The 144,179-nt window shown below is 43.9% G+C and overlaps 1 protein-coding gene across 2 annotated transcripts; it reads right to left on the bottom strand.

The window, feature by feature from the left end:
* Positions 1-31,289: 31,289 nt before the first annotated feature.
* LOC138664060 (zinc finger protein 665-like) lies at positions 31,290-131,072 on the bottom strand. Of its 2 annotated transcripts, XM_069750476.1 has the most exons (11): positions 73,898-73,977; positions 59,095-59,210; positions 58,786-58,965; positions 58,583-58,706; positions 58,408-58,499; positions 51,975-52,124; positions 51,666-51,845; positions 51,459-51,582; positions 51,278-51,375; positions 48,970-49,060; positions 31,290-33,160 (listed from the first exon to the last, which is right to left on the bottom strand). In XM_069750476.1, the coding sequence occupies exons 2-11, from the start codon at positions 59,188-59,190 to the stop codon at positions 31,404-31,406; spliced, it is 2,892 nt and encodes a 963-aa protein (XP_069606577.1). In that variant the 5' UTR covers positions 59,191-59,210; positions 73,898-73,977; the 3' UTR covers positions 31,290-31,403. The 2 variants fall into 2 exon arrangements, with proteins under 2 accessions (XP_069606577.1, XP_069606578.1); XM_069750477.1 differs by lacking the exons at positions 51,459-51,582; positions 51,666-51,845; positions 51,975-52,124; ... (3 more) ...; positions 59,095-59,210; positions 73,898-73,977 and adding exons at positions 111,371-111,494; positions 111,578-111,757; positions 111,887-112,076; positions 131,023-131,072.
* Positions 131,073-144,179: the final 13,107 nt, after the last annotated feature.

Below are 144,179 nucleotides of genomic sequence, written 5' to 3'. Positions count from 1 at the left end.
CCTCCAAACCTCCAAACATAACGTCCTCTATGGATCTAGTCGCTTTCTCATCCTTTAGGTCCATTGTAGCCCTGACTGATTTCACCAGTTTATCTGTGTTTTCAGTTAGAAAGCATGGTCGGCCCCCAAGATCGCTATCTGAAGAGGAGCCAGAGGACATGGAAGAGGAGGGAAAGGGAGACAGAGGTTCTTCCTGATATTCCTCGCCAGATTGAGAGGTATCATAATCTGTAATAGGCTCTAGGCTTTTGCTACTCCTCTTTTTAAGAACTGATTTTAAAGAGCCTTTAGCTTCTGCCCTAATCATGGCCCTAAGGCTAGAGGCAAAGTCAGGGGTTTCATCCTGAATTGTCTTTTGGATACAGTCCACGCAGAAGTTTTTCTGCCACTGGACTGCAAGCGGGACTTTACAGAGGGCACATTCCTTGTTCTTTAACTTGGTATTAGCCTTTCTCGGCGCCTGGCAAGTAAGCAGAAAATGTAGCCCATTACCACCAAGGTGACATTCACGAAGATCACTCACCACCCGCTGACAATCAAGGGTACCGGAATTGAGGCTGAGCAGGAGCACGGACAACGTCTTTCCTAGAAGCTGAGGAGTCCTGCGACCTCCGGTCAGGGCGACTGCCACTGCTTCCACTTGAGCGGCTACTCCTCTTAGTATACTGGTGAGCAGGCATAGCACCTGGTGAGGGCTCTTGCTGCTACTGCAGTAATAGCTGCTGCTGCTCCACACAATCCTCCATAATGGAGAGCTCTATAGATATGAGCGATTACTCTGTGGATCTTCCACCTTCTAAGGGGTGATCCACCACGCTCACCGCCTCTTCCCGTAATCATCATGCTCCTCCCCCCCTCCGCACCCCACCAGGAACCAAAAGGCCCTGCATCCTGGCCGTCGTCTGTGCCATGGGTGCCGCCAGCTCGGATCCGGTGCGCAGCACTGGCATCATGCAGGCATACCCATTCCCAACGTGACTTGCGCGGGACGCCAGCCGCGCACCCGGAAGTCAGGCCCAGAGCTGAAGGCGGCCGACGGAGGGGAGAGAGAGCGGCGTGGCAGCCGCAGAAGAGCCTCAGGACCCTGGATTGCACTGGACCGATGTCGGCATGTGCCCCACAGTACTTGCGAATGGCGCTTCCACAACCTGAAGGCCGGCATGCAGGTGCCCTGCCTGTTCTTCCAGTGCCAGGACAGAGTGGGTGAGTGGAAATCTTCAAAGAAAAAAAAGCTGTGATTTCAGCACTAGGGCTCCCATCAGGACAGGAAACCCAACTGAAGCGAGGGAGTGGTACCGCCCTTTTATTTTCAGTAGGTTTACTGTCCTGGCTGGGTGGATCCCTCTCTCAGGGAGGAAGGGAAAATGTCATGAGGGAAGGGAAAATGAAGGTCAGTCAGTCTGAAAAATTGGGCAAACTTTGAAAGTGTCCCCAAGTGCAATGGCAAAAACCATCAAGCGCTACAAAGAAACTGGCTCACATGAGGTCCACCCCAGGAAAGGAAGACCAAGAATCACCTCTGCTTCTGAGGACAAGTTTATCCGAGTCACCAGCCTCAGAAATCGCAGGTTAACAGCAGCTCAGATTAGAGACCAGGTCAATGCCACACAGAGTTCTAGCAGCAGACACATCTCTACAACAACTGTTAAGAGGAGACTTTGTGCAGCAGGCCTTCATGGTAAAATAACTACTAGGAAACCACTGCTAAGGACAGGCAACAAGCAGAAGAGACTTGTTTGGGCTAAAGAACACAAGGAATGGACATTAGACTAGTGGAAATCTGGGCTTTTTTCTGATGAGTCCAAATTTGAGATCTTTGGTTCCAACCACCATGTCTTTGTGCGACGCAGAAAAGGTGAACGGATGGACTCTACATGCCTGGTTCCCACCGTGAAGCATGGAGGAGGAGGTGTGATGGTGTGGGGGTGCTTTGCTGGTGACATTGTTGGGGATTTATTGAAAATTGAAGGCATACTGAACCAGCATGGCTAAAACAGCATCTTGCAGCGGCATGCTATTCCATCCGGTTTGCGTTTAGTTGGACCATCGTTTATTTTTCAACAAAACAATGACCCCAAACACACCTCCAGGCTGTGTAAGGGCTATTTGACCAAGAAGTAGAATGATGTGGTGCTACGCCAGATGACCTGGCCTCCACAGTCACTAGACCTGAACCCAATCGAGATGGTTTAGTGTGAGCTGGACCGCAGAGTGAAGGCAAAAGGGCCAACAAGTGCTAAGCATCTCTGGGAACTCCTTCAAGATTGTTGGAAGAGCATTCCCGGTGACTACCTCTTGAAGCTCATCAAGAGAATGCCAAGAGTGTGCAAAGCAGTCATCATAGCAAAAGGTCGCTACTTTGAAGAACCTAGAATATAAGACATATTATAAGTTGTTTCACATTTTTTTTATTAAGTATATGATTCAACCTGTGCTAATTCATAGTTTTGGTGCCTTCAGTGTGAATGTACAATTTTCATAGTCCTGAAAATACAGAAAAATCTTTAAATGAGAGGGTGTGTCCAAACTTTTGGTCTGTACTGTATATTTCATGTTCATTACCCACCTACAAAGCTCAGGGAATATAATGAACACTTGTTTATATGGGATATGTGTTCATTCCTCTATTATCTACGTACTGTATATTTCATGTTCATTCCCCACCTTTCAAGATCAGGGAATATACACTGCTCAAAAAATAGAGGGAACAGTTAAACAACAGAATAAAACTCCAAGTAAATTAAACTTCTGTGAAATCAAATTTTCCACTTAGGAAGCAACACTGATTGACAATCAATTTCACATGCTGTTGTGCAAATGGAATAGACAACAGATGGAAATTATTGGCAATTATTAAGACACACTCAATAAAGGAGTGGTTTTGCAGGTGGGGAACACAGACCACATCTCAGTACCAATACTTTCTGGCTGATGTTTTGGTCACTTTTGAATGTTGGTTGTGCTTTCACTCTTGTGGTAGCATGAGACGGACTCTACAACCCACACAAGTGGAGGCCACACACACTATTGAGCATCATTTCCTTGTCTTGAGGCATTTCCATTGAAGATGGATCAGCCTGTAATTGGATTTTCCACTTTGATTTTGAGTGGGATTCCAAATCCAGACCTCCATTGGTTAATAAATTTGATTTCCATTGATGATTGTTGTGTGATTTTGTTGTCAGCACATTCAACTTTGTACAGGACAAAGTATTCAATGAGAATTTTTCATTCATTCAGATCTGTTATTTGAGTGTTCCCTTTATTTTTTTAAGCAGTGTATATTATATTCCCTGAGCTTTATAGGTGGTGAATGAACATGAAATAATACATAGATAATAGAGGAATGAAAACATATCCCATATAATCAGGTGTATATTATATTCCCTGTGCTTTATAGGTGGGGAATAATGATGAGCGAGTACAGTATACTCGTTGCTAGGGTGGTCTCTGAGTATGTGTGACTGCTCGGAGATTTAGTTTTTATCGCCGCAGCTGAATGATTTATAGCTACTAGCCAGCTTGAATGCATGTGAGGATTCCCTAGCAACCAGGCAACACCCACATGTACTCAGGCTGGCTAGTAGCTGTAAATCATTCAGCTGTGGCGATGAAAACTAAATCTCCGAGCAGTCACAAACACTCGGAGACCACTCGAGAGTGCTTGGGAAAAACCGAGCAACGAGTATACTCGCTCATCAATAGTGGGGAAAGAATATAAAACACTCAAATTACACATCCTAGATCTGAATGAATGAAATATTATCGCTCCTGTCAAACCAATCTAATCAGTTTTTATGAAGAGGTAAGCTATAGGCTGGACCACGGTGAGTCATTGGACGTGGTATATCTCGATTTTTCCAAAGCGTTTGATACCGTGCCGCACAAGAAGTTGGTACACAAAATGAGAATGCTTGGTCTGGGGGAAAATGTGTGTAAATGGGTTAGTAACTGGCTTAGTGATAGAAAGCAGAGGGTGGTTATAAATGGTATAGTCTCTAACTGGGTCGCTGTGACCAGTGGGGTACCGCAGGGATCGGTATTGGGACCTGTTCTCTTCAACATATTCATTAATGGTCTGGTAGAAGGTTTACACAGTAAAATATCGATATTTGCAGATGATACAAAACTATGTAAAGCAGTTAATACAAGAGAAGATAGTATTCTGCTACAGATGGATCTGGATAAGTTGGAAACTTGGGCTGAAAGGTGGCAGATGAGGTTTAACAATGATAAATGTAAGGTTATACACATGGGAAGAAGGAATCAATATCACCATTACACACTGAACGGGAAACCACTGGGTAAATCTGACAGGGAGAAGGACTTGGGGATCCTAGTTAATGATAAACTTACCTGGAGCAGCCAGTGCCAGGCAGCAGCTGCCAAGGCAAACAGGATCATGGGGTGCATTAAAAGAGGTCTGGATACACATGATGAGAGCATTATACTGCCTCTGTACAAATCCCTAGTTAGACCGCACATGGAGTACTGTGTCCAGTTTTGGGCACCGGTGCTCAGGAAGGATATAATGGAACTAGAGAGAGTACAAAGGAGGGCAACAAAATTAATAAAGGGGATGGGAGAACTACAATACCCAGATAGATTAGCAAAATTAGGATTATTTAGTCTAGAAAAAAGACGACTGAGGGGCGATCTAATAACCATGTATAAGTATATAAGGGGACAATACAAATATCTCGCTGAGGATCTGTTTATACCAAGAAAGGTGACGGGCACAAGGGGGCATTCTTTGCGTCTGGAGGAGAGAAGGTTTTTCTACCAACATAGAAGAGGATTTTTTACTGTTAGGGCAGTGAGAATCTGGAATTGCTTGCCTGAGGAGGTGGTGATGGCGAACTCAGTCGAGGGGTTCAAGAGAGGCCTGGATATCTTCTTGGAGCAGAACAATATTGTATCATACAATTATTAGGTTCTGTAGAAGGACGTAGATCTGGGGATTTATTATGATGGAATATAGGCTGAACTGGATGGACAAATGTCTTTTTTCGGCCTTACTATGTTACTATCATTGAATACTTTGTTCTGTAGAAACTTGAATGTGCTGACAACAAAATCACACAAAAATAATTATTCAATGGAAATCAAATTTATTAACCAATGGAGGTCTGGATTTGGAAACACACTCAAAATGAAAGTGGAAAATCCAATTACAGGCTGATCTATCTTCAATGGAAATGCCTCAAAACAAGGAAATGATGCTCAGTAGTGTGTGTGGCCTCCATGTGCCTGTATGACCTCCCTACAATATGCGGGCATGCTACTGATGAGGCAGCGGATGGTGTCCTGAAGGATCTCCTCCCAGACCAGGACTAAAGCATCCGCCAACTCCTGGACAATCTGTGGTGCAACGTGACATTAGTGGGTGGTGCGAGACATGATGTCCCAGATGTGTTCAATCAGATTTAGGTCTGGGGAATGGGCGGGCCAGTCCATAGCTTCAATGCCCTCATCTTGCAGGAACTGCTGACACACTCCAGCCACATGAGGTCTGGCATTGTCCTGCAGTAGGAGGAACCCAGGGCCAACCGCACCAGTATATGGTCTCACAAGGGGTCTGAGGATCTCATTTTGGAACCTAATGGCAGTCGGGCTACCTCTGGCAAGCACATGGAGGGCTGTGCAGCCCTCCAAAGAAATGTCACCCCACACCATTACTGACCCACTGCCAAACCGGTCATGCTGAATGTTGTAGGCAGCCGATAACTCTCCACAGTCTCCAGACTCTATCACGTCTGTCTCATGTGCTCAGTGTGAACCTGCTTTCATCTGTGAAGAGCACAGGGCGCCAGTGACAAATTTGCCAATCCTGGTGCTCTGTGGCAGATGACAAGCGTCCTGCATGGTGTTAGGCTGTGAGCACAACCCCCATCTTTGGATGTCGGGCACACAAACCATCTTCATGGAGTCAGTTTCTAACCGCTTGTGCAGACACATGCACATTTGTGGCCTGCTGGAGGTCATTTTGCAAGGCTCTGGCAGTGCTCCACCTGTTCCTCCTTGCACAAAAGCTGAGTTAGCAGTTTTGCTGCTGGATTGTTGCCCTTCTATGGCCCCCTCCATGTCTCTTGGTGTACTGGCCTGTCTCCTGGTAGCGCCTCCAGCCTCTGGACACTATGCTGACTGACACAGCAAACCTTCTTGCCACCGCTCGCATTGATGTGTCATCCTGGATGAGCTGCACTACCTGAGCCACTTGTGTGGGTTGTGGAGTCCGTCTCATATGTAAGATAGCACTCACTGCATGTATTGGGGAACACTAGCTTAGCACGGGATTCAAGCACACGGACACGATTTTTCACTTAAACAGTCTATGTGGGGTTATTTTATACAGCATAAACCACCAAAATCAACAACAGATGGACAGTCTTTATATCGTGATTCACATCATTAGCTTGTGTCACTAAACATGCTGATCCTTATCTGACCAGTTGCTGTGGGTGACCACACAGTTCATAGAGTATTATAAGCACCAACAGTCTATGGTACCTTATGGGAGCTCCTGCTCCACCTGCTGACTCCTTGTCAGTCCTCTCTCCTGGGGAAACTGCCTTACAGGGTCCAGTCAGTACAGAGCCACCAAAGGACGGTAGCTTCCCCAACACAGACCGTCCAGGTCCACGCTCTCTCCGTTGCTCCAGGAAGACTCCAATCACAGGAGCTTCCAACACAGACCGTCCAGGACCACAGTCTCACTGCGCTTCAGGGATCCAGTCCTACTCCCAGGACCTCCCAACACAGGGGCCTTCCACAGTGTGCTATTCAGGACATCCATCTCACCTGGGACCGTCCAACACAGGTATGTGACCTGTCCAGGTGCTATTCATGATGTTCGTCCAACACCCCAGGCCACCAGATCCAAAGCCCCACCATGTGTTGTTCAGGGAGATAGCACTCCCAACACACAGGCACTCCAGGACCTTCAGTACATGAACCATTCAGCTCCACACTCAGAAACCATGTGACCAGACCTCAGTCACATTATAGGGCTGTAACCACTCCCCTAGATAGGAGTGTGTGTGACTAGTTTGACCCGCCCATGTCTCATAACTATCCTTGCCAGCCTCCCTTCATAATTATACCAACAACTATACTTGTGGGACTACAGGTCACAGAACAACATTGCTTTAAGCTGACAGCGCAGAGCAACTTCCTCTGCGACACACATACCGGCCATTCACAATAATGCCGGACTTTGTCTCATTTATGCATGCAACTGCCATACACTCTCACGGCCTCAATACGCCTCCATGTGTATCCTGGGAAGACCATGCAGCGTTCCTTACTTGTAATTGGGTCACTGCATCACACATGCTACCACAAGTGTGAAATCACAACCAACATTCAAAAGTGACCAAAACATCAGCCAGTAAGCATTGGTACTGAGATGTGGTCTGTGGTCCCCACCCGCAGAGCCACTCCTTTATTGAGTGTGTCTTGTTAATTGCCAATAATTTCCATGTCTTGTCTATTCCATTTGCAAAACAGAATGTGAAATTGATTGTCAAACAGTGTTGCTTCCTAAGTGAACAGTTTGATTTCACAGAAGTTTGATTTACTTGGAGTTATATTTTGTTGTTTCAGTGTTCTCTTATTTTTATAAGCAGTTTATGTGGAATATGTGTTGATTTCCTAATTGTGTACATATAATTCAGGTTAATTTCATATCCAAGATGCATAAGAAATCTATAATACCTCTCCATATCTTTGGACCTATGAGTTACTATGTTCATTCTTTTTCTTTGTTCCTTTTCTTGCTTCTTTTTAGTACATCCCACATATACAGACAAATTCAATACAAGGTAACATAGTTTTAACAGTTATACTAGGAGAGAGGGTTCTGCTCGCAAGCTTACAGTCTACAAGGGAAGAGGTAGGTCTTCAGGTTCTTTTTGAAGGTTTCGATGGTAGGTGGGAGTCTGATATGTTGTGGTAGAGAGTTCCAGAGTAGGGGTGATGCACGAGAGAAATCTTGTATGCAATTTTGGGAAGAGCAGATAAGAGGGGAGTAGAGAAGGAGATCTTGTGAGGATCGGAGGTTGCGTGCAGGTAAGTACTGGGAAACGAGGTCACACATGTATGGAGGAGACAGGTTGTGGATGGCTTTGTATGTCATGGTTAGGGTTTTGTACTGGAGTCTCAGGGGAATGGGTAGCCAGTGAAGGGATTGACAGAGGGGAGAGACAGGGGAATAGCGGGGGGACAGGTGGATTAGTCAGGTAGCCAAGTTTCAAATAGATTGGAGGGGTGCGAGAGTGTTCAAGGGGAGGCCACAGAGCAGGAGGTTGCAGTAGTCGAGGTGGGAGATGATGAGGGCATGAACTAGGTTTTTTGCAGATTCTTAGTTTAGGAATGTTCGGATCCGTGAAATATTTTTGAGTTGAAGGTGGGAGGAAGTGGGAAGGGTTTGGATATGTGGTTTGAAGGAGAGATCAGTGTCAAGGATTACCCTGAGGCAGCGAGCTTGTGGACTGGGGAGAGGGGGCAGCCGTTTATTGTAATGGATAGGTTCTTTAGGGGGGGTCGCGTGAGATGGAGAAAGATGATTAATTGTTTTGTCTATGTTAAGTTTTAGAAATCTAGCAGAGAAGGATGAAATAGCGGACAGACATTGAGGGATTCTGGTTAGTAGGCTGGTGATATCTGGTCCAGAGACGTAGGTCTGTGTGTCATCAGCATAGAGGTGATTCTGAAAGCTGTGAAAATTTATGAGCTGTCCCAGGCCAAAGGTGTAAATGGAGAAGAGCAGTGGCCCTAGGACTAAACCTTGCAGGACTCCGACAGATAGGGGGTGAGGTGAGATGGTGAGTGGGAGACGCTGAATGTCCGGTCTGTTAGGTATGACGACATCCAGGATAGGGCCAAGTCTGTGATGCCAAGGGATGAGAGGGTCTGTAATAATAGGGAATGGTCCACTGTGTCAAAAGCAGAGGATTGGTCCAGGAGGAAGAGGACAGAGTAGTGTCGCTTGCTCTTGGTGGTTAATAGGTCATTGGTGACCTTAGTAAGGGCAGTTTCAGTGGAGTAGTGTGATCGGAAGCCAGATTGAAAGCGTTCGAAAAGGGAGCAGGAAGAGAGATGGGAGGACAGTTCAAGACTAAATGACTTAATCCGGAAAATATCTTAATAAACCACCATCCTTTATGTGAAACACGTCTGGACCTACATTTATTCAGCAGCATGGACCATATCCACAGTATTCCTTCTATTCAAATTTATGGAGGCTGCATGTTGGAGGGTTGCACAGGAAAATGGCCGCTGCTACTTCTATGGGGCTGCTTATTGTGAGGGCTTTCACAGGAAATAGGTTGATGTTACTTGAGTGAGGCTGCATGAGGAAGGTGATGAAGGGCTGTGCAGAGAAGGGGGGATGATGATGATGATGGGTTGTGCGGAGAAGAGTGCATAATTATGAGGAGCTGTGTGGAGAAGAGGGATGATGAGGGGCTGCGCGGAGAACATTTCTAAAGCTCAGGGTACGTTCACACATTGCAGTTTGTTGGGTAAACTGTTGTGAATTCTGCTTTTGGGTTCCCTCCAGTGGTTGTAGGTGGGAATGCAGTTGTCCCCGAGTTGCAGTCCTGGCCAGGTGTATCTGCTGATTGCAGTTCTGACTGGGATATTTAGGTGTGCAGGATTCATTAGTCCTTGCCAGTTGTCCATGGTTCTGGGAGGTTTTGGATCTTTGTCTGGTTCCTCCTGCCTTGCTGCCAATTCAGCAAAGATAAGTGTCTGGTTTTTGTTTCGGTGGCACACATGCTGTGTGCTTAATAATTCTGTGCTATTCATTTGTTTTCTCTTGTCCAGCTTAGATTGTGTCAGTGTTTTCTCAGTCTTGTTGGATTCTCTGGAGTTGCAGATATACGCTCCACATCTTTAGTTAGATGGTGGAATTTTTTGTATTTTCTGCTGTGGATATTTTTGGAAGGGTTTTAATACTGACCGCTTAGTATTCTGTTCTATCCTTTCCTATTTTAGCTAGAGTGGCATCTTTTGCTAAATCCTGTTTCCTGCCTGCGTGTGTCTTTTCCTCTACTACTCACAGTCAATATTTGTGGGGGGCTGCCTATCCTTTGGGGTTCTGCTCTGAGGCAAGGTAGATTTCCTATTTCCATCTATAGGGGTATTTAGTCCTCCGGCTGTGTCGAGGTGTCTAGGATTTGTTAGGCACCCCCCATGGCTACTTCTAGTTGCGGTGCTAAGTTCAGGATTTGCGGTCAGTACAGTTTCCACCAACTCAGAGAAAGTTCCATGCGGCTCCAAGGTCACCGGATCATAACAGTAAACGATCCATAGCAAATTCCTCACCAGTAGACACGCACTAAATCGTTCAGATCTCCCTAGAAAGGTATTTTTGTGGTATACAAGGAACGTTAGGGGATGATGGACACATTTAAGTAATGCAGTACAGGCGCTCAGAAAGGTGGTGACAAAATATTTCACACACACTAAAAAACTGATGACAGGCCCCCAGTAATAAAAATCCGTTTGGGGGGTCAATATAACAGAGAATACCAAAAAGTGACACTATTCCAAAAACTGCACCCTTCAAGGTGAGGAAAACCACATTCAAGAAGTTAACCCTTCAGGTGCTTTATGAGAACTAAAGTAATGTGTAAGGAAAAAAAAGAACATTTTACTTTTTTCACAAAATTTGTAGTGCAATTTCTCCCGAGTACGCCGATCCCCTATATGTTAGGAAAAGCCACTGTTTGGGTGCATGGCAGGGCTCAGAAGGGAGGGAGCGCCATTTGACCTTTTGAACGCAAAATTGGCAGGAATCAATGGTGGTGCCATGTTGCGTTAGGAGATCCCCCGATGTACCTAAACAGTGGAAAAACCCCAATTCTAACTCCAACCCTAACCCCAACACACCCCTAACCCTAACTATAACTCTAACCACAACCCTAACCCTAATCCCAACCCTAACCATTACCTTAACCACAAACCTAACCCTAATTCCAATCCTAACCATAACCACAAACCTAACCCTAACACACCCCTAACCCACACCATAATCGTAATCCCAACCATAACCGCAACCCTAGCCCTAACTTTAGCCCAACTCACTTTAGCCCAACTCTAAATGTATTTATTTCCATTTTTCCATTAGGGTTATTTATTTTATTATTTTTTACCTAAGGGGGTGATAAAGGAGGGTGTGATTTACTATTTTTTTATTTTGATTATTGTGATAGGATCTATATATCTATGGGTGTATTCAACATTTTTAATCTACATGTGATTCACAAAACATAAAATTTAAATTTGAAAAGTAACAAAAAATTTTTTTTTCTATAAAATACTGTTTTAACACCAAATTTATAATTCACACAAGGGGTAATAGGCGAAACTAGATAGGACACTTTGTTATGCAACTTTTACAAACGTGGCAGTGCCAATATGTGGTTGCACACTACTGTTTGAGCACACGGCAGGCATTGGATGGGAAAGAGTGCTACTTGGCTTTTAGATTGTAGATTTGAATAGTTTGTGGGCTCCATTAGCCGAGCCCCTGAGGTGGCAGATTAGCAGAAACCTCCATAAGTGTTTCCATATTGGAAATTTAATTGCTTAAGGATTTCATCTAGGGGGCGTGGCCTGAGAGTCCATGTGAGCGGACGTGCGGCTGTGAGCTCCCGCCGCTGTATATTGTAAAATCCTGCAGAGCCGCTGCTGTTTGGTCCCTGCGGGGGCTTACTGGCTGCGGGGAGACTTGGAGAGGCCGGCGGTGCTGTTCGGTAGCGCTGGAACCGACGAACATGACCAGGAGACGGCAGAAGGACGCGGGAGCCGGGGATGCAGGCGCAATCCAAGATGGCGCCGACTTGAGGGAAAAGGCAGACAAGGAGAACGCCGCATGCAGAAAGCGCATGGAGGTAGCGGCAAAGCTCCAGCAGTTTGCGAGAGCGGAGGCCGCAGAGGAGGGAGCCGGAGCTGATACCGAAGAGGAGGAGGAGGAGGAGAGCCCAGCAGGAGAACATGAGGTACAACAGGGGAGAAAGGAGAGTAAAATGGCGGTGGCAGAAGGGGGACCCGAGGAAATGGCGCCAGAAGCTGAGCCTACCCTAAGAGACGTTTTTGCGCTAGTCTCTTCATGTAAACAATCTCTGACCATACAGATACAGGAGGTTAAGGGGGACACAGCCCAGATAAACGCAGCCATGCAGAAGATTGACAAACGTGTGGGGGAGGTAGAGGAGAGAGTGAGCACTGCAGAAGACCATATAGTGCAGCTGCAAAAAGCAGAGAAAAAGTTCACTCAAGCAATAGCTGAATTGGCTGCGAAAAATGAGGACCTTGAGAACAGGTCCAGAAGAAATAATATTCGCATAGTGGGCATCCCTGAAAAAGCTGAAGGGAGGAATCCAACGGAATATATTGAAAAATGGCTGTTAGAGACATTTGGAGATATGGCGCTAACAAAAGTGTTCGCGGTAGAAAGAGCGCATAGGGTCCCGCCGAAACCACCTGTCCCTGGAGCGAATCCCCGTACCATGCTCGCCAAAATTCTAAACTATAGAGACAGAGACATTATCCTGAGGAAGGCCAGAGACATGACGGATCTGACAGTTGAAGGTCAAAAGATTGCTATATACCCAGACTATTCTACTCTGGTGCAGAAACAACGGATGATGTTCACGGGTATCAAGAGACGGCTGAGGGAATTGGGTGTGCAGTATTCCATGATGTTCCCAGCAAGACTGAGGGTGGTGGCGTTTGATAAAATTCATTTTTTCCAGAAGCCGGAGGACGCTACCCAGTGGATCGATATTAATGCTAAAAAGCTTAAAGGAAAAGGAGACTGAAACTGTGGGAAGAGTCTGAAGTTGTTTACTTATCTGTCAGTTGGAAAAGAGTCATGTGATTGACAAGCCAAGGGGTATGGGGGGGGAAGAAGGGAGCTGGATTATATCCAGTTAAAGTTAAAGGGATGGTGTAATGGCTGCTGGGAAAGGGGGAGGAAGGGTTTGCGACATATTTTAAGTTTATGCAGACTTCTTGTGTGTGCAAATAATTCTAAGTTAAAATGTTTTGAGAACGTTATTTTTCAAAATGTCTGAAATCCTGTTATGTACAGTGGTGGGAGGAGGGTTGGGAAGGTAATGCCAAACGGAGTGTTCGCTATGGGCGATGATGCCCCACTCTTGGAAAGAGGTGGAATGGTTAGATGTGAGGGGGGAAGGGTGGGAGGGGGAGTTGGGAGGGGGGGGGGAGGGTAGTTAGACAGCCTGAGCTCAAAATTGATGATACTTATAGTGAAGATGAGCCAAGTGATGGGGACCCGTTTTAAGATTTTGTGCTGGAATGTGAGAGGCCTAGGGGAGAAATCTAGACGTGCTGCGTGTTTGCAATATGCAAGAGACCAAAGGGCCTCAATGATATGCTTGCTGGAGACGCATTTGGTAAGGGAAAAAGTGGATGTTTTGAATAGACGATGGATCCAGAGGGGATATCATTCTACCTTCTCCACGTATGCAAGAGGAGTCTCAATCTTGGTTCCAGCGGGAGTTCAGTATGAGGAGGTGAAGGTATATGTGGACGTGGAGGGACAGTATGTACTATTACGGTGTATACTGTATGGAGTGATGCTGTGTGTTGCCGCGATGTATATTCCGCCTCCCTACTCTAGCAGGAAGATTAGAGAAGTAATGGAGCGAGTGGAAAAATGGGGACCGACACCGTTAATAATTATCGGAGATCTAAATAACATCTGTGATGAATATTGGGATAAAAATAAAAATACTCAGAATAGGTCGGAGGGACACATAACAACATTTGGCACCTATATACAGGAGATAGGTTTGATTTATCTGTGGAGGGTTAGACATGTGGGGGAGAGAGGGTACTCATGTTATTCACCGACACATGCCACACTCTCTAGGATTGATATGGCTCTGGGTAACAGGATTTTGGACACATTGGTTGGGGAGGTGAGATATCTGCCAAGGGCCTTGTCGGACCATAGTCCAATTGAAGTAGAGGTTAGATTGGAGGGGGCTCGCTCGCTAAGTGGGAGAGAATGGAAGATTCATCCTAATTGGTTACAGAGTATTGAGTTGGAAAGTATAGGACGGGAGGTGGCGGAATTCTTTCTCTTAAATGATGGAAGCGCCGACGCTCTTACAATTTGGGATGCAATGAAGGCGTACCTGAGGGGACTACTGTTTAGGGACATTAGTAGGTGTAAGCGGAGGACGAGAGAGGTAGAAAAAGCGGCAGTTGAGGAGTTGAAGGAAGCAGAGGATGGGATGGCCACACTGGGAACCCCTGAGGCAGAGAGAAGAATGAAAAACGCACAAAATCATTTGGAAAAAATTCTGCTAGGCAAAGCTGAGAGGAAACGAGATTTCCAAAGGGTATTGTTCTATCAGGAGGGAGAAACAGTGGGACATATGCTGTCGGTAGTGGCTGCTGCTCAGAGAGGTTCTTCATATATACACTCTTTGGATTCTGCTAGTGGAGGTAAAATAACGGAAACACCTGAAATTTTGAGAGCCTTTGCGGACTTCTATGCAGATTTGTATTCCTCTCGGGTTGGTGAATCGGTCGAGGATGCACTGACTTTCTTGGAAGGTCTGGATTTGCCGAGACTGAGTGAGGCAGATAGGGAGAGCCTTGAGGCCCCTATCACTGAGGAGGAATTGAGTCGGGCATTGATGTCTATGGCCAATGGGAAGGCGCCTGGGGTCGATGGGTTACCCGCTGAGATCTATAAAGGGTTGGCAGAAGTGTTGATTCCTAGATTAAAAATGGTATTGGAGGAAGCTAGGTCTTGTGGGCGCTTGCCAGCCTCTATGAGAGAGGCCATAATAGTGGTCATTCCAAAGGAGGATAAGGACTTGGGGAAACCGGAGTCGTACCGCCCAATTTCTTTACTAACAATTGATGTCAAGCTTCTGGCCAAGGTGTTGGCTCTCCGCCTCTCTAGTGTTATTGCGAGTCTGGTGCATTCGGACCAATCTGGCTTTATGCCGGATAGATCAACGGCGATCAATTTGAGGAGGTTATATGTAAATTTGCAGGTAGAGTCTGATAACTGTGGTCGAAGAGTGATTGTATCGCTAGATGCACACAAGGCGTTTGACAGCGTCGAATGGGGGTACCTCTGGCAGGTGCTGGAATGTATGGGGTTTGGCCCGCAGTTTGTGGCCTGGATACAGCTGTTGTACTCATTACCATCCGCCAGAATTAGAGTAAATGGGGAGCTATCTCATCCTATAGGGCTGGCTAGGGGTACTAGGCAGGGATGCCCGCTTTCACCCCTCCTGTTCGCGTTGGCTGTAGAACCTCTTGCTGCTAAGATTCGGCAGTCGGGTCCCTGGGTTTAGGTATTGCAAAGTAGAGGAAAAAATAGCGTTATATGCGGATGATGTTTTGCTGTTCCTGGAGGATCCAGACAATTCACTAAGAGGGGCCGTTGAAATTGTTGAGAGATTTGGTACTGTGTCGGGACTAACAATTAATTGGGATAAGACGGTTCTTTTTAGAGTGGATGACGTAGGAGAGAATGTGAGTGAGGATGTTGGGGATGAGAGGCTGAAGGTGGTTTCCCAATTTAAATATCTTGGAATATGGATTTCGGTGCCGGTGGCGGAGTTTCTGCAAAGAAATTTGACTCCTGTTATGGGGGTACTCAAGGCAAAGGTAGACGCCTGGAATAAGCTACATCTATCGGTCGTCGGTAGGGTAAACCTTATTAAAATGGTCCTTATGCCCAAAATTCTTTATGTTCTGCATAACGCACCAATTTGGATCCCTCGGGGGAAGTTCAGGCAGATTAATGCCCTCTTTAGAAGTTTGATATGGGGTAGACAATATCCACGTATTAGCTTGGAGACGCTTCAACGACCCAAGGAAGATGGTGGTTTGGCTTTGCCCAACCCGGAAATATACTTCCTTGCGGCCCAGAGCCAGCATTTGAAGGGCTGGGCGCGAGGGGCGTCATCCAGTGCAGTACAACAGCTATTGGAAGAGGTGACGGACCGACGACCGATGGCCAGGTGTTTGGAGGATGGCTCATTGGGCGCGCTGGGGAAAATATACCCAACCCTGTTCCTGATTCGTAAATTATGGAATAGATTAAGGCAGATTCGTGGGGTTACAGGGTTGACTAAATTCACACCGATATGGTCTAACCACAACTTAAAGGATTTTGAGGCCCTGGGAGGATTGATGGAATGGCAGAATAAGGGAATTTGCTTTGTTCACCAGATAATCCAGCAGCAGGAGCTGAAGTCCTTTTCCCAATTGCAGGAAGAATTTGGTTTGCGATCCACAGGGGAATATCAGTATGCGCAGATGAGACATGCCTTTAGAGCTCAGAATAAGAAGGCTGATATCAGGGTTCAAGATGATATAGTGTTGGAGTATGTGTGTGGTGAGGGTACTACAAGGGGAGTTATTTCCACTCTGTATAAGGACCTTATGCACACATTTCTGCTAGATTTCCCTATAAAGGCGAGAGCTAAGTGGGAGAGAGAAGTGGGGCCGATGGAAAATGAAACCTGGGAATCGGTGATGGAGTGGGTTCCGCGACTATCCTTGAGTGAACCATATAGGCTCTCGCAGCTATACATTTTGCATAGGGTATATAAATCTCCGGAAGTGTTATACAAAGCGGGATTGCGTGCCAATTCTGGGTGTCCGAGGTGTGCGAGTGAGAAGGCAGGAATATATCACATGATGTGGACGTGTCCGAGACTGGCTGCCTTTTGGGTGGTGGTTTTGAGCCGAGTTGAAGCAGCGTATAAGTGCAGAGTTGTTAGAGACCCGATAGTATGTGTGCTGGGATATGTGGAAGAAATTGGAGTTGACAATACTTGGAAGATTGCAATTGCTAGGCTACTCTACATGGCCAGGAAAGTAATAGCACGAAACTGGATAAACGCGGAACCACCTGTGAGAAGGGAATTTCTCCAATATGTTCAACATGGTCTAAAATTGGAAAAGGGGGTGTACAGTAAAAGGGGGAAAATAGAACTCTTTAATAAAATATGGTCTCCTTGGCTTGATTTGGATTGAGGAGTATAGGCGTCGTGTTTCCTAAGACCTGGAAGAGGATAAATTACAAGAGGCAGATAATGCCTCGGTGCGGTGGAGATTGAGACTGAGCTGTCTTATGGGGGAGGGGGGTAGTTGGGGTAATGTTGGGGTTTATTAAAAGTAAGAAAATGTGTATCTGATATAATGCAATGTAAATGGCATTCTGTTGTTCTCCTTTTTTTATATTGTTAATAGAAATCTATTTAAATTAAAAAAAGGATTTCATCTAGGGTTGTAGTGAGTATTTTGAACCCACAAAATTTTAGAACATTGGGAAGTGGAAATATGGCATTTTAGTGGTAAAAAAATGTAATTTTTTTTATTTGCTGCAGAAAACTGCTGTTTGGCTACATGGCAAGGCTGAGAAAGAAGGAGGGCTATTTGCTTTTAGAGTACAGATTTTTCTAGACTAGTTTGCGGGTAACATTTGCAGAGCCCCTAAGGTGCCAGAAAAACAGAAAAGCCACAAATGTGACCCCATTGTAGAAATTCAATCTCAATGAATTCATCAACAGCTGCAGTGGTTATTTTGTAACATCCATGCCATGATTTTGTCTGAATTGCAAATATGCCAGTATAGTGCCCATACATTGTGCCCCCATACAGTGTAGAATCCCCATATATTGAAGCTCCCTCATACATTTTGTCCAGCTTTTGCTTTTGGCAACACACACCCTGTAAATTTTGAAGAGGGCTCTCCCCGCTACAATGATCTCAAACATGTAGCTGCTTTCTGTGGTTTAGGCATGGTGGGGCTCAGAAGGAGGGGGGACATTTGGATTTAGAAGCGCAGGTTTCGCTGGATTTTATTTGTTGGGTAGGAGCCACGTCACTTTTCCATAGGCTTTGTTCCACCAATAACGTGGAAACCCCTATATTTCCAGTGACAGATGACGGACCGGAGTGGGGATGGTTTTGTGCTGGATAAGTTAGTGCTTTTATTGGTAACATTTTGGGGTACATAACTATTTTTATTGCTTTCAGTAAAAGGCTGGGATCACATTCTTATGTTTTAAGCTGAATACTTGCAATGGGTGTTCCATGTAAATCCCACAAAAATGCAATTCAGACGAAACAGCGGTATTTAGGGGTTTTATCGGCTCTGATTGGTAGGGCTGTTACTCGCGGGGTTTGCCTCCGCTGAGAGCTGTTTTCAGTTAATCCTTACCACCATTTTAAAACGGCAGTAAGGAATAAGGCTGTCGGGATCACACTCAGTCGGAGCAGCCTTTGGAAGTGGAGAATCACCAGAAATAATACACAAGACACGTCTTGTATAGTGTATCACTGGGAAGTCTCTGAAGCACGCCTGCCTTCAATGTGCTATCCCTTCTTTATATAGTTGTTTCAGTAGGTTTAGTGGTTATACAAGTTTTGCATGTTTAAACAAAGAGACAAAACAGGAAAGAAAGAAAAGAAAAGAAAACAGTTTCGTGGGCGGCAGTTTCACAACAAACAGTACAAAGGCAATTCCACAGACAGGAAAAACAGGATTTCATACTATAGCTAAAATGTCCTTGAATGGACAGGTCAATATTTATCACAAATTCTTTTTTTATTTTTTTATTGAGGTAATCTTTTTTGTTCTGCTCTTCACAATCCCCCCTTTGACATATTCCATTCAAAACCTTGTCGATCATTTTAGTCATTCTTTTTGTGATATTACAAAAAAAACCTTTATATTCTCGCATCCATTACACAAAATTTATTTGTGCATACCGAGATACCCTTGAGTACAACCTTGAACAATACATATATAATTACAATAACCATAACTGTATGTATCTTTCCAATACTGTAGGTTTGAAAGCATCAGAGGAAGGGGTGGTTGTACTGAAACTGAGCTGTAGATTTTCAGTGGGGACCTGTCCTAAATCAGTTAATCCAGTCTTATTCCTAGGTACCCATTTTCCTCCCTTGAATGCTAAATATTGTAAGTTGTCTATTTTTCCTGTAAGATTGCCCTGCCACCAAGGAAATTCTACCCATCCCACAATTGGTATGGCGATTGTAGTATTCCATAGTCTAGTATTGCCAGGTTGGTTGTTGGCCAGGTTGTCTGAACAATTAGGCCAAGCGAATATTTCTTCAGCTGACACGGGAACTGCTAGAAAAGGTATACTTGTGGCTGATACTGGTGAATGGGTACAGATCCAACAATCTGCCAGGGGTTGCGTATTATTTAACAAGTCATGCACTAATTTTCTATGATGTTGTACGAATCTATTGTTCAAAGGGGCTAGAGAATTCAGTCTTTCCCATGCCTCCGTTGAGGTTAACATTATTAACATCAATATCATGAGTCTTATACTGCTTTTTTGCAATGGCTTGCATGTATCCATGATGCCTTTCCTTCAAGCTTGACTGCTGTTGGAGTTGTTAACAGGACTTGGAAAGGTCCGTCAAATCTCGGTTCCAGAGTCTTTCTGGTGTGTCTTTTCACGTAGACTTGATCACCAGGTTCCAACTTGTGGCCTCCTTCGAGATTTTCTGGATCTGGAAGGGAAGCAAAAACTTGCGAATGCACTTTAGTTAAACGTTTTTGTAATTCTTGTACATAAGCAGTTAAAGTCTCAGTATTCAACATCAGTTGTTGTGGAAAATAACAACCCAAATTTGCTGCTCTACCAAAAAGAATCTCATGTGGTGACAGCTTAGCCTTCCCCCTTGGGGTGTTTCAGATGGAATACAGGGCAAGTGGTAGACACTCGGTCCAAGGCTTTCCTGTTTCTGCCATGGCCTTCTGGATTTTTAATTTTATTGTCCCATTTAATCTTTCCACTTTACCTGAACTCTGTGGATGATATGGAGTGTGAAACTGGTTTTCTACTCCCAACATTTTCATAACATTCTGGAATATTTCCTCAGTAAAATGGGTACCTCTATCTGACTCGATCACCTCAGGCATGCCGTAACGGGGTATCAGTTCATGTGCTATTTTAATGGCAGTAGTTTTTGCTGAGGCTCTACGAACTGGATAAGCCTCTGGCCACCCTGAGAACATGTCCACACACACAAGCACATATTCGTATCCATTGTACCTAGGAAGTTGGATGTAGTCGATCTGGAGTCTTTGAAAGGGATACAGTGGTCTTACATGATGCTTGGTTGGGGTTTTAATGGCCTGACCTGGATTGTGTGCCAGGCATATAGCGCATGCCGCACACATGTTCCGAGCAAAATTACCAAAACCTGGAGCCAACCACCTTTCTTTTACCTTGAGCGTCATACCATTTGCCGACACATGCGTGGGTAGGTGGAGGTCACTTGCCACTGCGGGGTACCAGGCTCTGGGTAAACACAACAAAGTTCCTTTTTTCCATAATCCTTGCTGATCTTCTGCCCCTTTTTTCTGCCACTGCCCTCGTTCTTCGTCGTCTACCTGTTTCTGAGCTTCCTTCAATCTTTCCTCATCATCTTCAGAGCTATCTAGTGTGTGGGCATGATGTAAGGGTTTACGTGCTGCCTGTTTTGCTGCCTTATCGGCTTTATCGTTACCCCTGGCTTCCTCGGTGTCGAGTCTCACATGTGCAGCTACCTTTATCACCGCTATTTCTTTAGTTTCTTGTGCTGCCTCCAGAATCTGTCTAATGAGGGAGGCATGTTTAACAGGTTGGCCTGAAGCAGTCATATAACCTCTGGCTCTCCATATTACGCCAAAATCGAAAATAATGCCATGTGCATATCTAGAATCAGTGTATATGTTTGCTGTCTGATCTTTGGCTATTTTTAGAGCTTCAACTAATGCCGTAAGTTCTGCTTCTTGTGCAGACTGATTAGCAGGGAGAGGTTCTGCTTTCAGCACTTCATGCTGAGTTACTACCGCATAACCTGTATGAAATTGTCCATTCATATCTGCATATCTACTGCCATCTATGAAAAGTTCAAATGTAGCATTACAGAGTGGCTTGTCACGTACATTACATAAGCCCTGAGTCTCTTGTTCCATTAATTGTACACAATCATGCATTGACTTTGATGGGTCAAAGGAGTTGGAGAGTGCAGTTGCAGTTTCCTCAGGTATGGTACCCCCCTCAGACTCTAAAGGGAGCAAAGACGCGAGATTAAGAGTCTGAATCCTGGCAAAGGAAATGTTGGGCGGCAGTAGTAGGGAACATTGGAGACGGAGGTGTCTGGCCATTGAAATATGTTTAGGTTAAGAATGCCATGTACATCATGAGTGGTCTGAACTAGAAGTGGGTGATCAAGAACAATCTCAGAAGCTTTATCTAATAACAGTGAAATTGCGGCTACTACTCTTACACAAGAAGGTGCGGCTCTAGCTACAGGGTCAAGATGAGCTGATATGTATGCCACAGGTCTCTGTTTGTTTCCATGTTTTTTGTGTGAGCACCCCTGTAGCATGTGAGGATATCTCAGCTGCCATCAATTGAAAAGGTTTAGTGTAGTCTGGGAGTCCCAAAGCCGGAGCTGATACCAGTGCTGTTTTCAAAGAGGAAAATGACTGTTTAGCCTCTTCACTGAGTGAATATGGTGTGTTGGCAATACAGTCATATAAAGGCTGCATGAGTTGACTTGCATGTATGATCCACTGTCTACAGTGTGAAACAATACCTAGGAAAGCACGCAGCTGTTTGTGATTCCTGGGTTCAAGCATGTTACGTATGGCTTCCGTACGTTGAGGTGTGAGGTGTCTGATGCCCTGTGATATGCAGTGACCTAAAAACACGACTGTTTGTTGACAAGCCTGGAGTTTCTGTCTATTTACTTTACAGCCTTCTTGCGCTAGGAAAATTAAGAAATTAACAGTTGAGGTAATTGCCGTCTGCTCATCAGGGCAACAAATAAGTAAGTCATCTACATACTGTAGAATGACTACTCCTGGTTCTGGGATGAAATTTTTTAGCACGGTCTGCATTGCTTCAGAGTACAAAGTTGGTGAGTGTACCATACCTTGTGGCAATCTTGTCCATGCTAATTGTTTACCCTTGAATGTAAAGGCAAACAAATGCCAACAGTTCTTATGTAGTGGCACAGAAAAAAATGCGTTTGATAAGTCAATTACCGTAAAATATGCAGCAGTGCTGGGAATTTGAGACAGTAAGGTATGAGGATTCGGTACCACAGGGGTGACCGGTGCCAAAACCTTATTGATTTCCCGTAAGTCGTGCACCATGCGATATTATTATTATTATTATACATTTTTATAGCGTCATTTATTCCATGGCGCTTTACATGTGAATACGGGGCAAATATAGACAAATACATTAAACATGAGCAGATAACAAGGCACACGAGTACATAAGGAGGGAGGACCCTGCCCGCGAGGGCTCACAGTCTGCAGGGGGTGGGTGAGGATACACTAGGAGAGGGAAGATATTTCACCATAGTTTCTTTGGAGGACACTTTCTTTTTAACAGGATATAAGGGTGTATTGGCGGGTGACCTGATTTCTACCAAAACACCTTGTAACACATAATCCTGAATTTGTTGAGAAATCGCCTGTTCTTGCTGGGCGCTGATGGGGTATTGCCTAAGTTGAGGTAATATGGTTCCCGGGGCAGTTTCTAACAGTATAGGAGCTACTGATAAAAATCCTACATCAGTGTCTCCTTTTGCCCATAGGCTGTCAGGAACCCGAGACAAGTCAATTTTTGCTTGTTGAGTGTAAATTTCGGGAAAATCCTCCATTGCCTGTATTCTAACATATGGTTCCAGAGTTTCTGCATCTTCAGGGATGGTCAGCATAACTGTGCCATCTTCTCTAAAATGGATGTTTGCATGCATTTTACTTAAGACATCAGTACCCAATAAGCAGGTAGGTGCACCTTTAGCAAATAAAAATTTGGATACAAAAGTTTTAGGGCCAAAGCTCACATTTAAAGGTTTTGTAAAGGGCAACGCCTGAATTTTACCATCATACCCTTCTGCATATGTAACCTTTGAGGATATATTGTCAGGATATGGTAAAAAGTCTTGATTTAAAATGGAGGATGTTGCTCCCGTATCTATCAGAAAAGGTACATTTTTACCCTCAACTTCAACTTGTATTATTGGTCTTCTAGAAGGAAGAGAGACCTGCATAACTTTCAGTCATTCTGAGCTGTCTGTTTGATCAGGCACTGGGTTATTTATCCTATTTTTGGGTACAAAGGTTCCTGAATCTATATCTGCTTTTCTCTTCCTACATTCCCTTTGGAAATGTCCTGGCTTCTTACAGTAATGACAAGTAAACTTTTGATTAGCAGAGCCAGTATTAGCCTGTGCAATTCTTACTGGCTTAGAATTTTCTCTTAAGTCCATTTCTATCCCTACAGCTTTCTGTCTAGCCAGGTGTGGGTCTTCCAAGGTTCTCCAATCAGGGGTTGCGGCCTTAAGCTTTTCCTTCACTTTTGGAGACAATCCATCTATAAAGGTTTTTGTAACTAACCTCATCATTCCTGGAGCGGTTAGATCCATGCCTTCATCTCTGAAATTATTTTCTACACTTAGATAATATTCGTCTACTGATTGTCCAGATTTCTGAGCCACCACTCCCGTTGTTCCTCTCTGCCTCTGTCTCTCCCTCATGAAAACCATTAAGTGATCTACAAATTGTGTACCTGATTCTATCGTTTGTAAGGCACCATCTCCTGCTTGGGGCCTATGTACCTGTAGATTCGCTAATAGCTCCTGGAAGAGTCCAGGAGTCATTTTCATTCTACATAATTCTTCTCCATCTGCCCAAACTCCAGCGTGAGTCTGCATAATTTTCTGTATATATTGTGCAAATCTAACTGGACACTGGGTGGGATCTGGTGCGTTATGCAAGAGAGACATGCCTTCAGCGGGGGACCAAGGGAAATATTGTCGAGTTTGGTGATATCTAGTTCCCATTACTCCGTCAGCACCAGGTTCCCTAAAAGGTCTTGGTACTACCCTAACAGGGGCAAGTACAGCGCCATGTCTAGGTGTACCACAGGCTAGGCAATCATTTCTCCAGTCTGGATTTTGTTGTCCACAGTGCGGACATACCCATCCTCCTGGTCCGGCTAAACTTTGAGGTGGTGTTTGGAGAAAAGATGGGGCATGTGGGTTAAGGTATGGGGGTGGGGTATTTTTAGATTCCACATTTTGTTTTTCTCCACAGCCTGTGGGTCTAATACACCACTTTTTACTCTGTTGATTATATGTCCATCCCTCATTTTCTGCTACCCTAGAGACATCAATCAATGCTTGGATCTGATCTATCCATTTCTTGTCTCTGATTATGCCTTTTTTCCTTTCCTGAATTCCTTCCCATAGTTTTCTACTAAAAGCTTCTGCCCTAGTAACTCCAAACTTACTAAAAATCTTTTTCAGCCCCTTAATGGCATCTTCACCACTTCTCTCCTTTATGATAGTATAGATATCTAATTCTTCTGGTTCCGACTTTGTTTGCTTATTCCCCATTTTCTTATCCTGAGCTTTCTTGCCCTAGGTGGCGTTTGGGTATGAGAATGCCTCATTACCTTCTTCCTAAGGAGCTAGGATGTCTTTTTCTTGCCCTAGGTGGCGTTTGGGTATGAGAATACCTCGTTACCTTCTTCCTAAGGAGCTAGGATGTTTAAACTGTGTTGATGTAAGAAAATCCTGATTCCTACACCTATAGCAAACAACACAAATGCAACCAGACAGAAAAAGAACATACAACGTATCTTGTCCCAGGCTAATTTATCTGTCCTGGGCTTATACTATCACACACAACGTATTCTTGTCCCAGGCTAATTTATCTGTCCTGGGCTCATACTATCATACACTTATCCGTCACCAGGTTTTTGTCAAAGACAGGATCAGAGATTGAACATAGGCGCGGAGGTCTCCCCGAAAGGACGCAACCACGTTGCCCAGTGGGACAGTCACTTCTTCTGTTTCAACCCCCTGGGCGGCTTATAGGGCTATTCCCAACTTCCACACACCTTCTATTCACATTCACTCTCATTCAATGCCGTACTCCGTGAGGTGATCAATTCCTAAATAGTTCAAGAACCCGAGCTATAGGTATCCTCCTCTACTAGAACTACCCGCTAAAGAACACGACACAGAAAATCTTACGGACAGTGCAGGGCAGATATAAGAGATCTAACAGTGTCTCTTACCTGGCCAGGTTTTTGTTCATCTGCCGTCCATTATCCCAGATTCTCTTTTCGTTCGTATTCTGCCGGTGTTCTTGAAGGAATACACAGACCTCGGGTCCCTGTTCGGGTGCCAGGAAATGTCGGGATCACACTCAGTCGGAGCAGCCTTTGGAAGTGGAGAATCACCAGAAATAATACACAAGACACGTCTTGTATAGTGTATCACTGGGAAGTCTCTGAAGCACGCCTGCTTTCAATGTGCTATCCCTTCTTTATATAGTTGTTTCAGTAGGTTTAGTGGTTATACAAGTTTTGCATGTTTAAACAAAGAGACAAAACAGGAAAGAAAGAAAAGAAAAGAAAAGTTTCGTGGGCGGCAGTTTCACAACAAACAGTACAAAGGCAATTCCACAGACAGGAAAAACAGGATTTCATACTATAGCTAAAATGTCCTTGAATGGACAGGTCAATATTTATCACAAATTCTTTTTTTTATTTTTTTATTAAGGTAATCTTTTTTGTTCTGCTCTTCACAAGGCGCTTCCCTCTTTTTGACTATATATTATATCAGTCTGTTATAGGTCTGCTATTTGATTTTTAGAGTGCAAAATTGTCTGGAATAGTTTGCGGACGAAGTGCCACATTTGGATCTGAGCGTCTCACGCCATCCACACGGGCAGAGCTGTCTAGCTCAGTGATTGGCTGTAGTGCCGTTGAGTGAAGCTCACTTTATTCCCTCGCCTACTGTATTCTCACCCATCCCTTGTTGACTGTGAGCCCTCATGGGCAGGGTCCTCTCTCCTCCAGTACCAGTTGTGACTTGTATTGTTTAAGATTATTGTACTTGTTTTTATTATGTATACCCCTCCTCACATGTGAAGCGCCATGGAATAAATGGCGCTATAATAATAAATAATAATAATTTTGTACAGGTAACAGCATGTGGGTAGATGTTATTGGAAATAGGACAACCACTTTATAAGGGTTTTCCAAGATAAGAATTAGTGATGAGCGAGTATACTTGTTGCTCGGGTTTTCCGAGCACGCTCGGGTGGTCTCCGACTATTTGTTAGTGCTTGGAGATTTCGTTTTTGTTGACGCAGCTGCATGATTTACCGCTGCTAGCCAGCCTGAGTACATGTGGCGGTTGGTTGCCTGGATGCTAGGGAATCCCTACATGTATTCAAGCTGTCTAGCAGACGCAAATCATGCAACTGCAGCAACGGTTATACTCACTCATCACTAATAAGATTCCCACCTCCACCACTGATGCTCTGGTAGTCACGAGTCTTTGTTTCTGTGTATTTTAGATTGTGAGCGCCAATGACAATCACTGGACTCAGCCATTTTGTGCCATGCAAAGACTTGTGGGACCAGAGTATCGGATTTAATCGGTGAGTAATGGCTTTTTATTTATATATATATACATATATATATATATATATAGATATTATTTAGATCCCGTTATTTGTTAAAATTTCCAGAAAAAATTAATAAAGGGCCTCAACAGTGTTGCTGCTATTGTAGTCTACTGCATGAAGTGGAAATCAGACAGCTCTGGCGATATTGTCTGTATTGTTCATTTTGATGGTATTATCAGTACTGTCGGTATTATTGGTATAGTCAGCAGAGATGAGTGGATCAGCTAAATTCACTTGTTTGTGCAATTTTGACCCAAATGTAATGTCTTTCCACACCCCAAAACATATGTAATATGTAAAAAAAAAAAAAAAAAAAAAAAAGGGAGACTTAGCTCCTCCTCCGATCACTGCTCCAGACAACCATTACTCCGGATCACGTTGCTTCTTCTGATTTCCCTGCTGTAAGCGTTGAAATATTTGGGCCTCTTACACTTACACAGACTTTTTGCTGTCTTGGCACCAGGGAGGGTCAACATATGCCATGACCTTCCTGCACACGTGTACAGAACCTTTATGGGTGTCAAGACAGTGGGAAGCCCACCACAGTGTGAGATTCTCAAAAATTTTAATATCAGCAGCGCGAAATCAGAAGATGTGTTGTGTACTAATAGGTGTTAGTGAATATTGTAGGTGCCAGAGAGGTGAGCCATTAGGTATAATGATTTTTGCAACCTTTTGTTTGCCTTTGGCAAACGGCGACCATTTTGCTGTGTCTATGAAAAAGTGAATGACAAATCTGCATTTTGGCAATACCAATTTTTGCAAAATAAAAGTAAAATTGAATTGCACTTGAATTTATTTTCTCATCTTTAATAGTCGGTATGGTCAGTCCTGTCGGTATTGTTAGGACTGATAATAGTCAGTATTGTTGATATAGTTGCTTTTGAGAAAACGGATATACATTCTAAATAATCTCTTTTCAACCGTACTAGGATGCGGGTTAATTCTCTAGTTTCTATTTGTATACAAAATGCCTACCAGCACTCCTTCAGATTTTTAGATTCTAAGGCAATATCTTAATATCTAAAGAATAAAGAAATTTAAATCTAAACATAAGATATGTTTTTAAAAGCAGATGTTTAAAAATCATTAGTAAAATTTTGAAAGGAGTTATCCAACGAAGACACTTCAACTGTCACCAGGCACAGAGATATATGCTGCTGTGCATGATTGGGACAGTTGCTAAGGCAACCATTGATTCTTAATTGGTTTCATCCAGTGCTGTACTGACAATAGTGGTAGACCATACAGCCACCATGGAGTCTGTGTGTCGGAGTGGGTTTGTGGTTCAGTGCAGCCCAGCATCTCAATTTCAAAAGTTTCTTCATCCTTGAGATGCTGTTTAATACAATGGTGGAACAGGGAGCCCCCAGCTACTTGGTCCACGATCCTGTGTGTCAGAGTGTGCCCCTTCACGACATGCGCCGTACTAGTACTGAACATGTCGTGTCTCCCCCTTTGAAGTGGGCTCCGGCGCTGAGCCCACATCAAAGTCGCGACGGTCAACATATGCCATGACCTTCCTGCACACGTGTACAGAACCTTTATGGGTGTCAAGACAGTGGGAAGCCCACCACAGTGTGAGATTCTCGAAAATTCCAATATCAGCAGCGGGAAATCAGAAGATGTGTTGTGGACTAATAGGTGTTAGTGAATATTGTAGGTGCCAGAGAGGTGAGCCATTAGGTATAATGATTTTTGCAACCTTTTGTTTGCCTTTGGCAAACGGCGACCATTTTGCTGTGTCTATGAAAAAGTGAATGACAAATCTGCATTTTGGCAATACCAATTTTTGCAAAATAAAAGTAAAATTGAATTGCACTTGAATTTATTTTCTCATCTTTAATAGTCGGTATGGTCAGTCCTGTCAGTATTGTTAGGACTGATAATAGTCAGTATTGTTGATATAGTTGCTTTTGAGAAAACGGATATACATTCTAAATAATCTCTTTTCAACCGTACTAGGATGCGGGTTAATTCTCTAGTTTCTATTTGTATACAAAATGCCTACCAGCACTCCTTCAGATTTTTAGATTCTAAGGCAATATCTTAATATCTAAAGAATGAAGAAATTTAAATCTAAACATAAGATATAAGTTTTTAAAAGCAGATGTTTAGTAAAATTTTGAAAGGAGTTGTTCAACGAAGACACTTCAACTGTCACCAGGCACAGAGATATATGCTGCTGTGCATGATTGGGACAGTTGCTAAGGCAACCATTGATTCTTAATTGGTTTCATCCAGTGCTGTACTGACAATAGTGGTAGACCATACAGCCACCATGGAGTCTGTGTGCCGGAGTTGGTTTGTGGTTCAGTGCAGCCCAGCGTCTCAATTTCAAAAGTTTCTTCATCCTTGAGATGCTGTTTAATACAATGGTGGAACAGGGAGCCCCCAGCTACTTGGTCCACGATCCTGTGTGTCAGAGTGTGCCCCTTCACGACATGCGCCGTACTAGTACTGAACATGTCGTGTCTCCCCCTTTGATGTGGGCTCCGGCGCTGAGCCCACATCAAAGTCGCGACATGTCAGCTGTTTTGTACAGCTGAATGTGCGCGCAATAGCAGCAGGTGGAATTGCGATCCACCTGCCGCTATTAACTAGTTAAATTTCGCTGTCAAACGCTGACAGTGGCATTTAACTACCGTTTCCGGCCACCGGGCCGGAAATGCGCGCATCGCTGACCCCCATCATGTGATCGGGGGTCAGCGAAGCGTCGGCATGACAACCTGAGGTCTCCTTGAGACTTCTATGGTTGTTGATGCCGGCTTGCTGTGAGCGCCACCCTGTGGTCGGCGCTCATTTCAAGTCTGTAATTCAGCTGCATAGGAGCGATCTGATGATCGCTCCTATGTAGCAGAGCCGATCCAGTTGTGCCAGCTTCTAGCCTCCAATGGAGGCTATTGAAGCATGGCAAAAGTTTAAAAAAAAATGTTTTAAAAAATATGAAAAAAAAATATAAAAAAGTTTAAATAACCCCCCTTTCGCCCCATTCAAAATAAAACAATAAAAAAATCAAACATACACATATTTGGTATCGCTGCATTCAAAATCGCCCAATCTATCAATTAAAATAAAGGATTAACCTGATCGCTAAATGGCGTAGCGAGAAAAAAATTAAAAATGCCAGAATTAGGTTTTTTTAGTTGCCGCGACATTACATTAAAATGCAATAACGGGCGATAAAAAGATTGTATCTGCACAAAAGTGGTATTATTAAAAACGTCAGCTCGGCACGCAAAAAATAAGCCCTCACCCAACCCGAGATCCCTTTTCTAGCAAAGTTTCAAATTTTTTTCACCACTTAGATAAAAAATAACCTAGACATGTTTGGTGTCTGTGAACTCGTAATGACGTGGAGAATCACATTGGCAGGTCACTTTTAGCATTTAGTGAACCTAGCAAAAAAGCCAAGCAAAAAACAAGTGTGGGATTGCACTTTTTTTTGCAATTTCACCACACTTGGAATTTTTTTCCCGTTTTATAGTACAAGACATGGTAAAACCAATGGTGTTGTTCAAAATTACAACTCGTCCCGCAAAAAATAAGCCCTTACATGGCCATATTGATGGAACAATAAAAAAAGTTATGGTTCTGGGAAGGAGGGGAGCGAAAAACGAAAACGCAAAAACTAAAAAGGGCTGCGTCTTGAAGGGGTTAATACAATGGTGGAACAGGGAGCCCCCAGCTACTTGCTCCACTATCCTGTGTGTCAGAGTTCTGGAGCAGTAGGCACTTTCCAAATACAACACAAACTGGAGTAAAGCTTTGTGGAAAAGGAGCTAGTTGACTATTTTCTTTTTAACTGTCTTAGTGCATTTTTTTGTGAGGGAAGGATGAGCACTCTATTGTATTGGAAATCACAGACGGGGAAACTGTGGAGTCCTCATACTGTATTGTGAGGCACTATGTGCATGAGGGAAGTGTCATGCTGCTGCAATGCAGGTAGGTGCAGGCTTTACTAGATGGCAGTAGAGAGGAAGCAGGTCTGCACCTAAACAGAGTTGACCTGCAGTGCAGCAGTGAGACTACCACAGGTGGCAGCAGAATATTCAAATAAGCCGGGTCAAATTCTAGACTGTAGCACAGTACCAAAGGAGTAAGCAAACTCGTGGACAGAGACAAGCCAGGGGGTCAGTAACGGTCAGGAGCGGATAAGACAAAAGACAAAGAACAGAAACAGACAGGATACAAGCCAAGTCTAAACCAGGGAGTCTGCACACTAAAGCGAAACACTGAGACAAGACGGGAATAGGGGAAAACAGAGACACAGGTTCAGACAGCAAAACGCAGCAGGACCAATCAGAGCAACCAGAGTCACCTACAGCAGCACTAGGCAAAAACTATAACTGACATCATGTTTTGGGGGAATTTACTGTGGGGACAACATAATGTGTGGACAATATGTAAGGCAGCGGTGTCAAACTGCATTCCTCGAGGGCCGCAAACCATGGGTGTTTTCAAGATTTCCTTAGCATTGCACAAGGTGCTGCAATCATTATGTGTGTAGGTGATTAAATTATCACCTGTGCAGTACAAGGAAATCCTGAAAACATGACCTGTTTGCAGCCCTCGAGGAATGCAGTTTGATGTAAGGTGTATTGTGGATAGTGCTTCTCCATTGCAAATGTCAAATCTGAAGACATAGAAAGCCACCAAACAACCTTTTAAGATTGCAATTTTACAATACAAATAAATATTTTATATACATGGTTTACATTTACGTTTAATTTTTGGATAATAATTGCTTTTCATTAACAAATGTTTATTGATGATTGAATACAGACAAGTTATGTCACTATATTTTGTATTTTTTTCTTTTACATGATGTCATAAAGTTTAAAAATAAAGAAAATGTTTACTTCCCTGTGTGAGTTCTCTGATGAGTAACAAGATGTTTGTTCTCACTAAAATAGATACCACATTCTGAACATGAAAATAGATTCTCCCCTGTGTGAATTCTCTCATGACTAACAAGACTTCTTTTCTGATTAAAAGATTTCCCACATTCTGAACATGAAAATGGTTTCTCCCCTGTGTGACTTCTCTGATGTATCACAAGTTGGTATTTCTCACTATAACATTTCCCACATTCTGAACATGAATATGGCTTCTCCCCTGTGTGAATTCGCTGATGTCTAACTAAAGCACGGCGGTGTTGAAAACATTTTCCACATTCTGAACATGAAAATAACTTGTCCCCTGTGTATATTTTCAAATCTTTAATAAGATGTGATTTCTCTGTAAAACATTCCCCCCATTCTGAACATGAAAATGGTGTCTTACTTGGGTGAGTTCTCTGATGAGTAACAAGATTTGTTTTCCTATTAAAACATTTCCCACATTCGGAACATGAAAATGGCTTCTCCCCTGAGTGAATTCTCTGATGTATCACAAGTTGGTATTTATCACTAAAACATTTCCCACATATTGTACATGAATATGGTTTCTTCTCTGTGTGAATTCTCTGATGTCGAATAAGATGCGATTTGCATGTAAAAGATTTCCCACATTCTGAACATGAATACGGCTTCTCCCCTGTGTGAAGTCTCTGATGAGTAACAAGATTTGATTTCCTATTAAAACATTTCCCACATTCTGAACATGAATATGGCTTCTCCCCTGTATGAATTCTCTGATGTATCACAAGTTGGTATTTATCACTAATCAATTTCCCACATTCTGAACAGGAAAATGGCTTCTCCTCTATGTGAATTCCCTGATGTTGAATAAGACGTGATTTGTATGTAAAACATTTTCCACATTCTGAACATGAATATGGCTTTTCCCCTGTGTGAATTTTCTGATGAGTAACAAGATTTGTTTTCTTATTAAAAGATTTCCCACATTCTGAACATGAAAATGGCTTCTCCCCTGTGTGAATTCGCTGATGTATCACAAGTTGGCATTTATCACTAAAACATTTTCCACATTCTGAACACGAATTTGGCTTTTTCTCTGTGTGAACTCCCTGATGTTGAATAAGCTGTGATTTGTAAGTAAAACATTTCCCACATTCAGAACATAAAAATGGCTTCTCCCCTGTGTGAATTCTCTGATGTATCACTAGTCGGTATTTATAACTAAAACATTTCCCACATTCTGAACAAGAATATGGCTTCTCCCCTGTGTGAATTCTCTGATGTCTAACTAAAAGATGGTGCAATTGAAAACATTTTCCACATTCTGAACATGAAAATAGCTTGTCCTTTGTGTGAATTCCCTGATGTTGCATAAGATACGATTTGCGTGTAAAACATTTCCCACATTCTGAACATGAATATGGCTTCTTCCCTGTGTGAATTCTCTCATGTACAACAAGATGCGATTTACTTTTAAAACATTTCAAACATTCTGAACAGGAATATGGCTTCTCCCCTAGGTGAGCTATTTTATGGCCAACAGCTCTATTGTGACTTTTGCTTTGCATATCGGTCTTTGATGAAGCACAAGAAAGGACCTGCTGAAAAGGATCAGGTATATTTTTTCTTAGAAAAGCATGAGGTATATCAGGGATAATGGGATGTCCTTCATATATATTTGGTGTGATAACATTATCATTTGCTTTAAAATCCAGAAATATCAGATGTCCCTCTGAGCTCTTAGTAAAGTCATCTGCCAACAACAAAATTGATTTAGTTATTATTCAATAACAGTGCATTAAAATTCTCTTAACATTTATATTATTATATAACATTTACATACAAATTGTAGTTCAATTCATTTATCAAATGACTGAGACTTAAATTACAGACTAAGAAATTATGATATTAGGCAAACAGGTTTCACTTTTTCACCTTTCTCTTAAATCCATCTTCATAGGCTCATGTTTCACTTCGCCTGTCACAGATCATTTCCAGTTACATGTTCCTGTTTTAATGTACACTCATAAAAGAGTCTAGGTCAGTGCCATTAGGTGGTGTCCATCTTGTATAATTTCAGACAGACAGCTACATGCAGTTTAGCACAGAGCAGGACACATGGGAGGAGCAATATAGTCATGAGAAATAAACCAAAGCTTTAGAGCAAGTGTATGTATTCTTTCCTTTTTTTAGTAGTGGAACTAGGCAGTGGATACAAGAAAGGAGAATGATTCCTTTATTACTCATTTATATGTCATGGAAGCAATTGGAAATACAATCTTCCCTCACGAATATAGTAGTGCTAAAAGTAACTGAAAAAAAAAATATTTGCAGCAGTGTCCTCTGCAAGCCATGGTTGGCAGTCCCTGATTCTTCTACAGATCTTCTAACTTCAGACATCTCTGAGCATGAAAAATAATTAAACTATTTCTAGTTATTAAAGTTGCAATTACCGTATATACTCGTGTATAAGCCGCGGCTTCTACTCGGGTTGACTTATACATGAGTATATACAGTATGTTTTTTTTTCATTGAACTGTCCTTCTTATCAGTAACCTTCAAAGCTGTTGTTTCACCTCTACCACGTTCAAACTTTTACTCCTGGGGGCACTTCCTCGGCACTGGTCGCATAGTATGTTTTGATGTCTAATGAATTAGCACAGTAAACTCTCAGCTCCCTCCTACACTTGTTACGGTGGTGTAGCATAGCCATGTCTGTCCACACACTAGCAAACAGGTATAAATGCAAACATTGGCATCAATTAATCAAGAAAAGCGATTTTCATGAATCTGTAGTGTCTGATGAGTGGAGTGCGCCTATGTGCGCTATGCCAGAAATCTCACTCCAGTGAGGGAATGGCAAAGCTCGTCATGAATTAGATGAGCTGTGGCATTATGCCTCCATTCTGCTCCAGCTACTCCCATCTCGGCGAAGCTGGGAGAAATTGTGACTTTGCAAATCTTTTGTGCCACTTTTTTTGGCAGAAAAGCTTTGATGTATTGGATAGATACATAGAGCTGCGGACCCTAATATCAGGCATAACTGCTGAGAGACCACGCAGATCCCATTGACAATTTTGCAATTGACTGACGAGTGATGGACTAGACCGTGGCTGTTTTCACTGCTAGGGCAGTTATAGGGAAATCACAGTTTGTGTCTATTATATACATATATGATTCCAACCCATAGAATAGAATATACACATATACATACGTACACACACACATAGATACTCCGATACGGTCACCGACATCTAGCTGCCACCACCAGTTGTATATACAGACCAGTTGGGCACCTGTTACAGATAGCATATAGCTTCAGGGGTGTGATTTACAGAGCAAGGGGATCTAAGCTGTTAAGTATATTATATCCAAAAAGTAGGCAGTTTTTATAAAAACATATAAAGTTGTTATAAAACAGACAAAATAATACAGTATAAATAATTACATAAAATAAAAAGGATTAACAGAAGAAATGTACTAAACCTGATGTTGAAGAGTTGGCGCTAGCTTTTATGAAGGTGAGCTCTTTGTTTTTGGAAACGGACACAACTATAGTATCTCTCAGAACTGACAAAGATTATAGTTTGGCATGTGCTTTTATTAACACAAAATACACTCATATACCTACCCTCTGGTGACTTAAAACAGGGCTGGTTATGGGATAATGTGGCTCAGTCTATAACAAATTATTGGATTCTCAAATTCCACACTATCTTCGCCCCTGGAGGTTCCAGGCAGGAGCTACTACTGTCATGTTTCCTATCACGATTTTATCTCTCCAAAAAGAGGAAACATGGCATGTATAGCATCATCCATCTTAAGATATCTAACCGCCTAGTAACGTCAGACACTGCGTTACGTTTACCACTTCGTTATGACTCTGAAAATATGACTTTCATAACTGTAGGACTCAGAGTATTCATAAAAAAACCCAAAATATTTATAATTTGGAAAGGGAACAAAGTAGTTGATTTGCTGTACTCTGTAAATAAAGAGTCTAGGGCCATAGGGTGTCTCCACAGGCTATAAATCTATCACCTTCCACATTCTTCTGTAAAGGTACCGTCACATTAAGCGACGCTGCAGCGATATAGGCAATGATGCCGATCGCTGCAGCGTCGCTGTTTCGTCGCTGGAGAGCTGTCACACAGACAGCTCTCCAGCGACCAACGATGCCGAAGTCCCCTGGTAACCAGGGTAAACATCAGGTTACTAAGCGCAGGGCCGCTCTTAGTAACCCGATGTTTACCCTGGTTACCATTGTAAATGTAAAAAAAAAAAAAACAGTACATACTTACATTCCGGTGTCTGTCCCCCGGTGTCACCTTCCCTGCGCTTAGTAACCCGATGTTTACCCTGGTTTCCAGTGAAGACATCGCTGAATCGGCGTCACACACGCCGATTCAGCGATGTCTGCGGGAGATCCAGCGGCGAAATAAAGTTCTGGCCTTTCTGCTCCGACCAACGATGTCACAGCAGGATCCAGATCGCTGCTGCGTGTCAAACACAACGATATCGCTGCAACGTCACGGATCGCTAGCGATATCGTTGTTAAGTTGTTCAGTGTGAAGGCACCTTAAGTTGAGGATGGAATTCCTGCCTGTTATCTATCAGATTCCACTTTTAATTACCTGTTTACAGAGGAGGGGGTTAGGGAGTCTCAGCTGCAGTTAATAGTCATAGAAAGGTTATTAAAGTAATATTAGATTGTGAGCCCCATCAGTGACAGCGATGATAATGTGTGCAAACTGTAAAGTGCTGTGGAATATGTTAGCACTATATAAAAATAAAGATTATTATTATTATTATTAAGATTTGAGAGTCCTCACTTTCCCTTCAGTGGCTAACTGAAAAGATGGTAACAAATTGCAAGCTTTTGAGAATACTCAGGTCTCCTCATCACGCACAGAATAACAGAATCTGAAGAGTCACATATTTATTCACAAGAGGACACAGGAATAATGCAATAGATAGTTGTGCAAAAAAAAGGGAAGAAGCCAGCACTGCTTATGGTCAGAACGCAATAACTGAAGTGCAATTGCACATAAATTCTAACTGTATTTCAAATATGAGACATTTAGCAAACAATTGATCAATTCTTTGAGCTACCCCGCCACTTCACGGCAATCTCATAATGGGGCAGTCCTAATCTTCGTATTTTATTTACGTTGTGCCATTATGGCTTCCTGAATGTATAAAAAAAAAAAGGACCACATTAAATGCGAACTGTACCTGGAGCATTTTCAGAATCACTCCCTTGGTGCCAGGAAAGGCAAGCGCAGGTAAAGGCCGATCAGGTCCAGTGCGGACATAAATATTGTAACAGTTCATAGGTAATGAGTGTGAAAGTTTTATTGTCCTGTGATTGAGGTCTGGTCCATGGTTGTGATGCGCCCAAATGATCTGAAGAGCACATTCCTTAGTTGATATAGAAAGGCATAAATCAATGCAACACATTAATTCCTGCACTGTGTGTGAGTGTGTGAAAGGTTGCCATAAGTTTGTACTCCCAGACTCTTCAGTCTCTCTGAGATTTGAAGTTTTCTTTTAATATCAGTAATCACTTCCATGATGCTGTGATCATGGATACAAAAATGTTTGGCCACAGGTAGATCTATTCTTTTTTTCAGCAGCTTTACTACTGCCAAAGGCGAAAATTTAAAATTACTCCCCTCTTTGCGGTAAATAAACAATTCCTCAATTTTTGAGGGGGAAGCTGATTACGGCATTAATTGAATGGTAAAATAACCTGGTGACATGATTCTTGAGGTGAGTATGATTATGGCGACGCTAAACTTGTAGATTTTTTTTATCTTTATATTGAGAAAAAAAATCAGAAGTATAAAAAAAAAAAACAACTTGGCTTGTTGCATCATTTTCTGAGACCTGTTCCATTTTTATTTTTCTGTTGATGGAGATGTGTTAGGTTTTGTGCCCATGATCCAGAAGTAGCAGTGCCTTGGACACAGTGTTAGTTCGCTGTGTCCATAACGCTGCCTTGTATTGAACGCAGGTCAATCCGCATGTATTCACTGAACCATGTGGATTTACCGCATCCAATACATTTTGTATTGGTGAAATTTCTGTTGCAGAGACTAGCGTCTCCACAAGACAAATTAACATGCTCTGGTCTTGAAAGACGCTCTGCATGTCAGTGGCGGTAGGTGATCCGCAGTCGCAGATGCACACATAGTGGAGATAGGATTTCTAGAAATCCTATCCAATATGCTGTTACATTTGGCCACCGTGGGTTTGTTGCTGCATAAATACACAGCGTCAAACCCGCAGCAGTTGCGGATCGAGGGCATGTACCCTTAAGGTTTTTTTGCGTGTTGAGTTGAAATTTTTATTAATACCTTTCTAAAGTATACAGTAAGTACGGAAATTATTCATACTTCTTTAAATTTTTCACTCTTTGTCTCATTCCAGCCAATTGGTAAATTCAAAAAAGTTATTTTTTTTCACATTAATGTACACTCTGCACTCCATCTTGACAGGAAAAAAACAGAAATGTAGAAATTTTTGCAAATTTAATAAAAAAGAAAAGGAAAAATTTTAATGGGTAGAAAGGTGGGATGATTAGAATTTTTTTTACATACTTTTTTTTTCTTTATTTTTCTAATTATACAGAGGTCAGCAGAGAAACCATCACAGCTGCTGCATTCTTCCCACTGACTGAGTTCTCCCTGCTGTATAGTGGGGAGAACGGTCTGTACCAGGCTGCCCGACCTGTTTTGATACATGGACCTAGTCATCGCCGAGCACTAAGAAGTGGTGAGCACAAACAGAGGGAATTTGCAGCTCAGCACATATTGCTGGGCTACAGTACAATGATGCATTGCTCCCCCCACAGCTGTAAACTGTGCATGCTGGAGGGTGTGCTCGGTTCAGTGCTGACGTGGCCTCAAAATGGGAGATGCAGTTGGACACCAACCCCAGTCTTCTATGGCTTGTCACTGCCATATTTGCTTTGTGGATTAGGCTGGGTTCACATTACGTTTAAGCAGTCCGTTAGACGGACTGCGTTACACCGCGGTATAATACGGTGTAATGCACTCCGTTAACGCTGCCATTAAGCACTATTTCAGGTGCAACGCTAGCGCACGCTCAAAATAGGCGTGCACTAGAGATGTGCCATCATTGAGTGACGGACCCTCGGATGCGGGATGCAGCATTTCCGGGTCCGTCACCGCTAGCGCAGATAGAGCATCTGCTAGCTCTATCTGCGCTAGCGCGATCGCATGTCAGCACTTGCGTTAACGCAACCCATTTAACGCATGTGTTGAACGGGCTGCTTTAACGCAATGTGAACTTAGCCTAAGTGTCGAGCTCTGACACTTACAAGCCATCATATAAACAAGGCAGCCCCTAAGGCCGGGATCACACATGCGAGAAACACGTCCGTGTCTCGCATGTGAAATCCAAGCTCTGGCGCCGGCACTGTGGAGCGGAGCGTGCGACCGCATAGCAACACATGGAGCCGCACGCTCCACTCTGGAGTGCCAGCGCCAGAGCTTGGATTTCACATGCGAGACACGGACGTGTTTCTCGCATGTCTGATCCCGGCCTAATGGTCATGGAAAGAAAAAGTATACAAAAATACATTTTAATAAAGTAAATTTCATATGGTTTTAAAAGTAAATGTCATGATTAAGGGAGTTTAGTCTCCAGAAACGCGTTGAGATTCTTACCCATATGGTTCGTGCTGAAGTCTGTATCCTCTATGCTTAAAGTTTGTGAATAAAGAAAACTCTTTTTTTACGGATTCAGTGAAGCTGGACATTCTCTTCTTGTTTAAAAATAAATGTTTATGTACTTAAATAAATATTTTCATAAATTTCCTTTAATGTTAAATACATGGATGTTAACCGTGTTTAGGCACATTGTGAAGCTTAGGAGAGGGGGCTATTTGGATTTGGGAGTGCAGATTTTGCTGGGAGCCATGTCAATTTTTGAAGACCCTTTTTGCTACCAGTAACTTGGATACCCCCTATATTGCTGTGAACAGGTGACAGACCCAAGTGGGGACTTGTTTTTTTGTGGGTTGAGTTGAAGCCTATATTGGTGGCATTTAGGGGTACAGAGCATTTTGTATCAGTTCACATTTATCCTGCGCTGAACACTTACATCAGGGTTTCCATCTAAATATCTGAAATACGCTATTCAGATGCAAAATCCGATGGATCTATTCACGATAATGAGAAAGTAGAGTTACTCCGCACTAGTTTTCGTTCTTTGTTCAGTGCTGTCTTTCTTTTGAGAGGTGCACAAAACTGTTGTTGACTGGGCTTTTATGCTCGCCTAAAAAGACGAACACCACCGGGTCACAGGCTAGAGTACAAAATGTCCGCATCTGCCTTATTATAGGGAATCTTCCACCGGAAGTTCTATCTGAATCAAGTGTTGCACAGATTTGCACGAAACCCCGATGCAAGCGCTCAGCGTAGCGGGCAGGTTAAATATGCGCAGAGCCTTATTGCGATCTTTGGGAAGCAGAATGAACAAATCAACAGCAGATGAAGAATTGGTTTTGCTTATTTTTTACGGCGTTGCTTGTGCAGTATACTGTAAGTGATAACACAGCTATTTTCTTTGGATCATTGCGATTACCGCGATGCAAGTTTTATATAGGATTTTTCTGCTTGGCTGCTGTCACCCACCAAAAGATGCTTTATTTTGCAAAGTAAGTTAAGTTTTTGCATAGCCATATTTTAAGAGTTATAATTTTTCCATATTTCGGCCAACACAGTCATGTGACAGCTTGTTTTTTGCGGGACAAATTGACGTTTTTATTGATACCATATTCGGGTGTTACGCAGAGTGTAGGACAGACTAAGTGCAACACAAAAGAATAAGGGGAAGGGGGACCCAACACTAGGGAAGCAGGAGTGGAGACCCTAGACAGATCTAACATCACCTGTCCTATCTTCCCGATATAGGTTCCACACTTTTGCCGAGCAGGATACCTAATCCCTGCCTCACCCTGGCGATAAACCCTGCACCGGGAAGTACAGGATAAGAACTAGTCAATTCTCACTACCGCTAAAGACAACTGGGATAGACAAACGAAACAGGGGAACCCTTAGCTTGGGAAGACTCAGAGAAAAATGCCAGCGTCCTCCAAACTCCAAAAAGGATGACAGCCAACTGCTTCTGCTCCAAGCCTCAACAGAGAAATGCAAATGGAAATATCACTAGAGCTTGCCAGCAGCAAGCAGGAAGTATATCAACAATCAGATCCAGGTGTGGCCATTAGCATCGGGGAAGGTGGCCACTGGGTCCTAAAGTCAGAAGGACCAGGCAGAATTCTGCAAAGCAAACTGATGAGACCTTCTGCAGACAGATGCAGTGCAACGGTCTGCAGCCTCTGACACATCCGTGACATCCTGCACATGACGATTTTTGACTGCCTTCTATTGCAATTTTTGGGAGGCAAAACTAACAAAAAACAGCAATTGAGGAATTGATTTTTTTTATGCCGTTCTGTGTGTGTTAAAATTGATAAGCCAGCTTTATTCTTCGGTTCAGTTCGATTACAGCGATACTACATTTATATAGTTTTTTATGTTTTGTTTTTATATTTTGCTGCTTTTACATAATAAAAACAATTACATAGAAAAAATAATTATTTTTGCATCGCTGTATTCTGAGAACTTTTTTATTTTTCCACTGGCGGCTTGTTTTTTGCAGGACAAGATGACGATACCATTTTTATTTACATTTGACTTTTTGATCACGTTATATTCCACTTTTTTTTCCAGCGGTTTAATGAAAAAAGCATTTTATTTTTGCATTGTTTCCTATTTTTTTTTAAGGAATCCACTGAAGACATTAACTAGTCGGACAGTTTTATAGGTTGGGTTGTTCCATGTGCGGTAATACATGGCACTTTAACCCCTTAAATAATGCAATCAATATTGATCACAGCATTTAGAAGGCAGGCAGAAGGAAGGGGCCCTCTCTGCTCACCGATTGGTGCCCCTGCAACGTCATCGCGGGGTCCCAATTGTTGTCATGGTGACCCATGTCATCATGACGACATTCGGGTCACCAGTCACTAGCAAATTTGTAAGATCATGCGCAGTGCATGATCTAACTAACTGTGTCTGCAGAGCTGACAGTTCTAATGCATTGCTATTATTTATAACTGCAATCAGACTGCAAAAAGTGAGTGTCCCAAAGTGGGACTAGGCAAAAAAAAAAGTTGTAAAAATATATTTTTTTCAAGTCACAAAATAATAAGAAAAAAAATGTATAAATTGTACCCATAAATAAATATTTTTATTAACCCCCACCACCACCCCCAAAAAAGTACATGTTTGGTATCGCTGCGTCCGGATAGACCAGACTTATAAAACTGTGCCACTACTTAAAACCTTCAGTGAAAAAATCATACCACTGAGCAAAAAGTGGACTAAAATGTGATCAAAAAGACGAATGAAAATAAACACGGTATCGCTGAAAACTTCATCTTGTATCACAAAAAACAAACCACCACACAGCTCCATCAGCAGAAAAATAAAAAAGTTATAGCTCTCAGGATAAATCAATATAAAAATAATTTTTTCTATAAAATAGTTTTTATTGCGTAAAAGTTCCAAAACTTAAAAAAAATATATAAATGAGGTATAGCTGTAATTGTACTATCCTGAAGAATAAAACTGCCTTATCAATTTTACTATTAGTATCATTATCTATTATTATAGTGCCATTTATTCCATGGCGCTTTACATGTGAGGAGGAGTGTACATAATAAAAACAAGTACAGTAATCTTACGTACTATTATACCGATGGCAGTATCCCCCGCTTTGATGTGGGCTCTGGCGGTGAGCCCACGTCAAAGCCAGGATATGTCGGCTGTTTTGAACAGCAGCCATGTGCCCGCAATAGCCGCGGGCAGAATCGCGATCCACCCATGGCTATTAACTACTTAAATGCCACTGTCAAACTTTAACAGCTGCATTTAACAAGTGCCTCCGGCCAACGGGCTGGAAACGCGCACACTGGTGACCTGTGTCACGTGACCGCGGGTCACCAGTGTGTAGGCATGACAACCAGAGGTCTCCTTGAGACCTCTATGGTTGTTGATGCCGGTTTGCTGTGAGCGCCACACTGTGGTCGGCGCTCATAGCAAGTGTGTAACTCTGCTACATAGAGGCGATCTGAGCATCGCCTCTATGTAGCAGAGCCGATCAAGTTGTGGCGGCTTCCAGCCTCCCATGGACGCTATTGAAGCATGGCAAAAGTTTAAAAAAAAATGTTTTTAGAAATATGAATATGAATATATATATATGTTCAAATCACCCCCTTTCGCCCCATTCAAAATAAAACAATAAAAATAAAATCATAGACATATTTGGAATTGCAGGGTTCAGAATCACCCGATCTATCAATAAAAAAATGGATTAACCTGATTGCTAAATGGCGTAGCGAAAAAAAATCGAAACACCAGAATTACGTTTTTTTGGTCGCCGCAACATTGCATCAAAATGCAATAACGGGCGATCAAAAGATCGTATCTGCACAAAAATGGTATAATAATTGGCACGCAAAACAGAAGCCCTCACCCAACCAGAGATCACGAAAAATGGAGACGGAACGGGTCTCGGAAAATGAAGCAATTTTTTTTCACCACTTAGATAAAAAAAACCTAGACATGTTTAGTGTCTGTGAACTCGTACTGACCTGGAGAATCATAATGGCAGGTCAGTTTTAGCATTTAGTGAACCTAGCAAAAAAGCCAAACAAAAAACAAATGTGGGATTGCACTTTATTTCCAATGGTATCGTTCAAAAGTACAACTTATCCCACAAAAAATAAGCCCTCACATGGCCATATTGACAGAAAAATAAAAAAGTTATGGCTCTGTGAAGGAGAGGGGCGAAAAACGAAAACACAAAACAGAAAAACATGAAGGGGTTAAACGATATAAGTCACAACTGCTACAGGAGGAGAGAGGACGCTGTTCGTGAGGGCTTACAATCTACAAGGGATGGATGAGGATAAAGGAGGCGGGGTAGAGCTGGTCGTGCAGCGGTTTGGTCGATCAGTGGTTACTGCAGGTTGCAGGCTTGTCTGAAGAGGTAGGTCTTCAGGTTCTTTTTGAAGGTTTCCATGGTAGGGGCGAGAGTCTGATATGTTGGGGTAGAGAGTTCCAGAGTAGGGGGGATGCGCGGGAGAAATCTTGTATGCGATTGTGGGAAGAGGAGATAAGAGGGGAGTATAGAAGGAGATCTTGTGAGGATCAGAGGTTATGTGCAGGTATGTACCAGGAGAGGAGTCACAGATGTTTGGAGAACACAGGTAGTGGATGGCTTTGTATGTCATGATTAGGGTTTTGAACTGGAGTCTTTGGGTAATGGGGAGCCAGTGCAGGAATTGACAGAGGGGAGAGGCCGATGAATAGCAGGGGGACAGGTGTATTAGTCTTGCAGCAGTGTTTAGAATAGATTGGAGAGGTGCGAGAGTGTTAGAGGGGAGGCCACAGAGCAGAGTGTTGCAGTAGTCAAGGCGGGAGATGTTGAGGGCATGGACTAGGGTTTTTGCTGATTCTTGGTTTACGAATGTACAGAACCGGGAAATATTTTCGAGTTTAAGTTGGCAGGAAGTGGAAAGAGCTTGGGCTTGGATATGTGGTTTGAAGGAGAGATAAGAGTCAAGGATTTCCCCAAGGCAGTGAGCTTGTGGGACTGAGGAGAGTGAGTAGCCATTTACTTTAATGGATAGGTCCATTGAGGGGGTCAAGTGAGATGGGGGAAAGATGATGAATTCTGTTTTGTCCATATTAAGTTTTAGAAATCTAGAGGAGAAGAAGGATGAAATAGCAGACATGCATTGTGGGATTTTGGTTAGTAGGAAGGTGATATCTGGTCCAGAGATGTTGATCTGTGTGCCATCAGCGTAAAGGTGATACTGAAAACCGTGAGATTCTATGAACTGTCCGAGGCCGAAGGTGTAGAAGTAGAAGAGCAGAAGCCCTAGGACTGAACCTTGCAGGAGGTGGTGCGAGAGTGAGAGATGCTGAATGTCGGGTCTGTTATTTAAGACGAAATACAAGATAAGGCCAAGTCAGTGATGCCAAAAATGAAAGGGTTTGTAATAATAGGGAATGGTCCACTGTGTCAAAGGCCGAGGACAGGTCCAGGAGGAGGAGGACAGGGTAGTGTCGCTTGGCTTTGGCGGTTAATAGGTCATTGGTGACTTTAATTAGGGCAGTTTCAGTGGAGTGATGCGGCCAGAAGCCAGATTGTAAGCAGTCGAAGAGGGAGCAAGAAGAGAGATGGGAGGATAGTTCAAGATGGACGTGTTGTTCCAGTAGTTTTGAGGCATATGGGAGAAGTGATATGAGGCGATAGCTAGATACAGAGGATGAGTCAAAAAAGGGCTTTTTGAGGATGGGTGTGATTGAGGCATGTTTAAAGCTTGAGGGGAAAATACCAGTTGTTAGTGATAGGTTGAAGAGATGGGTTAGGGTTGGGCTGAAGACTGTGGTGAGGTTTGGGATGAAGTGGGATGGGATCAGGTCAAGTGCACAGGTGGTGAGATGTGATCTTGAGAGTAGAGTGGAGAGTCGATTTTCTGTAATGATGGAGAAGTTGGTTTTGGAGGATGAGGGCTGAGCTGTTAGGAGAAAGGGCTGTGGGTGTTGTCGACCAAAACTGTTTGTGATGTTATCAATCGTCTGCTTGAAAAATGAGGCAAAGTCTTCGGCTGAGATGAGTGGAGAGGGAGGGGGTGCTGGGGGATGGAGGAGAGAATTGAAAGTGTTGAATAGCTGTTTAGGGTTGCGAGACAGCGACCAGCTCTGCCCTCACCTATTGCATCCTCACCCAGCCCTTGTAGATTGTAAGCCCTCGCTTTTCAGTTTTTGAATTTCCACAAAAATTTAAAATAACCAATACATTTGTTGAAAAGTTCCCGGGCGCCGAATACTTTCGCAAGGCACTGCACTTGTATTTTATTATGTACACCCCTCCTCACATGTAACACGTCATGGTATATATGGTGCTATAATAATAAATAATAATAATTATACATGTCTTTAACCATTTTACGGACATGGTCTAACCAGACCTCTGTAGCTGACAGATCAGGAAGTTGTCAGGCAAAGTTGAGGGCATTATAAGAGATGACCTGCAGAGATATATTGCAGAGAATAATACAATTACTGACAACCAGCATGGTTTCATGAAGTATAAGCTGTGTCTAACCAACATGTTGGGTTTCAATGAGGAGGTAAATGTAAATCTGGATATTGGTAATGCGGCTGATGTGATTTACATGGACTTTGCCGAGGCATTTATTATTGTACCACATAACAGCCTTATACGGAAGCTCCTGAAGCAAGGACTGGGGGAAACTACATGCAGATGGGTAAAGAATTGGCTAAAAGACAGGAAACAAAGAGTCTTCGTAAATGGTATGTTCCCTAAATGGGATATAGTCAGCATTGGGGACCACAGGGATCTGTGCTAGAACCGATTCTTTTCAATCTCTTTATTAATGACCTTCTGGATGGGATTGAGAGTAAAGTGTCAGTCTTTGCTGACGACATCAAACTATGTAGGATATTAAAATCTGACCTTGACATTACAATTTTGCTAAACAATCTGGATACAATGCCTGAATGAACAAACGCTTGGCAAATGAGATTTAATGTAGATAAATGTAGAGTGACACACCTAGGATGGAGTAATTTTATTGCTGCATATAGAGTAAATGGGAATATACTCGGGACTACAGACCAGGAGAAGGACTTGGGTATTCTGGTTACAAGTAAGCTGAGCAGCAGTACTCAATGTCAAGCAGCAGCCGCAAAAGCAAACAAGATTTTAGAATGTATAAAAAGAGAGATAAAATCCTGTGATCCCAATGTATCGTTACCCCATTATAAATCACTGGTAAGGCAACATCTAGAATATGGAATCCAGTTTTGAGCTTCACATTTAAAAAAAGGATAATCAGAAGTTAGAGTCAGGTCAAAGGCGAGCAACTACATTACTACTAAGGATGGAAGGTCTTTCATATGATGAGAGGTTGGAAAAGTTGGGCTTGTTTAGCTTAGGAAAAAGACGCCTCAGAGGGGATCTCATTTACATGTATAAATATATGTGTGGTCAGTACAAAGGACTGGCACAAGACTTATTCCTTTCAAAGACCATACTAGGGAGCGGGGGCACTTATTAAGGGTGGAAGAAAGGCGATTCCATCAGCTAAATAGGAAATGGTTCTTTGCAGGTAGATCAGTCAGATTGTGGAATGCCGACCATAAGAGGTAGTAATGGCAGAAACTATAACAGCTTTTAAGAAAGAGCTGGACAATTTCCTCACTACATATAACATTGCAGTTTATAGTTAAATTAGTGATGAAATATATAATTGATGGAGAAAGGTTGAACTCAATTAACCTAGGTATTTTTTAAAACTGTGTAACTATGTGACCTTCTGCTATCACGGCAAACATGAAGCCCCCCCCACACATGATGGGAGAGGGAATCCCCTCACTCTCCCAGCCTTCCAAATGCTATGATCGCTATTAATCATGGCATATAGAGTGCTAAACAGCCAGGGTGAGTGTGGGCACCGCTTCTGGATGGGACAACTGGGTCTTGACCATCTCTTAACCCAAGTTCCTGGCCGAGATCACGCTAGCAAAACTCCTGTGTCTACACGAACACTATAACGTACCGGTTCAGTCATTTGCAGGAAAGCACAGAAAAATATGACGTACCGGTACGTCATATGTTGGCAAGGGGTTAATCACCATAATCACAACCTACGGCAAGGACGGCGTCGACACAAACTTTCAAACACTAACATGACATTCACATAGCAGGCACCAAAGCCAAAGCACCATCATGGCCATGCCTTTACTTTAACATGCTGACAAAAAAAGGACTGTAGCCCAAAGTGTTCCGCTGTTTACCATCTGTTACCCATCTTTTGTCCCCTTAGCCAGGTAGAAATGTCTAAGGGTCCTCAACCTAAGGCTTTGAGCTAGAAAGGGGTTTAATACAGTCCTTGAAGACCACATCTTTTCTTGGCTGTTAGAAAGTGAACTGAGCCTTGGACCGTAATTAGACATCCAGAGTCATCCATTTTCTTCATAGCCTCAATTACATGAATTGGTCGAGTTTGATCCGCGAATCAAATAAAAACCAGATGTCTCCTTTTTTATGGTGTATGCCATATTAAGTTGTTTTCACACTTGTGTTTGGGAGTTTTGTTTGTCCTTCATTTTGAAAAACAAGAGACAGAATATATGTCCCAAAATGATCTCTGGTACAACTGATTCAAATGGAAGCCAATTGGCCTCATTGATTACTATGGGAGGTTCCATTTTTGTATCTGGTTTTAGGATGGAAAAGAGGATTCCTAAAGATGCACCTTTTTTTACTTTTTCTAAAAACTAAGAGCTAAAAACAATTGCGCCATATTTATTCACAACATTTATCGATAATCATAATTAATGTGTTCACTGTATTGTACAGATTTGTAACGGTTACAGGGACACAAAATATGTTCATATATTGTAGCTATATTGCACCTTTATTTTTAAAGAAGCATGCCCATCAAAGATTTTATCCTCTTAATATTTTGCAGTTGTAATATTACATAGCACTGTGTACTTACTTTTGCTCATTTTACCTTTCTACCCAGCTAATTCTTCTCTTTTCCATTAGGTCTATGACACCAAATGTTTAAAAACTGACTAACTGATCCCTTCTAAGCTCTATGTAGAAACATGAAGTCTCTTTTCCTTGCATGAGTCATCATTAGAACTACAATTCTGCATCACTTTAATAGCAACAAAAGTAGAAACAATTTCTGATATAATTTGTAGCAGTTACAGGAATGCTATTAACATTTTTAGGCTGAGAAAATGCTGTTGTACATATCGGTGCAGCCAGTGGCTCACTGGTAATGTTTCTGCTTCTATATTAAGGGTCCTGAGTTTGAATGCCTAGGAATGACAAGGTTTGAGAGTATACCTAGAGACATCCACTGAGCACCGAGTCCTGTGTTAGAGAGGACTGTGAATATTGGAGTATCTCTTCTGCAGCAGTGGAAAGACAACTAAGTACTAAATATTTAAGTGTGTAATATTGCTAAAAAATTACAAAAAGCCCACAATAGGACATGATCCCGGCAAAAAATGTTGTACATGTTATTGCTCACCTGGCTGGTTTATGTCAGGCACAACTCCTGCGCATATATAGATATTAGCTGCTGCTGCTCCGTATGCTGGAATAATACCAGTAAATGCAATAGTAGAGGGAAAATAAATCAATCATTTTTCCTGATGAAGGAGTTTGTTCAACCCCCGAAACACGTAGATTAATAAAACTGCTCTTTGTTCAACTCCATCATCTCCATTGGATATCGTCTTGACCAGCAGATTTATCTGTTTATCCCTTTCTACTATTGAAAATCTTTCAGCGTAAAATCCACATAAATAAAAAATATTCTGTGTGAACATTCCCGAAATTCAAAGTATAATTGTAACCAGTGATGGCGTAAAATCTGTGACTTCTTTGCATTTAGTGGTCACTACTCACCTGTGGGGTTATCATTAGGAATCTCCTCTTTACACCGCTCATCACCCCTCACATACGTCTCTGTAGTATTAATAAAGGGAAGGCCTTTACCCTGAAACAAATATTGTAAAAGTCACAGACAGATGAAGAAGTTGTGTGAAATGATATAGAACAACAGAAAAGAACATAAATGAACATGGCAATCAGAAATGACCGCCATGACTGACTGTATAAATCTCAAAAACCTGACCGGCACATCCAAACATAGACTCAGTGTGAACAGGTGCTGAACCTAGAGTCGCCAACTCGTATATAGTTAAGTAAATAAGGCAGCACACTGCAGCGCTAGAACATACAAACTTGAAAAACGAAATTTGAACTGCATTACTGCACTAGAAATATGAAAAATGAGAGCGTTTAGGGCATAAATATGGCCAATTTTATGTGTACCTGGTAGCCCCTTTACGGCATCTCTCTTATACCAGGTCCTACACTTGCCTTACCTCGCTGAGAATAAACGTCTCCATCTGAATGGGTACATGTGAAACCTCTTCCTAGACTAAAATTCTCTCTCTCTATGGAGGGGTATTGGACCTGCTGTAATTAAAACACCTGTTGCTAGGAGGCGGAGTGCACGATCAGAAGGCTAGAGAATACATTTCAAAAACCTGTCCGGCACATCCAAACATAGACTCAGTGTGAACAGGTGCTGAACCTAGAGTCGCCAACTCGTATATAGTTAAGTAAATAAGGCAGCACACTGCAGCGCTAGAACATACAAACTTGAAAAACGAAATTTGAACTGCATTACTGCACTAGAAATATGAAAAATGAGAGCGTTTAGGGCATAAATATGGCCAATTTTATGTGTACCTGGTAGCCCCTTTACGGCATCTCTCTTATACCAGGTCCTACACTTGCCTTACCTCGCTGAGAATAAACGTCTCCATCTGAATGGGTACATGTGAAACCTCTTCCTGGACTAAAATTCTCTCTCTCTATGGAGGGGTATTGGACCTGCTGTAATTAAAACACCTGTGGCTAGGAGGCGGAGTGCACGATCAGAAGGCTAGAGAATACATTTCAAAAACCTGTCCGGCACATCCAAACATAGACTCAGTGTGAACAGGTGCTGAACCTAGAGTCGCCAACTCGTATATAGTTAAGTAAATAAGGCAGCACACTGCAGCGCTAGAACATACAAACTAGAACAGCAGGTCCAATACCCCTCCATAGAGAGAGAGAATTTTAGTCCAGGAAGAGGTTTCACATGTACCCATTCAGATGGAGACGTTTATTCTCAGCGAGGTAAGGCAAGTGTAGGACCTGGTATAAGAGAGATGCCGTAAAGGGGCTACCAGGTACACATAAAATTGGCCATTTTTATGCGCTAAACGCTCTCATTTTTCATATTTCTAGTGCAGTAATGCAGTTCAAATTTCGTTTTTCAAGTTTATATGTTCTAGCGCTGCAGTGTGCTGCCTTATTTACTTGACTGTATAAATCTAACCTGTTGGCTCCTAATTCTAACCAGCAGTCTCCATAACCAGAAAACTGTGAGAAGATCCAGACATCATCTAGTGTCTATGATCAGCTGTATCCTGTCATCTCTACCATATATACAGTATAAAACAGAAACTGAATGTCAACTTTTTTACAGACGCCCATTTAGTAGCGCATTGGACCTCCTTTGGAACCTCAGAAATTTATCACGTCACAGATTTCACTAGGCGATGAAACAGTTCTGCAAGAGTATGAGGACCGGATATTTTCTTGCAGATAATGTAAATGAGATGGAGGTACTGACACACTCTTTACAATACACTCTACCTTTTCCCACTGGATTTACGGGACTCATGTCCATTCAGAAAAGTGCCGGGTTGTATAAGAAAATGGCAATTCAGTGTATAATACTACCAATATCAAAAAACAGACCAGCACCTCAAAACAGAATTAGACAAGCGAGAACAAGTAAAAGCCGTCATGACTATTCAATATAACCAAGAAAATACACCTGCACTCTGAAATGCTATAATATGCAAACATTGAATATCTGAATGTAGAACTGCATTCTTAGTACTTCGAGCACAAATTGGTTAATTCGTTAGAGGGGTATGCCTTGCCGCAGCTGATGGGCACTCATGAATTGGCCAATTTGTGTGACATGTACCTTCATTTTTTAACTTTTTCTATAGCAGTAATGCTTGCATATGGTAACATTTTAGAGTGTAGCGTCTAATACTGGTGGATAAAGCAAGACTGAACACAAGACCTTCACAATCGTATAAATCTCACTGGCGAGATCTCATGACACCTTCTCTCCATCTACCTGATAATCCTGAGGAACATTGGGATTTTCTTGTTTACAGTCCTGTGGAAGAAGAGGACGGGGACATCTCTCTGGTGTTGTCCTCTCACTGGATAGAACTGGAGGAAACACATACAGGGACTGAATTCATTCTTTACATACAGATAATTATAGGCCGTGTGTATTTAGTCCTGTCTATTACCTGGTGATGTGAGGGGCTGGGGAACCTCCATCATCACGTTCTCATACAGATCTCTGTGTCCTTCTAAATACTCCCACTCCTCCATGGAGAAATAGACGGCGACATCCTGATACCTTATAGGAACCTGACACATACAATGATACCATTATCACCCCGATCCCTCCATAGTGTTACTGTATAATGTCCCAGCAATCCCAGCAGTGTCACCTCTCCAGTCAGCAGCTCAATCATCTTGTAGGTGAGTTCTAGGATCTTCTGGTCATTGTTGGTCTCATGTATCAGGGGGTGAGGTGGAGGCCCCGTGATTGGGCTCATGGTTCTTCCCCATCCCTCAGACACAGGGGCCTGACAGCGCTCACTAGTGGTCTTCTTCACTACTGTATAATCCTGGTTATGGAGAGACACATTAATAAATCTCACTACAGACATTTCCAGAGTCCTCACCTCTCCAGTTCTGTCCATCTGTTATTCCCATAGATAAGAATGATGTAATGTGACCTCATCAGAATCTCTCACCTCTCCAGTAAGCCAGAAGAGGATTTCTAGGGTGAGGTGTAATATCCTCTCCGCCATCTCGTCCCTGTCCCTCTCCATCCTTGTAGGGTCACTCTGCAGAATTCTCTTATATAGAAGATCTCCACTGAGAGGATCCGATATTGTAGGGACCTGAATGGGGAGAAGATGACGATGTAACATCATAAAGATCCCATGTAAGAAACCTCCGGAGCTGTTACCAGCGTCACATGATCACTACATCCAGTCATGGCCCCGTACTGCCCCCGGTATAACACACAGTCCCATTATAGTCACATAGAGAGATTTATCACAGAATATCTCCAATCCGGCACCAAAAACAAGCAAATGTAAATGTGACGCGGACGCAACTGAAGGTACAAAAGGGTGGACCCACTGGACCGTGACAACGCTCCTCCCACAGGCGAGCTGACCTGGTGGACCACCCTCTATACAGGGAGCGTTAGGGGCAAACCCATGAGAGACTATCGCCATGGCAGCTGGAAGACAGGGAGAGCGGAACAAGAAGAACGACACGTATTGGCAGACAGGACTCTGAGGGAACGGAAAGAGCAGAAGGGTAGGTCTAACAGAAAACACAGTCCGAACGGAAGATGAGGACAGGCAGACTGGAGGCAGGAACAAGGACTGAACGGTGGTTATGGACTAGCAGGCCGGACCCAGAATGAACAGACAGGACCGGGTACGTAAACAGGACCTAGAAGGAGAATGGGTAGAAGCACAAGGTCAGGTCTAAGAACACAGAGACAATGGTGCGGCCAGAATCACTTGTGGAGCACAAATGAACACAAGGCAAAGTAAGGAGGAAGGGGCAGGGCAATAAGGCAGCACAAAGTAGTGCTTCCGGGTTGGAGTCCTCCAAAGGAATAGACAGGAAGGGAAAGCAGGAACGCCCTCAGAAATGTGCGCGCACAGCTGGTGAGAGGCAGAGACCGGGAGCGAGCGCAGAGGAGAAGACGCCAGGTGGGGATCTGCAGCAGAGGAGGCGTGCCGGGAAGCCGAAGACAAGCGAGTATGACATGGCGCGGGGAGCGGCGGGCAGCATGGATGTGACAGTAAATGACATCCACAGAGATTTGGACGACAGAACAGAGGAAGCCAGTAAATAGATAAATATTGAACAAGAAAGATGAGTGAACCGATTTGATTTAAAACGAGTTTGTGTCACATTTGTAGTAATTTGCTGAACCCAGTAAATTAATTTACAATTCACTTCCCTCTGCCATTTTATTTATTGCTGACAATCATCAGCAAGAGAAGGATCACATGAACATGTGTGCAGCCGGAAGGGATTCCCTAGGTCTTGCAGCTATCATGTTACATGGTATAGCACAGCCAATCAATGAATCAATGGGGACTAAAAGTCTCCACAAATCAGAGGCAGGAAATGCAGCAGCCATTTTACGATAATTCTGGATAGGGAGACTATGCTATAGTTCACAGCTTATCAATAGACATAGGAAGAGAAAGTCATAAAACACTGATCAAGCTGTAGTTATAGGCCGATTCAACATGGTCTTTATGCCTGTATTTTTGTGTTTTGTGCCTTTTTGTAGTTTAGACCCTGATCAATATGGTGCAAAGAAAAAAAATCTGGATTCATCTAATCACACGGCATTTGACACTGCTCATTGATATTTTTGCTCTCTTTTGCCCAATTAAGTTTTTGCTTTCCATTTCCTATACACAGCAAAGACACTGGAACTGGTCATCTGTTATAGCCCATCGGTTCTAAAGAAGATTTTTTTTTTGAACAGTGGGAACCATCATAATATATGGGGGCTGTGCGGGAACCTAAATGATAATTATTATTACAGCACCATTTATTCCATGGCGCTTTACATGTGAAAAGGAGTATACATAGTAAAAAAAGAGTACATTAATCTTAAACAATACAAGTCACGACTGGTACATGAGGAGAGAGGACCCTGCCCATGAGGGCTAAATCTACAAGGGACAGGTGAGGATACAGTAGGTGAGGGTAGAGCTGGTTGTGCAGCGGATTGGTGGAATGAGAGTTACTTCAGGCTGTAGGCTTGTCGTAAGAGGTAGGTCTTCAGGTTCTTTTTGAAGGTTTCAATGATAGGCGAGAGTCTGATATGTTGGGGTAGAGAGTTCCAGAGTAGGGGGGATGCGTGGGAGAAATCTTGTATGCGATTGTGGGAAGAGGAGATAAGAGGGGAGTAGAGAAGGAGATCTTGTGAGGATCGGATGCTGCATGCAGGCAAGTACCGAGAGACTAGGTCACAGATGTATGGAGGAGACAGGTTGTGAATGGCTTTGCATGCCATGGTTAGGGTTTTGAACTTGAGTCTCTTGGTAACAGGGAGCCAGTGAAGGGAATCACAGAGGGGAGAGGCTGGGGAATAGCTGAGGGGATAGGTGGATTAGTCGGGCAGCAGAGTTTAGAATAGATTTGAGGGGTGCGAGAGTGTTAGCACGGAGGCCACAAAACAGGAGGTTGCAGTAGTCAAGGCGGGAGATTATGAGTGCATGGACTAGGGGTTTTGCAGATTCTACACATTTTGCGCAACCTATATGAGGACTGTGAGGCAACCATCATACTATATGGGGGCTTGTGAGGGAACCATCATATTATATGGTGGTTGTTGGACACCATCATACTGTATGATCATACTGTCAAACTATATTAGGGCTGTGGGTGACCATCATACTGTGTGGGAGATCATCATACTGTGTGTGTGGGGGCAGTGAAGGAATGTGTGAACATCAATCCCTATGGGGCTATGGAAGCGGTATAGTGGGTGAGAACACTAAGTGATTTCAGTTGGGGCAAGATAACTGTGCAAAAGCAGCAATAAATATCCCAATCTGTGTTTTTGCGCCTATGTTCCGTGATAGGACTTTTGCTATGGGGCCCCATGATTTCTATGTATGTCACTGTTCTGGGTCATTATTACAATAAAGAGGCACTGTGGTCATTATTATAAGGAGGCACAATGGGGACTCATTAGCATTCCAGGGGAAGCACAGAAGGTTATATTATTATAAGAAAGCACAGGGGCGTTTGTATGAGGACATAAGGGGTCATTACTATTATAATGGTTCAAGGTGATGCACAAAGGGCACTGTTATTGTATGGGTCATGATAGGAGGGTACTACCATATAGGGCATAAATGAGGCATTATTACAGTCTAGGGCAGTGTCCCCCAACTCCAGTCCTCAAGAGCCACCAACAGGTCATGTTTTCAGGATTTCCTTAGTTTTTCACAGGTGATGAATACCCTGCCTGTGAAGGTGATACAATTATCACCTGGGCCATACTAAGGAAATCTTGAAAACATGACCTGTTGGTGGCTCTTGAGGATCGGAGTTGGGGAACACTGGTCTAGGGCATTGCTTGAAGTACTGTATGGTTTGAGTAAAGGTGAGAAATGTGAGGAGGGGCTGGAAGAACAGGAAGCCAAAGTGGTCTCTGTGTTACATTTTGCCGGAAGAGTGATGGATGAAAGAAGAGATCATGGCGGTCTGGACCGAATAGAAAGGATAAAATGAATGACTATTATCATCAATAACCTCACGGGTAAGGACCTGTACAATTCACACATATATGGACTGTACAGAACTGATATTACCAATATATGGTTATTGTATGGTGCTAATATCAGTCCTAGTCCAATGGTTTTGGATAATTATTTGTATGATGATATCACTACTGTATACGCTGCTTATATTTGGTTATGGTGCTATTTGTTGTATTGCAATATTACTAGTTTTCAGTATTATTATTATTAATAAATCTTATACAGTGGTATTATTGGAAATATAGGTCTTGTACTAAGTCTACTCTTGATTTCCTGCAGGCAGGGTAATATAAGTAATTGAGACTCCAATCTAGGTAATGGGATGGAGCCGGCATGGGTCTGTGTGCTTTCAAACACCAGGGCTGAATTTAAGTCCCTGTCGATGACTGGCAGCAATATACATTCCTTGTTATCCTATAGCAGCAGCACCAACACAGATTATATCCTCCTGGAACCTAGGACAGGTGAGAGCAATTAGTTTAAATTGTGTTTTGTCTATATATACTACAACCCCTGGCAAAAATGATGGAATCACCGGCCTTGGAGGATGTTCATTCAGTTGTTTAATTTTGTAGAAAAAAAGCAGATCACAGACATGGCACAAAACTAAAGTCATTTCAAATGGCAACTTTCTGGCTTTAAGAAACACTAAAAGAAATCAAGAACTAAAAATGTGGTAGTGAGTAATGGATACTTTTTAACCAAGCATAGGGGAAAAATTATGGAGTCACTCAATTATGAGGGAAAAAATTGTGGACTCACCCTGTAAATTTTCATACCCAAAACTAACACCTGCATCAAATTAGATCTGCTCATTAGTCAGCATCTAAAAAGGAGTGATCACACCTTGGAGAGCTGTTGCACCAAGTGGACTGACATGAATTATGGCTCCAACAAATGAGATATGCCAATTGAAACAAAGGAGATGATTATCAAACTCTTAAAAGAGGGTAAATCATCACGCAATGTTGCAAAAGATGTTGGTTGTTCACAGTCAGCTGTGTCTAAAATCTGGACCAAGCACAAACAACATGGGAAGGTTGTTAAAGGCAAACATACTAGTAGACCGAGGAAAACATCAAAGCATCAAGACTGGAAACTTAAAGCAATATGTCTCCAAAACATGAAATTCACAATAAAACAAATGAGGAACGAATGGGTGGAAACTGAAGTCAACGTCTGTGACCGAACTGTAAGAAACCGCCAAAAGGAAATGGGATTTACATACAGAAAAGCTAAACGAAAGCAATCATTAACACCTAAACAGAAAAAAAACAAGGTTACAATGGGCTAAGGAAAAGCAATCGTGAACTGTGGAGGACTGGATGAAAATCATATTTAGTGATGAATCGTGAATCTGCATTGGGCAAGGTGATGATGCTGGAACTTTTGTTTGGTGCGGTTCCAATGAGATTTATAAAGATGACTGCCTGAAGAGAACATGCAAATTTCCACAGTCATTGATGATATAGGGCTGCATGTCAGGTAAAGGCACTGGGGAGAATGCTGTCATTACATCTTCAGTAAATGCACAAGTTAATGTTGATATTTTGAACACTTTTCTTATTCCATCAATTGAAAAGATGTTTGGGGATGATGAAATCATTTTTCAAGATAATAATGCATCCTGCCATAGAGCAAAAACTGTGAAAACATTCCTTGAAAAAAGACACATAAGGTCAATGTCATGGCCTGAAAATAGTCTGGATATCAATCCAATTGAAAATCTTTGGTGGAAGTTGAAGAAAATGGTCCATGACAAGGCTCCAACCTGCAAAGCTGATCTGGCAACAGCAGTCAGAGAAAGTTGGAGTCAGATTGATGAAGAGTACTGTTTGACACTCATTAAGTCCATGCCTGAGACTGCAAGCTGTTATAAAAGCCAGAGGTGGTGCAACAAAATACTACTGATGTTTTGGAGTGTTTTTTTGTTTTTCATGATTCCATAATTTTTCATCAGAATTGAGTGATTCCATAATTTTTCCCTATGCTTGGTTAAAAAAAGTAGCCATTACTGACTACCACATTTTTAGTTCTTGATTTCTTTTAGTGTTTCTTAAAGCCAGAAAGTTGCCATTTCAAATGACTTACCTTTTGTGCCATGTCTGTGATCTGCTTTTTTTCTACAAAATTAAACAACTGAATGAACATCCTACAAGGCTGGTGATTCCATAATTTTTGCCAGGGGTTGCATATAGCTTCCCTCCTTTCCCTTATGTTTTGTTATTTTGTCTTCCTGAAGGGAAAGGTGGTAATGTTGGGAAGGATTTCTCAGTTTTCACTTTATAAAGATACTACGTTTGGGGTACTCCTATCTTTGTTTGTTCAGGTTTCTTGAGTATTTGTTTAGGTCTACAAGATCCATTCAATTTTTGCTGCAGTCTGGTGTTACAAGTCTAATCTTTATACAGGATTGTTTCAATTAGGAAAGTGTCAGGGTACCGTCACACTATACCATTTCGATCGCTACGACGGTACGATTCGTGACGTTCCAGCGATATCGTTACGATATCGCTGTGTCTGACACGCAGCAGCGATCAGGGATCCTGCTGAGAATCGTACGTCGTAGCAGATCGTATGGAACTTTCTTTCATCGCTGGATCTCCCGCTGTCATCGCTAGATCGGTGTGTGTGACACCGATCTAGCGATGCGATCCAGCGATGCGTTCGCTTGTAACCAGGGTAAACATCGGGTAACTAAGCGCAGGGCCGCGCTTAGTAATCGTATAGTGTGACGGTACCCTCAGTGTTTCTAATAAATTGTCCATTCATTGCATAATACTGGTGGATAAAACAAGACTGAAAACAAAACCTTCATGGCTGTCTACACATCATAGGGAAGATCTCATGACACCTTCTCTCCATCTACCTGATGATCTTGAGGAACATTGGGATCTTCTTGTTTACAGTCCTGTGGAAGAAGAGGACATCTCTCTGGTGTTGTCCTCTTACTGGATAGAACTGGAGGAAACACATACAGGGACTGACTTCATTCTTTACATACAGATGTTTATAGGCCGTGTGTATTTAGTCCTGTCTATTACCTGGTGATGGGAGGGGCTGGGGAACCTCCATCATGATGTCCTTGTACAGCTTTCTGTGTCCTTCTAAACACTCCCACTCCTCCATGGAGAAATAGACTGTGAAGTCCTGACATCGTACAGAAACCTGCATAGAAAGATACAGTCATCCCACCGATCCCTCCATAGCATTACTGTATAATTTCCCAACATTCCAGCAGTGTCACCTCTCCAGTCAGCAGCTCAATCATGTTGTAGGTGAGTTCTAGGATCTTCTGGTCATTGATGTCCTCATGTATCAGGGGTTGAGGTGGAAGCCTAATGATTGGCCTCAAGGGTCTTCCCAAACCCTCAGGCACATCGGCCTGATAGCGGTCACTAGAGGTCCTCTTCACTACTGTGTAATCCTGGTTATGGAGAGACACAGTAATAAACCTCACTACAGACAGTTCCAGAGTCCTCACCTCTCCAGTTCTGTCCATCTGTTATTCCCATAGATAAGAATGATGTAATGTGACATCATCAGAATCTCTCACCTCTCCAGTAAGCCGGAAGAGGATCTCTAGGGTGAGATGTAATATCCTCTCCGCCATCTTATCCCTGTCCCTATCCATCCTTGACGGGTCCATCATGACAATTCTTTTATGTAGCTCTGCAATTAGAGGATTCAATATTGTAGGGACCTGAATGGGGAGACGATGACGATGTAACATCATAAAGATCCCATGTAAGAAATCTCTGGAGCAGTTACTGGATTCACATGATCACTACATCCAGTTATGGCGCCATCCTGCCCCCGGTATAATCCTATTATAGCGACACACAGAGATTTATCACAGAATATCTTCAATCCAGAACCAAAAACAAGCAAATGTAAAAGACAGCCACAGAGATTGGGACGACAGTACAGAGAAAGCCATTAACAGATAATAATATAAAAAGAGAGATTAGTGAATTGATACGATTTAAAATGAGTTTGTCACATTTTTATTAATTTGCTAAACCCAGCAAATTAATTTACAATTCACTTCCCTCAGCCATTTTATATATTGCTGACAATCAGCAGCCAGAGAAGGATCACGTTGCCTTATGTTCAGCCGGAATGGATTTCCCTTGTCTTGCAGCTATCACGTTACATGGTATAGCACAGCCAATCAAAGGGGACTAAAGAAGTCTGCATAAACTCAGAAGCAAGAAATGCAGTCATTTTGCGATGAATCTGGAAAGTGAGATGATGTCACAGTTCACAGCTTATCAAAAGAGATAGGAAGAGAAGATCATAAAACACTGAACAAGTTGTAGTTTTTTTTTTGTTTGCACCCTATTCATTATTCCATTTGTGCTTTTTTATTATTTTTTATGTTCTACTGCTTTGTGGGCAGAGTTTGTGATTTCAAGTGTTTTAACGCAATTCATCAATTACAGCTTTGTAAAAAGTCATCAATTTTGGCACAACTTCACTCCAGTCCTCCCCTTGAGTATTTTTTTAAACCTTTGGTGCTAAAAGCAGTTCTAGACTGGAAGAAAGCCCATTTGTGACTTTACACCAAATTCATGAATCGCTTGCACTATTTTAATGGATTTGGAACCAAAAAACAGCCACTAACACAACAAGACAAAAAAGAAAAGTTACTTAGAAATAAGAAAAGAAAATGAGGTGCCATAGAATGCGTGAGGCCGGAGTCACACTAGCGTATAACATGGACGAGTGCTATGCGAGAAAACATCACAAAGCACTTGGACCATCACATCATCGTTTTTTTTCTCGGGCGTATTCTACGTGCGAGTGAAATCGCAGCATGCTGCTATTTTATGCGTTTATCGGACGAGTCTCGCTAATACAAGTGTATGGGTGCAAGAAAAAAATGCACAGCACTCGCAGCATGCGAGTGCTGTCCATTTTTTATGCACCGGTGTACTTTGAAAAGCCGGTAATTCATGCGCTGCATACAGTAAAAATCACACTGACAGGTTAGAATAGGATAGAATAGCAATATACACATAGAATACAAATATACACACATGTCAGTAACACACACATGTATATATATGTATTTATATTGCACAGAAAGATAGATCGAAGAAAAGCTGGTAATTCATTTGCCGGCTTCTGTAAAATCACTGCAGGAGTCGACAGGATAGAAGAGATGGATTACATACAGTAAATACAAATAGAATAGGTAGATATATACATAGATGTCAGTGTACAATGTACAATTAGTACAGTGTTTATGCAAACTACTGGACATGTATTTAATAAAAGATTATTTTTGGGAAAACTATGGCGTGGGCTCCCATGCAATTTTCACAACCAGCAGAGGGAAAGCCAGCAACTGGGGGTAGATGTTTAAAGCCTGGGAAGGGGGTAATACCCATGGAGCTTTCCAGGCTATTAATATCAGCTCACAGCTGTATACTTAGCCTTTACTGGCTATTAAAATAGGGGAGCCTCCCCAAAAAATGATGTGGGGTCGCCCTAGAATTAATAACCAGCAAAGGCTATGCAGACAGCTGCGGGCTGATATTAAGCCTAGGAAGGAGCCATGGATATTGCCCCCCCCCCGGCTAAAAACATCAGCGCTCAGCCCCCCTCCCCCCCCCAAAGAAGGCGCATCTCTAAGATGCGCCAATTCGGGCACTTAGCCTCACTCTTCCCACTTGCCCTGTAGCAGTGGCAAGTCAGGTAATAGTTGTGGGGGTTGTCAGCTTTGTGACATCAAGCCATGAGGATAGTAATAGAGAGGCGTCAATAAGACGCCCCCATTACTAACCCCATAGTCAAATTGTTAAGAAAGCACAGACACCCAGTAAAAAATCCTTTAATTGAAATAAAGATACAGACTCCTTTAATATTCTTAATTAAACCATACTTACAACCACACCTAATTCCTGCAAATCCCTCGATCTCCTGTAATAAAAGTAAAATAATAAACCAACAATATACTCATACCTGTCCGTCGTTGTGTACTATGCAGTAATCCATATCTGGGAAATATACAGTTTTCAACCTGGGCGGTGCCAAGATGCGACCGTCCCATCTGAAAACCACTGGTGAATGAGCTGCTGAGAGCAGCTCAAGTGACTGGCGGTGACAACACTGAAGCTGCGCTCCCTCACAGCCTGAACTGCGGTGAACTCTGAACCGTGGGAAAATGCACTGTCAAAACACATTGACAATTATGCAACAAGGAAAGGAAAATAGCAACTTCCAAACATATCCTGCTGCCCTGGGGTTGTTGGAGTCTCATGGGGCTTTCCATAGCTTTTCATGCACCATAGTAGATGGGCTCACCCTTGCTGCTTCACACTGTTTTATAAGGATAGTAAATACTTTCTTGGGACGTTTTTTGGTTTTGGGTGGCAAAATAAAATTACTTTTGTATATTTTATTGCTGCATTGCCAGAAAATAGAATTAGACTTACTGGCAATTCGGTTTCTAGTAACCCACCATGACAGCACACAGGAGGATGTTACCCCTTTCCTAAAAGGGACAGGAAATATCAAAGAGGTTAAATAACCCCTCTCAAATTCTCTCCCTCAGTGTTATTAAAAAGGACCACAGGCGAAGAAATGCTTCAAATTATATTTTATTCTTTGTCTGAGAAGAAAGAAAAATTAAGCAAAAAGGAGGAATTTACCTGTGCTGTCGTGGTGGGTTACTAGAAAACAAATTACTAGTAAGTCTAATTCTATTTTAACTAGAAACCCCCCACAACAGCACACTGGAGCAGTACCCAAGAATAATGTTTAAGGAGGGACTATAGCTAGGAGGACTTTTCTCCCAAAGGCCAAATGCTCTTCCGACATCAGGTCTAGCCTGTAATGCTTGGGGAACGTATGGACCGAGGACCAGGTAGCAGCTCTGCATATCTGCTCGATGGAAGCACTGGCTTTCTCAGCCCAGGAGACAGATGTTGCTCTGGTAGAGTGAGCCATAAATTTCTCTGGCGGTGGAAGGCCTGGGGCATGATATGCCTCCGAGATTGCTTTCTTGATCCAGTTGGCAATCGTGGATCTGGAAGTCGTCTTTCCCTTATTTTGTCCTCAAAGGTTTTGGTTCTTCCTAGTTTTTTCCGTCACCTGAAGATAATGGAGAACCGTTCTCCGAACGTCCAAAGTGTGGAACTGTTCTTTTTCCTTATTTCCGGGCTCTTGGTAGAAGGAGGGAAGAATTATCTCCTGAGACTTGTGAAACTCTGAGACCACCTTGGGAATAAATGAAAGATCCAGTTGCAGTATAAGTCGGTCCTGTGAGATTTTCACGTAGGGTTCATTGATCAAGAATGCTTGTAATTCACCCACTCTCCTGGCTGTAGTTATTGCTACCAAGAAGGCTGCTTTCCAGGAGAGTCTGTCTACGTCTATGGATGACAAGGGCTCAAAGGCTGGTAGTGTGAGCCCCTTCAGGACCACATTGAGGTCTCAGGAAGGTACCAAGTTCATATCTCTTGAACGTATGCCAGATGCTGTTGTCATAAACCTTCTAATCCATCGGTGGTTGGCTAACGTCTGATCAAAACATGAGCTTAGAGCCGCCACCTGGACTTTTGAGGGTGCTAGGTCTGAGACCCTTATCTAGCCCTTCTTGCAGAAAATCTAGGATCCGTGCTAAGTTCAGTTGGTGCGAGTTAGGTTGTTCGGGTGCACTCCATGAGATAAAGGTCTCCCATATCTTCTGGTATATAGAATTGGTTACTGCCTTTCTGCTTTTCTGTAATATCCTAATGACCCTTTCTGATAATCCTATGGTCTTCAGGACTTGAGAACTCAGAAGCCAGGTACTTAGATGTAACCTCTCGAGGTCCGGATTGAAGATTGGCACCTGGTGGAGGAGGCTTCTGACCGGGGGTAGCTCTACTGGTCCCTCTATACTGAAGTTGGAAAGAATACAATTTCAATTTTATTGAACCAACCAAACAAAACTCACAGCTGGGGGCTGCAACTCCCAGCTGTCAGCTTCTGCAAGGTTGGTTATCAAGAATAGAGGGGTCCCCACGCTGTTTTTTAATTATTTAACCCCTTTCTGACCTCAGACGGGATAGTACGTCCGAGGTCAGAAGCCCCGCTTTGATGCGGGCTCCGGCGGTTACTGATCGCCGGTAGCTGTGAGCGCCACCCTGTGGTCGGCGCTCACAGCACACCTGATTTTCTGCTACATAGCAGCGAACATAAGATCGCTGCTATGTAGCAGAGGCGATCACGTTGTGCCTGCTTCTAGCCTCCCATGGAGGCTATTGAAGCATGGCAAAAGTAAAAAAAAAAAAGTAAAAAAAAATGTGAAATCACCCGCCTTTCGCCCCATTCAAAATAAAATCAATAATAAAAAAAAAAATTAAAAAAAATAATAATAAAAGAAATAAATCGAACCTACACATATTTGGTATCACCACGTTCAGAAACGCCCGATCTATCAATAAAAAAAAAGCATTAACCTGATCGCTAAACGGGAGAAAAAAATTCAAACCGCCAGAATTACATTTTTTTGGTCGCCGCGACATTGAATTAAAATGCAATAACGGGCAATCAAAAGAACGTATCTGCACCAAAATGCTATCATTAAAAACGCCAGCTCGGCACGCAAAAAATAAGCCCTCACCCAACCCAGATCACGAAAAATAGAATTATTCTTACCGTTAATTCGGTTTCTAGTAACCCACCACGACAGCACACCTGGAGGATGTTACCCCTTTCCTAATAGGGACAGGAAATGACAAGAGGTTAAATAACCCCTCCCTCATCCTCCCCTCAGTGTTATTATAAAGGACCACAGGAGAATGAATGCTTCAAATTATATTTATTCTTTTCAGAACGTATATTAAGCAAAGGGAGGGATTACTCCTGCTGTCGTGGTGGGTTACTAGAAACCGAATTAACGGTAAGAATAATTCTATTTTCTCTAGTAACCCCCCACGACAGCACACCTGGAGCAGTACCCAAGAGTAATTTTTAGGGAGGGACTACAGCACTAAGGACTTTTTCTCCGAAGGCTAAGTCTTCTTTTGACATCAGGTCAAGCCTGTAATGTTTGGAGAACGTATGGACCGAGGACCACGTAGCCGCTCTGCATATTTGCTCGATGGAAGCACTGGCTTTCTCGGCCCAGGAGACAGCTGTTGCTCTAGTAGAATGGGCTGTGAGCTTTTCTGGTGGTGGAAGGCCTTGAATTTGATAAGCCTCCAGGATTGCTCTTTTGATCCAATTTGCAATTGTGGATCTGGAAGTGTTCTTCCCTTTATTCTGGCCGAGAAGATGAATAAACAGATTTTGATCCTTTCTAATCTTCTCTGATGCATGAAGATAATAGAGTACCATTCTTCGAACATCCAAAGTATGGAAATGTTCCTCTTCCTCATTCTTTGGTTCTTGATAGAATGATGGAAGAATTATCTCCTGCGATTTGTGGAAATCGGAGACGACCTTTGGGAGAAAGGATGGGTCTAATCGTAGGATAAGCCTGTCCTGAAGAATCTTCATGTAGGGCTCATTGATTGACAGGGCTTGTAGTTCACCCACTCTTCTGGCTGTTGTTATAGCTACCAGGAAGGTGGTTTTCCAAGCGAGTTTATCCATGGTTATGGAAGATAAGGGTTCAAATGGTGGCAGTGTAAGTCCTTTCAGGACTATATTCAGGTCCCAGGATGGAACTATATTTATGGGTCTTGGAGATATGCGGGATGCCGCCGTCATGAATCTTCTTACCCATCTATGGTTGGCTAGAGACTGGTCAAAATAAGAGCTCAAGGCTGCCACTTGTACCTTGAGGGTGCTGGGTCTGAGACCCTTCTCCAGCCCATCTTGTAGAAAATCCAGGATCTTGGCTAGGTTTGGTTTATCTGGGTTAGGTTGCTCAGGAGCACACCACGTGATGAACGTCTTCCAGATCTTTTGGTAAATAGAATTAGTTACCGTTTTGCGACTTTTTTGTAATGTTTCAATTACTCTCTTTGATAGTCCTCTAGTTCTCAGAATTGAGAATTCAGAAGCCAGGCATTTAGGTGTAGCCTCTCGGGATCTGGATGCAGTATTGGCCCCTGGTAGAGAAGGTCTTTGACCGGTGGAAGTGCTATTGGCCCATCTATCTTTAGACTGATGAGGGCCCCAAACCAACCTCTTTTGGGCCAAAGTGGAGCCACTAGGATCACCTTGAGTTTTTCTGCCCTTATTTTCTGCAGGACTTTTGGTAGGATCGGCAATGGCGGGAACGCGTATGCTAGCGAGAATGTCCATGGCTGGACCAATGCGTCCACAGCTAACCCCGGATTCATCGGATCTAGCGAGAAGAACTGGTCTACCTTTGCGTTCTGACTGTCCGCGAACAAGTCCACTTCTGGCTGACCCCATCTTTTGACTAGTATCTGAAAGACTTCTGGGTTTAGGCTCCATTCTCCTGGATGGACCTCTGTTCTGCTCAGAAAGTCGGCTTGTACGTTTATCTCCCCTTTTATGTGTAGGGCGGATATGGAGAGAACATGTTCTTCGGCCCATGAAAATATTCTTGCTGATATTCTTTTTAGATCTTCGTGTCTTGTACTTCCCTGGTGGCGAAGGTGGGCAACTGTTGTCATGTTGTCCGAGTATATTTTTAAGTGGGAATTTTGTACAAGAGTTACCGCCGCTTTGAGAACTTCTTCTACTGCTTTTAGTTCTTTGAAATTCGAGGATTGTTGTGCTATTTCGGCTGACCAGAATCCCTGGAATATGTGCTGGTCTACCGTAGCTCCCCAACCTTTTCCACTGGCATCTACTGTTATGGTCACTGCTGGGACCTGCAACCAGGGAACTCCTCTCATTAAGTTCTCTTTTTGTAGCCACCATGTTAATGAGGACTTTACATGCGGTGGTATCCGGATCTTTTTGTCTAGAGAACCTGGGGATCCGTCCCAGCTTGACAGAATATGAGTCTGAAGTATCCTGGTGTGGGCTTGAGCCCATGCCACCATCTGGATGCAAGATGTCATGGTACCTAGAACCGACATGGCCCATCTTAGAGATACTCTCTTCTTGTCCCGCAATGTTCTTATCCTTGATGTAAGCAGGGACCGTTTTTGTTCGGGCAAGAAAGATGTTTGTCTGTGGGAGTCTAATAAGACCCCTAAAAAGATCTTTGTTGTGGACGGAACCATATCCGATTTTTTGGGGTTTATCACCCAACCCAGAGATGACAGGATCTGGACTGTTGTTTGAAGATGTTCCTGTAGAATTGGAACCGTGGGAGCCACTATCAAGAGGTCGTCGAGGTATGGGATTATGCATATCCGTCGACTTCTGATGTACGCCATCACCTCGGACATGACCTTTGTAAAGATCCTTGGAGCTGATGATAGTCCGAATGGGAGGACATTGAACTGGAAGTGGTCTATGACTTCTCCTCTGGTGACTGCAAACCTTAGAAATTTCCGATGGGTTGGATGGACTGGGACGTGATAATATGCGTCCTGTAAGTCGATGGTTGCCATGACGAAGTCTTGCCCTATTAAGGGTACTGTCGATCTGACGGACTCCATTCTGAATCTTCTGTAGGTTACATATTGATTCAGCGGTTTCAGATTGATTATCATCCGATGGGTTCCGTTTGGTTTCCTTATCAGAAATAGGCTGGAATAATGGCCCTTGTTTCTTTCGTCTTTTGGGACTGTGGAGATCACATTGTTGATTAAGAGATCTTCTATCCCAGTTATCAGGGTGGACTGTAGCTTCGGTGTTGATAACGTTGTAGTTTTCATTCTTTTTTGGGGATATGATATAAACTCTATTTTCATCCCCTCTTTGACCAATCTTAAGGTCCACTGATCCACACCGATCTCTTGCCAGACTGGGAGGAAGTTCGAAATCCGACCCCCCACTATGACGGCGTCATTGCTTTCTCTGGTTTTGGGGTTGTGAAAGAAAAAGATTCCTGTCTTTCCCTCCTTTCGGATAGCTCCAGCGACCTGTTTTACCCTTTCCTCTGTATTGAGGAGTATGCTCCTGCTGAGCGCGGAAGGGTCTTTTCCTAGGGTTTCTAGGTTCTGGTAAGGTCTTTTTCTTGTCTGAAGCCTTCTCCAAAAGGTCATCCAAGGCTGGTCCAAACATATACTTTCCTTTAAAAGGAATAGAACACAGCCTCATCTTGGAAGTCATATCCCCAGACCAGGATCTTAGCCAGAGTGCACGCCTTACCGAGTTTGACAGTGCGGAAGATCTCGCCGTCACTCTCACGGATTCTGCAGAAGCATCTGCTAAAAAGCCTGTTGCTTTCTGGAAGATAGGCAAGGAGGCCAGAATATCTTCTCTCGGAGTACCTGAGGACAAGTGCTCCTCTAGCTGCCCCAGCCAGCGATGCATCGATCTAGCCACGCAAGTGGATACGGAATTGATGTTCAGTAAAGACGCTGACGTTTCCCACGACTTCCTTAGTAGTCCGTCCATTTTACGTTCCAGAGGGTCTCTCAGTTGGGAGGCATCCTCGAATGGTAGCGTGGTCTTTTTGGCTACTCTGGCAATCTGGACGTCCACTTTTGGAACTTCAGACCAGCATGACGCTGTCTCAGCATCCACAGGAAATCTGTCTTTGATTTCTGCTGGAGTAGTCAGCTTCTTTTCTGGGGATTCCCACTCGTCCAGAACTAAATCCCGGATGTTTTGGTGAATAGGAAACACCTGACGCTTCCTAGAACGAAGTCCTCCAAACATCTCTTCTTGCACTGACTGGGCCGTCTTCTCTTCCTCAACCTCCATAGTTTTCCTTACAGCCGTAAGGAGTTCTTCTATATCAGATGAAGAGAAGTAGTATCTCTCTTGCTGGACAGTTTCAGAGTCCAGGGATAATTCACCCTCCTCTGGGGGTTCGTCCGACGTCTCTCCTTGAGAGTCCTCCTGCTCTTCCTCCTGTGGATTAAGTTTCCTTTTCTTAGCCTCAGGAGAGGCACTAGGAGATGGTGTAGGCTGGGAAAGAGTGGCCAGAGATGTTTTAATCTCCTGCTGGATTAAGGTCTTAATCTCTTCTATCAGGGATGGCTGTTCCTCTCTGATTATTTTGTCTGTGCATTCTTTGCACAATGATTTCTTGCATGAAGAGGACAGCTTCTTCATACAAACTGCGCATTTGCGGGAAGTTTTTGTTTTACTTCCTGATGTGGGTTCCTTGTCCCCCTAAAAAAGAAGGGGAGAAGGAATCATAAGACTACAACCCACATCAGGGAATGGACACCCTGGGCCAGATTACTTACTGGGGCCGGGATGGTGCTGGGATCTGCAAGAGCAGAGCGCGAGGCAGACGTCTCCATGATTTCACCACACTGTGGTCTTACCTGAGACGTCTTCTTGTCCGGGGCTCTTAAATAGGCGACCGGACACAGCACCTGTCCTCCTGTGAGAGGACCTCCTCCTCCAATGTCCGGATGTGGGGGGAGAACCCGCCGATATCCACGCTAACTGTCATGCGTTCCAGCGTGGAACGCAAAGGGAGCCTCCTGAGTACCGAAGCCGGCCGGCGTCTCACTTCCTGCCGCCGGCTTCAGACCGGAAGCCCTCATCGCGCGCACAGCGCTGGAGGAGGAGAGGGGCTGGAGAGCTCAGGGAGGCCTCCAGCCGAAGAATGCCGCCCAGACCTTGCCTTATCGGTGCGGACTGGTGGCGGAAGTCCTGAGTCCGGAGAGACTGGAGCAGCGCTCGGGGAAGAGAGGTAAGTCTGCTCCCCAGCTGCCCGGCATAGAATCTCTATTCCCCCCGGTGACCGCTGCCGGCACAGCACACCTGGGATGACCTCTTCATCCCTAGTAGGGACAGGAAAAAACACTGAGGGGAGGATGAGGGAGGGGTTATTTAACCTCTTGTCATTTCCTGTCCCTATTAGGAAAGGGGTAACATCCTCCAGGTGTGCTGTCGTGGGGGGTTACTAGAGAAAATGGAGACGCTACGAGTATCGGAAAATGGCACCATTTTTTTTTTTTTTAAGCAAAATTTGTAATTTTTTTCACCACTTAAGGTACCTTCACACTGAGCAACTTTTGAACGATAACGATAGCGATCCGTGACGTTGCAGAGTCCTGGATAGCGATCTCGTTCTGTTTGACACGCAGCAGCGATCAGGATCCTGCTGTGACATCACTGGTCGGAGCTAGAAGGCCAGAACTTTATTTTGTCGCTGGATCACCCACTGTCATCGCTGGATCGGCGTGTGTGACACCGATCCAGCGGTCTTCACTTGTAACCAGGGTAAACATCGGGGCCGCGCTTAGTAACCCGATGTTTACCCTGGTTACCATTGTAAATGTAAAAAAAAACAAAAAACTACATACTCACATTCCGGTGTCTGTCACGTCCCTCGCCGTCAGCTTCCCGCACTGACTGTGAGCGCTGGCCGTAAAGCACAGCGGTGATGTCACCGCTGTGCTCTGCTTTACGGCCGGCATGTAAGTATGTAGTGTTTTTTTTTTTTACATTTACAATGGTAACCAGGGTACATATCGGGTTACTAAGCGCGGCCCTGCACTTAGTAACCCGATGTTTACCCTGGTTACCCGGGGACTTTGGCATCGTGGGTCGCTGGAGAGCTGTCTATGTGACAGCTCTCCAGCGACCACACAACGACTTACCAACGATCACGGCCAGGTCGTATCGCTGGTCGTGATCGTTGGTAAATCGTTTAGTGTAACGGTACCTTTAGATAAAAAATAACCTAGTCATGTTAGGTGTCTATGGACTCGTAATGACCTGGAGAATCATAATGGCAGGTCAGTTTTAGCATTTAGTGACCCTAGCAAAAAAGCCAAGCAAAAAACATGTGTGGGATTGCACTTTTTTTGCAATTTCACCGCACTTGGAATTTTTTTCCCCGTTTTCTAGTACACAACATGGTAAAACCAGAGATGTCGTTCAAAAGTACAACTCGTCCCGCAAAAAACAAGCCCTCACATGGCCAAATTGACGGAAAAATAAAAAAGTTATGACTCTGGGAAGGAGGGGAGCGAAAAACGAACATGGAAAAACGGAAAATCCCAAGGTCATGAACGGGTTAAAAAATTTTTTTTTTTAAAGGTATGGGGTCATCCCGCCATTTTTGACAACGAGCCTTGCTAAAGCTCACAGCTGGAGGCTGCTTTTCTCATGTTGGTAAGGGGCAATTGATATAGGCCCCAGCCTAAAAACAGCCGCCTGCAGCTGCTCAGAAAAGGTGCATCTATTAGATGCACCTTTTCTGGCACTTTGCCTGGCTCTTCCCACTTGCCCTGTAGCGGTGGCAAGTGGGTAATATTTGTGTGAAAGGTGACATCAAGGTGTGAAAGGTGACATTAAGCCCACGGCTTAGTAATGGAGAGGCGTCTAAGACACCTATCCATTACTAAGCATATAGTTGTAATGTTAAATAAAGACAGGGCCAGAATAAAGTCCTTTATTTGAAAAAATTACACAGACACCTTTAATGTTCTAAATTAACCATACTTAATGCAACACCTAATTCCCCGAAGCCCTTGATCTCCTGTAATAAAAGTTAAATAATAAACCGACAATATACCATACCTGTCCGTCATTGTGTCTCACGCCGTAATCCATATCTGGGGAATATCCAGCTTTCAACCAGGACGGTGCCAAGGTGCGACCGTCCCGGCTGAAAACCACTGTTGAATGAGATGCTGAGAGCGCAGTATCATTCACCAGCAGTGACATCATCACGGCTGGACTGAACTGCAGTGATCTCAGGACCGTGGGAAAAAGTCGGTGATGATGGAATTCGCGCAGGCGCAGTAAATCAGACCTCTTTGTGCAGACAGACAGCGGCGGTCACATTAACACTGCGCATGCGCTCCTCCTGTACAAAGATTCGGTGGTCAGTGAATCAGCCAGCTGATCCTGGTGGCGGCATGTTCGCAACAGTTTTCCACTGGTGGTACCACGCAAGAGGCTGCGTACGGCGCATACAGTGTGTGTTTGTGTGTGGTGCGTACAGCGTATACAGTATGTGTGTGTCTGTGGTGCGAAGGTGTTCCGCTAGTGGTACCGCGCAAGAGGCTGGTACCACCAGCAGTTTCCATATTGAGACACTCATCACTTGGGTGTCCCAATATGGCAGTTGGTGAACTTCCGCCGCTTGGAATTCTGGGATCTGGACACATCTGGATGGAACAGGATGTGAAGACATTACAAGGTAAGTGTATATCAAGATAGATATATATATACTGGTGATATATATGGGACTGGTGATATATATACCGCCCTCACTGCAGAGTGCCCTGATAGGCTGCCGTCACACTAGCAGTATTTGGTCAGTATTTTACATCAGTATTTGTAAGCCAAAACCAAGAGTGGAACAATTAGAGGAAAAGTATAATAGACATACTTCACCACTGTATTTATCACCCACTCCTGGTTTTGGCTTACAAATACAAATTTTGATGTGAAATACTGACCAAATACTGATAGTGTGACGGCAGCCATAACCAGTATGATGGTGAGCCCACATCAAAGCCGGGACATGTCAGCTGTTTTGAACAGCTGACATGTGCCTGCAATAGGCACCGGCAGAATCGTGATCCACCTGCGCCTATTAACTAGTTAAATGGTGGTCAAACTCTGACAGCGGCATTTAACAAGTGCTTCCGGCCATTCGGCGGCTGGAAATGCGCGCACCATGACCCGTCACATGGTCGGGGGTCATCGGCATAACAACCAGAGGTCTCCTGCAGACCTGTATGGTTGTTGATGCCAGATGGTATGAGTGCCACCTTGTGGTCGGCGCTCATAGCAATGCTGTATTTCAGCTACATAGTGGCGATCTGAGCATTGCTCCTATGTAGCAGAGCCGATCAGGCTATTCCAGCTTTTAGCCTCCCATGGAGGCTATTGAAGCATGCCAAAATTAAAAAAAAAATGTTTTTAAAAATATATTAAAAAAAATATATATAAAAGTTTAAATCACCCACCTTTTGCCCTATTCAAAATAAAGCAATTTAAAAAAAAAAAAATCAAACCTACACATATTTGGTATTGGTGCGTTCAGAATAGCCTGATCTATCAATAAAAAAAAAGGATTAACCTGATCGACAAATGACGTAGCAAGAAAAAAGTCAAAACACTAGAATTAAGTTTTTTTGGTCGCCGTGATCAATAAAGAGGGATCAAAAGAACGTATCTGCACCAAAATGGTATCATTAAAAACGTCAGCTCAGCACACAAAAAATAAGCCCTCACACAACCACAGAAATGGAGACACTACGGGTAATGGAAAATTGCGCAATTTTTATTTTTTTTTTTACAAAGTTTGCAATTTTTTTTCACCACTTAGATAAAAAAGAACCTGCACATGTTAGGTGTCTATGAACTCCTAATGACCTGGAGAATCATAATGGTAGGTCAGTTTTAGCATTTAGTGAACCTAGCAAAAACGCCAAACAAAAAACAAGTGTGGGATTGCACTTTATTTTGCAATTTCACGGCACTTGGAATTTTTTCCCAATTTTCTAATACACGACATGGTAAAACCAATGGTGGTGTTCAAAAGTACAACTCGTCCCGCAAAAAATAAGCCCTCACATGGCCAAATTGACGGAAAAATATGAGTTATGGCTCTGGGAAGGAGGGGAGTGAAAAACAAAAAAACTGGGGTCATAAAGGGGCTAAGGCTGGGGTCACATTACGTTTTGGTCAGAGCGCTAACGGACAGCGTTGCACGGCGAAATTAACGCCATGCAACGCGTCCGTTAGCGCTCCCATTGCCCGCAATGTACCAGCGCATTGCTAGCGCGTGTCATTTTCGGCACGCGCTAGCGACGCGCCGGTCTTTTGTAGCGCGCCTCGGACGCTGCTTGCAGCGTCCGCGGCGCGCCCGAGGTCCGTTCCCCGCTCTCGCAGATCGGGGATCTGCGAGAGCGGGGACGTTAACGCAACCCCGAAACGCGACCCTTTAAAAACATTGCGTTAGCGCAATCCGCTAGCGCTAAACGGATTGCACTAACACAATGTGACCCTAGCCTAAAATACGGTACATTACATGCACCTAAACACACATTTAATAAATAAAAAAGTTAGTGGGAGGATTCTTTAAAAACTTGAACAATAAAAAAGCAAGAAATCATTACATTTATAGAATTATACAACTTAATTCCTCTTCAAGAAAACCCTCCTGTACCATCAATTCTTCCTGCATCTCATTATGCTCCTCCCTGCAGACCCCCATTCTGTAATGAGGGGACTAGAATGGAGTCGGTGAGGATCCGGGAATCAGCGCCACTCTGGTCCTGTCAGTGGTGAGCTGTCTACAGGAAACACTGGAGGCTACTCCTGTGAGGACCTCACTCCAGCGACTCCATTCTAGTCACAACCATACTGCCGCCCAGTAATGGGGAATCTCCAGCACCTACCTCCACCTGCAGAGCCGCACACCACATATATGGCTGTTCTGTGCGCACAGGACCTGTGATGAGGTCACAGGAGGGGAGGAGTCAGGGGTCACATGATCAGGGGCCTCAGTGTATGCAGGACTCTGCTGTGCTGGTTGTCATGGTGCTGGATGAGGGGAAGTTTCTGTGTGGGGTCAGGAGGGGTTTACAGGGTGGATGTAGCAGAGCCCTGTGTTCGGGGTGTATGGAGCAGGGCCACGTGTGTCCGAGGTGTACAGTGTTCGAGGAGTACGGAGCGGAGCCGCATGTGTACGAGGTGTACGGAGCAGAGCCACGTGTGTCCGAGGTGTACAGTGTTCGAGGAGTACGGAGCGGAGCCGCATGTGTACGAGGTGTATGGAGAGGAGCCATGTGTGTACGAGGTGTACGGAGCGAAGCCATGCATGTGCGGAGCGGGCCTGTGTGTGTACGAGGTGTACAGTGTTCGAGGAGTACGGAGCGGAGTTGCATGTGTACGGAGCAGAGCCGTGTATGTACAAGGTGTAAGGAATGGAGTCGTGTATGTACGAGGTGTTTGGAATGGAGCCATGCGTGTGCGAAGTGGAGACGTGTGTACGAGGTGTAAGGAGCAGAGGAGCCATGTGTGTACGAGGCGTACAGAGCGGAGCCATGTGTGTACGAGGTGTACGGAGCGGAGCTGTGTGTTTACAAGGTGTACGGAATAGAGTCGTGTGTGTACGAGTTGTACGGAACGGAGCTATGGGTGCACGTGGTGTACCAAGCGAAACCGTGCGTGCTTGTGGCGTGCAGACGGAGTGGAGCTGTGCGTGTACGACGTGTATGGAGCAGAGCAGTGTGTGTACAAGGTGTACGGAGCGGAGCCGTGTGTGTACGAGGTGTACGGAGCAGAGGAGCCATGTGTGTACGAGGTGTACGGAGCGGAGCTGTGGGTGTACGAGGTGTACCGAGCGGAGCCATGTGTGTGCAAGGTGTACAGAGCAGAGCCGTGTGTGTACGAGGTGTACGGAGCAGAGGAGCCGTGTGTGTACGAGGTGTACGGAGCGAAGCCGTGTGTGTACGAGGTGTACGGAGCGGAGCCGTGTGTGTGCGAGGTGTATGGAGCAGAGGAGCCATGTGTGTACGAGGTGTAGAGAGCGGAGCCGTGTGTGTACAAGGTGTACGGAATGGAGTCGTGTGTGTATGAGGTGTACAGAGCTGAGCCGTGTGTGTGTGAGGTGTATGGAACGGAGCTGTGTGTGCATGTGGTGTACCAAGCGAAACCGTGCGTGCTTGTGGCGTGCAGATGGAGTGGAGCCGTGCGTGTACGGAACAGAGCCGTGTGTGTACGGATCGGAGCCGTGTGCAGGGCCGTATTTGCTACAAGGCACTTGAGGGCATGTGCCTGGGGGCCGGCGGCACCTGAGCAAGGTTTTTTTCTCTAGTATCCACCACGACAGCACACCTGGAGGATGTTACCCCTTTCCTAATAGGGACAGGAAATGACAAGAGGTTAAATAACCCCTCCCTCATCCTCCCCCTCAGTGTTTTTTCCTGTCCCTACTAGGGATGAAGAGGTCATCCCAGGTGTGCTGTGCCGGCAGCGGTCACCAGGGGGGAAAGAGATTTTTACGCCGGGCAGCTGGGGAGCAGACTTACCTCTCTTCCCCGAGCGCTGCTCCCGTCTCCTCTGGACTCGGGACTTCCGCCACCAGTCCGCACCTACAGGGCAAGGTCTGGGCGGCATTCTTCGGCTGGAGGCCTCTCTGAGCTCTCCAGCCCCTCTCCTCCAGCGCTGTGCGCGTGTTGAGGACTTCCGGTCTGAAGCCGGCGGCAGGAAGTGACGTCAGACGCCGGCTTCAGTATTCAGGAAGCTCCTTTGTGTTCCACGCTGGAACGCATGCCAGATGGCGTGGATGTCGGCGGCCTTCCTCCCCCCACATCCGGACATTGGAGGAGGAGGTCCTCTCACAGGAGGACAGGTGCTGTGTCCGGTCACCTATTTAAGAGCCCCGGACAAGAAGACGTCTCAGGTAAGACCACTGTGTGGTGAAAATCATGGAGACGTCTGCCTTGCAGATCCCAGCACCATCCCGGCCCCAGTAAGTAATCTGGCCCAGGGTGTCCACTCCCTGATGCGGGTTGCAATCTTATGATTCCTTCTCCCCTTTATTTCAGGGGGACAAGGAACCCGCATCAGGAGGCAGATCCAAAGCTGCACGCAAATGTGCTGTCTGTGCAAAAAACTGTCCTCTTCATACAAGAAGACATTGTGCAAAGAGTGCACAGAAAAAATTGTTAGAGAAGAGCAGCCATCTCTAATGGAAGAGATTAAAGGCTTGATCCGGCACGAGATCAGAAGCTCTCTGGCCATACTCTCCCAACCCACTCCCTCCCCCAGTACTCCTCCGGAGGCTAAGAAAAGAAAGCTTAATCCAGAGCATGAAAGGCATGAGGAATCTCAAGGGGGAGAGGTCGGATGAACCTCCAGAGGAAGGTGAAATATCCTTAGACTCAGAGGCTTCTCAGCAAGAGAGATACTACTTCTCCTCCAGTGACATAGAAGAACTCCTCACAGCAGTGAGGAAGACTATGGAGATTGAAGAAGAGAAGACGGCTCAGTCAGTACAAGATGAGATGTTCGGGGGTCTTCGTTCTAAGAAGAAACAGGTATTTCCCATTCACAAAAATATCCTTGATTTAGTTCTAGAAGAATGGGAAACTCCGGAAAAGAGGTTGACCACCCCAGCAGAAATTAAGGATCGGTTTCCGGTAGATGACGAAACTGCTTCATGCTGTTCGGAGATTCCTAAGGTGGATATCCAGATCGCTAGGGTAGCTAAGAAAACCACGCTACCATTTGAAGATGCCTCCCAGTTGAAGGACCCTCTGGAGCGTAAGATGGACAGGCTGCTAAGAAAGTCATGGGAGACGTCAGCATCCTTACTTAACATAAATTCGGTATCTACCTGTGTGGCTAGATCAATGCACCGCTGGCTGGGTCAATTAGAGGAACACCTGTCTTCAGGCACTCCCAGAGAGGAGATCCTGGCCTCTCTACCTATCTTCCAGAAAGCGACAGGATTTCTAGTGGATGCCTCAGCTGAGTCCGTGAGGGTGGCAGAAAGGTCATCAGGATTGTCAAATTCCGTAAGACGAGCACTCTGGCTGAAATCATGGTCTGAGGACATGACCTTGACGATGAGGCTCTGTTCGATTCCTTTTAAAGGGAATTATATGTTTGGGCCAGCCCTGGATGATCTACTGGAGAAGGCTTCAGATAAAAAGAAGACATTGCCAGAACCTAGAAACCCTAGGAAAAGACCCTTTCGCTCTCAACAAGAGCATACTCATCAATACAGAGGCAAGGGTAAGACAGGGCGCTGGAGTTACCCAAAAGGAGGGAGAGACAGAAATCTCTTTCTTTCCCAGCCCCAAAATCAGTGAAAACAATGACGCCACCAGGGTAGGGGGTCATATCTCAAACTTCCTCCCATACTGGCAAGCAATCTGCTCAGACCAATGGACGTTAACATCAGTCAGAGACGGAATAAAAATAGAGTTGATATCATATCCTCAAAAGATGTCAAGAACAACATCTTTAGCTACACCAAAGCTACAATCCATATTGATAGCGGGAGTACAAGATCTTTTGGACAACAAGGTGATCTCCTCAGTCCCGGAGGACGAGAAGAACAGAGGACATTATTCAAATTTGTTTCTAATAAAGAACCCAAATGGGTCCCATCGAATAATAATCAACCTAAAACCTCTGAATCAATATGTCGCCTACAGAAGGTTCAAGATGGAATCAGTAAGGTCCACAGTACCCCTCATAGGACAAGATTTCGTCATGGCGACGATAGATCTACAGGACGCGTATTACCACGTCCCAATCAATCCAACTTATCGAAAATTCCTAAGATTTGCAGTCGCCAGGGGAAAAGACATAGACCATTTTCAGTTCAATGTCCTCCTGTTTGGGCTATCCTCAGCCCCGAGGATCTTCACGAAGATCATGTCTGAAGTAATGGCCTACATCAGAGGTCAACGAATATGCATAATTCCATACCTCGACGACCTACTGATAGTGGCCCCCTCAGTTCCCACTCTTCAAGAACACCTTCAGAGGGTAGTCCAGATCTTATCGTCCCTAGGCTGGATAGTGAACCACAAGAAATCGGAGATGGTTCCATCAACAACAAAGGTCTTTTTAGGGGTCTTACTGGATTCTCGCAGCCAAACATCTTTTTTACCAGAACAAAAACGGACCTTGCTTACAGCAAAGATCAGAACGTTGCGGGACAAGAAGATAACTTCTCTAAGATGGGCCATGTCGGTTCTCGGGACCATGACATCATGCATCCAGATGGTGTCATGGGCACAAGCCCACACCAGAGTACTCCAGACTCATATTCTGTCAAATTGGGACGGATCCCCAGATTCTCTGGACAGAAAGATCAAAATACCACCGCACGTAAAGTCATCTTTGATGTGGTGGCTACAAAAGGAAAACCTACTCAAAGGAGTTCCCTGGTCGCAGGATCCAGCAATCTCTATAACAGTAGATGCCAGCGAAAGAGGTTGGGGAGCTACGGTAGCCCAACACATATTTCAAGGGAACTGGCCAAACGAGAAGTCAACGATCCTCGAACTTCAGAGAATTAAAAGCTGTGGAGGAAGTCCTCAAAGCAGCGGTAACTCTTGTTCAGAATTCCCATATCAAGATCTACTCGGACAACATGACAACAGTTGCCCATCTTCGTCATCAGGGAAGTACAAGACATGAGGATCTAAAGGCCATATCAGCCAGAATATTTTCCTGGGCCGAAGAACATGTTCTCTCACTTTCTGCCCTGCACATAAGAGGGGAAATAAATATACAGGCCGACTTCCTGAGCAGAGAAAAGACCAACCATGGACATTCTCACTGGCCTACGCTTTTCCTCCATTACCAATTCTACCAAGGGTCCTACAGAAGATAAGGACAGAAAGGGTCAGTGTAATCTTAGTAGCTCCATTTTGGCCCAAAAGAAGTTGGTTTGGGTCCCTCATCAGCCTAAAAGTAGATGGACCAATGGCACTACCTCCAATCAAGAACCTCCTCTATCAGGGGCCAATACTTCATCCAGACCCCGAGAGATTACACCTGAATGCCTGGCTTCTGAATTCTCAATTCTGAGGACCAGAGGGCTATCAAAGAAGGTCATTAGTACGCTACAGAAAAGCCGGAAGACCGTTACCAATTCCATTTATCAGAAAATATGGAAAACCTATATCACATGGAGTGCTCCTGAACGGCCCAACCCAGACAGGCCGAACTTAGCCAGAATCCTGGATTTTTTACAAGATGGACTAGAAAAAGGTCTCAAACCCAGCACCCTCAAGGTACAGGTGGCGGCACTGAGCTCGTATTTTGACCAACCTCTAGCCGAACACAGATGGATAAGAAGGTTTATGATGGCAGCATCCCGCATATCTCCAAGATCCATTAATATAGTCCCATCTTGGGACCTCAATATAGTCCTGAAGGGACTTACACTTCCACCTTTCGAACCTTTGTCATCAATAGCAATGGATAGACTCATCTGGAAAACCACCTTCCTGATAGCCATAACTACTGCCAGGAGAGTAGGTGAACTACAGGCCCTGTCAATCAATGAACCCTACATGAGGATTCTACAAGATAGGCTTATTCTGCGATTGGATCCATCCTTTCTCCCAAAAGTCGTCTCTGACTTTCATAAGTCACAGGAGATAATTCTCCCTTCCTTTTACCAAGAACCAAAAAATGAAGAAGAACAACAGTTCCATACTTTAGACGTTCGAAGAACGGTACTTTATTACCTTCAAATTTCAGATAAAATTAGGAAGGATCAGAATTTATTTATCCATCTTCATGGGCAGAATAAGGGAAAGAAGACTTCCAAATCTACAATTGCCAATTGGATCAAGAGAGCAATCTTGGAGGCCTATCAGATCCAAGGCCTTCCACCGCCAGAAAAATTCACAGCTCATTCTACCAGAGCAACAGCTGTCTCCTGGGCCGAGAAAGCCAGTGCTTCCATTGAGCAAATATGCAGAGCTGCTACGTGGTCCTCGGTCCATACATTTTCCAAACATTACAGGCTAGACCTGATGTCAAAGGAGGACTTGGCCTTCGGAGAAAAAGTCCTTGGGGCTATTGTCCCTCCCTAATAGATTACTCTTGGGTACTGCTCCAGGTGTGCTGTCGTGGTGGTTACTAGAGAAAATAGAATTATTCTTACCGTTAATTCGGCTGCTAGTAACTCACCACGACAGCAGGAGTAATCCATCCCTATGCTTGATATACGTTCTGAAAAGAATAAATATAATTTGAAGCATTCCTTCTCCTGTGGTCCTTTATAATAACACTGAGGGGGAGGATGAGGAAGGGGTTATTTAACCTCTTGTCATTTCCTGTCCCTATTAGGAAAGGGGTAACATCCTCCAGGTGTGCTGTCGTGGTGAGTTACTAGAAACCGAATTAACGGTAAGAATTCTATTTTTTTTTTTGTCCGGGAGTCAGCCCTCCCACCCACCTCAGTCTTCCGGCTGCTGTGGGGGTCTCAGATCCTGCGGTGTCACCGCTGTGGAGGGCTAGGCACTTCTGAGGAGGAGTGAGGACGTCACATCAAGATCCCGCAGAGACCCGGGAAGCTATATCGCTACTGTGAGCAGTGATTACCAGGTCCAGCGGGGGGATGTCTGTGCACAGTGCAGCACAGTCAGTGAGGCAGGGACTGAGGGTGTGCACAGTGCAGGGATGCGATACCTTGCATTGCACTATGATGGAGCCCAGGAGCTGCCCAGCTGAGAGCTGAGGACGTGGCAGCAGAGGGGGAGACACATGAGGGTCTGCTACCCAAAACCCAGACCTGGCTGCAGTATTGCATATGGGATGGGATATGGGGCAAGATTTTGGGCTGCCTTGAAAAACGCCGACACAAACGGACAGACACGCATCCGTAGCTGTTCGAGTCAAATAACATGGATGTCTATGAAGACAGATCTGTACAGATCTGTGAAAAAACGAATCCATGAAACATCCGTTTTGCTGTACTGAGCATGCTCAGAAGCAAGGTACAGCTCCTCCCAGCCCTATCTCTGGTGACTGATAACGGATCCATTAAAAAAAACGGTCCGTGGACATACGTTGGCACAGATCAGTGCCTGTCCAGGGAGTCCTGGAAATTCAAGGATTCAAACAGATTGGAAAATATGATACTGTGAAAGCAGCCTTAGCAGGCAAAGTTACAAGTTAGCATATCACCTTTCTTTGATATCACCTTCACAGTTCTTGCATTTATTGAACTTGTGAGTTTTTGGATAGTTTCTGTTTGTATTTCTTTGCAGGATGTCAGAATTGACTCCCAGAGCTGCTGTTTTGATGGTTACTGCCTCCCATCATCTTAGAGTTTCGGCTCAAAGGGAATCTGTCACCTCATTTTTCGCATATAAGCTGCGGCCACCGCCATTAGGGTCTTTTCTACAGCATTCTATAATGCTGTAGATAAACCCCCGATGTAATCTGAAAGATAAGAAAAACAAGTTATATTATACTCACCCAGGGGCGGTCCGCTGCTGTCTGGGTCCGATGGGTATCGCAGGTCCGAGTCCGGCGCCTCCCATTTTCATACGATGTTGTCATCCTCCTTGCTTCCTGCTGCGGCTCCTGCGCAGGTGTACTGACCTGCCCTGTTGAGGGCGGAGTAAAGTACTGCAGTGCGCAGGCGCTGGGCATCTGAGCTTTCCCGGCGCCTGCGCACTACAGTACTTTAATCTGCCCTCAACAGGGCAGAGAATTACGCTTGTGCATGAGCCGCGACAGAAGCAAGGAAGAGGACGTCATCGCATGAAGATGGGAGGCCCCGAACCTGCGACGTTCAGAGGCCCCCGACCGCATATATGTGAAAAATGAGGTGACAGATTCCCTTTAAAGGTACTTCAAAGTTTCTGAATAGGGTTGAGATCGGGGGAGACTGGTGGCCACACCATGGATTTCTCTACTTTTCTGTCCATAGCAGCCAATTACTCAGGGGTATGCCTTGTATCATGAGATGGTGCATTGTCATGCATGTGGATGATTTTCTACAAAGGAAAAAAGTGGTCAGTCTAAAACTATATATACTTTGCCGGCGTCCTTTTTACACCTTCATGGACCCTAAGGGGGCGAACCAGCTCTTTCCACATGATTATGACCCAAAACATGACTCTGCCACCTCCTTGCTGATGTCACAGCCTTGTTGGGACATGGTGGTCATCCAGCATCCATCCACTACTCCATCAACCTTAAAGGAAACCTGTCAGCTTGTTTTAGCCCCCTATCCTATCACTACATGTCCCTGCACCTTGCTAGCTCATCCCTAACCATCCCTCTCTGACCTAAAACTACACTATAAAGCTTTAGAAAAACAATTTATTAACTTACATATGCCTATGATAATGAGTGCTACGGCGCAGACTGGGATGGGCAGTCTTCGGGTTTCCATTCTCTCCCCCTCGCTGCTCTTATCAGGGGTGTCATCATTCCTTATCTTCTCATGTTGAAATTCCCGCCTCCTCATAGTATGATGAACAGCCAGACGTCAGTTCCGGGCCGATGCATTGTGGGGGCTTATCAGGTGTACAGGCCGGCTTCAATATGCGCACTGTGCATGCGCCCGGACCCAGACCGTACAGCCCATACACCCACAGGGGTATATTAGGGGCTGCTGAACAGTAGGTTTATGCACAGCTGCAGCATTTGGAGAATCCTGCACCTTGGGGTTCACAGACTCCAGAGACACCAGCAGCTTTAAAAATGCTTGCTCTTTCTAATGGTATTTTAACAGCAGCTCTCTTAATCTGATGAATTTGTATGGCAGAAAACTTCATTCTGAACCCATCTGTGCTGTGTATTAGCCACAAATCTCTTCCCGGTACAATGATAACGCTTGTTTTTTGTGAAATATCTGATATTTTCATACCTTGTCCAAGGCATTGCACTATTAAACATTTTTTGGCAGCAGAGTGATCCCTTTTCTTTCCCATATTGCTTGAAACCCGTGGCTGCTTAATAATGGGGAACATCCATAAGTATTTTTTTCTTCAATTGGGCTCATGTAGAAAACTAATTATCTCACGTGTTTTTTTAATGACTCAGTGGTTTCCTCTCAGTGTGCTATCAATGGCTTTAATCAAAACATGGATGCTAACTTCTGCAAATAAAGAAAGTAGTTTGGCACCAAGTACAGGATGCTGACAAAAAATATGTTTGAAAAACAGCTAGTCAATGATGAAAAGAAAACACATCCCTACCTGGTATATTCTGAAAGTACAGGCAGGCTTTTTTGTGTCCCATGTTGACTATTTTGTGCAGCTATTGCACTAGTTGGTTTTCATGAATGGAAAAATAGTGCCTCAAGACTAAATGAACATGAGCAGTCAATGGAGCATAAAACGTGTACTTTTCATAAATGGGGAAGCACATTGGGAAAAATAAATAAACTGCTTACTGAGGAATTGACTTGTGAAATAAATTACAGGAGAAATATTTTGAAAAGAGTTGTCTGTGGTTAGGGCACTTGGTACACACGGGCTTGCCTTCAGAGGGAGTAATGACTGCTTTGGTTCCAAACATTTTTTTTGGTTATGCACCAGTTCAGTCTAGATTGCTGTTCAGTTTACCTATATTTACTTGGTTCCAAACATAGTGGCAACTTTGAAATGCTTCTGGAAGTCATAGAGTATGACCCTTTCCTGGCTGATCATATCATTCGTTTTGGGAACTCGGGTAAAGACATCATACTTGTCATAATCCAGTTCGGGGTTTGCTTTCTGCTATCATCTCTCTGCACTGGTCATGCGGGGGTTAATCCCCTCAGCCTCGTTTTGAGCTGGAGGGGCTTTTTAAGTCATCTGCAGTCTGCTGGCCAGCATCAGTGATAGTTCATGCTTCTTGGCTAGAGCAGCTGACCCATATACCCTGGTGATCCTTCTGCCTCTGACTTTCCGTATTTGTATTAGACCCGTTCCCTATCCCTGATTTAGTGTTTGGTTGTTTCCCTACTGTGTATGACTCGGCCTGATCTCTGAAACCCGCCTCTTGTTTACTGTCTGTGATACCATGTTCCCTGACCGGCTTTGGCTCTCTGGCTTGTACCTGGATACTGCACTCCTGTTTGGCTCTGACTTCTGACTTGTCTCTGACTACGTTCATTGTTGTTACTTCTGGTGCTTCTGCTCTTGACAGGTTCTGACTCAGCTTGTCTGACCACTTTTTTTTTTAACTGTGTGGCTGCTCAGTGTTGATGTGCTGTGAGTGTGCAGTCTCTCTTCCTCATCACCACCCTCTGGTGGAGGTTGTGCTACACTGCACTGCAGCCACATCACAATACCTATCGTTTGTCACATGTGAGGAATTTATAAATGTGATGGTTGATGAAGTCACAAAACATATCATCAAAGCTATCAAAACTGAGAAATATTTCTCAGTGTGGACTCAACTCCTGATATTTCACATATTGACCAGCTTGCTTTTATAATACGATATGTAATGGATGATGGGTCATCTATCGAATATTTTCTACTCTTCATACCAAATCCAGGATATCGATCAGAAAGGCTGACAGAAGCAGTGAGTTTTAGAATTAAGCACATAGTTATACATCTTATTACTTCTACCCAAGTGCATGACCTTACATTTATCCCCATTAAAGCTCATTTGCCATTTATCAGCCCAAGCTTCTAGTTTACATAAATCATCCTGTAATATAAAATTGTCCTCCTCTGTATTGATTACCCTGCAGAGTTTAGTGTCATCTGCAAATATTGAAATTCCACTCTGCATGCCCCCTACAAAATCATTAATAAATGTGTTAAAAAGAAGAGGGCCCAATACAGTACCCCACTGCTAACCGTGACCCAGTCCGAGTGTGCTCCATTAATAACCACCCTTCGTTTCCTATCCCTGAGCCAACCCACTTGCACATATTTTCCCCTATCCCCATTATTCTCATTTTATGTATCAACCTTTTGTGTGGCACCATATCAAAAGCTTTTGAAAAGTCCATATACACTACATCCACTTGGTCCAGTCCGGAACTTACCTCTTCATAGAAATTGATCAGATTAGTCTGACAGGAACGGTCCCTAGTAAACCCATGTTGGTATTGGGTCATGAGGTTATTCCTCTTCAGATACTCCAGCATAGCATCCCTTAGAATACCCTCCAGGATTTTACCCATAGTAGAGGTTAAGCTTACTGGCCTATAATTTCCGAGTTCAGTTTTTGTCCCCTTTTTGAATATTGGCACCACATTTGCTATACGCCAGTCCTGTGGTACAGACCCTGTTATTATGGAGTCTTTAAAGATTAAAAATAATGGTCTATCAATGACTGTACTTAATTCCTGCAGTACTCGGGGGTGTATCCCATCCGGGCCCAGAGATTTGTCAATTTTAGTGATTTTTAGTTGCCGACATACTTCCTGCTGGGTTAAGCAGGTGACACTTAATGGGGAATTTTTGTTATCACTGATCGTATTGTCTGCCATGGAATTTTCTTGAGTAAATACTGATGAAAAAAGTCATTTAGCAGATTGGTTTTTCCTCATGCTCATCCACCATTTCACCCAGACTATTTTTAAGGGGGCCAACACTATCATTTTTTAGTTTCTTACTATTTACGTAGTTAAAGAATATTTTGGGATTATTTTTACTCTCTCTGGCAATGAGTCTCTCTGTCTCAATTTTTGCTGCCTTGATTTGCTTTTTACAGAATTTATTTAATTTTCTGTATTTATTTAATGCCTCATCACTACCTACTTCCTTTAATTCTCTAAATGCTTTCTTTTTGTCACTTATTGTGCCCCTTACAGTTCTATTTAGCCATATTGGCTTCCTCCTATTTCTAGTATGTTTATTCCCATACGGTATATACTGTGCACAAGTCCTATCCAGGATTCTAATAAACGTCTCCCATTTTCTTTGTGCATTTTTATGTCTCAGGATATTGCCCCAGTTAATTGCACTAAGATCATCTCATCCGTTGGAAATTGGCCCTCCTGAAGTTTAGTGTCCTTGTAACCCCTCTACTACACATCTTATTAAAGGATACATGAAAACTTATTATTTAGTGATCACTATTCCCCAAGTGACCCCCAACCCTTATATTTGCTATGCAGTCTGGCCTGTTGGTTAATATTAGGTCTAGCAGTGCCCCCCTTCTTGTTGGGTCCTGAACCAATTGTGAAAGATAATGGTCTCTCGTAGTTGTCAAAAACCGATTACCTTTGCTGGAACTGCAGATTTCCGTTCCCCAATCTATTTCAGGGTAGTTGAAGTCCCCCATAATAATGACTTCTCCTTGAGTCGCAGCTTCATCTATTTGCTTTACGAGGATATTCTCCATTGCTTCCATTATTTTTGGAGACTTATAACAAACCCCTATCAGTAATATTTTCCCCCTCCCCTTATCTCCACCCACAGGGACTCTAAATTTTCATTAGATTCACCTATATTATCACGCAGGATGGGTTTTAAGGATGATTTTACATGTAGACACACCCCTCCCCCTTGCTTATCCGATCGGTCATTTCTGAACAGACTATAACCCTGCAAGTTAACAGCTCAGTCATGGCTCTCATCCAGCCATGTCTCAGATATGATTGATTGGCCCCATCCAGTTCCTGGTAAGATTCATTGATTGGCCCCCATCCAGTTCCTGGTAAGATTCATTGGTCCTTATCCAGTTGCCAGTATGATTGATTGATTGGCCCCCATCCTGTTCCTGGTATAATTGATTGATTGGCCCCCATCCAGTTCCTGATATGAATGATTGATTGGCCTCCATCCAGTTCCCAGTATGTTTGATTGATTGGCCCACATCCAGTTCCTGGAATGATGGATTGATTGGCCCCATACCCTTGCTGGTATGATTGGCCCCCATCCAGTTCCTGGTATACATGGCCCCATCAGAAAAGATTAAAAAAAATATTCTTACCTTCCTCCGCTCCCTCACAGTCGCAGCGTCAATCAATCATACCAGGATGAAATGAATACTCATTGCCCTCCACGCCCATGGGCGTGGAATGCAGTGCATATTAATTTCTCTTTAGCAGCGGGCACAGGAGAAAGCCGCAGGCTCCTGCCTCTCTAACCCTCTGTTCCTCTGATACCGGTCCACCACAGCCAGAGCCAATACATCTGGACTATAAGACGCACCCCCCATTTTCCTCCACATTTTGGGAGGAAAAAAGTGCGTCTTATAGTCCGAAGAATACGGTATTTCCCTTCCTGGGCATGAAAGTGATATGTGGGCTTTGGGAGGTGTGCTTACTGTAAACTGACCTAGTATGAGCTCAAAATCTGATAATTAAGCTGTTGGTTTTTAAGTTGCAATCACTTGTAGTGTACATTATGCTAATGCTATGTTCTATTTGTTTTGTTTGTTTTATTATTGAAAGTGTGATATCATTTATGTCACTGGATGGTGTTTATGATCTCCTGTGGAATCTTTCAATAAAATGTTTAAAAAAAAAAATTCACGTTGGAAAAAAAGCCATCAGTAGACGGTTAAAGCATCAGTGGAGCACTTATAGTCACTCTTTTTAGATATATATAAGCCAGATCATTTGATAAAATAATTTTCTTATTACAGTAGAAACAGCATCAACTGCAACAGATACAGGTTTATAGTGACCAGAAACCACCACCCAATATAAACAAACTTCATTAGTATATCAGAAAAATACTCTGCTAGTATATCAAAAAAGCACAGTGCAAGTCCTTAATAAAGACCGTTTCCCAAGTGCCTAGATAGTTGTCAGGCCTAAAACAAATAGCATAACCACGAATTTCAAGCCAACTTCATCAATTTCATATCTTCACAGAGTAAGGCCGGCGTCATACTAGAGTTTTAAGGACTTATGCGAGGCGCAAAAACCACGCATTGCACACGAACCAATGAATCTCTAGGGGCAGCTCCTATTTGGCGTATATAATGCATCCGTAATTTACGGGTGTAGAAAATCGCAGCATGATGCGTTTGTCAGCGCATTGCATAAAAAATCCGCCAATGAAAGTCTATAGGTGTGCAAAAAATACGGATTATAAACGGACCAACAGTGTGACTTGCGTAAAATACGCAAGAGTTCAGCAGGTGACAGGAAATGTGCCAAGCCCTCAATCAGGAAGCTTAGACATGCTAATTAGCTGAAAAAGCCAGACAGACATCCAAGAAGTCTGCCGCATGCCTCCACGGAGTCTCCTGCATTATGGCCAATATTCTTGTCGAAATGCTGCTGGTCCTGGTGCAAGAGAGGCCAGAAATATGGGATCAGCGAGATGCCCATTATTCCAACCGGGCCAGAAAAGAGGCGGCACGGAGAAGCATATGTGGGATCCTTTTCCCAGAATATGAGCAGCGGCCACGTGAGGTCCAGAGGCAGATAAGTAAGTACATTCATGTTTCTCTATGAATAACATTGCAAACTGTATTACCTACATGAATTTTGGCCTTTTGATATTTTCAGTAACATTAATCTCATTTATATATATAGCACCATTAATTACATGGTGCTGGACATGAGAAAGGGGTTACGTACAGAGTTTTATAGATGTTGTTTACATTAAACAAATTTACAATTACATACTGCTACAGAGGGGAGAGGACCCTGTCCTTATAGCCTGAAATTCTGTGTATTTTCCATTATATCGTATTGTGCTGTTTGTGTTTACAATCTTTATGTTGATGATCTTATTTAAGAAATGCAGGTTACTAGGCCACATTAAATATAAACCAAAAAAGAAAAAAGGCGAACCTAGCAGCCGTAAAGTGCGGCGCCGAATATTCAGTATAACTCGACCATAAAATATGTCCCTATGAAATCCAAACCAGACAGGGGTACGTAAAGATATAAATTTTATTGAAGATATTAAATATACTAGTACCAGTACAAACATTAAATATAGTAGCACCAGTACAGACAGGACAACAGTGATAAAGCGAAAAAAACAGCTAAAAAGGAACAGTGCATCAGATGTAATCACATATAGAGGGATGCACTGAAAGACTGCACAGAAAGCCAAGGCGGTGAAACGCGCGTCGAGGCTTTCTGTTCCCTGTCTGCACGCCTGCACCCTGTTGTCATGATGTCTCAAGGTATTTGTACTTAGCGTTTATTTACTCATTGTATTTTTACTTCATGCCCTATCTGGCGTACCTTGTCTTATATGACACAGCCTTGCGACCCAGTATCCTGGGCGTGCAGTGCTGGTGCCATATGGCTCACCTCTTCACATGCTTTCTCTCATGAGATGTCATATTGATTTAAGTGGGCGTTATTATTGTCCGGCATCTACGCTTCAGGTGTTGTAGGTAGTGCAGCAGTGACATTTTCTGTGCAGTCTTTCAGTGCATCCCTCTATATGTGATTACATCTGATGCACTGTTCCTTTTTAGCTGTTTTTTTTTCGCTTTATCACTGTTGTCCTGTCTGTACTGGTGCTACTATATTTAATGTTTGTACTGGTACTAGTATATTTAATATCTTCAATAAAATTTATATCTTTACGTACCCCTGTCTGGTTTGGATTTCATAGGGACATATTTTATGGTCGAGTTATACTGAATATTCGGCGCCGCACTTTACGGCTGCTAGGTTCGCCTTTTTTCTTTTTTGGTTTATATATATTAGCTGACGGGGGTTGCCCTTTGGTAGCTCTTAGGGTTCTTTTTTAGGTGTATTACTAGGCCACATTAAAATCTGTCATGTCACTGACACATTGTGGTACCACTGTGCACAATGGCCTTATACATTTTTTTTCTGCTTTCATTGCAGTGGAAGATGTTATGAGACGATGGCGCAGCATACGCGACCAATATAGGCGAGAAAGGCAGCAGCGGGCCAGGAGTGGGGCAGCAGCGCCTGGAGAAAAAAAGGAATATATTTATTATGACCAACTCTCCTTTTTAGATCCCAGTATGGATCTGAGACTGAAAGTAAAAACATAAATAAAAATTACACATGTTTTATAAAGGTAAAATTTGAATTTATAATTAATTATTCTCATACTTTACAAACAGAACACCGTCAAACCTCACTGAGAGGGAGACCGGCTCAGACTCGGAGGCCCTGATAGATCCAATTGGGGAAGGAGAAGAGGTGGCTGACATCTTCAGTTGCACCACAAGATCCGGCAACAACTGGCCAAGAAGCTGCACCACAACCCGCAGCAGCACCACATCCATGAAGTCAGGATGATCCAGGGAACAGTAGCAGCCCAACTGTTCCACTGGAGACATCCCCACAGCCTCCTGTCATTTTCCGCCAAGGCCGCAGAAGGAGAGAGCTGCAAGAAACTCGCAGGAATGTGGACATTTGGGTCCTTAATTATTTGTCCAGAGCTGCACAGGATGGTGAGGAGGCCTATTCGAGGAGCCTGGCCCGGTGCCTCCGTCCCATACCCCGTGAGGTAAGGCTACGTGTGAGAGGGTGTTTTCAAATACTTATTGATGCATACCCCACCAAATGAACCCTATGAATTATGAGTTCATTGAGAGGTGGCAGCTGTCAGCACGTAACGTCCTGCACTTTCCATCATCTCAACAGGTGCATGCTCAACAAGTATTTGAAGCACCCCCTCCACGTGTGCCTACACCTCTACCCGTTCCTGCCCAAAACCCACCAAGGCCAGCACATTACCATATGCCATACCATCAACCTTCCCAATATGGCAACTTGTCCAGACCCAGTGCTGGAGGCTGGTCCCAACCTGGTTTTGGACGACATGGCCATATTGGGGGGTTAAGATGCAAGGCCTTATTTTCAACCTCATGAGGGCCATACTCAAAACCCTTATTATGGCCAATACACAACTGGCCAATATGAGCAAGGGCATCATTTTGAGCAGGCACAGACATCATACACACAGGATGATGGAAAATTGGCATAACAAAGGCCACCTGACCAGGACCCTGAGCTTCTGCCCTCACCTCCACCAACTTACAGAAATCTGTAATGAGAATTGTTTTATGTTTTGGTTTTTTTTTTGTTTCTAAACATGTTTTACTTTGACTCTGCTGTGATAGCACTTTGTTATGTTTTTCTAACGAAATGGGTTATGTCATGTTTTCTGAAAAAACAACAACATGATATTAATATGGTGTTTAAAAACAAAAAAAGGCTTTTGCTATAATAAAAAAATATAGTCAAAAGTCAATTTCAGTTTGTTGGACAAATCATTACAACATCATACTCAATAGACCCAAATACCAGGTATAAAGAATACCTTAACACACCACTCACAAAGAGAAGGTAAAGGGATAACAACATTTTTATTAAGTTACAAATCATACAAATATTATAGTTAAAAACACACAAATATCCGAGGAAAGGTGTTTACTCAAGCCAAATGCACAGACAGGACAGAGGAAAAGTATTCAGGTTCTAGAGTCATGTGTAAAGTGTATACCTATTGGTGAATACAACAGGTACAGCCAACTATAAATGGCCCAACAAGTGCAGCGTGCATAGTGCAAAAGATCCATGCAATACATAGGTCAGATGGTCACTGAACACATACCCATATCGTCTGCCCGTCCTCCGTCACTGAGGCCCCGACGCGCGTTTCGCTGATCGCTTTATCAAGGGGAGAGGTGTGCCTCAATTACTCGGTTGATAAACATTTGTTACATAAGTCAATGAAACACACATAGTTAAGTAATTAAAGTAATTTATGCATTTTTTCAAAAAATATATATAGATATATATGAAAAAATTACAACAAAGAAACAGCATTATCTTGCCAGAGAGTAGCTCCCTGAGGAGAAACAAAATAATTTGTAAAAATATCCCTAACTTTTATGCTAGAAAGGGGACGCCACGGAGGAAGGACTTGTGTTGTAGGCCTACCCACATTAGCCAACATGCCTTCAACACGGTCAGCTGAGGAGCACTCATGAATTCTTGTGAAGTTGTGTAGAACAACACAAGCTTTAATGACTTCATTTACATTTGACTCACTCAGCTGAATGGCAGACTGGAGAACACGCCATTTGGATACCATAATGCCAAAGGCTCACTCCACCAGTTGCCGTGCATGTGAAAGTCTGACATTAAAGACTCGCCGCCGGTGGTCAAGGTTGCGCCGGGGATAAGGCCTCATGACAAGCCTGGTCAATTGGAAGGCCTCATATGCCACAAGTACATATGGGACTGCTTCAGCATTGGAGCCTGGGAGTGGTCGTGGTGGTGGGAGGTCCAACGGGTTTTCATGTAGCCGCCGACCCATAATGGACGCATTGAAGACTCTAGTCTCCAGTTCACCCATAGGCCCCAATATTTACAATTATAAACCTGTTGTTACTGTCAACTACAGCTAACAGAACCACAGAGAAAAAATGCTTATAATTATAGAATTGGGTGCCCGAGTTTGGCGGCTTACGCACCCTGATATGTTTCCCATCCAGTGCTCCAATACAGTGCGGAAATTGACTACAGTCAGAAAAGCCACGGGCTATTTTCAGCCAATCCTCCATTTTGGGCTCCGGCATTACAAGTTCATGTAGTTTGTCCCATATTTGAACACATGTATTACGCACAATGCCTGAAATAGTGGACCGCCCTATGAGAAATTCAAGATGTAGTCCTGCATAAGATAATCCAGTTGACAGGAATCTGAAAGCAAAATAAAATTTAAAAAATTAGCTATGTTACAATGCTTTACAAAAACTCTAGTAAACCAAAGTAATATGAAGATCAAAAAACGCAGGAAACCAGTGTACCTTCCTAAATTTACACTGGATACTAACATTTAGCACATATTTGTATATGATTTATACAAAATGTATTAATATAATTTAAATAAGATGCTATGAAAATCAAAATAGTGCCAAAAACATCATCAACATACAGTGTGTGAGGATGGTGAATACATACCGTAAGGTAAGGAGAAGACGCTCCTCTGCAGATATGCATTTCCGCATCCTGGTATCCTGATACGCAATTCCTGGACGTACTGTCTCCAACAAGATATCAAAGGTGGGTATTGTCATGTGACAGTACAGCAAGAATTTATCCAGATGTGTCCGCAGAGATGAATCTATCCGGTGAAAATGCCCTTTAGTGAGGCATTGCCGCAAAAGTGGATGCACCCACATTCTTCTCCGACCTTCGCGGCTCAACTATCACAGGGTATGGCTGGCCAAAGTGAAAATGGCAATATGGGAGGGTTCCACCTGTTGTAAAGGCCTTAAATAGGGTTTATGCTGATGATTTAAATTATTTTCAGGCCTCAAAACCGCTAAATGTCCATTTTGTAAGGTTACGTGAAAAAAACGCAGTACGGATGCCATACGGATTACATACGGAGGTTAACATGCGTAAAATACGCAGACACACCCTGCCTACGGATGACATACGGAACACTGTTTTGGGATCATTTCTGCGTATTACGCCTGTAAAATAAGGATCGTATTTCCCTACGCTGAGTGTGACGTCGGCCTAAATGTCATGATACTTATTGTATGTAACCATAATGTCTTAATAAATTAACCATAATTCCCATAATCAATCAATCTATATATATATATATATAATTGTCTAAGGGGTACTTCCGTCTGTCTGTCGGCATCCAACGTCACGGAAATCCCGCGTCGCTGATAGGTCTCGCCAGCTGCCTGTCATGGCTGCCGCGACCAATCAGCGACGGGCACAGTCCGATTAGTCCCTCCCTACTCCCTTGCAGTCAGTGCCCGGCGCCTGCATACTACCCTCCACTCACACAGGGTTAATGCCTGCGGTAATGGGCCGCGGGTACCGCACTCTGTTACATAGTAACATAGTAACATAGTAAGGCCGAAAAAAAACATTTGTCCATCCAGTTCAGCCTATATTCCATCATAATAAATCCCCAGATCTACGTCCTTCTACTGAACCTAATTGTATGATACAATATTGTTCTGCTCCAGGAAGACATCCAGGCCTCTCTTGAACCCCTCGACTGAGTTCGCCATCACCACCTCCTCAGGTAAGCAATTCCAGATTCTCACTGCCCTAACAGTAAAGAATCCTCTTCTATGTTGGTGGAAAAACCTTCTCTCCTCCAGACGCAAAGAATGCCCCCTTGTGCCCGTCACCTTCCTTGGTATAAACAGATCCTCAGCGAGATATTTGTATTGTCCCCTTATATACTTATACATGGTTATTAGATCGCCCCTCAGTCGTCTTTTTTCTAGACTAAATAATCCTAATTTTGCTAATCTATCTGGGTATTGTAGTTCTCCCATCCCCTTTATTAATTTTGTTGCCCTCCTTTGTACTCTCTCTAGTTCCATTATATCCTTCCTGAGCACCGGTGCCCAAAACTGGACACAGTACTCCATGTGCGGTCTAACTAGGGATTTGTACAGAGGCAGTATAATGCTCTCATCATGTGTATCCAGACCTCTTTTAATGCACCCCATGATCCTGTTTGCCTTGGCAGCTGCTGCCTGGCACTGGCTGCTCCAGGTAAGTTTATCATTAACTAGGATCCCCAAGTCCTTCTCCCTGTCAGATTTACCCAGTGGTTTCCCATTCAGTGTGTAATGGTGACATTGAGTCCTTCTTCCCATGTGTATAACCTTACATTTATCATTGTTAAACCTCATCTGCCACCTTTCAGCCCAAGTTTCCAACTTATCCAGATCCATCTGTAGCAGAATACTATCTTCTCTTGTATTAACTGCTTTACATAGTTTTGTATCATCTGCAAATATCGATATTTTACTGTGTAAACCTTCTACCAGATCATTAATGAGTATGTTGAAGAGAACAGGTCCCAATACTGACCCCTGCGGTACCCCACTGGTCACAGCGACCCAGTTAGAGACTATACCATTTATAACCACCCTCTGCTTTCTATCACTAAGCCAGATTATTCTACTATTCCAAATGAGGTGCCAGAAATCCGCCCTCGATTCTCCACATCTATGACATTCACCAGTTGCCCGTCTGCCAAATTTATGCAGTTTACTTGGGGTCAGATAGGATTGGTGAAGTATATACACAATTGGATTAGCTTGTTATTTGCAGCTGGCAACACCATTGTATGTGCCTCTAGTGCGTCTTTCCACTGGTCATCAAGCATTCTCATTTTGTGTACCAACCTCTTGTGCGGCACGGTATCAAACGCTTTGGAAAAATCGAGATATACCACGTCCAATGACTCACCGTGGTCCAGCCTATAGCTTACCTCTTCATAAAAACTGATTAGATTGGTTTGACAGGAGCGATTTCTCATAAACCCATGCTGATATGGAGTTAAACAGTTATTCTCATTGAGATAATCCAGAATAACATCCCTCAGAAACCCTTCAAATATTTTACCAACAATAGAGGTTAGACTTACTGGCCTATAATTTCCAGGTTCACTTTTAGAGCCCTTTTTGAATATTGGCACCACATTTGCTATGCGCCAATCCTGCGGAACAGACCCTGTCGCTATAGAGTCCCTAAAAATAAGAAATAATGGTTTATCTATTACATTACTTAGTTCTCTTAGTACTCGTGGGTGTATGCCATCCGGACCCGGAGATTTATCTATTTTAATCTTATTTAGCCGGTTTCGCACCTCTTCTTGGGTTAGATTGGTGACCCTTAATATAGGGTTTTCATTGTTTCTTGGGATTTCACCTAGCATTTCATTTTCCACCGTGAATACCGTGGAGAAGAAGGTGTTTAATATGTTAGCTTTTTCCTCGTCATCTACAACCATTCTTTCCTCACTATTTTTTAAGGGGCCTACATTTTCAGTTTTTATTCTTTTACTATTGATATAGTTGAAGAACAGTTTGGGATTAGTTTTACTCTCCTTAGCAATGTGCTTCTCTGTTTCCTTTTTGGCAGCTTTAATTAGTTTTTTAGATAAAGTATTTTTCTCCCTATACTTTTTTAGAGCTTCAATGGTGCCATCCTGATTTAGTAGTGCAAATGCTTTCTTTTTACTGTTAATTGCCTGTCTTACTTCTTTGTTTAGCCACATTGGGTTTTTCCTATTTCTAGTCCTTTTATTCCCACAAGGTATAAACCGCTTACACTGCCTATTTAGGATGTTCTTAAACATTTCCCATTTATTATCTGTATTCTTATTTCTGAGGATATTGTCCCAGTCTACCAGATTAAGGGCATCTCTAAGCTGGTCAAACTTTGCCTTCCTAAAGTTCAGTGTTTTTGTGACTCCCTGACAAGTCCCCCTAGTGAAAGACAGGTGAAACTGTACAATATTGTGGTCGCTATTTCCTAGATGCCCGACCACCTGCAGATTTGTTATTCTGTCAGGTCTATTAGATAGTATTAGGTCTAAAAGTGCTGCTCCTCTGGTTGGATTCTGCACCAATTGTGAAAGATAATTTTTCTTGGTTATTAGCAGAAACCTGTTGCCTTTATGGGTTTCACAGGTTTCTGTTTCCCAGTTAATATCCGGGTAGTTAAAGTCCCCCATAACCAGGACCTCATTATGGGTTGCAGCTTCATCTATCTGCTTTAGAAGTAGACTTTCCATGGTTTCTGTTATATTTGGGGGTTTGTAACAGACCCCAATGAGAATTTTGTTACCATTTTTCCCTCCATGAATTTCGACCCATATGGACTCGACATCCTCATTTCCTTCGCTAATATCCTCCCTTAAAGTGGACTTTAGACAAGACTTTACATAGAGACAAACCCCTCCTCCTCTCCGATTTTTACGATCCTTTCTAAACAGACTGTAAACCCTGTAAGTTAACTGCCCAGTCATAGCTTTCATCTAACCATGTCTCGGTTATTCCCACTATGTCAAAGTTACCTGTAGATATTTCTGCTTCTAGTTCTTCCATCTTGTTTGTCAGGCTTCTGGCGTTTGCAAGCATGCAGTTTAGAGGATTTTGTTTTGTTCCAATCTCCTCGCTGTGGATTGTTTTAGAAATGTTCTTACCTCCCTTCTGAGTATGTTTTCCTGGATCTTCTTTGTTCAAGTCTAATGTTTTTCTTCCCGTCCCCTCTTCTTCTAGTTTAACGCCCTCCTGATGAGTGTAGCGAGTCTTCTGGCGAATGTGTGTTTCCCAGGTTTGTTGAGGTGTAGTCCATCTCTGGCGAGGAGTCCATCGTACAAGTAATTCACACCGTGGTCCAGGAATCCGAATCCTTGTTGTCTGCACCATCGTCTTAGCCAGTTGTTTGCATCAAGGATCCTGTTCCATCTCCTGGTGCCATGCCCGTCTACTGGAAGGATAGAAGAAAAAACTACCTGTGCATCCAGTTCCTTTACTTTCTTCCCCAACTCTTCAAAGTCCTTGCAGATTGTCGGTAGGTCCTTCCTTGCCGTGTCATTGGTGCCAACATGTATCAGAAGAAATGGGTGGACGTCCTTGGAGTTGAAGAGCTTTGGTATCCTATCGGTCACATCCTTGATCATCGCACCTGGAAGGCAGCATACTTCTCTTGCAGTTATGTCCGGTCTGCAGATGGCTGCTTCTGTGCCTCTCAGTAGTGAGTCTCCCACCACCACCACTCTTCGTTGCTTCTTGGCTATACTTTTTGCTGTCACTTGTTGCTGTGTGCCCTTTTCTTTTTTGCTTGCTGGTATTGCTTCATCCTTAGGTGTGCCATCTTCATCCTCTACAAAGATTTGACATCGGTTCTTCAGTTGTGTGGTTGGTGATTTCTCCATGGTCTTCTTGCTTCTTTTGGTCACATGCTTCCACTCATCTGCTTTTGGAGGTTCTCTGACACTTTTTTCACCTTCTGTGACCAGTAGAGATGCTTCTGTTCTGTCTAGAAAGTCTTCATTCTCTTTGATGAGTTTCAAAGTTGCTATTCTTTCTTCCAGACCCCGCACCTTGTCTTCTAAAAGGGCCACTAGTCTACACTTCTGACAGGTGAAATTTAATTCTTCTTCTCGTCGATCTGTGAACATGTAGCACATGCTGCAGCTCACCATGTAGGTTGTCACATCTGCCATGTTGCTCCTAGATCCTGCTGACTTGCTGTGTGTTTTCCTTCTTGTGTAATCTACTCAGCCAAGCTCTCTTGCAATAATGTCCTACAGGCAAAAAATGTCCTAACGCTGCTTTTAATCCTGTGTGTCCCCAAATTTTTACTATTGATGCTGCCTATGCAGCATCAATAGTAAAAAGATGTAATGTTAAAAATAATAAAACAAAAAACCTGCTATGCACACCTTCCGTAGTCCGACGATGCGCTTGCGGCTGCCGCCAGCTTCCGTTCTCAGAGATGCCTTGTGAAATTACCCAAAAGACTTAGCGGTCTCGCGAGACCGCTAAGTCATCTGGGTAATTTTGCAATGCATCCTGGGAACGGAAGATGGCGGCAGCCGCGCGCATAGGGACAGCTTCGCTGGATCCCGGCGGGTGAGTATATAACTATTTTTATTTTAATTATCTTTTTTTAACACTGATATGTGCCCACACTGCTATATACTACGTGGGCAGTGTTATATAGCGCGTGGGCTGCGTTATATACACTATGTTCCAAATTATTATGCAAATTACATTTTTCTCGGATTTTCTAAATGGTCGGTGCAAATGACAGTCAGTCTAATAAAAGTCATCACCCGTTAGAGTATACATCGAATTTTATTGAAGAAAACTCCCAATGATAACAGTATAATCTCCAAAATGAATAAAAACTCAAAATGCACTGTTCCAAATTATTAGGCACAGTAGAATTTCTAAACATTTGATATGTTTTAAAGAACTGAAAATGCTCATTTGTGGAATTTGCAGCATTAGGAGGTCACATTCACTGAACAAAAAAGCTATTTAACTCCAAAACATCCTAACAGGTCAAGTTACATTACATAGGACCCCTTCTTTGATATCACCTTCACAATTCTTGGATTCTTGAGTTTTTGGAGAGTTTCTGCTTGTACGTCTTTGCATGAAGTCAGAATAGCCTCCCAGAGCTGCTGTTTTGATGTGAACTGCCTCCAACCCTCATAGATTTTTTGCTTGATGATACTCCAAAGTTTTTCTATAGGGTTGAGGTCAGGGGAAAATGGTGGCCACACCATGAGTTTAGCTCCTTTTATGCCCATAGCAGCCAATGACTGAGAGGTATTATTTGCAGCATGAGATGGGGTATTGTCATGCATGAAGATGATTTTGCTCCTGAAGGGATGTTTCTGCTTTTAGACCATGGAAGAAAGTTGTCAGTCAGAAACGCTATTTACTTTACAGAGGTCATTTTCACATCTTCAGGAACCTTAAAGGACCCCACCAGCTGTTTCCCCATGATTCCGGCTGAAAACATGATTTCTCCACCTCCTTGCTGACGTCGCAGCCTTGTTGAGACATGGTGGCCATCCACCAACCATCCACTACTCCATCCATCTGAACCATCCAGGGTTGCTCGACACTCATCAGTAAACAAGACTGTTTGAAAATTAGTCTTCATGTATGTCTGGGCCCACTGCAACCGTTTCTAATTGTGAACAGGGTTAAGGGGTGGCCTAATAGTAGGTTTATGCACCACAGCAAGCCTTTGAAGGATCATACACCTTGAGGTTTGAGGGACTCCAGAGGCACCAGCAGCTTCAAATAACTGTTTGCTGCTTTGTAATGGTATTTTGGCAACAGCTCTCTTAATCCAATGAATTTGTCTGGCAGAAACCTTCCTCATTATGCTTTTATCTGCATGAGCTCTGTCTGTGCTCTGTATGGGCAGCACGGTGGCGCAGTGGTTAGCACTGCAGCCTTGCAGCGCTGGGGTCCTGGGTTCTAATCCCACCCAGGACAACATCTGCAAAGAGTTTGTATGTTCTCCCCGTGTTTGCGTGGGTTTCCTCCGGGCACTCCGGTTTCCTCCCACATTCCAAAGACATACTGATAGGGATTTTAGATTGTGAGCCCCATCGGGGACAGTGATGATAACGTGTGCAAAACTGTAAAGCGCTGCGAAATATGTTAGCGCTATATAAAAATAAAGATTATTATATAAAAATAAAGATTATTATTATTTCAGTCACAAATCTCTTCACAGTATGATAATCACAAAGTTTTTGTGAAGTATCTAATTTTTCATACCTTGTCCAAGGCATTGCACTATTTAACGCTTTTCAGCAGCAAAGAGATCCTTTTTAGTTCTCATATTGCTTGAAAACTTTGGCCTGCTTAATAATGTGGAACATCATTTTTAGGTAGTTTTCCTTTAATAAGAATCACCTGGAAAACTAATTATCACATGTGTTTAAGATTGATTTCAGTGATCCATTGAGCCCTGAGACACAATACCATCCACAAGTTTATTTGAAAAACAAAGCAATTAAATCTTTGACACTTAAATCCAATTTGCATAATAATTTGGAACACAGTGTACAGCGTGGCTGCTATATATTACGTGGCCAGTGTTATATACTACGTGGGCAGTGTTATATACTGCGTGGGCTGCATTATATACTACGTGGCCAGTGTTATATACTATGTGGGCAGCGTTATATACCGCGTGGCTGCTATATACTATGCTATATACTACGTGGCCAGTGTTAGATACTATGTGGGCTGTGTTATATACTGTGTGGCCTGTGCTATACTATATATTACGTGGCCACTTATATACTGCATGGCCTGTGTTATATACTGCGTGGGCTGTGTTATATACTATTTGGGCTGTGTTATATACTGCGTGGCCACTGTTATATATTGCGTGGCCTGTATTAACGCATCGGGTATTCTACAATATGTATGTATGTATATATGTATGTATATAGCAGCCACATAGTATATAGCACAGGCCACATAGTATTTGTCTGCTATATACTACATGACTCCTATATACTACGTGGCCTGTGCTATATACTATGTGGCTGCTATATACATACATATTCTAGAATACCCGATGCGTTAGAATCGGGCCACCATCTAGTGTTCTATAAACTGACCATTAAAGATATAATGCGTACAGATAACAGCATTGTCACCATGTCCATATATTCACAGAGTAAATGTAATGATACTTATTGTATGTAACTGTAAAGTCCTGATAAATAAACCTTAATTCCCAACGCAATTCTCCCCTCTTATTCAATGTGTTCATCAGGAAAAAGGTTTTCACACCAAAAAAAGAGGTCCCATTGGAAGCTTAATAATTCAATATTTCTCTCAGTGGTCCTGCATGTTTTTCTCCCATGTCTCAAATGAGCTCCATAGTTTTAGACTGGACTAGCCCCACTGTTCCCTTCCCTTTCTGCATGGTTATCAAATCCAATTATACTTTTTAACCCTTCCTTTTTATAGTATTAAAATAAAAGTTTTTGTAAATAGTAGGAGGGTCTTCAAGTTTTTGTATTTTCGTTTTTTATGTCCATGTGACATCGATGTGATGTCAGTTTTCATATTCATTATAAAATACAGTTCCATTGGTTAACAATGGAAATCATCTGTAAAAATAGGATGCCACACAGATGTTCTATGTGGATTCAAATTATATTTTACACACCCATAGACTTGAATGGGCAAGCCTTAGCCAAGACTCGAAAGAGAAAACTGCACACTGAATTTTTCTCTCATGACAGTCGGATGGAGAGAAAAATCGGTCATCTGAACAGCCCTCTTGAATAATGTGTCAGTGTGCTATCTGAACTGCATGAGTCCTAAAACCAATGTGTCTATGGCTTAAATGAAACTCTGTAGGTCAGTGTGCTGTCTGAGCACAAGATGGACACAGCCCCAGGTGGTGTCAAATGGGTATGTGAATGTAGCCTAACTCAACTCAATTAATAACATAATCTCCATTAAAGATTTTTTTATTGGTTCTAGTGTTTTTATAGGTTTCACCATTTGGACTCCTTTGGACCGGCATTGGATAATACAACAATATTTCATTTCACATTAAAATATTACCATTTTGGGAACAAGAAAATGGCTACTTCTTTCCTGTGTGTGTTCTTTGATGTCTAACAAAACTTGATTTGGCTGTAAAACATTTCCCACATTCTGAACATGAATATGGCTTCTCCCCTGTGTGAATTCTATGATGTGTAACCAGATTTATTTTCTTATTAAACCCTTTCCCACATTCTGAACATGAGAATAACTGCTCCCCTGTGTGTATTCTCTGATGTGCAACAAGATTTGCTTTCTGATTAAAACATCTCCCACATTCTGAACATGAATATGGCTTCTCTCCCGTGTGAATTCTCTGATGTATAAGAAGAGATGATTTGTTTACAAAATATTTCTCACATTCTGAGCAAGAATATTGCTTCTTTCTTATTAGAACTCTCTCACGTTGCTTTTCCCTTTTGTTGTCTTTATTTTGCTTAAAAGTCTGTGATGTATCTGTAAAAATAACCTGCTGAAAAGCATTGCTTGATAGATTTTTGTTGTGACGGACTGGATGCATTTCTGGGATAGTATCACACTCTTCATCTGTGTCTGCTGTAACATTACGATCATCTGCTTTAACATCTGATATCATATGTTCCCTTGAGCTCCTGGTACAGACATCTTCCAAAAATGAAACTATTGTTATTATTTTTATTCAGTAACACTACCTTCTAAACGTATTAATTCAAATATAATTTATAACGTTTCCATATCAAAATGTCTATAAAATTTAAACATCAACTGATTAAGACATTGGCAGCCACAGTAGACCTTGAACTACTGCTAGAATTTACCTTGCCTTTGCTCCCGATGTCCACCTGCCTGATTTCTAAGTATGACTCAATTCAATTTTTCTTACCCTATAAAACTCAAACTGTAAACTGAGAGTTATCAAGGAATCCATTGCATGACCAATGGACTCCCTACATTGAAATCCAAATCATTGGTGAAGGTTGAATACCAAAAATACTTTGGATCCAGTTGACTAGCCCCAAAGCTCTTTGTTTTTCACCTTGATAGTAAGCAGAATCATCTATATATATATAATTGTCTAAGGGTCACTTCAGTCTGTCTGTCTGTCCTTCTGTCACGGTTATTCATTCGCTGATTGGTCTCGGCAGCTGCCTGTCATGGCTGCCGCGACCAATCAGCAACGGGCACAGTCCGATTAGTCCCTCCCCTACTCCCCTGCACTCACTGCCCGGCGCCCGCTCCGTAATCCCCTCCACTCACCGCTCACACAGGGTTAATGGCAGCGGTAACGGCCCATGGTGTAACACACTCCGTTACCGCTGCTATTAACCCTGTGTGTCCCCCAACTATTGACGCTGCCTATGCAGCATCAATAGTAAAAATAGGTCATGTTAAAAATAATTTAAAAAAAAAACCTGCTATACTCACCCTCCGCCGCCTTTGCTGCTCCTCGCCACGCTCCCGGGACCGCTCCATTGCAAGCGGCAGCTTCCGTTCCCGTCCCAGGGCTGGTGTGTGACAAGGACCTGCCGTGACTCACCGTCATGTGACCGCGACGTCATCATAGGTCCTGCTCACACCAGCCCTGGGACCAACAGAAGCTGCCGCTTGCAATGGAGCGGTCCCGGGAGCGTGGCGAGGAGCAGAAAAGGCGGCGGACGGTGAGTATAGCAGGACTTCCAACGGGCCTTCGGAAGGTGAGTATTTGTTTTTGTTTTTTTTAAGTCTCTATACTACCTGGCTCTGTGCTGGGCAATATACTACGTGGCTCTGCTATATACTATGTGGCTGGGCAATATACTCCGTCGCTGGGCAATATAGTAGGTGACTTGGCAATATACTACGTGACTGGGCAATATACTACGTGGCTCTGCTATATACTACGTGACTGGGCAATATACTACGTGGCTGGGCAATATACTACGTGGCTGGGCAATATACTACGTCGCTGGGCAATATACTACGTCACTGGGCAATATACTATGTGGCTGGGCAATATACTATGTGGCTGGGCAATATACTACGTGGCTGGGCAATATACTACGTGGCTGGGCAATATACTACGTCGCTGGGCAATATACTACGTAGACATGCATATTCTAGAATACCCGATGCGTTCGAATCGGGCCACCATCTAGTAAAATAATAACTGGCTAATAGTGTGAAGTCACATCTCGTCTGTAACCTGTGGAGGATCAAGTTCATGGATTCTCTCAATTGGAGCATGAATTTACCAAATAAATTCCAACTTCGGAACTTTCCTTTTATGCTGCAGCTTTAGCGCCAACGCCTGAAGTCAACGTCAATTTATCTGATCGATTTTCCACAGATAACCAATTCTTTTGTGCTTTTCTGTCAAAGTTGTAAAGCTTATTTCTAGACCAATCCTCTGAATCTAAACAGCTAAATGTTAGATTTAATATTTCCTTACAGAATGATCCTTGGATTTAGGCATTTTCTCTCTTATTAATCTCCTCAGCTATTATCTGTGTAAATCATCAAGGGAACTAATTTTAGTTTTTGAGTTTTCATTTCCTTCCTGCTCTTCTTAAAAGAGCCATAGCGAATTTATTTTTCTTTTTATATAGCAGCATTGAAGGCTTTTTTTTGTGGGATGAGTTGTAGCTTTGTATGAGAACGTTCATCTTACCATATAATGTCCTTGCAACCTGGGAACAAAATTACAAGGAGGGTCAAATTGTAAACTTGCAGTCCGTGTGCAGGAAAAATGAGCTGGTGTTATGTTTCTCCTGGCCAAATTATGGCTATAAGAAACTTAACACATTTTTATTATGTTGTATTTTAGTGGTATATTTTGAAATATCTGATATTTACAGATATGGCAATGCCATTTTTTTTATCCTTGACTAATGTTTTTGTAAAAAGTGGGCGATTTGATATGAAATCCTTTTATTTACAACCTTTTCAAATTATATTTTATGATTATTGCCCCCTTAGGGACTTGTTCACTTTGATCATCTCATTGCTTGTACTATACACTGCAATACATCAGCATTGCAGTACATAGTGAACATAACATTCTACTATTAAGCCCAGTCACAGCTATAAGTACTAAGATTGAAGTTATGGGTGCCTTCAGTAGGCCCCCAGGTGCCATAACAATCCATTGACTCTCCGTGATGGCCTAACGGGGATGATGGTTGACAGAACATACACCAACATTATCAACCAATAACCACACTGGCGCTGCACGTGTCTGTATGAAAGGGGAGAGAGGATAAGGAAAAGCAGCTGGAATTTAGACAGAAGTTGTGCTGACCTCTGTCGATTATATTGGCATAAACAGTAAGTGTTAAAAATCCCGCGCTAAAAAATGCCTCGCTACAAAGGCTTGGTTAAAACTAAAAGTTCCGCTACTTACAAATGAGAGTGTGTGGATAAACACATTAAAGGTAAATGTTGTGACCAGCAGGCTGCAGTCAGGGATTAGGGTATATTAAACCTTCCTTGTGAGGGTCCAATAATTAGAGATTAACAGCCTGGTTCATATATAATCCATTTCGCATACCTTTAAGATGCTGCATAAAGATGCCCCGTTGTCCACAGGGTGGATAACTCCGGTATGCGTGGTTTCTGTGCCGCTCGTGAGGCAGAGCAAGCAGTGCGGAGGAAGTGCCGTAAGGTGCAGAGCCACAGGCGCCCCGGCCGGTAGCGTCCCTGGTTGCACGAGGAGGAAAGGTCAGATCTGACTCCCCTGTGTTTCCGTAAGATAAGTGACGTCACTTCTAGGTCGAGCGGCCGAGCAGCATCGGCCATCTTCCTTTCTCCCTCGTGCTACCAGGGATGCTACCGGCCGGGGCGCCTCTGGCTCTCCACCTTACGGCACTTCCTCCGCACTGCACGCTCTGCCTCACGAGCGGCACCGGAACCACGCATAACGGAGTTATCCACCCTGTGGACAACGGGGCATCTTTATGCAGCATCTTAAAGGTATGCAAAATGGATTATATATGAATCAGGCTGCTAATCTCTAATTATTGGACCCTCACAAGGAAGGTTTAATATACCCTAATCCCTGACTGCAGCCTGCTAGTCACAACATTTACCTTTAATGTGTTTATCCACACACTCTCGTTTGTAAGTAGTGGAACTTTTAGTTTTAACCAAGCCTTTGTAGCGAGGCATTTTTTAGCGCAGTATTTTTAACACTTACTGTATACACCATCATTAATCAAAACCATTTGCATGCTATCAAAAACTGACAGTATTTCTAAATGGCTAAACAACTGATTTAGCTCTGGTTGCCATTACAGGCATCCTCCGCATATTGATTTTGAAGAGTTAGAACTATTTATTGGACTGCAAAAAACTTTGATCCTGCATATATTAAAATAAAAAAGTACAGTGGGGAAAATAAAAAAAATCTGTACGTTTTATCATATGTACACTTCAACTGTGAGAGACAGAATCTGAAAATAAAAACCAGAAAAACACATTGAACATATAATAATCCTGAAAGAAGAAATATAATCCTCTCATATATGAGAGCATATAGGAACCTATTGAGTTCAACAGAGAGATACTGGGATCCAAAATTGTACAAGTATAAATATCAAAATTTTAATTAATAGATAATACATACAGTGGAATACGTAAGGCAGCCACATTAAAATAAATAATGAACAGAAGCAGAGATTGTGCATAATTATCCAGAAAAATGTCATTACTGTGTGTTGACATAGACAACATATGGAGTAGAAAGGTCATAATACAGTAGATATAGAACAATGTCTCTAATAACCGGCTTAAATCTAAGCCTGCACCATGTGTAAGTATAACTGATAGATTAAAGCGATATACAGTTAAGTCCATATATATTTGGACAGAGACAACATTTTTCTTATTTTGGTTATAGACATTACCACAATGAATTTTAAACAAAACAATTCAGAAGCAGTTGAAGTTCGGACTTTTAGCTTTCATTTGACGGTATCCACATTAAAATTTAATGAAGAGTTTAGGAGTTTCAGCTCCTTAACATGTGCCACCCTGTTTTTAAAGGGACCAAAAGTAATTGGACAATTGACTCCAAGGCTATTTCATGTACAGGTGCGGGCAATCCCTTCGTTATGTCATTCTCAATTAAGCAGGCAAAAGGCCTGGAGTTGATTTGAGGTGTGGTGCTTGCATTTGGAAGGTTTTGCTGTGAAGTAAACATGCGGTCAAAGAAGCTCTCCATGCAGGTGAAACAAGCCATCATTACGCTGCGAAAACAGAAAAAACCCATCCGAGAAATTGCTACAATATTGGGAGTGGCAAAATCTACAGTTTGGTACATCCTGAGAAAGAAAGAAAGCACTGGTGAACTCATCAATGCAAAAAGACCTGGGCGCCCACGGAAGACAACAGTGGTGGATGATCGCAGAATAATCTCCATGGTGAAGAGAAACCCCTTCACAACAGCCAACCAAGTGACCAACACTCTCCAGGAGGTCGGCGTATCAATATCCTAATCCACCATAAAGAGAAGACTGCATGAAAAGTAATACAGAGGGTTCACTGCACGGTGCAAGCCACTCATAAGCATCAAGAATAAAAAGGCTAGACTGGACTTTGCTAAAAAACATCTAAAAAAGCCAGCACTGTTCTGGAAGAACATTCTTTGGACAGATGAAACCAAGATCAACCTCTACCAGAATAATGGAAAGAGAAAAGTATGGTGAAGGCGTGGTACAGCTCATGATCCAAAGCATACCACATCATCTGAAAAACACGGCGGAGGCAGTGTGATGGCTTGGGCATGCATGGCTGCCAGTGGCACTGGGTCACTAGTGTTTATTGATGATGTGACACAGGACAGAAGCAGCCAAATGAATTCTGAGGTATTCAGAGCCATACTGTGTGCTCAGATCCAGCCAAATGCAGCCAAACTGATTGGTCGTTGTTTCATACTACAGATGGACAATGACCCAAAACATAAATCCAAAGCAGCCCAGGAGTTTATTAAAGCAAAGAAGTGGAATATTCTTGAATGGCCAAGTCAGACACCTGATCTCAACCCAATTGAGCAGCATTTCACTTGTTAAAGACAAAACTTCAGACAGAAAGGCCCACAAACAAACAGCAACTGAAAACCACCGCAGTGAAGGCCTGGCAGAGCATCAAAAAGGAGGAAACACAGCGTCTGGTGATGTCCATGAGTTCAAGACTTCAGGCAGTCATTGCCAACAAAGGGTTTTCAACGAAGTACTAGAAATGAACATTTTATTTAAAATTATTTAATCTGTCCAATTACTTTTGGTCCCTTTAAAAACAGGGTGGCACATGTTAAGGAGCTAAAACTCCTAAACCCTTCATCCAATTTTAATGTGGATACCCTCAAATGAAAGCTGAAAGTCTAAACTTCAACTGCATATGAATTGTTTTGTTTAAAATTCATTGTGGTAATGTCTATAACCAAAATTAGAAAAATGTTGTCTCTGTCCAAATATATATGGACTTAACTGTAAGTATTAAACCTGTATATTACCTGTAGTCATAGTATATGTCAGTATTGGGGTAAGGAGCAACCTTGGCGGGTGCTTCACCGCCTAGGTACGCGGCTTCATCAGGAGGTAATGATTCAATACACCGTAGTGACATTTTTCTAGATAATTATGCACAATCCTACTAGAATGTGTGTTAGCTATTTATCATATGTATGACTGCTCACATATTGAGGACAATGTACGCCTTTGCTATAGTGGGGTGAATTGTTTTATCTGCTTTTGTTGTCTATTCATTATTTATTTTAAAGTGGCTGCCTTAGGTATACCACTGTATATATTAATTTATTATTTATTAACAAAATATGGACATTTATACTTGTACAATTTGGATCCCCCAAAAAATCACATTATATGAGTTTTAAATAATTAATTTGCATTGTAATGCATGAAATAAGTATTTCATACAATAGAAAAACAGAACTTAATTTTTGGTACAGAAACCCTTGTTTGCAATTACGGAGGTCAGATGTTTCCTGTAGTTCTTGACCAAGTTATCACACACTGCAGAAGAGATTTTGGCCCACTCCTCCAATTAGATCTTCTCTAGATCTTTCAGGTTTTTGTCTGTCACTGGGCAACATTGAGTTTCAGCTCCCTCCCTCCAAAGATTTTCTATTGGGTTCAAGTCTTAAGACTGGCTAGGCCCATCTATGACCTTAAAATGCTTCTTACAGAGCCACTGCATAGTTGCCCTGGATGTGTGTTTGTCATTGTCATACTGCAAGACCCAGCCACGACCCATCTGCAATGCTGTAACTGATTGAAGGAGGTTGTGGCCAAAATCTTGCAATACATGACCCCATCTACCCTCCCTTCAATATGGTGCAGTCATACTGTCCCCTTTGCAGGAAAGCACCACCATAGCCTGATGTTTCCCCCACCATGCTTCACAGTTGGGAAAGTGATCTTGGGGTTGTACTCATACTTCTTCATCCTCCAAACATGGCGAGTAGAGTTGATACCAAAAAGTTCTATTTTGGTCTCACCTGACCTTCTCTCCCATGCCTCCTCTGGATCATCCAGATGGTCATTGGCGAACTTCAAACGGGCCTGGACATGTGCTGGTGTGAGCAGGGGGACCTTTACGTGACCCACAGGATTTTAATCCACGACGGCGTATTGTGTTACTAACGGTAATGTTTGAGACTGTGGCCCCAGCTCTCTTCAGGTCATTGACCAAGTCTCCTTCCATGTAGATCTGGGCTGATTCCTGACCTTTCTGAGAGACACTCTTGCCCCATGAGGCGAGATGTTGCATGCAGCCCCAGACCGAGGAAGATTGACAGTCAACTTGTGTTTCTACCTTTGTCTAATAATTGTGCAAACAGTTGTTGCCTTCTCACCAAGTTGCTTGCCTATTGTCCTGCAGCTCATCCCAGCCTTGTGCATGACTACAATTTTGTAACTGGTGTCGTTAGACATGTCTTTGCTGTTGGTCATAGTGAAGAGGTGGGAGTGTGATTGGTTGAGCGTGTAGACAAGTGTTTTTATACAGTTAATGAGTTCAAACAGATGCAACTAATGCAATAAAAATTACAGACATCTCCATCCTTTGTAGTTGAGAAAACTTGCAAAATTGGTAGTGTATTGGCACTATAAAACAAAGAGAAGAAGTATGCCAAACAAGGGACCATCTATGTTTACAAGCCAAAAAGTACATTAAAAACACTTAAAAATAGCCCAATGACTATCTAAAATATAAACTAGAAAAGCTCACGATAGGGTTAAGGTACCGTCACACTAAGCGACGCTGCAGCGATACTGACAACGATCCGGATCGCTGCATTGTCGCTGTTTGGTCGCTGGAGAGCTGTCACACAGACAGCTCTCCAGTGACCAACGATGCCGGTAACCAGGGTAAACATCGGGTTACTAAGCGCAGGGCCGCGCTTAGTAACCCGATGTTTACCCTGGTTACCATCGTTAAAGTAAAAAAAACAACCACTACACACTTACCTACCGCTGTCTATCCCCGGCGCTGTGCTTCTCTGCTCTGGCTGTGAGCACAGCGGCCGGAAAGCAGAGCAGAGAAGCACAGCACCGGGGACAGACAGCGGTAGGTAAGTATGTAGTGGTTGTTTTTTTTACTTTTACGCTGGTAACCAGGGTAAACATCGGGTTACTAAGCGCGGCCCTGCGCTTAGTAACCCGATGTTTACCCTGGTTACCAGCGAAGACATCGCTGAATCGGCGTCACACACGCCGATTCAGCGATGTCAGCGGGAGAGCCAGCGACGAAATAAAGTCCTGGCCTTTCTGCCCCGACCAGCGATATCACAGCAGGGGCCTGATCGCTGCTGCGTGTCACACTGGACGATATCGCTAGCCAGGACGCTGCAACGTCACGGATCGCTAGCGATATCGTCCAGTGTGACGGTACCTTTAAAGTCTGTCCTATCAGATGACATAACGAACAGGATATCAATGGTATACACAGCAACCTTAATATACAGTATGCACCTGGACACTAATATGGTGAATGCTGGATCTATGCAGATGTTTAAAAAGAACAATCAAAGCCATTTTATGGAGATTGAGCAAGAAATAAAAAACTATAAATATAAAGAAATTACTGCAGGGACTAATACGTGTAGATAAACATTACACATGACACACTGCCAGCACAGCCAAAATGGTCCTCGGTAACTATACTCTACATTTAATATTTACTACTCACCTGTGCGGTCATCTGTAAGAATCTCCTCTTTCCACGACTCATCACCCATCACATACGTCTCTGTAGTATTAATATGGGTCAGATCTTTACCCTGAAACAAATATTGTAAAAGTCACAGACAGATGAAGATGTCACATCTATGATCAGCTCTAATCCTGCCATCTCCACCATTCTCATTACACAAGAATAAAACATATAATACTGGTGGATAAAACAAGACTGAACACAAGACCTTCACAGCCTTCTACACATAATATGGGAGATCTTATGACACCTTCTCTCCATCTACCTGATGATCCTGAGGAACATTGGGATCTTCTTTTTTAAAGTCCTGTGGAAGAAGATGATGTGGACATCTCTCTGGTGTTGTCCTCTCACTGGATAGATCTGGAGGAAACATATAGAGGGACTGAATTCATTCTTTGCATACAGATAATTATAGGCCATGTGTATTTAGTCCTGTCTATTACCTGGTGATGTGAGGGGCTGGGGAACCTCCATCATGACGTCCTTGTACAGATCTTTGTGTCCTTCTAAATACTCCCACTCCTCCATGGAGAAAAAGACGGTGACATCCTGACACCTTATAGGAACCTGACACATACAATGATACTGTCATCCCCCCGATCCCTTCATAGCATTACTGAATAATGTCCCAGCATTCCCAGCAGTGTCACCTCTCCAGTCAGCAGCTCAATTATCTTATAGGTGAGTTCCAGGATCTTCTGGTCATTGATGTCCTCATGAATCAGAGGGTGAGGTGGAGGCCCCGTGATTGGGCTCAGGGTTCTTCCCCAACCCTCAGACACAGGAGCCTGACAGCGCTCACTAGAGGTCTTCTTCACTACTGTGTAATCCTGGTTATGGAGAGACACATTAATAAACCTCACTACAGACATGTCCAGAATCCTCACCTCTCCAGTTCTTTCCGTCTGTTATTCCCATAGATAAGAATGATGTAATGTGACGTCATCAGAATCTCTCACCTCTCCAGTAATCCGGAAGAGGATCTCTAGGGTGAGGTGTAATATCCTCTCCGCCATCTTGTCCCTGTCCCTATCCATCCTTGTAGGGTCACTCAGGAGAATTCTCTTATATAGAAGATCTCCACCGAGAGGATCCGATATTGTAGGGAACTGAATGGGGAGAAGATGGTGATGTAACATCATAACGGTCCTGCATAATAATACAATTACTGGAGATAATGGGAATTTTTGTATGGGCTGAAACATGACCTGAATATCTTATGCATGCAGTTGTCGTGTTCAGGCAATCATTGGCTATGCTGGTCACTGCCAGGGGCATAACAGTCGTGCCAGTGCGAGGAAGGGAGGCCCACCTATGACAACTTCGATTTCACCTGCATGTGCATCCTGGGAAACACATTCAGCTGAAATGTGTTACAGCACAGAGACCAACCAACTCTCTGAACTGCAATACCTGCTGCCGGCCAATCAGAGGCTGGCAGCAGACATTGGTTTGCCTGTGTCATGCGGCATTGGCAGTCACATCATGCTCTGTCCGTTCCAGCAAGCCAAAATCATCTGCGCCAGCTTTAGAGTTTGACACGCACGTCGTGGGAGCAGAGGATTGCAAGAATAATATTTTGCTTCTTTTTAAAATGTGCTGGAGAAGAATCAAAATGACCCAGTAATATTATAGGAAAGAGCCCTCGTCTTCTAAGGGCCATACAATATTTAACTTCCCCCTGACATTGCTGAATGAACACCAGTTTTAGGTAAACTGAGTTGCAGCTATTAATGGAAGCATTAACTTTACCAATACTGTTTTTAGTTTTGTTTTTATTGGGGTGGGGGGGGGGCGAATGATTTTTATGACATTCAAATTACCTGTTGTTCTTTGGGTCAGTATGGATATGTTGGTGCCAAACTTATAACTTTTGTTTTTACTACTTAAAGTAAAAAATGCATTTTCTGAGATCCATAACTTTATTTCTCAGTTGATGAATCGTAAAGGATGGATTTTTCAAGTTATGGTTTTTACCATTTTAGGGTCCATTCCACATTTCTTAGTTCTCTTTTTCCATTTTTCTGGAGGTAAAGTGACCAAAAATCAGCAATTTTTTTCATTCCAATTATATTTGCTTCCTGCGTTCACCTTGTGGGATAAATATCCCATTAAAATATTTATTACTTCACACACTTACAGACGCAAAATACGAAAAGTATTTCTAACTTTTTACATTTTTTTTACTGTTTTTCTAAGTACTTTAAGCCAGTGATTGCTTGCACAAAATACTGTAATGCTGTAATTTTTCAGTGTACTGTAACCTTGCCAAACACCTATGAAATTCAGCCACAGTCTGAAAATTCACATTCCCTGGAAAAAAGCTTTTTGTTGTTCTTTGTTCTCATCACCCAAAAGGACTTAAATATTCATCCACTGTGGGGACCGCATGTGTGGAGGGCACTCAGGAATTGAGACCACTCCACACAATAGATATGGGCTGTGTCACACAGCCGGCATCAGTCTTTAACTGAAGCGGATGAAGCTAAACACCAAATCACTGTTGTTAACCATTTAAATGCTGCTGTCAAATTCTGACAGCGACATTTAAATGGAGTGGTCGCCAGCAATGCAATTGTGAGGATCAGATTGGTTATCATTGCAGCTGTGGGGTAAAGGACCCATGTCTGCCATCCAGGGATTCAATGAAAACCTCAATTTTTGTTCTAAGCTGCAATATTATGGTATCGGAGCATTATAAAGAACAGGTAAACAATCACAGGTTTATGTCCTCTAAAGGGACTAAAAAATAATCTATAACATTTAAAAAAATGCTTATAATAAAAAATAGAGATAAAAACTCAAATATCCAAATTTTCCTCCATAAAAATAAATCTGTCACCAGGTTTTTGCTACATCATCTGAGAGCAGCATGAATGCAGGAAAATAAGCCCTGAATCCAACAATGTATCATTTAGTTTACTGGGTGAAGCAGATGTGTCCCAACAGAGTGCTTTGATGTAGCAGAACTCAGAAAGCTAACCCCCCCTACACCACAGCTTTCTGTATATATTTTCTATTGACAGTGAGCTGGTTATCAAAGAACGGGGTGTGTCCAGATGCTAGCCTAAGCAGACATGTGGTTGCAGAGTTCCTGCCAGGCTCTTCACTAAACTGTTTTATAATACCTACACCCACATTTCTCCCTGCTTCTCTCATGGGCCCCAGGAGAGTGAGGACCCCTGTGTTGTCAGGAGATGTACCGGCTGGGTCGGCAACCGCTCTGGATGCTTTCCTCCTACGGGAGCAGAGCGGCATGTCGGTCCGGGTGCCATCTTGCTCTGAGTGGGAGGTGGCCGGACGACATGTGAAGACTGCAGATCCAGGCGGACTGGTAAGGGGGACCTTCAACTTTTTATTATTATTTATTATTATAGCGCCATTTATTCCATAGTGCTTTAAATGTGAGGACGGGTATACATAATAAAAACAAGTACAGTAATCTTAAACAATACAAGTCAAGTCTGGTACAGGAGGAGAGAGGGCCCTGCCTGCAAGGACTCACATTCTACAAGGAATGGGTGAAGATACAGTAGGTGAGGGTAGACCTGGTCATGCAACAGTTTAGTCGATCGGTGGTTACTGCAGGTTGTAGGTCGGAAGAGGTAGGTCTTCAAGTTCGTTTTGAAGGTTTCCATGGTTTTTCCAGCAGATCCTGAGATTGGAGGGGGTAAGGAGGTTGTTCACATGGGAGGCGTCCCACGGCAGCAGCAGGCTTGTATTGAGCAGGAGACACAGATCTCCCTTGACCGTGTGCCTCTCAAGATGGCGGATCGCCACAGGATGATGAAGGAGGACATCTTCCCCCCCTCTCTTTGCAGAGTCATGTCTCAGAGCCCTAAAGGTACCTTCACACTGAGCGACTTTAGAACGATAACGATAGCGATCCGTGATGTTGCAGCGTCCTGGATAGCGATATCGTTGTGTTTGACACGTAGCAGCGATCAGGATCCTGCTGTGAGATCGCTGGTCGGAGCTAGAAGGCCAGAACTTTATTTTGTCACTGGATCACCCGCTGACATAGCTGAATCGGCGTGTGTGACGCCGATTCAGCGATGTCTTCACTTGTAACCAGGGTAAACATCGGGTTACTAAGCGCAGGGCCGCGCTTAGTAACACGATGTTTACTCTGGTTACCATTGTAAATGTTAAAAAAAAACAAATACTACATACTTACATTCCAGTGTCTGTCGCGTCCCCTCGCCGTCAGCTTCCCGCACTGTGTCTGTGCCGGCCGGCCGTAAAGCAGAGCACAGCGGTGACGTCACCGCTCTGCTTTACGGCCGGCGCTTACACAGTGCAGGGAAGGTGACGGCGAGGGACGCGACACCAGAATGTAAGTATGTAGTGTTTTTTTTTTTTTTTACATTTACAATGGTAACCAGGGTAAACATCGGGTTACTAAGCGCGGCCCTGCGCTTAGTAACCCGATGTTTACCCTGGTTACCAGGGGACTTCGGCATCGTTGGTCGCTGGAGAGCTGTCTGTGTGACAGCTCTCCAGCGACCACACAACGACGAAACAGCGACGCTGCAGCGATCGGCATCGTTGCCTATATCGCTGCAGCGTCGCTTAATGTGACGGTACCTTTACTCTCTCTCAGAATTATAAAGACCCCCATTGATAAAAGCAGAATGGATGGCGAAATGAGGGAAGTGTTTTCCCAGAAGTGCCCTGTAAGCTATCATCTAAAATCTCCCACTTCGCTGATTCTTGACAGACTTAATCTAATTTGGTGTTTACTATTCTCTAAATTGCAGAAGTTCGCATAATGCAGTTGTCCATTTCTCTTCATCAGTATTAGCCGATGCAGGTACACCTTTATTATACTTCTTAAGATAGAGGAAGCCATATATATTGTACGCAGAAATGTCCATAAAATATTGTTGCTATATGCCTGGGGGAGCTCTTGTTTGACTTGCTGGAAGGGATATTTTTTCCTTGTTCCTAGAGGGGTTTTTTTTTTTGCGTGGTCAAACTCTGGGTTCCACCCCTCTGGTAATGTCTTCGGGGGTTATGTTGTTTTCTTTTCTTTTTTTTTTTTTACTAGTGGGTTCAACGTCTGTGCCCTTGTGTTTCCTTCCTATTCATTTGCTCAGGTACAGCTTCTTGAACAAGAGATAAATGACATCCTGAAGGGTACATATGGGGACTTCTGAATATGTGAGCAATTCATACACACACTATGGCACGCATAATATCACTGAAGGTTAGGGGTCTCAATTCCCCTAGGAAAAGGAGGCTCAGGAAATGAAGTCTCAGAAGGCTGATATAGTCTTCATACAGGAGACTCACTATGACAAATCTGGAACTTTCAGGTTTGCCTTTAATTCCATCCCTGTGTCTTACTCTGTTTTCAAGAATAATACGAGAGGGGGTGTAGCAATTTTAATATCTTCAGGCTGACCTTTGCAAGAGAACAAGACGCATATTGACCCAAGAGGTAGGTTTGTGGTTTTAGAAGCTTCTTTGAGAGGTAGACCAATCATTTTATGCAATTTACATGACTAAAATAGAGAACAAATTAGTTTTCTGTGGAAAGTATTTTCTTTACTCGAACAAATTACACCAGTGGCTCTATTGGTTGGAGGAGATTTTAATGTCCCTTTGTCTGAGGTATTTGATAGACAATCGGTTGCTAACAAGCCCCCATCACAAAATTTAATTAGAATGGTGAGCGATTCCAGGAAATTAATTAGAGCTAACTCTTTGTTTGATCTGTGAAGGATAGACTACCCTAAGGATAGAACCCTCTCCTTTTATTCTCCTCCTTGTCATACTCATACTAGAATTGATTCTTCTTTCCAAATAAACTAACTCTAAGGATGCTGAAGAAGGTTGAGATGGGCCAAATTACCTAGTCTCATCATGCTCCTGTTGTGCTGGACCTCAAATCCACTCAACTGTTCACTAGGGCCTTTCATTGGCGACTAAATGAGTTCTTAATTAAAGACCCAGCTATCTGACTTTATTAGACCATCTCAACGATTTCTTTAATCTTAATGAGGGTACAGTTTCCTCACCTTCAGTCTTGTGGGAAGCTCATAAAGCTCTCATGAGGGGTTATTGTATTAAAGAAGGCTCTAGATTGAAAAAAATGCCAAACTTGAATTCAATAAACTAACCTCACAACTAATTCAAGACGAACGCAAGTTAGCTGTTTCACCCTCGTTGAGGTTTCTAAACAACATTTTGGGAATCATAAATAGGCTAAAAGATCTCTCTATACGTAAAGTTGAAAAATTACTTCTCCATACAAAACAGAAATATTACAAAAAACGTAATAAGACCCACACAATTTTGGCTAAGCTATTGAAAGATAGGGTTTCGACCTCACATCCCCAAGCCTCTAGGGGAGTAGATGGTACGATTCATTACAATCCGATCAGATACTTGTGGTCTTTCCTGATGAAGAAGTCTTTTGTACTTTGAAATGCGTAGAATAAACCACTATCCATTTGACAATCTGGGATATACGTCTCATCATTGATCAGCAAGCGCGGAAATCATCCACAAACCTCTCTTTCCTGGATATCGTTTGGTCATTTACTGAACTAATTAAAACCAGAATTGAGCCAGAAGGGAACTGAAGGTAACTGGACACAGTCACTGTAAACAATGTTTCAGTTTGTTTTCACTTTCATCCCTATAATTCTTCACTTTCTGCAAACTCCCCTAATCCCTACTCCTAGTAAAGAACTGTTCATCTCCTTTTCAATCCTCACCTCCTCCTCAGAACTGTTCCTTAACATACAATCCTCTGTCTCCAAGCACAGACAGCCACCCCATGCCCTCTCCTGCTTCCACCTGCTAACACTTTCTCTGCTCCTTCTCACTGCTGGTGATATCTATCCAAATCCTGGTCCTCCTCACCACATCCCCACAGTCAGTTCTACCTCCCACCCATGCTCCATCACAAATTTCCGTAATCTCTCTAATCTTATACCCATTCGCCCAGCCCCCACTTCCCCAGTCCCACTAACCGGAGCTCTGCGGAACGCTCGCTCTGTCTGCAACAAGCTTTCCTACATCCACAATCTTTTTGTTACCATCAAACTTTCCTTCCTCGCCATCACTGAAACCTGGCTCAACCCTTCTGACACAGCCTCTCCTGCCACACTTTCGTATGGTGGCTTCCACCTTTCTCATACACCCTGCCCCAGCAGCAAGCATGGCGGAGGAGTTGGTTTTCTCCTGTCAGATAACTGCTCCTTCACCCCAATCCCACTGCCACCCTCTGTTACCCTCCCTTCCTTTGAGGTGCACTCTGTGCGCATCTATGCCCCCACCAACCTTCAACTGGCTGTCATTTACCGCCCCCCAGGGCCAGCCACCACCTTCTTTGACCACTTCACCATCTGGCTACTTCATTTCCTTTTTGCGGACATCCCCACTATCATCATGGGCGACTTCAACATACCCATTGACACTTCCCTCTCAGCTGCCACTAAACTTCTATCTCTCACTTCCTCCTTCGGCTTCACTCAATGGTCTTCTGCAGCCACTCACAAAGATGGTCACACATTGGACCTCATCTTCACCCGCCTCTGCTCCCTATCTAACCTCTCTAACTCACCTCTTCCTCTTTCTGACCACAATCTACTCACATTCTCTTCACTCTCCACTCCTTGTCTACAATCCCCACCCCACAAACTTGCACACCCTCGCAGAAATCTTAAACACCTTGATCTACATTCAGTCTCTGAATCCCTCCTCCCTCTCACAGACATAAGTTCCCTACACAATGCAGATGACACTGCCGCTCTATATATCACCACAATAGCTGCAGCTTTGGAATCTCTTGTCCCTCTCACACATACCAAAGCTCGTAAAATCAACAGACAGCCCTGGCACATCAGCCTGACCAAAGAACTGATGCAAGCTTCCAGGGCTGCAGAGCAGAGATGGAAAAGATCCCACTCCAACAAGCACTTCATCGCATTCAAACAGTCCCTCACTACTTTCAAGACCACACCTCGACACAGCTAAACAAACCTACTTCTCGTCTCTCATATACTCCCTGTCTCACAACCCTAAACAGTTATTCAACACCATCAACTCTCTCCTCTGTCCCCCACTACCTCCTCCCTCCCCACTCATCTCAGCTGAAGACTTTGCCTCATATTTCAAGCAGAAGATTGAGAACATCAGAGACAGTTTTTAGTCAACAACCCCCAGAACCCTTCCTCCCAACTACCCAGCCCTCCACCTCGAAAACCAACTTCGCCACCATTACAGAAGATAGACTCTCCACTCTACTCTCAAGATTGCATCTCACCACCTGTGCACTTGACCCGATCCCTTCCCACTTCATCCCAAACCTCGCCAGTCTTCATCCCAACTCTAACCCATCTCTTCAACCTATCACTAACAACTGGTGTTTTCCCCTCAAGCTTTAAACATGCCTCAATCAAACCTATCCTCAAAAAGCCCTCTCTTGACCAATCCTCTGTATCTAGCTATCTGTTATGATTAGGCAACTCAGTACCACAGTGAACATAGAGGTCAGAGCACATACAGTGATCTGGCAATAATCCAAAAACATAGAACGAGCTCTGAGACGTGGGAACTCTGTTGACCGCAATCCCTAATCCTATCCAACAACACTAGAGGCAGCCGTGGATTGCGCCTAACGCTACCTATGCAACTCGGCACAGCCTGAGAAACTAGCTAGCCTGAAGATAGAAAATAAGCCTACCTTGCCTCAGAGAAATACCCCAAAGGAAAAGGCAGCCCCCCACATATAATGACTGTGAGTAAGATGAAAAGACAAACGTAGAGATGAAATAGATTTAGCAAAGTGAGGCCCGACTTTCTGAACAGAGCGAGGATAGGAAAGGTAACTTTGCGGTCAACACAAAACCCTAAAAACCACGCAAAGGGGGCAAAAAGACCCTCCGTACCGAACTAACGGCACGGAGGTACACCCTCTGCGTCCCAGAGCTTCCAGCAAACAAATAGATAAGCTGGACAGAAGAAAAGCAAACAAAATAGCAAGGAAAACTTAGCTATGCAGAGCAGCAGGCCACAGGAACGAATCAGGAGGAAAACAAGTCCAATACTGGAACATTGACAGGAAGCCAGGATCAAAGCACTAGGTGGAGTTAAGTAGAGCAGCACCTAACGACCTCACCACATCACCTGAGGGAGGAAACTCAGAAGCCGCAGTACCACTTCCCTCCACCAACGGAAGCTTACAGAGAGAATCAGCCGAAGTACCACTTGTGACCACAGGAGGGAGCTCTGCCACAGAATTCACAACAGCTATCGCCCTATATCACTTCTCCCCTATGCCTCAAAACTACTGGAACAACACGTCCATCTTGAACTGTCCTACCATCTATCTTCCTGCTCCCTTTTCAACCGCTTACAATCAGGCTTCCGTCACACCACTCCACTGAAACTGCCCTAACTAAGGTCACCAATGACCTATTAACCACCAAGAGCAAGCGACACTACTCTATCCTCCTCCTCCTGGACCTGTCCTCTGCCTTTGACACAGTGGACCATTCCCTATTACTACAGACTCTCTCATCCCTTGGCATCACAGACTTGGCCCTATCCTGGATCTCGTCATACCTAAGTGACCGAACATTCAGCGTCTCCCATTCGCACACCACCTCCTCACCTCACCCCCCATCTATCGGAGTCCCGCAAGGTTACAGTTCTAGGGCCCCTGCTCTTCTCCATTTATACTTTTGGCATGGGACAGCTCATAGAATCTCACCGTTTTCAGTATCATCTCAATGCTGATGACACACAGATCTACATCTCTGGACCAGATATCACCACTCTACTAACCAGAATCCTTCAATGTCTATCCGCTATTTCATCCTTCTCCGCTAGATTTCTAAAACTTAACATGGACAAAACAGAATTCATTGTCTTTTCCCCATCTCACGCGACCCCCCCAACGAACCTATCCATTACAGTAAACGGCTGCCCACTCTCCTCAGTCCCACAAGCTCGCTGTCTCGGGGTAATCGTTGACACTGATCTCTCCTTCAAACCGCACATCCAAGTCCTTTCCACTTCCTGCTGCCTTCAACTCAAAAATATTTCACGGATCCGTACATTGCTAAACCAAGAATCTGCAAAAACCCTAGTCCATGCCCTCATCATCTCCCGCCTCGACTACTGTAACCTCCTGCTCTGTGGCCTCCCCTCTAACACTCTCGCACCCTTCCAATCTATTCTAAACTCTGCTGCCCAACTAATTCACCTGTCCCCCCACTATTCCCCAGCCTCTCCCCTCTGTCAATCCCTTCACTGGCTCCCCATTACCCAGAGACTCCAGTACAAAAGCCTAACCATGACATACAAAGCTATCCACAATCTGTCTCATCCATACATCTGTGACCTCGCCTCCTGGTACTTTCCTGCACGCAACCTCCGATCCTCACAAGATCTCCTTCTCTACTCCCCTCTTATCTCCTCTTCCCACAATCGCATACAAGATTTCACTCGCGCATCCCTACTCTGGAACTCTCTACAACAACATATCAGACTCTCTCCTACCATCGAAACCTTCAAAAAGAACCTGAAGACCTACCTCTTCCGGCAAGCCTACAACCTGCAGTAACCATCGATCGACCAAACTACTGCACGACCAGCTCCATCCTCACCTACTGTATCCTCACCCATCCCTTGTAGATTGTGAGCCCTCGCGGGCAGAGTCCTCTCTCCTCCTGCACCAGTTGTGACTTGTATTGTTCAAGATTATTGTAAGATAAAACAAAGTCCAGCTCACCATGATCGGCATTCTTAGGAACTCGGAGCACGGAACCACTGTGTCAGGGCGTGGAGGAATCGAAAAAAAGATGAGGAATCCAGCTCATGATTATGATTAAGGGTGTATTCTTTGTTGCTGCTGATGTTTTATCCTCCACTGAACATGATTTGAAGTGAATAAAGAAAGTTTTTTTCACTACCTCGTTGAGCTGGATTCCTCATCTTTTTTTCAAGATTATTGTAACTGTTTTTATTACGTGTACCCCTCCTCACATGTAAAGCGCCATGGAATAAATGGCGCTATAATAATAAATAATAATAATCTGCTGCAGCTGATGTGCTTTATTACATGCTTTATCGATACTCATAAAAGGTGAATGTAATTTTGATTTTATTGCCTTCCATACTCCTCTGATAAGACCCTATGTGTTAGGGCTAGCGGAATGCACCGAGTATAGGAAGGAAACAACAAGGTGCAGCCCGGGGTCCACCGTGCAGAGATATCTGCTGCAAAGTAATTGGCGGCACTATATGGCGATATAAACGAACTCTGTTAACTTCACAGAATTGCAAAGATATGAAAATGCTGTGCTCCGTTAACCTCACAGAGGATCACAGCTACCTAACTGAGCAAAGCAAAGAGTGGTCATTCAGACAGCATAGCACACAAACAACTCCTCACCGGAGGCGTCGGTGTTCTAGGGGCTTATTTCAGCCAGGCCCTGAATCCAAGTATACAAAACTCCTCACCGGATGTGCCGGTATTCTAGGGGCTTATTTCAGCTAACCTTAACCACATGCAGACATGACCACCAAATAGCAAAGCTCAAAACATAGGTTGATACTAGCGCATGGCTGTGCGGCCATGCAAACCTTATATAGCTGCAGCAGACAAGGACCTTCCTAGTGGTCCAATTGGAGCTGCTACAGGACCTGAGCGTGTGACCCCGGACCTACAATGAGAGGTCCTCCCATGGGCATGCTCAGTGTGTGCAAAGCAGGACTTAGTCCCAGAAAAGCCTGCTCGCCGCTGACCAGTGCTGGCTACAAAGCAGAGCCTGGAAAGGCAGCAGCAACCCTTTGCACAGTATCAGGCTGAGCGAGACGCTGGGACCGACGTCTCCGCCTAGCAGGCTCCACTGCGGCTGATGCAGAATGGGAGACCGCAGCAGAAATGGCTCGAGATCACCCCTGTGCAGCGGCAGGAAAGCGACCCCTAAAATTACCCCCCTCCTAGGGCCCCCCTCCTTGGGCCTTGCTATGCTCAAAGGCTGCAATGAGCACTGGAGCCCGAATGTGCTCCACAGGTTCCCAGGTTCTGTCCTCTGGGCCGTGACCCTTCCAGTCCACCAGATAATATTTCTTGCCATGTACCACCTTGCACCCCATGATAGAGTTCACCTTAAACTCATCCGTGAACGAACCTGATGTCCCGGCAGATGACTCGGAAAACCGGGACAAATAGACGGAATTTAAGAGGGAAACGTGAAAGGTGTCGGTAATACCAAGGCGCGGAGGAATAGCCAAACGGTAGACCACAGGGTTGACCTGTTCCAGAACCTTGACAGGACCTATGTAGCGAGGCGCAAACTTAGTGGACTCAACTCACAGCATGATGTTACGGGCGGAGAGCCACACTAAGTCGCCAAGAGCAAAGTTCGGAGCGGAGCGCCGATGTGCATCAGCAGAAACCCTCATTATCTCCTTGGAGGCCCGGATAGCATCCTGGTCCCAAATGTCACGTGACTCCACCGCCCAGTCTGCCACCCTAGAATCGGTGGATGACATGGGCATGGGCACAGGGACACACAGATGCTGGCCGTAATTATGGAGAAATGGAGTCTGTCCGGTAGATTCGGCTACGGCGTTGTTCAAGGACAATTCCGCCCAAGATAGCAAAGATGCCCAGTCATCCTGCCTGGCGGAGTCAAAATGTTGCAAGTATGTGACCAGAGTCTGGTTGGCCCTCTACCAACCCATTCCTCTCGGGATGGTAAGCAGAAGAGAGATTCAGCTCAATGCTGAGTAAACGACAGAGCTCTCTCCAGAACCGAGACGCAAACTGAGGACCCCGGTCACTGACAATTTTGTCAGGCATGCCATGTAGACGGAAAACATGTTTGATGAACAACGCCGCTAAAGCCCGTGCAGAAGGTAACCGTGGAAGCGGAACCAAGTGCGCTATCTTAGAAAAATGGTCGTGACTACCCAGATAACTGTACAGCTACGAGACTTGGGTAAGCCTACCATGAAGTCCATCCCGACCATCTCCCAGGGCCTGTCTGCCACCGGCAGGGGGTAAAGTAGCCCAGCAGGTCATTGCCGAGGAGACCGATTCTTGGCGCTGGAGACACACACTCCCGAATATAGTCCCCGATGTCACGGACCATATTCGGCCTCCAGTACGTCCTCGCAAAGAGCTCAGATGACCTCTTGGTCCCAATATGTCCATCCACCCTGGATGAGTGAGCCCAAGGGAACCTCCGGTCGCAAATTAGATGGAATGAAAGTCTTGCCTGGGGGCACAGACTCTAGCGAAACCGGAGTCACAGTTCTCAGGCTCTCTGAAGGGACAATAAGCCGAGGCTCCTCCTCCTCCTCTGATGACACTACAGAGTGAGAGAGAGCGTCGATACGAATGTTCTTCTCCCCGGAAAGAAAATTGAGGGTGAAATGGATGCGGGAGACGAACAGGGACCATCTAGCCTGGCGAGAATTTAGCCGCTGGGCTGTCTGTAAATACACCAAGTTCTTGTGGTCTGTGAACACTTGGAAGGGAAAACGAGCTCCCTCTAGAAGGTGTCTCCACTCCGAGAAAGCCAACTTCATGGCTAGCAACTCCCTGTCCCCAATGGAATAATTCCTCTCCGCTGTTGAAAAACTCATGGAGAAGAAGAAGCAAGGATGCTTCCGACCCTGAGCATCCTTTTGGAAGAGAACTGCTCCAGCACCGACGGATGAGGCATCCACCTCCATAATAAATGGCTTATCTACATCAGGGTGATGTAGGATGGGGGCACTAGCGAAGTGTGACTTAATCGAGAGAAAAGCCTTGGAGACCTCCTCCGACCACAACTTGGGATTTGCTCCCTTCTTGGTGAGGGCAACCAAGGGAGCTACCAGAGTTGAGAAGTGGGGAATGAAATGGCGATACTAATTAATGAACCCCATAAAGCGCTGCACCGCTTTGAGAGAATGGGGTTCCTGCCAGTCCATCACAGCCTGTAGCTTGGCAGGATCCAGAGCCAATCCCTGGGCAGAGATGATATAGCAAAGGAAAGGTAAGGACTCCTGCTCAAACACACACTTCTCCAACTTGGCATAGAGGGAGTTAGCCCGTAGGAGGTCGAAGACCTTGCAAACATCTCTCCGGTGGGAGTCAATATCTGTAGTGTAGATAAAAATATCATCCAGATAAACTACGACCGAGGTGGAGAGCATATCCTGAAAGATGTCATTTACAAAGTCTTAGAAAACGGCTGGGGCATTAGAGCCCAAAGTGCATCACCAGATATTCATAGTGCCAATCCCTGGTGTTAAAAGCCGTCTTCCATTCGTCTCCCTCACGGATGCGAATCAGGTTGTAAGCACCCCGCATATCTAATTTAGTAAATACCCTTGCTCCCCGTAGCCTATCAAAAAGCTCAGATATCAGGGGTAGTGGGTACTTATTCTTAACGGTGATGGCATTAAGACCCTTGTAGTCTATGCATGGATGCAGTTCTCCACTCTTCTTCTGTACGAAGAAGAACCCAGCCCCTGCAGGTGACACAGACTTCCTAATGAATCCTCTTGCCAGATTCTCTAGGATATACTGGGACATTGCCTCCGTCTCCGGAAGAGATAACGGATAGACTCGACCTCGGGTAGGCTCTTGATGATATCAAGTCCAAATTTGTCATTTCTAACAAAGAGTTCTTCCATGTTCCGGAATCTAATTGTTTGGATTTGTGTCCAATTGTTAAAATATAAAATGTCAATAAAAATTTACAGTTCTAAAAAAAAAGAAGGGGTGTGGTTTGATAACTGTTCACACCAGCACCAGTCCTGGCAGTGATAATCTCCTGGTGATAAAACCTTCATTCTATGGAAACAATAGTACACAGCTTAATCAGTGACACATTGCAGAAATCTGTGCCTCGGCTGCGACACCGTGCTATTGTCAGATTACATAGCAAAAGCCTGGTAACAAAATCCATTAAAGGGAACCTGTCACCCCGTTTTTTGAGATTGAGCTATAAATACTGTTAAATAGGGCCTGCGCTGTGTTACTATAGTGTATGTAGTGTACCCCGATTCCCCACCTATGCTGAGAAATAACTTACCAAAGTCGCCGTTTTCGCCTGTCAATCAGGCTGGTCAGGTCGGGAGGGCGTGGTGACATCGCTGGTTCTTCCTCAGCTTTACGTTGGTGGCGTAGTGGCGTAGTGGTGAACAAGCAGCGCGCGATCTGTGCTGTCATCCCTTTCGTCGGTGGGGGCGGCCATCTTCCTGGGGCCGCGCGTGCGCAGATCGAGTGCTCTGCTGCACAGGGCTTCAGGAAAATGGCCGCGCGATGCCGCGCGTGCGCTTTAGAGATCGCGGCGGCCATTTTCCCAAAGCCGAGATGCAAACTCGGCTTTGGGAAAATGGCCGCCGCGATCTCTAATGCGCACGCGCGGCATCCCGCGGCCATTTTTCTGAAGCCCCGTGCAGCAGAGCACTCGATCTGCGCACGCGCGGCCCCAGGAAGATGGCCGCCCCCACCGACGAAAGGGATGACAGCGCAGATCGCGCGCTGCTTGTTCACCACTACGCCACCAACGTAAAGCTGAGGAAGAACCAGCGATGTCACCACGCCCTCCCGACCTGACCAGCCTGATTGACAGGCGAAAACGGCGACTTTGGTAAGTTATTTCTCAGCATAGGTGGGGAATCGGGGTACACTACATACACTATAGTAACACACAGCGCAGGCCCTATTTAACAGTATTTATAGCTCAATCTCAAAAAACGGGCTGACAGGTTCCCTTTAAAAAAAAAAAACACATTAAGGCTATGTGCACACATTCAAGATTTTCTGCAGAATTTTCCTGAACAAAACTGGACTTTTTCTGCAGGAAATCCGCATGCGCTTTTTGTGCGTTTTTTTTCCGGAGCTTCCCAATGCATAAAATAGAGGCAAAAAATCCACAAAATTAATGAACACGCTGCGTTTTTTTTACCGTGATGCGTTTTTTTCACGGAAAAAAACGTATCACATGCACAAAAATTGTAGAATGCATTAAAAATGGTAAGATGCTTATGTATGCATTTTTAAGCGCTTTTTCGGCGGAAAACGGCCCGAAAAAAGCTAAAAAAACACGAAAAATCCTGAACATGTGCACATAGCCTTAGAGTCACCACGTCTATAAGAGCTTGGTCTATAAAAATATAAAATTAATTAAACCATATTGTAATGTAAATTTGCAGGACAGGCCAGGTCAATAGTCTGTGACTGCTGGACAGGAGTCCTGTGAACCTCCTTACTTCTCGGTTTTCCGGCTGATGCAATGTCCAATCTGCAACAAATTCTGAAGGCATCCGGACAGTGGAAACATAACCTTAGTATCCTCTCCCTCTTATTCCAGAGCTCTTCGATCGCCTTCGTGGATCCAGGTTCTTCATCAAATTGGACCTTCAAGGAGCCTACAATCTCGTTAGGATTCGTTCAGGGGCCGAGTGGAGGACCGCCTTCAACACTCGCGAGTCACTATGAATACCGGGTAATGCCTTTGGGGCTAAGTAACGTGCCAGCGGGATTTTAGGAGTTCTTCAATGACTTCTTCCGTGACCTTCTCTACCTCTGTGTAGTTGTATATCTGGATGATATCCTGGTGTTTTCTCTGGACCTTCCTACTCATAGAAGAAATGTCCGCCAGGTGCTCCAACGGTTGAGAGAGAATCATCTATATGCCAAATTTGAGAAGTGCCTCTTTGAGCAGCGCTCTCTGCCCTTCCTGGGTTACAAAGTCTCTGACATGTGTCTCGAAATGGACCCTGAAAAGGTGTCTGTCATTCTCAAGTGGCCAAGTCCTGTTGGGGGTCAAGGCTATTCAGTGATTCCTACGGTTCGTCAACTACTACCGGCAGTTTATCCAGCACTTCTTGGATCTGACCAAACCTCTCACTGCTCTGACTCGAAAGGGATCCAATCCTAACGAGTGGCCTCCAGAGGCGGACTCTTACTTTTTGTCCATCAAACAAGCTTTCTCTACTGCTCCCGCTCTCCATAGGTCGATGGTCAATAAGCAGATCTCCGTGGAGGTGGATGCTTCCTCTTCTGGAGCTAGAGCCGTACTCATGCAGAAAATTCCTTCCGGTAGGATGGTGACCTGTGGGTTCTTCACCAATTCGCTCTCGCCCTGTGAACGCAACTACTCCATTGGTGACAGGGAGTTGTTGGCCGTCAAATTGGCCTTGGAGGAACGGCGTTACCTTCTGTAGGGTGTAGTTCATCTGGTTATTATCTACACTGATCATAAGAACTTTTCTAACATTCAGTCGACTCAGAAGCCTAACCCTAGTCAAGCTCGAAGGTCATTATTCTTCACCCGGTTTGACTTCCGTCTCCACTTCCGTCCAGCTGAAAAGAACATCAAGGCTGACGCTTTATCCAGGTTTTTTTTCCTACGACGACCAAAATGAGGAACCTCCCACATCATTGATCCATCTAAAATTATCACCGTAGTACCGGTCTGGCTGGCTGATGATCGTCCCTGTCCCGGACAGGAGACATGTACTTCTGTAGGGACATTCGTCAAAGCTTGCTGGTCATGCGGGGCCAAAGAGGATCTTGCAGCTGATTTCGTGCCACAAGTGGTGTTCCAAGATGCGCCTAGATGTCGCCATTTGTCCCTCATGTGCCCACAATAAGACTCCCAGAAGGCTTCCTACTGGTCGCCTTCTGCCTCTCCCGTACTGTCTGCTCCCTAGAGGCACATCGCGATGGATTTAATCACCGACTTGCCGGTGTTTTCCGGTTGTACAGTGATATGGTTGTGGTGGATCGATTCTCCAAGATGGGTCACTTCGTCCCTTTGTCCGGTCTTCACTCCGCACTCAAGCTGGTGGTGTTGTTTGTTCAACATGTTCTTCGTTTTCATGGTTTACTGCTTCATATTGTGCCTGACAGGGGAGTGCAGTCCGTGTCCCGGTTCTGGCGATCCCTCTGCAAGCAGCTGGATGTCTCTCTGGACTTCTCCTTGGCATATCACCCACAATCCAATGGTCAGGTGGAAAGGGTGAACCAGGTACTCACCAACTACCTGCATCACTTTGTCAACACACACCACAGTGACTGGGTTGCCTTGTTGCCATGGACGGAGTTCTCTTACAACACCCACATGAGTCTTCTTCTAATTCTCCGTTCTTTTTTGTTTATGGGTGCCACCCTAGGACTCCAAATCCCTTGCACACCTCTTCTAGTAATCCAGCAGCCGAGGATCTGGCTAGAAACTTCTCCAATATCTAGTCCAAGACCAAGGCTTCCTTTAAACAGGCATCTGTGCTTATGAAAGATCACGCAGACAAGAGACGTCTGGATTCCCTTCTATTCAAACCTGGGGACAAGGTATGGCTCTCTTTTAGGCATATTCATCTCAAGGTACCCTCCTACAAATTTGCTCCTTGGTTCATTGGTCCATTTGAAGTGCTTTGGAGAATCAATGAGGTATGCTAACGGCTGAAATTGCCTCCCTCTTTGCGGATTCACAACTCTTTTCATGTCTCTCCCCTTAAACCTGTTGTCTTGGACGCTACTTCTGGGATAATGATATTCTTCCTTCCCCTGTCTCTGATGGTGAGGTCCTCGAGGTCAAGGCCATACTTCATGTGAAACTGAGAGGGAACAAAATACTGTTTTTGGTCGACGGAAAGCGTTTTGGTCCGGAGGAGCGGTCTTGGGAACTGGGAGAGAATATTAATGATCCTCGTCTCATGCATAGGTTCCTGGCTGGCTTGAAAAGGAGGGGGCATAACGGAGGAGGTACTGTAACGATCCAGTCAGCGGGACAATTCTCCTGGATACTGAGAGGCCTGGGCCCCGTCTGGCCACAGGCATTCCCCTTTTCCCCGCTATCTTTCTAACCCTGTCTGCGCTTCTGCGATGTTCCCTCGGGCTGCGTCGTCTTCCTGGCGTGTTTCCTCTGCCTCCTCACTTCCGGGTTGCGGGGGAGCGAGCATAGGGTGCGTGCGCCGCTGTCAAATGATTTAAAGAGCCCCCTTTTCCTGTAATCACCTCTGAGGCAATCAATGAAAGGCCTGCCTATACTTAAAGGGAACCTGTCACCCCCCTCAGGCGTATGTAACTAAAAGAGCCACCTTGTGCAGCACAAATGCTGCATTCTGACAAGGTGGCTCTTTTAGTTATGATGCCTGCACACGCTGAAATAAACGTTTATAAAACGTGCCCCCTCATACCGTGAAATGTTCCCAGAGGCGGGTTTTTCCCTCCTAATCAGACGGAGCACAGCCGTCACTCTGGACCTGTGCCCGCCGGGCGCCGCCTTCTCTTGCTGCATTATTGTCTCCGGCGCCTGCGCTGTAAGTACAAAGGGCAGCGCAACTGCGCACGCCCGCAAAAAAAAACTTAATACACAGGCGCCGGGGACGATAATGCAGCAAGTGGAGGCGGCGCCCATCACTTCTTTTTTTATTTCTTTTTTTACGTTAATTACATTGGAGTTTTGGTTGCTGACTGTGCAGACTGCAGTGTGTGACTGGTGTGGTAGTGCAGTTGAAAAAAACTCACCAGTAAGCAGTGAAGTGTCTATATGGGAACACTTCTGGGTGGCAGCCCAGCTCCTGGATTGTGTCCTGACAGGCAGCTGCTGTGCAAAGTCACATAGGAAGGTCCTGCCGCTGAACAGCAGCTGCCAGCCCAGGACACAGTATAAATTATAACCCTGAAGCCTGCTGCAGAGTGAGGATGGAGGGCCATAGTGGAAGAACAGGAGAACATGCAGAGCGCAGGTCAGTATAACAGGCCTGACTGCTTCAGCCTCGGGGATTGCAGCCGGCATTGCAATAGATAACACAAGGCAGTGCAGAGCCGCCTGGAAACGCTCACATTGCAGAACAGATGCACTTATGTCTACCTCTTCTTCAAAGCGAAGCACTGCCTTGTGCTAAACTGTAAAGCACTGCGGAATATGTTAGCGCTATATAAAAAAATAAAGATTATTATAATTATTTTAATTGTAAGCAAGCTCCATTGTGGAACCAGCAGGGGGCCCTTGTAGGAGCGGGGGGGCCCAGGCAGCTGCCTGGTCTGCCTATCCATAACGCAGGCCCTGGATTACTGCCCCCTGCCCCCGCCCAGTAATGGGGAATCTCCAGCACCTACCTCCACCTGCAGAGCCGCACACCACATATATGGCTGTTCTGTGGGCACAGGACCTGTGATGAGGTCACAGGAGGGGAGGAGTCAGGGGTCACATGATCAGGGGCCTCAGTGTATGCAGGACTCTGCTGTGCTGGTTGTCATAGTGCTGGATGAGGGAAAGTTTGAGGTGGTAATGCGCAGCCTGTTTATAAGGCTACATTCCCTCCATGAGTTTTTGTTGTTGCAGAATTTCTGCCCTTAGTAAGTAAATTACGTTACTTGCTGTTAGGGCTGGCGGAACGCACCGAGTAAATATAGAGATGTTATTTGGTGCGTTCGCAGCCCGGGGTCCACCGTGCAGGAATAGAACCTGCTGCTGGCAAACAGCGGCACGATATGGCGGTAGAAGCGAACTCTGTTGCTTCACAGAGTCGCTATAAGGAAAGGACTGTGTCCTGTTAAACTCCACAGGAATACACAGTAACTGCTGAGCAGATAGCAGCTTGTGGTCACGCAGTCCAGGAGGCAAACATACAATCTCCTCACCAGTGGAGCCGGTATTCTGGTGGCTTATTTCAGCCGGGGCCCTGTAACCAAACACACAATCTCCTCACCGGAGGTGCCGGTATTCTAGTGGCTTATTTCAGCCGGGTCCCTGAATACACACAAGCGTGACCACAGTGGCGCAAAACTCATGTCATGCATTGATACTAGCGCATGGCCGTGCGGCCATGCGAGCCTTATATAGCTGCAGCAAGAAAAAGACCTTCCTAAAAGGACCAATGAGAGACTGCCATAACTGAGCATGTGACCCTAGATCTCCACTGAGAGATCTTACCCTGGGCATGCTCAGTGTGTGAAAAGCAGGAGTTAGTCCTAGCAGCAATAGGACCTTCCTACCATGTGACCCTCGATCTCCACTGAGAGATCTTACTCAGGGCATGCTCAGAATGAGAAAAGCAGGACTTAGCAATGCATTGAGTAAGATCATTTAGATCGAAACGCGTCGCATGTACTCTGCACTTACATTTTCGCACTAAGGCAAGGATTGCTGTTTCGCATTTTAATGGAGAAATAAAGTTTTTGAAAATTTTTAAAGGAGCTGGAACGCCTTTCTTCTATTCCTTCTGCAGGAACCCGCTGCCTGGGGTTTCGGGAATTAATGTGGTATACACCGGCTCCGAGTCTTTAACTTTTACAGCACAGCAAGGTGCAGTCTTTTTGGGGGATCTCCCTGTCTTTGTCCTCTGACCGGGAGCGCTATCTCTTTCCCGGAGTGCAGCTGCGTACTCCTCTGACCGCTGCTCTGGCCCTTGCACGCGTGCCTTTCCCGCTCTCTGCCCGGCTTCCTTCCAGTCCCGGTCTCTAAGTCTGCCCCCTGGGGAACCTGTAGCACAGCTCAATGGTTCCAGGCATGGAGCCAAGAAGGTAACCGCCCCCAGACTCTTCTTGTGCTTCACCTCCTTACACACACACCTGTCTATATAAGACCTTGCAGCTCACAGTGCATGTCAGACCAATCATGAGGTCAAAGGAACTGGCCAAGGAGCTCAGAGACAGAATTATGGCAAGGCAGAGATCTGGCCAAGATTACAACAGAATTTCGGCAATATTCAAGGTTCCGAAGAGCACAGTGGCCTCCATAATCCTTGTGGAAGAAGTTTGGGACCACCAGAAGTCTTCCTAGACCTGGCCGTCCAGCCAAAATGAGCAATCGTGTGAGAAGAGCCTTGGTGAGAGAAGTATAGAAGAACCCCAAGATCACTGTGGCTGAGCTCCAGAAGCCTCTCCTCAGTACAAGACACATGAAAGCCCGCATAGAGTTTGCTAAAAGACACATGAAGGACTCCCAGACTAAGAGAAATAAGAATCTTTGGTCTGATGAGACAAAGATAGACCTTTTTGGTGAAGCGGCATGTATGGAGAAAACCAGCCACTGCTTATCACCTTCCCAATACAAATCCAACAGTGAAACATGGTGGCAGCATCATGCCATGGGGGTGTTTTTCAGCTGCAGGGACAGGACAACTGGTTGCCATTGAAGGAAACATGAATGCTGCCAAAGAGATATCCTGGATGAAAATCTTTTCCAGAGCGCTGTGGATCTCAGACTTGGTCGAAGGTTCATCTTCCAACAAGACAATGACCCTAAGCACACAGCTAAAATAACAAAGGAGTGGCTTAAGAACAACTCTGTGACCATTCTTGACTGGCCCAGCCAGAGCCCTGACCTACACCCAATCGATCATCTCTGGAGAGACCTGAAATTGGCTGTCCACCAATGTTCACCATCCAACCTGACGGAACTGGAGAGGATCTGCAAGGAAGAATGGCAGAGGATCCCCAAATCCAGGTGTGAAAAACTTGTTCCATCATTTCAAAGAAGACTCATGGCAGTGCAAACTCAAAAGGGTGCGTCTACTTAATACTGAGCAAAAGGGTCTGAATACTTATGACCATGTGATATTTCAGTTTCTCTTTTTAATAAATTTGCAAAAATTTCTACATATATGTTTTTTTTTCAGTCAAGATGGAGTGCAGAGTGTATATTAATGTGAAAAAATTGAACTTTTTTGAATTTACCAAATGGCTGCAATGAAACAAATAGTGAAAAATTTAGAGGGGTCTGAATACTTTCCGTTCCCACTGTGGCTCTTGTAGAGTGACCTTTTACATTTTCAGGAGCAGGGTGTCAGGAGAACAGGCTAACGAAATTGCCCATCTAACCCATCTAGCCAGGGTCCTTTTAGATGCAGCCTGACCTTTGTTTGGACTCTGTAAACAAACAAAAAAAGAGGTAGTTTTCCGACACCCAGACATGTATTGAATTAACCTCTTCACCAACTTGGGATTTTACGTTTTCTGGCTCGTTTTTTGCTCCCCTTCTTCCTAGAGCCATAACTTTTTTATTTTTTCATCAATATAGAATGTGATGGCTTGTTTTTTTTGTGGGACGAGTTGCTGTGAAATTGCAAAAACAGCACAATTCCACAATTTTTTTTTACCATGTTCACTGAATGTTAAAAACTACCTGCTATTATGATTCTCCATGTCATTACGAGTTTGCAGATACCAAACATGTATAGGTTCTTTTTTATTTACGTGGTGAAAGAAATCCAGAATTTGTAAAAACAAAAGCGCCATTTCCGAGACCCGTAGCATCCCCATTTTTCAAGAACTTGGGCTGGGAGAGTAATTACTTTTTTCTGCTAAGCTGACTTTTTATCAATACCATTTGAGGGCAGATAACCTGCCCCCAGCTGACTGCTTTCTTTCTACTAGTTAAGAAAATTACAGGGAGCCCACGCCATTTTTTTTTTTTTTCAGAAAAATATTCTTTTAATAATTAAATACATGTACAGTAAGCTGCACACACACGGTACTAATTGTTTATGTCACTGACATCAATGTATCTATCTATTCTATATGTACAGTATATACTGTATGTTAGGCATGTCAAACACGCGTCCCGCGGGCCGCATGCGGCCCTTTACAGGCATATCTGCGGCCCGCACAAAAGTCTCAAACTTTGTCTGTAAACACAAAGTTTGAGACTTTTGTGCGGGCCACAGATGCTCAAAACTTCACGATCAGCACTTCCGGCTCTTCATTCATTGTCCGATATCCCTGCATATGACCTGCTTACGTGATCAGCAGCCGACCAAGTAGCTCCGTGTTAATCCATGACGTGTGTACTTTGGTTGGCTGCTGATCACATAAGCAGGTCATATGCAGGGATGTGGGCCAATGAATGACGACCCGGAAGTGCTGATCACGCGTTTTGTACTTCTGCGGCTCACATTGCTGCTGATCACCGTCCTATGTCAGGAAGGCTGAGAGTGACTGGGTGGGATACTGTGACCGAGGAAGAAGGGACCCAAGTCCAAGTAAGTGAGTGGCCCTCCTGTAGAGGCCTTCCCAGCTCATGTGTGGGTGTCTGTAAGCTCCTCTCCTTGTATAAGAGGGTTAAAATTTATCCTATTATCGGTAATATTAGTGTTATTTAACCGTTAAATAACACTAATATTACTGATAATAGGATCAGCCGCTATGTGCTTCTTCAGGCCCCACCAAGGGGGATTGGAAGGAATATGAATTTAGAGAATATAATGCTGCACTAAAATCTGACGGCTTTCATTAAAATAACATGACCCAGGGGAACACACAGAGATCATTCACTAACAATAAAACACGCAAAACTGTTCTGTCCCCATTGATTTATGTAAGTGATTGATGCCTTTCTTTTACCAAGGGGGATTAAATAATTCCCTTGCTGCAGGCGGCAACTCCGGGGGCATTGTACAATGTGAAGACATACTGAGGTGGGTAGCACGGAGGTGGCAAATTCACCATGGGGGGACATTTGTGGTCCACATAGATTCATAGAAGACTTCATACTCGATGGGGAAAAGTAAGTTGACCGCACGCATACTGTGTGTGTGCAGATAACTAAGGGGGTGTCACTACTGGGTGAAGGTACTAAGGGCTCTATTAAAGTGTGTGGGGCACTAAAGGTACTCTGTTTCCCAGAGTTTTTTTTGAGACTTTGCAAGAAAGTGTGTATGGGGGTCCATTCAAAAGATTGGCCCTTTTTTTTCTAGTTTGGGCCCTGATTACAGCCATGTGCATGAAGCCTAAGACTGTGATACAATCAGCACGGTGTGCTGCTGTGGATGGTGTGTAAGTTAACTCCGCAGCCACTAATAAGGTGTCTAATATATAGATACCAGTATTACAGCACCATCTGTACATAACCTTTTGGGGGAATCATTACTATATTGGCCAGTGGAACAGCTCCATCTTTATAAAACCTGCTGGGGGAGTCGTTACTATATGTACCGGTAGAACTGCTCCATTTCGATTTAACGACAGCATCTGGGGACTGCATTTTGGCAAGCTGTGTGCTTAGGCTAGAGAAACCCAGTGTTTGCAAAGTTTGTAAACAGATAATTTTCTTCACAGAAAACTCTGATTATAAAATGGCCAATGCGCCCCCAACAATGAGAAAAAGAAAATTGATCGAAGAAAGACGAGTATTTCAAGAGAAATGGGAGTCGCAATATTTTTGCATAACAGTAGGAGGAAAGATACACTGTCTAATTTGCAACAACTGCATCGCCACACCAAAAGAGTACAACTTGAAAAGACATTACGAAACGAACCACAGAGTTTATGACTCATTTGAAGGCCTAATGCGTGTTTCAAAATTAAAGGAGTTGAAGGCTAATTTGACGCAACAACAGACCTGTTTTACGAAAATTCAGAAAGGGACTGTCGCTGCCGTTACTGCAAGCTATGAACTCAGCAAAATGATCGCCGTGAACGGGAAGTCCTATAGTGAAGGGGATTTTATAAAGCAATGCCTTGTAAAAACAGCTGAAATTGTATGTCCAGAGAAAGCACAGTTATTCAAAAGCATTTTATTAACCAGGAACACTGTTGCTGAATGGATTGATGAAATGTCAGTGATGTGAAACAACAGTTGAAGGCTGCATCATCAAGATTTGAACATTTTTCTATTGCTATTGATGAGTCCGTTGACGTCAGTGGAATAGCACAACTTGCAATCTTCATCAGGGCCTGTGATAGCAAATTTAAAATTTATGAAGAACTGCTTGAATTGGTACCCATGCATGACACTACGACAAGCGAGAACATTTTTGAGAAAGTCGATCAGGTTCTGTTTGAATATGGCTTTGATTTGTGTAAGCTTGTATGTCTAGCTACTGACGGTGCTGCGAATATGGTTGGCAGACATAACGGTGTTGCTGCCAAGTTACGAAAAAAAATTGAAAACTTACATACACATTCATCATTTGTACATTTTCACTGTATAATTCATCAGCAGAACTTGTGTTCAAAAATTTTAAAGTTGGATCATGTGCTTAGCTTGGTGACAAAGACGATAAACTTTATCAGAGGTCGTGCTCTCAACCACCGTCAGTTCAGTCAGCTGTTGGAAGATATGGATAATTAGTTCACAGACGTTCCATTCTACACAGAAATTCACTGGTTGTCATGTCACAAAGTGCTGAAAAGATTCTATTTGTTGCGACAAGAAATAGTTATGTTTCTGGAGATGAAAGGTCAAAACACGGATGAAATAACAGATAAAGGCTGGCTACAAGACCTGGCTTTTGCTGTGGATATAACTGCACATTTAACTGATCTTAATCTGAAATTACAAGGTGAAAACAAACTCATCACTAATCTGTATGATGATATCAAGTGCTTCCTTGCAAAACTAAGCTTATGGAAGTTGCAGTTGTCAAATGAAAATTTAGTTCATTTTCCTACGTGCAAAGAGTTAAAAAACACAGCTAATACTGAGTCTGTACTTATCTTTGCTAAGTATGACAGTCATCTGAAGCTATTGTCAAAGGAATTCCAGGAAAGATTTTGTGATTTGTCATCTTTTGAACATCAGTTTGCATTATTCTCAGCACCATTCACCTTTGATGTTGCAAAGGCAGAAGAAAGCCTGCAGATGGAACTTTTAGAAATACAATCTGATTCTACACTCAGAGCAAAGTATCTTGAAGTGGGAATACCTGATTTCTTTTCATACCTTCCTGAAAAGTTTAACAACTTTAAAAAGTTTGCCACAAAGATTATGGCAATGTTTGGTTCAACCTATGTTTGCGAACAGTTATTTTCTTTTATGAAACTAACAAAATCTTCTCAGAGAACAAGGCTGACTGATCACCACTTATCATCTTTGTTCAAAGTTGGCACTGCGTTGTAATTTCAGCCTGATATACCAACAATTGTTAGCACAAAGAGGTGTCAAGCCTCAGGACAAAACACTAATGATTGAAAAAAATTATAGCAAATAAATGTTTAGTTTTTAATTGCTGTATTTTTGTTGACTATAATAGTTGCTGTTGTTCACTGCAAATATATGTTGCTGTTACATATTACTACTTCATATCTTGTTTTCATTGACTGCTGTTAAAATACGTGTGTGACATTAGCTGCTGTGTGCGGCCCTCGCAACAACCTCTTGTTACTCATGTGGCCCTCGGGGTACCCTGAGTTTGACATGCCTGCTGTATGTAATTCATCTATTCTATCCTGTCGGGTTCTGTGATATATCTATCTATTCTACAAGTACATTAACAGAAATAAACCCTTGAAATAGATCACTCTGTTTGTAATGACGTGATATAATATGAGTTTCACTTTTTGTATTGAAGAACTGATATAAATAAACTTTTTGACGATATTCTATTTTTGTGAGAATCACTTGTATGTGTATGTACTGTATGTAATCCATCTATTCTATCCTGTCGGGTCCTGCTGTGATTTTACTATGTTTTTAAGAATATTTCCTTTGAAATCTATGTGTATATGACAGAGAATTGCTCTATGTAAAAGCTAATGTTACAAATCGCATTGCAATCAGATAGCAATCGCCCTGCATTCGGATGCAAATCGGATGCTAGGTGTGAAAAATCAGATTGTACTCACCTGACACTACTCCGTTTTCCTGGTCCGGATATCGGAACTTTTTTTTTCCCACAGGTATGTGCAGCGCCCCAGGGTTCAGGTCGTTGCAGTAATATTCTCCTCTAGGGGGGAGTGATGTTGCGTTTGAAGGCAATAAAGGAGATCTCCTTACCAGGTATCACAAACATGCAACACATTTCACACTCCATTCCACCAGGGGGAGCTATGCTCCTATTTATTAGGGCACTCTTCACAGTTAGGTAAAACTGGTAAACTGGATAGGAAGTGAGTTCCTGTCAGGCAGACAGAGAGGAAGGAGGAACATCGAGTAGTTGCTGACAGAGATGGTCCCTGACAGGGGTGGGAGCCTGTCAGAGGCCTAGGCAGAAGACCACGGAGCTGCGCCTGCCCCACGTGCGGCAGCATCCTAAGAAAGAGACACGATCAGAGAACTGTATTGTAGAGAGGGTGAAGAAGTCATAGCAAAAGGAGAGGAAACCAGAAGGAGTTCTGCCCTGATACAGGCTGCCTCCTTCTGAGGCGCAGGATCCGGTAACTGGAACACCGAGGGAGCAACAGTCCTTTATGCCTTGCTCCACAGACCGGCAGGACAGCTAATTCCAAGTTACTGATCCACCCTATACCCAGGAGGCACGGTGGCAACTTGTGGGGGCCGGGGCATACTAGAGTCCCTGTAAAAAGCCTCAGGCCATCAGTCATAAGGGTTTGTTCCTATCCATCTGGGGGACAGAGATACATAACATCTAGAACATCTACAACAGTTGTGAGGACCTTGTGAGACGCTCAGCAATAAAGTACTACAACAATCAGGTGATAGAGGAAGGCTACTGATTTCCAACTGGATAAGGGGACTCTGGATTTGCCTTCAAACCGGCCGGACTCTGCCTGCCCTGTGATCTGGTGCTCTGGACTGTGGATGCTGAAGCCTTCAGTAAAAAGGTAAAGAGACTGCAACCTTGTGTCCTCGTTCTTACTGCGCCTCACACCATTCACCATTTACATACTGGGAAGCCCTGGGGACATACTTCACCAGTGGGAAGGTATACCATCTAGCTGCCAAAACATCACCCTAGTGGACCCCTAAGCAGCGTCGGTCACCCTGACCGAATACCACAGGTGGCGTCACGAACATATCCCTTTAAAGACCTTTCCCCATTTTAATACGGACGTCCCGAGGGCCACGGACCGGGTCAGCCACCGTGACATCCCTCTTGAGAACCGAAGGACCCGGTAACTAGTACCCCTAGCCCTTGGGGGCGCTCCAAAATCTTTGGCGTCACAAAAAGGATCTCCTTAAGCCTGAAAATTGGGTCATGTGTGCCTAGAGACTGTGCCAGAATTGTACTTGAACTGTGATTTACTAAAAGACTGTGTATTGCAAAAGACCGCTGCCATTACAGCGCCACAAGGAGCGCATAAGAAGGGTGTGTCGTTGTGGGCGTGAACTAACTGAGAGCGCGAAAAGTAATGGCCGCCCAGTCTAAATATCTCTGTACCTTGAGGATGTGTCCATCAGCAGCTGAGATCCGCCTCCTGATCCTCAATGGCGGGCAGAGACAAAGACCAAGAAACCGCCCACGGAGAAGAGAGCGGGCAAAGGACGAAGAAGCAGACATGGCGACCCCCGGGCACCTGAGGAGAAATGTGCTGGCCAGCGCAGACCTCCATCACCGGAGGAGTACCCAGACATGCCGCCGCTGGAGTGTGTGGACCTCTCAGAGCTGTCAATGGAGGAGTCGCCGCCCATGCTGCCGCTGATCCTAGCGCCTTCCTCGGAGGAGTGGAACAGCATCGGTGGAATAGCCTCACATGCAGGTACCAGACATAGCCGCATCTCAGGGATCTGCCTGCCCCCATGACCGCTCCTTCCCCTACTACGGCTGCTGGGACCCCGACACCCCCACTTCCCGGCTCCGGACTACAGGGGCACGACCTTAGAGTCCTCCCCTGAGTACCAACGACAATTAATACCACAGTATAGGGAGGAAGCGGAACAAGACACCACCATCTAGCTGCCAAAACATCACTCAAGTGGACCCCTAAGCAGCGTCGGTCACCCTGACCGAATACCACAGGTGGCGTCCCGAATATATCCCTTTAAAGACCTTTCCCTTTTACAACGGACTTCCCGAGGGCCACGGACCGGGTCAGCCACCGTGATATCCTCCTTGAGAACCGAAGGACCGGTACCGAGTTCCCCTAGCTCTTGGGGGCGATCCATATGGGTTGTTGCCCTAAGAGTATTAACGGACAGTCCTAATTCTACACCTTTACAGTGGGGCAAAAAAGTATTTAGTCAGTCAGCAATAGTGCAAGTTCCACCACTTAAAAAGATGAGAGGCGTCTGTAATTTACATCATAGGTAGACCTCAACTATGGGAGACTGTTGTGAATTCTGTGGCTGAATTCACTCCTGTGGTCACAAGTGGTACTGCAGCTTCTGAGCTTCCTCCCTCAGGTGTTCTGGTGAGCTCGTTAACTGCTTCATTACTTAACTCCGCCTGATGCTGCTATCCTTGCTCCTTGTCAATGTTTCAGTGTTGGATCTGAGCTTCTCCTGATTGTTCCTGTGACCTGCTGCTCTGTATAGCTAAGTGCTTTTTGTTTTTTTGTTGCTTTTTTTCTGTCCAGCTTGTCTTTTGTTTTGCTGGAAGCTCTGAGACGCAAAGGGTGTACCGCCGTGCCGTTAGTTCGGCACGGTGGGTTTTTTTTGCCCCCTTTGCGTGGTTTTGCTTTAGGGTTTTTTGTAGACTGCAAAGTTCGCTTTACTGTCCTCGCTCTGTCCTAGAATATCGGGCCCCACTTTGCTGAATCTATTTCATCCCTACGTTTTGTCTTTTCATCTTACTCACAGTCATTATATGTGGGGGGCTGCCTTTTCCTTTGGGGAATTTCTCTGGGGCAAGTCAGGCCTATTTTTCTATCTTCAGGCTAGCTAGTTTCTTAGGCTGTGCCGAGTTGCCTAGGTAGTTGTTAGGCGCAATCCACAGCCGCTTTTAGTTGTGTTTAGGATAGGATCAGGGGTGCAGTCTACAGAGTTTCCACGTCTCAGAGCTCGTTCTTGTATTTTTGGGTATTTGTCAGATCACTGTGTGCGCTCTGATCGCTAAGCACACTGTGTTTCTGGATTGCCTTCATAACACCTGTCATTAGCAAACATAACAGGAGACAAACTGAGAAAAAAAAAATCCAGAAAATCACATTGTCTGTTTTTTTTAACATTTTATTTGCATATTATGGTGGAAAATAAGTATTTGGTCAGAAACAAAATTTCATCTCAATACTTTGTAATATATCCTTTGTTGGCAATGACAGAGGTCAAACGTTTTCTGTAAGTCTTCACAAGGTTGCCACACACTGTTGTTGGTATGTTGGCCCATTCCTCCATGCAGATCTCCTCTAGAGCAGTGATGTTTTTGGCTTTTCGCTTGGCAAAACGGACTTTCAACTCCCTCCAAAGGTTTTCTATAGGGTTGAGATCTGGAGACTGGCTAGGCCACTCCAGGACCTTGAAATGCTTCTTACGAAGCCACTCCTTCGTTGCCCTGGCGGTGTGCTTTGGATCATTGTCATGTTGAAAGACCCAGCCACGTTTCATCTTCAAAGCCCTAGCTGATGGAAGGAGGTTTGCACTCAAAATCTCACGATACATGGCCCCATTCATTCTTTCATGTACCCGGATCAGTCGTCCTGGCCCCTTTGCAGAGAATACTACTTTTATTTACTACTATTAAAAAAATTCTGAATATATGCGACATATATACCCAGACAACAAACAAAAATGTATACGAAGGAAAGGACCAAGGTGAGGAAGTGCCCTATACCCTAACACAGAAGGAAAAACAAACATATACACGAATATAAAAATGACAGTACTGTTGTAAACTTGAACTGGTATATGCCAGCAACCAGTAGTAGTGCAGCACTAGCTACACTATTGGCAGACAATAAGAAAATACTCTGTGCCTCCTAATCCCTATGGAGAAAATGCAGATATAATGTCAAAAGAAATAATGCATAATAAAGCTGTCTACCATGGGGGATGTTCTGATGTGGACTGATAACTGCTAATTCCTCTATACAGGCTAAATGTCTAGACATGTGTATATCAAAAGACACTCAAAGAATACCTGAGGGACATAAATTGCCGACCACAGTGTAATATAAGGAGGCTTTTAAGGGAAAAATAAACACAACCTGAATCACTGATGTGGGTCCATAACTCAGAAGTCACCACAAAGGACTCAGCCGTTATATTGTGCCTATATACATCCCATTGTAAAGCAAAAGATAACCAGTACTGTCAATCTATAGCAGCATAGCAACGGAGCTTCAAAGCCAACATTTCTAGCAAAAATGCCCAGTAGTTCAAATTTTTATAAACATGGAACCATCCTGCCCCCTATATCATTGGTGGGCGTTCCCTTATATTAGAACTGCAAATGCTAAGAAATCGCTTGAATATGTGTGCATCAGTAACATTGATCCAGATCGGTATCTAATGTGTGTACTGAGTATTCCCAAATAATGGGTGGATCTCACCAAAGATGCCAAAAGAGAGTTCCTAGATGTCTGGATTTCTCCTGCATTGGTGAAGCTGAAAAATAGAAGCCCCGGCTATAGATGGCGTCTCCCGACGCGTTTCTTCTTATGGAGTCATCAGGGGAGTTAAAAGACCTATGCTTGCCGCTATCGTCGGTCTGCTCCCTTCTGTGCCGCTTTATACTCTCAGGTTTCTAGCGCGTCTCAGAGGTCCCGCCCCCGGCGTGTGACGCGTACCTGGTTCACAGAAGTACTTCCGGTATGTTCCGAACATGTAACTATGAAGGAACACCAGCATCCCAGGGAGGTGGAACGCAAAGCGCTTCCCTCCACCAGATACCGGCGCTTATGAGGGTCATGTTGTTAACCCCAAACATACCGCAAAGACTAGGGATGCATAGTGCACAGCTGAATATGACAGCACGCACTGCAAATGGGGACGCATGCACAGATAAAAAGGCTGAATAGGAATAACAGACCTTTATGCATGGGCCCACCACATTAAATAAAGAACGAATACACTCATATTTATTTCGTCCCTTATATATCACCTAAGGCATGGTGCAGGTTTAATTCTTTATATTTTAGACACATGAAAAAAGTTCTCGTTGGCAGGATAGGACTATGGTGCTTCTGTACAAGACCAATGGAGTGGTGGCTCAGAACTGTCAAGAGCCAATGTATTTGTATGTACTGTGGACTATATCAATTGTTATCTAGAATATAACAGGAAATCCAGAGAAAGAGTCTAGAAAAAGCAGGGGTGGTACGGGACACCACAGATTGAATCAAAAATAGAGGAAAAGTGAAATAGAGAAAGATAGCCTATAAGCCCCTAAAACAAAAAACCCTAAGGACTACCTGCTCCCTGCCTAACAGCGGAGGTTGGCACCCTAGGAGACCCTGCGCAAATGGCGCCCCCACTCAACGGCGGCTGTCCCCAACTGTTAAACCCTACGACAACCCTACTTACAAAGAGAAAAAAGTATAAGTAGGAACAATATGGGTAAAATAGAGACGCACATAGTGTGATTGGCAAAGCAAAAAGATTTTATACACTGAAGGGCAATATGGTGTAATACCCTCCGGTATAGCTACTGCCTGCTGAAGGGGCATCCCATGTAATTATACGTAGGGCACCCTCTACCTACAAGGCTAGTGCTAAG

This window comes from Ranitomeya imitator, chromosome 2 (genome assembly GCF_032444005.1).
Source record: "Ranitomeya imitator isolate aRanImi1 chromosome 2, aRanImi1.pri, whole genome shotgun sequence".
In the NCBI taxonomy this organism is placed as follows: domain Eukaryota; kingdom Metazoa; phylum Chordata; class Amphibia; order Anura; family Dendrobatidae; genus Ranitomeya; species Ranitomeya imitator.
Note: the sequence above shows the minus strand (reverse complement) of the source record. Positions and strands in the feature narration are given on the sequence as shown.

Coding starts and splice junctions, on each gene's coding strand:
- LOC138664060 (XM_069750476.1), bottom strand. CDS start 59,190: ATGATGGACCCGTCAAGGATGGATAGGGACAGGGATAAGATGGCGGAG. Junction 52,125..58,407: donor ATGTTCCTCAAGATCATCAG/GTAGATGGAGAG, acceptor CTCCCCATTCAG/GTCCCTACAATATCGGATCC. Junction 49,061..51,277: donor ATGTTCCTCAGGATTATCAG/GTAGATGGAGAG, acceptor TATTTGTTTCAG/GGTAAAGGCCTTCCCTTTAT.